At 43.5% G+C, this 144,179-nt stretch overlaps 2 protein-coding genes across 6 annotated transcripts in view; both read right to left on the minus strand.

Moving 5' to 3' along the window:
• Positions 1-48,943: 48,943 nt before the first annotated feature.
• On the minus strand, positions 48,944-105,661 carry ETV5 (ETS variant transcription factor 5). Of its 2 annotated transcripts, none has more exons than XM_065877071.1 (13): positions 105,513-105,661; positions 102,274-102,392; positions 102,051-102,138; positions 101,871-101,918; positions 101,727-101,777; positions 77,884-78,013; positions 76,702-76,989; positions 65,904-66,163; positions 63,805-63,864; positions 59,660-59,728; positions 59,340-59,509; positions 54,564-54,665; positions 48,944-51,435 (listed from the first exon to the last, which is right to left on the minus strand). In XM_065877071.1, the coding sequence occupies exons 2-13, from the start codon at positions 102,316-102,318 to the stop codon at positions 51,214-51,216; spliced, it is 1,533 nt and encodes a 510-aa protein (XP_065733143.1). In that variant the 5' UTR covers positions 102,319-102,392; positions 105,513-105,661; the 3' UTR covers positions 48,944-51,213. The 2 variants fall into 2 exon arrangements, with proteins under 2 accessions (XP_065733143.1, XP_065733144.1); XM_065877072.1 differs by lacking the exon at positions 105,513-105,661 and adding an exon at positions 105,027-105,054 and having other exon boundaries at positions 51,214-51,435.
• A 35,249-nt stretch (positions 105,662-140,910) lies between these two features.
• Positions 140,911-144,179, minus strand: part of DGKG (diacylglycerol kinase gamma) — a 165,435-nt gene continuing 162,166 nt past the window's right edge. For all 4 annotated transcript variants that reach the window (XM_065876667.1, XM_065876666.1, XM_065876665.1 and 1 more), the window contains one exon: positions 140,911-141,009. In XM_065876667.1, the coding sequence (XP_065732739.1) occupies positions 140,911-141,009 (99 nt within the window). The remainder of the gene's footprint in view (positions 141,010-144,179) is intronic.

A 144,179-nucleotide genomic window follows, 5' to 3' on the forward strand; every position in this document is an offset into this window, starting at 1 on the left:
GTAATAAAATGTTTCAAGAAAACAAAACAAAAATGAAATGGTTGTTCTTTTTGCGCTTCACTTTAAGCTAAGTTGGCTTTCTGATATGAAATGGCCTTCCTTTCTGATGTCATTCTTCCATTGGCAGGTCTTGGGCAAAGTACGGATTGAGGAAGAAAGGAAGAGGGGAGTAAGTGCTCCCCAAGAGCTAAGAGCTGCCTTTCTGTTCTTAGGACACTTGGCGAATGTGCCGTCTTCTTGCTTGTATTTTGTTTATGTTTTCCTTTGTGAAGCAGGGAAAAGGTGGAATGACCACCCAAGGGAAGGGAAGAGCAAGGATGGGTAGTGTGAGGAGGTAGGGTGGAGGTCAGTGTCGGAGCAGGGCCACGGGTTGGCTGGAAAGCCAGCTCCATCAGGTGGATGGGGCTGCCTGAGGCAAAACTGACAGGCTGGGAATGACGTTACATCCAAGCGCCTTATTGCCATCTACCTGTTTCCTCTCTGCTCTAAGCCTCCTCTGACTGTCCATCCCGCCTGCCTCCTGGTGCTCACTCCTTTCCCAGAGAAGAGGCACTCATTGAGGGTTACCAAACGGGTTCTTCCCAAATTCCCATCTCCAGCCAGTCCCTCTCACAATAGTACTGTATTACTCCATTTTCCTCACCAGCAACGTTTTTTGTTTTTTTTTGGCTGCCTCGGGTCTTCGTTGCTGCGCATGGGCTCTCTCTAGTTGCAGTGAGCGGGGGCTACTCTTCATTGTGGTGTGCGGGCTTCTCATTGCGGTGGCTTCTCTTGTTGCAGAGCACGGGCTCTAGGCACACAGGTTTCAGTAGTTGTGGTGCACGGGCTCAGTAGTTGTGGCTCGAGGGCTCTAGAGCGCAGGCTCAGTAGTTGTGGTGCAGGGGCTTAGTTGCTCTGTGGCACGTGGGATCTTCCCGGACCAGGGCTCGAACCAGCGTCTCCTGCATTGGCAGGTGGATTCTTAACCACCGCACCACCAGGGAAGTCCTCATCAGCAAATTTTATGAAGCTCAGCAAGGGCAAATCTTCTCTTACAAGCCAGTTTCTCCTTTCTTTCTTCCCATTTCTAAAGGGCTATTGCCAGTGTCCAGGAGTCCAGGATTGGGGTCAACATTGACCCTTCCTTTCCCATAAACTCCCATAGTCTGTCATTCACAAAGCCCTATCTGTCCTTTTTCCCACTTGCCTCTTGCATTTCTTACTCCCTCTGCCTCCATCCTAAGACAGCATCTTGCATCTGACTCTTGCATCTGCCATTGGCTGGTCTCCCCTAGACTCTTTCCTCTTCAAACTATCATCCCACATTCATTTATTATTCACTCATCAGAAAAGTATTTATTGAGCACCCACTAAGTGCCAGACAATGTATTGGACACAAGATCTACCAGTGAGTAAGACAGATGTGGTCCCTTTGGGGAGGCAAGTAATTGTCAGGCAATTACAGTGCCTTGGGGTGAGTGCGGTGATGGACAGGTTGCTAAAGAAGTCCTCAGAGGGGCTCCTAGTCCAGATGGGGAAAGGTGTCAGGGAGGCCTGCGCACTCCTGCCAGACTCATCCTCCTAAAACAACACTTTTTACCCTGTTTTAACTACAATTGGCCTCCTATTACTTTCACTCCTTCGGGAGCATTTTGCACTGGGTTGAATATGTCCCCTCAAAATTCATATGTGGAAACCCTAACCCTCAATGTGCTATTATTAGGAGGTGGGGCCTTTGGGAGGTGAGTAGGTCATGAGGGTGGAGCCCTCAGGAACGGGATTATTGCCTTTGTAAAAGAGACCCCAGAAAGCTCTCTTGCCCTATTTCTGTTATGTGAGGACACAACGAGAAGACAGCAGTCTGCAACCCAGAAGAGGGCTCTCATCAAAGCCTGACCCTGCTGGCACCCTGATCTCAGACTTCTAGCCTCCGGAACCGTGAGAAATAAATTTCTGTTGTTTATAAGCCATCCAGGCTACGGTACTTTGTTGTAGCAGCCTGAAAAAACAAGGTTCCAACTCTGCACCTTGAGATCCTAAGCCCTCCCTCTTCAGCCCAGCCTTATCCCCAGGACTCTCTGATGGCAGAAGTAGTAACGGCAGCAGTCATAACAATAGCACAATAGCAAAACTTCATTATGATTCTATATGCCTCAGGCCCTCTTCTGAGTGCTTCTCCCGTGTCCACTTTCACAGCATTTTCCACGAGGGAGGCGCTATTACTATCACCAGTTACAGATAAGGAAACTGAGGCATGGGTGGCCTAAATGGCAGAATCTGGGTTCAAATCCCAGTGGTGTGGCTCCAGGCCTGACACATGACCACAACACCACTTCGTGTCAGTGTAACTCTGTGGATCTTGGACTTTCTACCTCACGCCCTAAATTCTCCCTTGGGGCTTTCCCCCTGGTCCTCTCTCTCCTGGGAATGCCCTTCTCTTTCTTATCAAACCCCTTATCTTTTACAGAGCCTCCCTCTATGGAAAAAGAGCTGAGTCTCTACTCAGTTCTGTGTTCAAGTCCCAGCTCCCAGCTGTGGACCCCCTTCTTCTCCCTGACACTTGGTTCCCTCTTCTCTACAATGGGAATATTACTGTCCTCCTCCCAGGGCCTTTTTGAATATGACGTGAGAACACTGTATGTGAGCGTGCTTTGCAAACTCGAGAATCCTATGCAAATGTAAGGGAACTGACATCATTTTTTCCTCGTGTTTCCCAAAGTAAGAATATTTCTATACAGCCTGCACTTCATTATAACAACATTTGCTTTTATATTCCCTTGGGCACATGACTTCATCTTTCTAAACCTCAGCTCTCTCATCTGTGAATGGGCACAATACCATCAGCCTTATTGGACGACTGTGGGGATTAAATGCAATAGTGCTTTAAAAGGATTAGACACACAAGAATGTGCATTGCCTGTCTCCCAAACCTTGACTTTTCTCCAGCTGCTGGGGCTAAATGGTTTTTGTCTCTCACTAGAAGAAGGCCGTCCAAAATCGTGCCTTCTCTCTCCCTCTACTTTTTAATAAATGAAAGGCAGCTGTCTTCTTGGAGCTTCGGATTTAATCAGCATCAACAGTGGAATATTTATTTACCAAAGAAAAATACTTTTCATGCTCCTTTTGACCATGTCGCCCACATGCACCACCACCAGCTGCCCAAAGCCCGTTCTGAAGCAGCAGAGCGTTTTGCGAGCACAGCAGCGCTCTGTGACCCTCCGAGTGCTTGTTCAGCTGAAATTACTTGTGCCTGGCACAGACCTTCTCTTTTGATTTTGGCAGAACTTCAGGGAGCGAAAAAGCTGGGTTAGTGTTAGGGCTGGGTTTAGAATTTGAGACTCAACAGATATACTGTTAACACTTCTCCTCTTTGCTAACTTTACGAAGTTCGAGAAAAGCTTTCTGGGGAACGACACCAGTTTATTTGCCAAAAGCTGAGATGGGCCAAGGAAGATGTAGTCAGCATTTGGAATCTCCTTGCCTTAGAATCTAACAGCCAAGGAGGGAAGAAAGTTGCTGGGAAGCTGGGAGTGGGGGTCTGAGGGGGTAGGTGTGTAGAAAGGATTTGGAAGGATTCAGGATGCTGAACGGGCCTGGCTCCTTGTGATTCCACCCCCATGACATCTCTTAAACCATCCCTTCCTCTCCTTCTCTAGCACAGCCCCTGTCCTCGTCCTCGTCATCCTTACCAACAACAGCGATACTTTCTAATACGCCTCCTTGTCCCTCTTGTTCACTCTAAACACGGCTGCCAGTTTCTAGTCCTCTGCTTAAAAACAGTCAAGCCCCCCCAGTGCTTATCAAACAAAAGCCTCACCTTTAGGTGAGTGCTCAAGGCCCCTCTCCTTCCCCCACGCAGGCCCCAAACCACCCCCTGTCCTCATCTCATCCCTCATCCTCCACGGAGCCTCTACCTACACCAGCCAGGTACATATGTGCTATATCCCACCGACTTGCCAGTACCGTACCTTCCAGCCTTCCAGCCTTTTGCCTGGGCTGGCGCCTCTGCCTGGATGGCTCTACCCTAGTTCCCAGCTTTGCCTGGATTCCCCCCTCAGCCTCCAGGACCCAGTTCAAAGATGCCTCCTTCTGCAAAGCCTTTCTCAGCTCCTGCAGGCAGAGCTGACGCCACCTCATCTCTGCTGTGTACTGCAGACCTGTGTACTGCACTTGTCCGTGTGTGCCACTAGGTGACCTTGAGACTGGACTAAGCCTTGTTTATGTCTCCCGCACCCCCACCTAGTGCCTTGTTCAGCGTATGCTACTTTATTTGAATTTTTGAAAGCTGATGGGACAAACTCCCACGATGCCAGGGAGGAGCCAGAGCAGTAGACTGAGTTTTTGGCTGTGTCAGGCTCACATCGCCAGAGCAGTGCCGTTTACTGGGTAAATGCCTTCTCGTTGACCCTGGGTTACTGCTCACTGAGAATGTGTCTGTCTCCAAGACAGTGTCCCAGCTGACAGGTACTCCAGCCCAGTTAAGCTCCTGGAACTGATCCCCATTATGTTGCAAACCCTGTGTTGGACTCTGGGCACACGCACATGACTGTGACTCTGTCCCTGCCATGGGGGTCCTCCCGGATAGTGGGGGAGAGACACACACATAATTTCAAGACCAGGCAGAAGCTTGATGGGGCGCTCAGTCAAGCCTTGGAGCATCAGGATAGGCTTCTTAAAGGAGGTGATACCTGGACTGAACATTAAAGAATGTATAGGAGTTAGGCAAAGACTGTGAGTCTAAATAACACAGCCTCAAGCTACCATGAGCATTCAGGACTGCAGATTACTGGTAGGGTGGGGAAAGGGGTCAGATGAAGAAGGAGAGAGATATTGACAGAGAAGATGAAGGCATTTGAGCTGGACTTTGAAAGATGAGAGTTTTGGATGCATAGAGATCTGAATAGGATAGAGGTTGGAGGACAATCTGGGCAGAGGAACAGCATGAGGAAAGGCATGGAACAGTGATGCAACTTGCTTTAAGTGGTCAACTCCAAGAAGGTTATCACTGGAAAAGATGAAAGCTCTAATTCGAAAAGATACATGCACCCCAATGTTCATAACAGCACTATGAACACTATTGTAATAGCCAAAACATGGAAGCAACCTAAGTGTCCATCGACAGATGAGTGGATAAAGAAGATGTGGTACATATATATATATATATATATATATATATATATACACAATGGAATATTACTCAGCCATAAAAAGAATGAAATAATGCCAACATGGACGGACCTAGAGATTATCATACTAAATGAAGTAAGTCAGACAAATATTACATGATATCACTTATATGTAGAATCTAAAAAATAGTACAAACGAACTGATTTACAAAACAGAAACAGTCTCACAGACATAGAAAACAAATTTATGCTTACCAAAGCGGGGGGGAGGGGATAAATTAGGAGTATGAGATTAACAGATGCACGCTACCGTATATAAAATAAACAAGGATTTACTGTTACAGCACAGGGAACTATATTCAATATCTTACAATGAACTAATTATAAGAAAATAATTGAAAAAAAAGAATATATATGTATAAAGAAATCACTTTGCTGTGTACCTGAAACTAACACAATACTGTAAATCAATTATACTTTAATGAAATAAAGAAAAGTGTCACTAGAGTATGGACCATGGGGTCATAGGGAGAGATGGGGCTGAAGAGCGAAAAGGGTCCAGGTCACAGAGGGTCTAAATGGTGAGACTTGTATATTCTGATCATCTCCTGCTAACAGTGGGATCTGCAGAAGTGGGACACAGGGGCCCTGGGGTTCAATCAGCTGTCATACCAACCAGCAAAAGTGCCGCAGGTTCATCACTTCTGTTCTCATCTTCTCAATTACCATATTGGTATGATCAAGCTGACCCATCTCCTAGCAGCAAAGGCAGGAGTTAAAGCAACCCAGGGCCCCACAGTGCTAAGATGCTGAGGACAAAGCTTGCTGTTCTGCTCTCTCAAGAATAGTCACCTAAACGTCCTTCCCCGAAAGAAGAGGCTGAGCTCTTCCTTCCAGGCTAGTGTGTTTTTTTTTGTTTTTTTTTTTCTTTTTCAGTACATGGGCCTCTCACTGTTGCGGCCTCTGCCGTTGTGGAGCACAGGCTCCAGACGCGCAGGCTCAGCGGCCACGGCTCACGGGCCCAGCCACTCCGTGGCATGTGGGATCTTCCTGGACCAGGGCACGAACCCACGTCCCCTGCATTGGCAGGCGGGCTCTCAACCACTGCGCCACCAGGGAAGCCCTGGGCTAGTGTGTTTTTAGAAAGTTAAGTTCTTCGGGTGTTGTGCATTTCAGATGGGTCATGGAGATGTTGGAAATTGAGAGGCCCTTAGCCTCTTGCAAACAGGCTGGGAGAGTCTTAGGTCAGAGCCCAAAGGAGAGGGCTGTGAGATTGTTCATTGACATCCAAGAGAGATCAAGCTTGTTCCAATAATTCTCTCTGCTCTTAGCTCCAGGCTCTGCCAGAATGCAGGTCTGTTGGAAAGTGGGAATCCTGACAGGTTCTGGGAAACAACAGGAGTCTGGCTTAAATGGAAGAAACTACCTTTTTTTTAGGTGCATGGCAGTCCTGGGGTCCTTGAGCTCAGGTTTAACATTCGGCCCTCATGCAAAATATATAAGCAGCGCCTCTTGCTTAGCTGCAAAATAAACAGCTCTTGTGTAAAGCTCTGCATTTCAGGGTCTACTTTGGGTGGTAGTGGAGCGATGAGATGGGTGAAACTGGCCTCTACTGTTCCAACTGGAGCCTCCAAGTTGACCACGCAGTCATAACCCACACTGTAGCTTCCCTTGTGACTAAAACCTGTGCATCTCTGTTGATGACTCAGGAAGGGTCCTAGCCTTGCATTAGTACCTGCCCAGGGAAGGGAAAAAGGCTCTTCTAGTTACTCTGAGCCCTGGGATTCTATTAGAAATGTCTTGTGAAGGCAGCCTCAAGCCCATCCAAGAAACTCTCCTTCAGTACCTGCTGTGTGTCTCGCACTAATACGGCTGCCAGGAACACAACTGCAGATAAGTTCCAGTCTCTGCTCTCACACGATCTAATTGCAGCTGGAGGAGTGGGGAAGAGGATTTATCAGTTAGGACATTTTTGTTTGTAAGTGATGAAAATGCTGCTTCCATCTGACTTAAGCAAAGAGAAAGAGTAGGCACAACAGGGGCAAGGGGCTCGGGGTCCAGTTTTTCTCTTTTTGGGTTGACGCCCTTCTCAGACAGGCTTTACCCTTATGGTCTCAAGATGGTTCCTAGCAGCTACTGGGGCTACCTATCTGGCTCATGTCTAATGGAAAATAGAGGAAAATTTCCTTACCAGGATTCCTAGCAAAAGCCTCATAATGCATCACTGGCTATAAACAGGAAACATGCCCATTTCTCTACCCATTGAAGGTCAGGGAGAAGAGATGGCGTGCTGATGAGCTTCTGTCTAGATTACATGCTCCATCTTTGAGCCAAAGGTAGGACCCCAGGCGAAGCCATAGGCTTGCAAGTTGGAGAGGGGAATAGGGCTATGGTTACCTAGAGGGTGAATGGAAACTGGTGACAAAAAATGAGATACTCCAAGGTTGACTTAGATAATAGTTAGTGATCTGATTGGAATGAACAGCAACCCAAGGCAAATAAAGCAAAAACAATACCAAAAACAAACCTAATAATAAGTGGAAGTGTACTGGGGTAGGGGTCACAGGATCAAAGGAAGAGTTGAACAATAAATTTTCTAGAAGGAGAGCTCCTGGGTTCTGTGGAGATCTTTGTGAATGACTCCATGACATAGCTTGAGGCTGTGCTGGCTGTACTCACTGCTTTTGCCTGTCTAACTTTACATTACATTCTTTAATCTTCTACCCCCATGATTAGTCTGTGCCAATCATAATATCCAAGTAGTAAGAGCAGAGGGATGGAAAAAACCTAGGTTTTGGTGAAATTGTTCTGTGACTGGATCAGCCAGTCCTAGAGCCCACCTTATATTAGGTTATATGAGACAATTTTTAAAATTTTGATATTTATTTTGTTCATGGTTTGAGTTCAATGTCTACTACTTTCAGCTAAAAGTGTCCAAATTAGTATAGGCTCAGACAAACACCTTTGAGACTCTGTATTTCATCTGGGTTTCTTTCCAATGCTGACTATACTCCACTGTAGGAAGGCTCCACACATACATCTAAATGGTTCTATGTTTGAAAAATCATGGTGGAGGGTTCTGATTGGTCTGGCATGGGCAGCTGGTTTGCCCTTTGTACCAATTCTGTTCCCAGGGGCATGATATAGTCTGAAGGGCACAGCTTGTGTGAATTGTCTCTAGTCTTGGATTAATCAGTCTGGGGTAGGGGTTGAGTTAGGAATAGAATAGGCAATGCTCCTGGGGGTGGGGATGCTATTACATCTGCATCTACTCCTACAAGGTTTCTCAAAGTGTGGTCCCCAGACTAACAGTATGCGCATCCCAGGGAAATTGTCAGAAATGCAAAGTCTTAGACTTCACACAGATCTCCTGAATCAGAAACTCTGGGGGTGAGGCCCAGCAATGACCACCAGGTGTTTTGATGCACATACAAGTTTGAGAACTACTGGGCCACAATCACACAACGACTAAAACCAAACACCATGGTGGTTCAAAGAAGAAACAATAATGTTTGATCAGAAGATGAGGAAAGCCTTAAGAAAAGAGGAGGTCTTTGAGATGAATCTTCAAGATTGGTTAGATTGGTTGAAATGAATATAAGTTCACAAATCATACTGTAATTACAATAAAGAATTTTAAAAATCCTTCGCCCAAACAAATCAACTGTTTGCTTTTACCTATGGTCTTTTTCATTCTTGGTTCATGAGAAAGCATACATATTCTTTTTTTTGTACTAACACAAAAATTTTCTATTTTGCTTTTCTCACTTAGCAGTTTTATTCCTAGTACACTATGGTTTCTATTATATAAACATTTTGACCATTTACAATAGCTTTGAGGAAATGCATTTAAAAAAACTTTAGAAGTCATCCATGGATTCACCACCCTAACCCAATCATTATGATCATTTTCTTCTAGTATTTTTTCCTACGGAAATTATTTACATAATTGGGATAATAGCAGATATATTTTATACATATATACTTTACATTGTAGCACAAGCATTCATCTTCATTACTGAACAGTTTCATTATGTACAAGAGGTCAACAAAGAAATTTATCATAACTTATTTAACCAATCTCCTGTTATTAGACATTTTGGTTCTTTCCAGTTTCTGCTGTGGTAAACATCTCTGCGTATGAAGCGCTTTCTCCCACATTTTGAGTTATTTCCTTGGAATAGATTTCCAGAAGTGGAATTACAGGATCACAGGATACAAACTCTTTTATGGTTCTTGATGCATTTTGCCAAATTTCTTTTAAAAGGTTTGTACCAATTTATACTGCCACCAGTAATGTGTAAGAGTGCCAGTTTTCCCACATCCTTGCCAGCTTTGGGCATTTTAATTAAAAAAAAATTTTTTTGCCAGTTTAATAGGGGAAGAACTTTACGTTGTTTTAATTTGTATTTTTTTTAACTTTACCTAACATTACTTAATAAATGTTTCCCATGTTGCTTCAACGTTCTTAATAAGCTCTTTTATGGTCGCAAAGCCTTTTTATGGTTGAGATTTGATTACTGAGTATAAGTGTAGGGCATTTCAGTTTAGTGACCACCAGGAGCCATAGCAGAGGGTCAGGAAATCTCCCACACAGGCTGTCAGGAGCTGAACTCATTGTTTTCAACACCCTCCTCCTTCTGGGCTTCCCATCTTAGTGAATAGCACCACCAGCCATCAGGTCATTCAAGCCAAAGCCTGAGTGTCATTTTTGACTTCTCTCTGTGTTACGGAACCAAACTTGGGTCTGCTCGCCCGTGCGCAGTAAAGCCGATCTACCGACCCCGGGTTGTGGTAAAGGAAAGTGCAGCGTTTATTGCAGGGCACCAAGCAAGGAGTGCAGGGCAGCTAGTGCTCAAAACGCTCAAACTCTCTGTTGGGTTTTAGCAAAGCATGTTTAAAGGCAAGATGAGGGAGGGAAGTCCCAGGGTATGTGATCAGCTTGTGCACAATTCTCTGATTGGTAACAGGGCAGTGTCACAGGGGTTAACATTATCAATCCTCAGGTTCCCATAGGCCTGGGAGCTAAGTGTTCATGGTCATCAAGTAGTTTACGTCTTCCTTTTGGTGGGAGTTTTCCCAGCTGTAAAACAACTCAGGAAATGTGTATCAGATACTATTATTTAGGTACTTCAGAGAAGAGCTAAAGAAGACAATCTGGGGAGGGGTCTGCCCTGGGAAGGCCCCATGGCGTCCTGCTCAGTTACACCTGCCCTTCATCACCTACATTCAATCAATAACCAAGTCCCTAAATTGCTCTTGAAACCCTACTGCTATTACCTGAGTTCAGGCCATATCAACTCTTCCCAAAACAACTGCAGAAAGCCTTCTAATCGGTTTCGTTTCCCTCTAAACCATGCTCCACATTGCAGGCAAAACTATCTTTCTTATACCCAAATATGACTCGAGTGTGTTAGCTTCCCATTACTTTTGTGATGAAATCCCCAGATTCCTTAGTCCATTTTGGAAGCCTGCCATGACCTGAACCCTGCCCTACTCTGTCCCAGGTGGTGCAATCAGAAGGTTGGGTACTTGTCTTTCCCCCTGAGGCGTACAGAGACCATGACTCAGACCTTTGAGGACCATAACCACATTCTCAAAGTGGCTGACTGGGGCTGGGATTAAAAGATGGGGAGCAGGGCTTCCCTGGTGGCGCAGTGGTTGAGAGTCTGCCTGCCGATGCAGGGGACACGGGTTCGTGCCCCGGTCCGGGAAGATCCCACATGCCGCGGAGCGGCTAGGCCCGTGAGCCATGGCCGCTGAGCCAGCGCGTCCGGAGCCTGTGCTCCGCAAGGGGAGAGGCCACAACAGTGAGAGGCCCGCGTACCGGAAAAAAAAAAAAAAAAAAAAGATGGGGAGCAGTACCTGGTTCACATGAGCAGCCTTACTGACATGCCCTGTATCCGGCAACACTTGGATGGCGATTTACTCTGGAGCTCCTCAAAGTAGCTCCAAGACGTGTCCATGAAATATTTGTTACTGGTTCATGATGGGGTGAGTACAGGAATAGAAAGTAGGCATTTAGAAACTGTTATAGAAATTTGATAGACTAATTTTATGCTTAGCATCTAATAATAAAAAAGTTTGTATTTTGTGAGTCAAAAATTTCTCTTGTCTATTAATTGAATTTTATTGTATTTTAAAATTACTGGTCTACAATGTGCTGAATTGGAAATTTAAAAATAAAAGCCCTTTGACCACAGATAGTGTGACTCAAATTCTCTTGGAAAAGTTCAGTCTGAAACAATCTTCCCATGAGTTTGTAAATGCGTTTTCTGGAGTAAAGAGATACTTGAATGCCCAGCTGGGAAGAGTGTGTTTCAAAGATTGAAGAAAATTACAAAGAGAAAGAAATCACAACTTTATATCTTAACTTCATTATTTTCGTAGAGAAACTGGTTAAAATAGAAAGTTCTGGCTTCTACCATCAAGTCAAGATATAACAGTCCTGGATATACTGAACAGGATGGTAACTTGGAACACTTAAGAGGAGGAATTGGTTTCAAGCAATTCCTCATTTTCCTGGTCTGTAGGATGAGGGGGTGGGATGAAAAAAACTTCCAATATTTCTTTCAGCTCTAAGACCATGTGCTTTCACAATTCTATGCTTGACTAGTTTAAAACTTTGCTAATAAAGGTAACTGCTGGTATGTGACATGGAGTAACAAGAAGGCTTGAAAAAAGAAGCAGATGGGTAATTATTATTCAATCATCATTGTACTTTGTTCAAATTCAACAACGTTTTTTAAAATTTAATTTTTTTATTTTTGCGGTATGCGGGCCTCTCACTGTTGTGGCCTCTGCCGTTGCGGAGCACAGGCTCCGGACGCGCAGGCTCAGCGGCCATGGCTCACAGGCCCAGCCGCTCCGCGGCATGTGGGATCCTCCCGGACCGGGGCACAAACCCGTGTCCCTTGCATCGGCAGGCGGACTCTCAACCACTGCGCCACCAGGGAAGCCCTCAACAACTTTTTAGTGGAAGAAACTGTCAAACCATGAATCATTTAACAGAGACCTGGGGTCTCTACCACTAACTAGCTGTGTGACTGAGGACAGGTGGCTTCACTTATTTGTGCCCTCTGCTTCGTAACGAGGAGGCTGGACTGTTGCCAGCACCCCTAAAGTGTTAAGCGGCCCTCCAAGGGTACAGGGGAGAAGGGTAGGGAATAAAAGTAACCAAGCAGGTTGGTTCTTTCTTGGGGTTTTCCCCACCCTCAGCCAGAACAGCCCCTGTTTTAGAGATCAGGTCTTTGTGCAAGACTTCGTTAGAAAAAATACTTCACTACTATAAAAAGTTTGGAAAAACAATCAGGCTATACGATTGTTAGTGTCCCTTTTAGCTTTATGTCTACCTAAAAGCATTGTACCATTTTGTGGCCGATGCCTGACTTGCAGTCATAATATCTAAATGGAGGGATTGAAAAATGAAATGCACAGGAGACAGGTAAACTATGTAAATGAAAGAAGGAGGCTGGGTGTCAGCCCAATAGGGAGCTGTGGGGACTATGGTGAACTAGAAAGTGCATGCCTTGTCTGAAGAGAACCTCAGAAATTCAGCTCCTTCCCATTGTTGCCTGTGGGGATGTGGGCACCTCTCTAGGGCCTATGCATCCAATATGTATTCTGGGACCCGAATGTGACTCATCTGCCTCCAAACTGTGGCTCACCTGAATTTCCTAGAATTTTATTTATGCTAAAGAGTGGCACACATGAACTATCAGTCTGGTAGGCCTAATCATCTTCCCAATTGTTTGGCACCGTATTTGGCACATGGTAACCAGACTACAGATGTTAGCTATCATTATTATCAACATCATCATTATTACTTAATAATGATGTGGCAGACTTGGATCTGTTAGTAATTGCAATTGAATTCTAACATAATTATACAATTTTGTGCTATTCAAGTTTAATTCCTTTAAAAGCCATATCATAAAACTGGAGCATTTTGGAGAATTACTGACAAGAGGAAAAAGGAAATAAATGATGCCTCTCTATGAACTTGAGTCATGTCCAAGGTCTGTCCCACAGTACTCTGCCAAGCTTGGCCCTTCAGCCTCATCAAGGCTCACAGTGAAGTGTGTTGGCGTCCAGCACTACTGCACACTTAGATGTACGTGCTCTGTGTGTGTCTTAAAGTCAGGCCCATTCCAGTGATGATACAACTACAGTCACACTCAGATAGGTGCCCAGATCGCTGACGTCTTTCTCAGTCACATGATCACTGTAGCTTTAAAGAAGTTATCATCTCTACAGAAATAGGCCCCTTCCTTACTTTTTATCAGAAATGTCTTGGCTTGTTTATCGACTTATTTTTCCAGACAAGCTTGCTTGCTCATATGGGACATAAATGTCTAGAGCCTGATTTCAGATAGCACAGTGAAACCCCGCCCAGGAAATTGGGGTTCTATCATTAAAAAAAAAAGTGGTAAAACAAAATATAAAAGAAAAAAATTTTAAATGCTCAGTTCCACCAGCCTAACAAAATGATTGTCGTTTCTCTGCCTTCTCTCTCATACACGTGTGTACATTGTTAAGTAAATTAGACAAACATGACTTTATTGAATTTGTTGGTGGCTGGAGAAGGGGTAGGTGGTTACAAAAACGACTAGGATATAGTTTTTACCCTCAAAGGGAGGGAGACAGAGAGGTAAAAAAGAATCTTAAAATGGAATAAAGCAAGCAGGGGATGACAAGAGTGGGAGGTGGCTAAGGAAGAAAGAAGCATAGAAGAGAAGGGCTCATTAACTCTGACTATGGGGTAATCTATCTGAAAGTTTCCTAAACCATTTTGAAACCTGTTTTAGCTGAGGGTTTTTGATGCTGGAGTCTAGCAGGATCTGGAGGCTGGAGTTATATTTATTATTATATACAGTGTTTTCCTTTTATTAAATTTTATATCAAGAAGTAAACCATTTCTCATGTTACTACAGAGCCTTTATCATTATTTTGTGTACTCTACTAAAACAGTTCCCTTACATTAGGTATGTATGTTATAACCAGTTTATCCCTAAGGTAAATAACGGTGACAATAATATGTAATAACGCTACAAGTAACAGTGACAAACATCTTTATACATATAGTTTTTTCCTTCATTACAATTATTTCCTTAGGATAAATTCTGTGGAATTGAGAGCCTTGGTTTTAAAATATGGTTATTATTTTGACTTGTGTCATATTGCCCAACTGTCTTCCAAGAAGTTTGTATACATTTGCATTGCTACTGGATTAAATGAAGTTTCAATCTTTCTGTAGACTTCTGAGAATTGGATTTTATACATTTTTGTTTTCGTTTTTGTGTCTCTGAAGACTAATAAAATAGAGGATCTTTTCAAACTGCTTGTTCCTTACTTTTGTTGTTATTGTTGTGTTAATTGCCTATTTTTGTCCGTTCCCGTTTGTCTAATGCGGTTGAGGTGATGTTCTTATATCTATTTTACCCACTTTTATATAGTATAAAAAGTAGCCCTTTGATAATCACTTTTACAAACAGTTATACTGGCCAGGTGTTTTCCTTTTTAAATCTTAGTTTAACTGACTGTGTGCCAAATTCACCCTGAGCTTCGTGTACTTTCTTTCTATCTCATTCTGGTACCTACCAGGTTGCGCTGCAATTACTGGTTTACATGTCTCTCTCTCCTATTAAACTGCGAGCTCCTTTCTATATGCCCAACACCTTAGATAGAATCTGTTACATAATATTTGCTCAAAATTGCTTGTTGAGGTTTGGAAGAAAAAGAATGTTTGAGTGAAAGAATTGAAGGAATGCTCCATAGCCCTTTTGAATTTGATACTGCCCTTTTGAACTTCTAGAACCAGAGGGAGTCCTGAGTTTTCCTCCTTCAGTCAGGAGGGCAGAAGGCAAAACCTCTGGCTGACCCTTGGGGAGGCCTATCTGTGGGAGCACGGGTCTCCCTCTCTCCCCTGGGGCCTCACCCAAGACTCAGGTCCTACGTGGAGAGTCCCTGGGGGTCTGGTTGGGGAGATGATTTCCTTTGGCGCCACTTTCTGGGCAAAAGTTTCCAGTGTTTGGATTTTATTAGCCAATAAAATTAAGGGAAAAATGCTGGAAAAAAAAATCACAGCGTACTGTTGTTACTCTTGTGAATGAATCACATAACTTGCAGCTCCACTATTAATGTCTAAGTGGATTTTCTGTGCTCCAAGCCAAAACATGTTTCATAAAGTTACCCAGAGGTGGATGGTATCCCAGTTAATAAAAACAGTTGTGGGTGAAGGGTGTGTGGTCTGACGGAAGGGGAGGTGATTGATGCTAGGTTGCTGGGATTGTTACATTTAACTGTGATTTTATTTATTTTTAAAGAAAAATAAAACATTTTATTAAATAGTTGAACTTCAGTGTTATTACCAAACCCCAACTCAAAACAGGGAATTTATTGAGTGTTTGGAGATACAAATATGCACATGGAATTTTATGAGGTGTCTTGAATAGTTTTCCACATTGTATTATCAACCAGTTTAATCCAATCCTAGTTTGTGTCTAGTCAGGGTAGGGATATTTCTTTTTAATTTACATTTATTTGTCGGAGTAATATCCCTCCCAGAATTGAGGCACAGTCCTAGAAGTTTAGTCGATACTTGAAAACAAAAATAAACAGCTCTACAGATTCTGACAGCTGTAGATACCTTAGCTCAAAGAATTATTTCTGTGATCCTCTCCCTCCACAATATTTTGTGATGACATATTTCAGAGTTTAATTTCTTTAGAGCCTCCATCATAGTCAGCCAGAGAAGGAAAGAAAGAATGCAAGTCACTGTACTGAAAGCTTAAAAAACCCAGGACTTTGATCTGAAAAAGGTAACTTTTCATTCCAAGAAATCTTCCCCATCCCAACAGATCTCATTAGCGGTGATCGGTGGCTGGTGGCTGGTGGCTGGATATCACCTGAAATTGCAACCACCTCTTCCAACAAGGCTATTTGTAACAACGGCTAGGAAATACGTGGCATGGGTCACAGACTGCTTGGCCAAAGTAGTTAGATCCTATATGTAACAAATATCATTTTCCTTTTCTCACAAGTGTAGCACAGATACAATGTAGAAAAGTGATAAAATATGAAAAATAAATTCGATGTATATGTGGAAACATACCAAATGTTAACAGTGGATTACTTCTTGGTCATGGAATTAGGAGTGATTTATTTATTGTTTGCTTGGTTGTATTTTTTTTTTTTTTGCTGCAATAAGCCTGCACTTTTTAATAGCAGGAAAAAAGGAGCTTCTTTTCCCTTTATTTTTTTTTTAATTTTGGAAAATTTTAAACAAATATAAAAATAGCAAGACTAGATTAGTATACCTAGGCCATCACCTAGACTTGTGCACTGGGTTTCAGGCTTGCTTGGGGCCCGTGAGCCCCTTTTTCCCTTCCTCTTTCTCCTTTTAGACTGGGACTATCCATCCCATGCCTGACCCACCGTTGTATTTTGGAAGGACATAACTTGTTTTCTGGTTTCACAAGTCCACAGATAGAGAGGAATTTTGCTCCAGGAGGTACCATATTCCAAGTCTCACCCATAAGTGATTTAGATGATGAAATTTTTGACTTTTTGAATTGATGATATTTAGATGAGATATTGGACTTAGATGTTAGAATGACTTATAACTTTTGGGGATGTTGGGATCAGGTGAATATATTTTGTACATGGGACAGATGTGAATTTGGAGAGGCCAGAGGGCAGACTATATTGGATTGGCTAACGTCTGCCAAAATTCATGTCTTTCCTAGAACCTCAGAATTTGACCTTATTTGGAAATAGGGTTGTTGCAGATGTAGTTAAGATATAAGTTAAGGGACTTCCCTGGTGGCGCAGTGGTTAAGAATCCTCCTGCCAAGGGAACACTCTTGCACTGTTGGTGGGAATGTAAATTGATACAGCCACTATGGAGAACAGTATGGAGGTTCCTTAAAAAACTACAAATATAACTACCATATGACCCAGCAATCCCACTACTGGGCATATACCCTGAGCAAACCATAATTCAAAGAGAGTCATGTACCAGAATGTTCATTGCAGCTCTATTTACAATAGCCAGGACATGGAAGCAACCTAAGTGTCCATCAACAGATGAATGGATAAAGAAGATGTGGCACATATATGCAATGGAATATTACTCAGCTATAAAAAGAAATGAAATTGAGTTATTTGTAGTGAGGTGGATGGACTTAGAGTCTGTCATACAGAGTGAAGTAAGTCAGAGGAGAAAAACAAATACCATATGCTAACACATATATATGGAATCTAAAAAAAAAAAATGTCATGAAGAACATAGGGGTAAGACAGGAATAAAGACACAGACCTACTAGAGAATGGACTTGAGGATATGGGGAGGGGGAAGGGTAAGCTGTGACAAAGTGAGAGAGTGGCATGGACATATATACACTACCAAACGTAAAATAGATAGCTAGTGGGAAGCAGCCACATAGCACAGGGAGATCAGCTAAGTGGTTTGTGACCACCTAGAGGGCTGGGATACGGAGGATGGGAGGGAGATGCAAGAGAGAGGGGATATGGGGATATATGTATACGTATAGCTGATTCACTTTGTTATAAAGCAGAAAATAACACACCATTGTAAAGCAATTATACTCCAATAAAGATGTTTAAAAAAAAAAAAAAGAATCCTCCTGCCAATGCAGGCGACACGGGTTTGAGCCCTGGTCCGGAAAGATCCCACATGCCACAGAGCAAATAAGCCCGTGCGCCACAACTACTGAGCCTGTGCTCTAGAGCCCTAGTGCCACAACTACTGAAGCCTAGAGTTCGTACTCCACAACAAATAGAAGCCACTGCAATGAGAAGCCCGTGCTCCACAACAAAGAGTAGCTCCCGCTCGCTGCAACTAGAGAAAGCCTGCGTGCAGCAACAAAAGACCCAACGCAGCCAAATAAATAAATAAATACATTAAAAAAAAAAAAACAAAAGATGTAAGTTAAGGTAAGCTCATGTTGTAGTAGGGTGGGCCCATAATCCAATATGACTGGTGTTCTTATAAGAAGAGAAGATACAGAGAGAGAGACACACAGGGAAAAGGCCATGTGACAAAGGAGGCAGAGATTGGAGGTATGCGTCTAGAAGCTGAAGACCACCAAAGAGGAGACACCAGAGGCAAAGAGAAAAGTCATGGAACGGGTTCTCCCCTCCAGCCTTTAAAGACAGCATGGCCCTGCCCATGCCTTGACTTCACACTTCCAGCATTCAGAACTGTGAGACAATAAATTTCTGTTGTTTCAAGCTATGCAATTTGTGGTACTTTGTTACAGCAGCTCCAATAAATGAATACAACTTGGATATGTGCTACTGTATTGGTATCTTATGGACATTATAAAACATATAGAAATAGGTATTGAAAATGGGTAAAAATGAAAAAAACTAATATTTGAAAACAATTTTATCTTGTTTCCTGCATGCAAAACGTTTGAGAGCAATAAGACTGAATATTTGCTGTTTTAAAATTAACTTATTTTGGAATATGTTTACATTTTCAGAAAAATTGCAAAGATAGTACAGCGAGCTCTCCAGAGCCCCTCCTGGTGTGGACCGGGTGGGTGGGAGAGCACAGTGCCTCCCAGATCAACAGGCAGCTTGACACCTCCGAACACTGACCTTGGAGTAGGAGACCAACGTGAATGTCTAACGCAGCTGCCCACCATCTTCCTACCTATGTTTCCTCATCTGAAAACAGGGATGATAATACCTCCCTCATAGAGTCGTTGTGCAGACGAAGTAAATCCTAGCTTATCCGGTGCTAAACGACTCTGGAGAAGACATCTGACTCTTTAAGGCACAGTTTCCTCCTCTGTAAAGTGGGGAGAGTCACACCTTCCCTATAAGTTTTTAATGGCGTGCGAAGTTGTTTAACTCTAGGCCACCGGGTCTTCCCGTTCTTTATCCCTCAGACATGTTTTCTAGGCTTCTCCTTAAACAGAGTACTTGGTTGCGGTGGCAAAAATGCCAAAAGGCAGATCAAATATCTACATGGTATGTTAGGATGCACCAGGAAAACTTGCTGTGAGACATACAGCTTGTGGCACTAACAGTATTGACATGTGTGCATGTCGGGGCGGGGGCGGGGGTGGGAGAGGGAGAATGGCGCCCCCTTAAGGACCTTCCAGTCTTGATATTCTTCGTACCTACCAAGATAAGCCAAATCCAGGCTTGATGCTTTTATGCTGGGAGTAGTCCTCAGCTCTGTCTGGAAAATTCCAGGAGGAGGCTTCTTCAGTATATATGTCTGAAAAGAGCTGATTTGTTCTAAAACGAGCAAATGTGTGGGCTGCTACGCACCACTGCTCCTCGGCTCCGCCCCGCCCCCACTTCTCCCAGCGCCAGTCTTGCTTTCAGCTGAGGAACCTCTGCCACCCCCGCTCCTTTTCTCCCCCGGACTCCCTCAGGGGGAGGGGACACTCCCAGGGTCTGGACTTCAGCCCTTTTCTCCTCCTTTTTCCATGACGACTAAGATCACAGAACACTCATTTTAGAGCAGATTGTTCTTAGATCGTTTAGTCAACGTTTCTCAATCCTGGTTATACTTTGGAGTCTCTTGGTGGAGCTTTTAAAGCATACACACTCCTGGGTCCCACCGTCGGAGATGCTGGGGAGAAGCCAAGGCATTGGCATTAAAAAAAATACTCCCAGGTGATTCTAAATCCAGCCATGATTGAGGACCAGCCCAGGGTTTCAGGCCACCTCTTGCTGAAGGCAGAGGTCTTGTCTCTCTTGTTTACGACTGTATCCCCTAGCAACACAAATATTTGTTGAACGAATGATCAAACTTACTCCTTGGAGCCGTGGGCAGCCCCTTGGATGCCGTGGCCGGTTGGGGAGATGAGGGCCAATTTACTGGGCTCCAGGCCCTCATTTTTATCTGTTAATTTTTAAATATATACTTCCAGGTAGGATATGGAAACTTGTCATTTACTATTAAGTCTGGTTGTTGTAGACAAAAAAAACTGGAAAATTTCTCCTGATGCAGCAAGATGGCCTAAGAACAAGCGTTCTCATGATAAAACGCCAACACATGTTGATTAATAAGTATAATTTAAGTTTAAGAATAATTTAATTACACATTTATGGAGTTCAATACAACACTATAGCCATTTTTCCTACTAGACTTTATTTTTTAGAACAGTTTTAGATTTACAGGAAAGTTGTTAAGACAGTACAGAGTTCCCACATACCTTGTACCCAGTTTTCCCCTACTATTAATTTTTTACATGAGTAAGGTATATTTATTATAATTAATGAACCAGTATTGATACATTATCATTAACTAAAGTTCATACTTTATTCAGATTTCCTTAGTTTTTACCTAATGTCCTTTTTCTGTTTCAGGATCCCATCCATGACACACTACATTTGTTGTCATGTAGCCTTAACACTCTTCAATGTTGTGATATTTTCTCAAATTTTCCTTCTTTTGAAGGCTTTGACCAGTTTTGAGGAGTACGGGTCAGATTTTTATAGGATTCCCCTCTATTGGAATTTGTCTGTTTTTCTCATGGTTAGGTTGGGGTTATGAGTCTGGGGGAGGAAAGCCACAGAGGTAAAGTGTCATTCTCATCACATCATATCAAGGGTATGTACTATCAACATGACTTATCACTGTTACTGTTGACCGAGATCAACTGGCTGAAGTAGTGTTTGTTACATTCCTCCACTGTATGGTTACTCTTTCCATCCCTGCCCTTTTCCTACTGTATTCTTTGGAAAGGAATTGCTATGTGCAGCCCAACCTTAAGGGATGGGTAGTTAGGTAACCTTGCTTGAGGGAGTGTTATCTACATAAATTATTTGGAATTCTACTTGGAAGATTTCTCTCTTTTCTTTGTTCTTTCTTTCCTTCCTCCCTTCCTCCCTTTCTTTCTTCCTCTCTCCCTCCACCCCTCCCTCCCTCCCTCCCTTCCTTCCTTTCTATTTATTCAATCATTTATTTATATCAATATGGACTCTGGATATATATTTTATACTTTAGGTTATAATCTAACACTCCTTTATTTATTTTTTTTACTCAAATTGTTCCAGCTTTGGCCATTGGGAGCTTTTCCTGTCGGCTGTTATAGATGACCATCTTTTTTTTTAGTACTTCTTTACTCTCTGGCATAACAACTTGCTACAGGCTCATCATGCATATTTCCTGCCAGATTGTAGCCATTTAAAGTGTATTTGAATTGTTCTTGTGTACTCCTGAATTTCGGGTTAATGTATATTTTTCTCAGAATAATTAAAAATTTTTTAAAGTATTACAGGGAGATTGGTTCAAGATTGCAGAGTAGAAGGATGTGTGTTCACTCCCTCTTGTGAGAGCACCGAAATCACAACTAAGTGCTGAACAAACAAACAGAGATGAACAATACAATAAATGAAATGAAAAATACACTAGAAGGAATCAATAGCAGAATAACTGAGGGAGAAGAACGGATAAGTGACCTGGAAGACAGAACAGTGGAATTCACTGCTGTGGAACAGAATAAAGAAAAAAGAATGAAAAGAAATGAAGAGAGCCTAAGAGACCTCTAGGACAACATTAAATGCAACAATATTCGCATTATAGGGGTCCCAGAAGGAAAAGAGAGAGAGAAAGGACCCAAGAAAATATTTGAAGAGATTATAGTCGAAAACTTCCCTAACATGGGAAAGGAAATAGCCACCCAAGTCCAGGAAGCACAGAGAGTCCCAGGCAGGATAAACCCAAGGAGAAACATGCCAAGACACATAGTAATCAAATTGAAAAAATTAAAGACAAAGAAAAATTATTGAAAGCAGCAAGGGAAAAATGACAAAAAACATACAAGGCAACTCCCATAAGGTTAACAGCTGATTTCTCAGCAGAAACTCTACAAGTCAGAAGGGAGTGGCATGATATATTTAAAGTGATGAAAGGGAAGAACCTACAACAAGATGACTCTACCCGGCAAGGATCTCATTCAGATTCGATGGAGAAATCAAAAGCTTTACAGACAAGCAAAAGCTAAGAGAATTCAGCACTACCAAACCAGCTCTACAACAAATGCTAAAGGAACTTCTCTAAGTGGGAGACACAAGAGAAGAAAAGGACCTACAAAAACCAAATCCATAACAATTAAGAGAATGGTAATAGGAACATACATATCGATAATTACCTTAAACATGAATGGATTAAATGCTCCACCCAAAAGATACAGGCTCACTGAATGGATACAAAAACAAGACCCATATATATGCTGTCTACAAGAGACCCACTTCAGACCTAGGGACACACACAGACTGAAAGTGAAGGGATAGAAAAAGATATTACATGCAAATGGAAATCAAAAGAAAGCTGGAGTAGCAATACTCATATCAGATAACATAGACTAAAATAAAGAATGTTACAAGAGACAAGGAAGGACACTACATAATGATCAAAGGATCAATCCAAGAAGAAGATATAACAATTATAAATATATATGCACCCAACTTAGGAGCACCTCAATACATAAGGCAACTGCTAACAGCTATAAAAGAGGAAATTGATGGTAACACAATAATAGTGGGGTACTTTAACACCTCACTTACACCAATGGACAGATCATCCAGACAGAAATTAATAAGGAAACACAAGCTTTAAACGACACAGTAGACCAGATAGATTTTATTGATATTTATAGGACATTCCATCCAAAAACACTTTCTTCTCAAGTGCACATGGAACATTCTCCAGAATAGATCACATCTTGGGTCACAAATGAAGCCTCAGTAAATTTAAGAAAATTGAAATCATATCAAGCATCTTTTCTGACCACAATGCTATGAGATTAGAAATGAATTACAGGGGAAATAACGTAAAAAACACAAACACATGGAGGCTAAACAATATGCTACTAAATAACCAAGATATCACTGAAGAAATCAAAGAGGAAATCAAAAAAAAACCTAGGGACAAATGACAATGAAAACACGACGACCCAAAATCTATGGGAGGCAGCAAAAACTGTTCTAAGAGGAAAGTTTATAGCAATACAATCCTACCGCAAAAAACAAGAAAAATCTCAAATAAACAATCTAACATTACACTTAAAGGAACTAGAGAAATAAGAACAAACAAAACCCAAAGTTAGTAGAAGGAAAGAAATCATAAAATCAGAGCAGAAATAAATGAAATAGAAACAAAGAAAACAATAACAAAGATGAATAAAGCTAAAAGCTGGTTCTCTGAGAAGGTAAACAAAATTGATCAACCTTTAGCCAGACTCATCAAGAAAAAGAGGGAGAGGACTCACGTCAATAAAATTAGAAACGAAAAAGGAGAAGTTACAACAGACACTGCAGAAATACAAAGCATCCTAAGAGACTACTACAAGCAACTCTATGCCAATAAAATGGACAACCTGGAAGAAATGGAGAAATTCTTAGAAAGGTATAACCTTCCAAGACTAAACCAGGAAGAAATAGAAAATATGAACAGACCAATCACAAGTAATGAAATTGAAACTGTGATTAAAAATCTTCCAACAAACAGAAGTCCAGGACCAGATGGCTTCACAGGTGAATTCTATCAAACATTTAGAGAAGAGCTAACACCCATCCTTCTCAAACTCTTCCAAAAAATCTCAGAGGAAGGAACACTCCCAAACTCACTCTATGAGGCCACCATCACCCTGATACCAAAACCAGACAAAGGTACTACAGAAAAAGAAAATTACATACCAATATCATTGATGAATATAGATGCAAAAATCCCTAACAAAATACTAGCAAACAGAATCCAACAACACATTAAAAGGATCATTTACACCATGATCAAATGGGATTTATCCCAGTGATGCAATGATTCTTCAATATACGCAAATCAATCAATGTGATACACCATAGTAACAAATTGAAGAATAAAAACCATACAATCATCTTAATAGATGCAGAAAAAGCTTTTGACAGAATTCAATGCCCATTTATGGTAAAAACTCTCCAGAAAGTGGGCATAGAGGGAACCTACCTCAACATAATTAAGGCCATATATGACAAACCCACAGCAAACATCATTCTCAATGCTGAAAAACTGAAAGCATTTCCTCTAAGATCAGGAACAAGATAAGGATGTCCACTCTCACCACTATTGTTCAACACAGTTTTGGAAGTCCTAGCCACAGCAATCAGAGAAGAAAAAGAAATAAAAGGAATACAAATCGGAAAAGAAGAAGTAAAGCTGTCACTCTTTGCAGATGACATACTATACATAGACAATCCTAAAGATGCCACCAGAAAACTACTAGAGCTAATCAATGAATCTAGTAAAGTGCAGGATACAAAATTAATGCACCGAAATCTCTTGCATTCCTATACACTAACAACAAAAGATCAGCAAGAGAAATTAAGGAAACAGTGCCATTTACCATTGCAACAGAAAGAATAAAATACCTAGGAACAAACCTACCTAAGGAGGTAAAAGACCTGTACTCAGAAAACTATAAGACACTGATGAAAGAAATCAAAGATGACACAAACAGATGGAGAGATATACCATGTTCTTGGATTGGTAGACTCAATATTGTGAAAATGACCATACTACCCAAAGCAATCTACAGATTCAATGCAATCCCTATCAAATTACCAGTGGCTTTTTTTTTTACAGAACTAGAACAAAAAATCATAAAATTTGTATGGAGACACAAAAGACCCCGAATAGCCAAAACAGTCTTGAGGGGAAAAAACAGAGCTGGAGGAATCAGCCTCCCTGACTTCCGACTATACTACAAAGCTACAGTAATCAAGACAATATGGTACTGGCACAAAAACAGAAATATATATCAATGGAACAGGATAGAAAGCCCAGAGATAAACCCACACACCTATGGTCAACTAATCTATGACAAAGGATGCAAGGATATACAATGGAGAAAAGACAGCCTCTTCAATAAGTGGTGCTGGGAAAACTGGACAGCTACATGGAAAAGAATGAAATTAGAACACTCCCTAACACCATACACAGAAATGAACTCAAAATGGGTTAAAGACCTAAATGTAAGACTGGACACTCTAAAACTCATAGAGGAAAACATACGAAGAACGCTCTTTGACCTAAATCACAGCAAGATCTTTTTTGGTCCACCTCCTACAGTAATGGAAATAAAAACAAAAATAAACAAATGGGACCTAATGAAACTTAAAAGCTTTTGCACAGCAGGAAACTACAAACAAGCCGAAAAGACAACCCTCGGAATGGGAGAAAATATTTGCAAACGAATCAATGGGCAAAGGATTAATCTCCAAAATATATAAACAGCTCATGCAGCTCAATATCAAAGAAACAAACAACCCAATCCAAAAATGGGCAGAAGATCTAAATAGACATTTCTCCAAAGAAGACATACAGATGGCCAAAAAGCATGTGAAAAGCTGCTCACCATCACTAATTATTAGAGAAATGCAAATCAAAACTACGAGGTATCACCTCACACCAGTTAGAATGGGCATCATCAGAAAATCTACAAACAACAAATGCTGGAGAGGATGTGGAGAAAAGCGAACCCTCTTGCACTGTTGGTGGGAATATAAATTGATACAGTCACTATGGAGAACAGTATGGAGGTTCCTTAAAAAACTAAAAATAGAATTACCATATGACCCTGCAATCCCACTACTGGGCATATAACCAGAGAAAACCATAATTCAAAAAGACACATGCACCCCAATGTTCATTGCAGCACTATTTACAATAGCCAGGTCATGGAAGCAACCTAAATGCCCATCAACAGAATGGATAAAGAACATGTGGTACATATACACAATGGAATATTGTTCAGCCGTAAGAAGGAACGAAATTGGGTCATTTGTAGAGACGTGGATGGATCTAGAGACTGTCATATAGAGTGAAGTAAGTCAGAAAGAGAAAAACAAATATCGTATATTAACTCATATATGTGGAACCTAGAAAAATGGTACAAATGAACTGCTTTGCAAGGCAGAAATAGAGACACAGATGTAGAGAACAAACGTATGGACAACAAGGGGGGAAAGCGGCAGGGTTGGTGGTGGGAGGAATTGGGAGATTGGGATTGACATATATACACTAATATGTATAAAATAGATAAATAATAAGAACCTGCTGTATAAAAAATAAATAACATAAAATTCAAAGTTAAAAAAAAAGTATTACAGAGGTGTGTGAGGCAGTTACAGGTTTTGTGATGTTGGTCAGATTTTAAAATTTGTAACTTGTGATTTCTTTCCTTGGTTGATATAAATATAATTTTTATACCTAATTTGATATTCATAATTTTGCATATTTTTCTTTTTAAACATTCCCCTGATTATAAAAATCTTAGGCCTGGTGAGCCCATGGTGCCCCTTGGCTGCATAAGCGAGCCAAGACACTTAGGAATGAAGTCTAGATCTTCAACAGTCAGGGTCAAGAAAAAGAATGCCGAAATATGTACATGGGAAAACCTGGCCATCCCATGGGCCAGGACAGCTGAGCCTTCCCTTAAACAGGTTGCTGACCACAGGCCTTTGTTAAGATAAGATCCTTGCTTTGCCAATAATGTAACTTCAGTTGTTGTATTTGTTATTTTACTAAGCACATGGTACTAGTGATTCATTCAATAAACATTCAGTGACAACACTGCCTATGTGTTAGGCATCTTGCTGGGCATAGCTGGAAATAATAAGTAAGACAAAGTCTTCAACTCCAAGGAACCTACACTGCAGAGAAAGTGATAAGATAGGGAGGTACACGAATAATTAGCAATGGAATGCAACAGGAGCTCTGGGGCCATAAAATTCTTCAGGGGAGACTTATTCTTTCTTGAGGGGTCAGGGAAGGCTTCATAGAGAAAGGGATATTTGGATTGGGTCTTGACATATGAGTAGAAGTATGCCAGGCAGAGAAAGGGTCATTTCTGGTAAGGGAGTAGCATGGCTGTATTAGTAAGACAGGGTTGTGAAAGGGCCTGCCAGGGACATCAGGACATCTAGAGGATTCAATGAGGCCAAAAATGTAATTGTGATTCTTTCAGTATCCTTTCCTAGAGTAACAGTTCCTGTGCCAGATTCATCTTTGTAACTCTAGCACCTTGACAGTTTACAGTGAATAGTAGGTGCTCAAGAACAGTTGTTCAGTGAATAAAAAAACATGCAGCACTTGTTCTAAATTGACTTCTTCAATGAATGTGAATATTTGGCTATAAAGTTGTCCAGTATAGCATCACATATAATAATAAAAATCTCAAAAGAATCTAAATTTCCAGGAAAAGTGGATTGGTTAGACAAAGTGTGGTATATTCATTAATATAATAGAATTCAAAGTAGCTAATAATAACAATAAAGTTATATTTGGTAATACGAAACAGTAGTTATAGTATATTATTGAGGGGGAAGAGGAGATTACAAAACAAAATAAACAACATGAGCTCAGTTTTGTAAATTATGTGTGTGTGTGTGTCTGTGTGTGTGTACACATGCATTCATGAATGTCTATATATGAAAAATTTGGAAGGATTTTTATAAATAAATTACAGATTATTTCAATTTTCTCCTTTCCCCCCCTAATTTCTCTATAATGCATATACATTAAATATGTAAAAAGAAAAATGTTTTTCGAAGACTCACATTTTGGCAAAACATGTTTATTGAAAAAACATAAAATAATAACTGAAAGAGTTCCTTATTAAAATGCTGATACTGGGCTTCCCTGGTGGCGCAGTGGTTGAGAGTCCGCCTGCCGATGCAGGGGACACGGGTTTGTGCCCCGGTCCGGGAAGATCCCACATGCCGTGGAGCGGCTGGGCCCGTGAGCCATGGCCGCTGAGCCTGCGCGTCCAGAGCCTGTGCTCCGCAACGGGAGAGGCCACAACAGTGAGAGGCCCGCGTACCGCAAAAAAAAAAAAGAAAAAAAAATGCTGATACTTGTGCAGGCACGGGTGTATGCATGTGTATACAGTGTAGCTATATCAATATTTTAAAACCTTGTTGCCTCACATTGAATAGTCTTTTCTTATGCATCGTCTCATTTAATCTTCGCTACATGCCTGGGTTAGAGGCCAGGATGGCATTATTGTGGGTGAGAAGGAGTGAGTGTTGGTAACCGATGTTCACAGCCTCAGTCTTACCTCTGTGCACACAGCTGGTAACTGGTTGAGCTGGAACACATCCATAAGCCCCTTGACTCCAGGGGCCAGAGCATTTTTCTTTATTATTCTAGAGATTATCCTGGGAGAGGCAAAAAATAGCCATATTAGTAAACCAGGGCTTTTTCCTGACATCATAGCCCTTAAAAATCATGCTGTAGAATATTTGATGATATGCAAACATTTCCATAAAAATTCTTAAGTGAAAAAAGCAAATTACAAAAGTATGATTCCATTTTAGTAAAAAACTAAAATGTTTGCATAAACACATGAAAAAACTTGAACTAGGATATATTGTCAAGTGCAAAATGCTAGATGCAGTGCATGTAACATGCTGCCTTTTACAGTAAGAAAGGTGTAAAATAAGAATTTATGCTTGTATTTGTATCTTCATTAAGGAACAACAGAAGGATACACAAACGGCCAAAAGTGTTCACCTAAGAGGGTGGGAGTGGGCGAGAAACATGATAGAGGGAGGAGGGGTGGAGACAACACTTCTTAAGGAATATCTTTTTAATATCACTTTGATTTTGAACTATTCAAAAACCTAAAATTTTAAAAATCTAGTAAACATACCAAAATGCATATTTTTGGGTGGTGGAGAAACATGTAATGTTTATTTTCTTCTCTTGGTACATCTGTATTTTCTCAGTGTTTTACAAGTGTAAGAAAAGGAGTTATTTTTAAACCATTTCTTCTAAACTTATTAAAGTCTTTGTACCCTTGGTTGAAAAGAGGACTTGAACGAGATTTCTAAAGGATTTTGGGAAAAGGGCATTCTGTAGTATACTGTAAATGTGAATTCTTTTTTCACCTGAAACTGTTTATTACTTTAGTCGGCCAAGATACATTCTGGACCTGGTTTCCATTGTAAGAAAAGCAGTAGTCCCCAGAACTCCTCCTAGAATTGCATTCAAAACATGGCTCCAGCTGAAAGATGAAATGCAGATTTCCCACTGAAGGCCTGTCCTCCCCACCCTCCACCCCTGCATGTTGATTCAGGTAATGCTTTAAAAAAAATCCCTTACCACTTATTCTCAGGGAAATGCAAGAAGTCTAATCCAAAGATATTCCCTGAGCTGTTAGCATTTTTGATTGATTGTGAATTTAATATATTTTTAACTCAATTCAAGTGCTTTTCTCTCAGGAGATTGCTCCTCTGTTTCTGGTCTGTGTTGCCTGAGTTGTAGGCAGTGATGTCTGGCTGGGTGTTTGTGGACACGTTTTCTGGGCAAGACTATTTGAGAAATACTGACATTTCCCCTAGCTTTCTCCTTAGGCATCAACCCAGTTTGTCTCCCCATCCCTGTTGGGGCTCCAGGCTCTTTCTTGGAAGATAAGAATCTGCTTTCGTCTTCACAGTCTCTCTCAGATTTTTTTCTTTCTCTCCTTCTCCAGACTTGTCTCTATTCCACAGCCTGGGTCTTTGCCCAGCCAGCTTCCGAACCATGCTGTCTTCCTAAGCACAGAGGCCTCTGCTTCAAATTTGGAGGGACCTCAGAGACCTTTTTAGTTTGCAAATCAGGAATTTCCCCTACCACATCTTTGCTGGAGAGTCCTCCAATGTCTCCTTAAACACCCCTAGTTACAGAGCTGACTACCTTTCAAATCAGCTGTGCATCCCATCACTGGTGTCAGAAAGCTGTTTTGTAAGGAAGCTGAGAACAAGCCTGTGGTCCTCTTGTTTGTTCTTTAGTTGATTTCTGATCTGGTCTGAGAGAAGGAGGATGGAGAAGAGAGGTTGTTGCCCAGCCTGACCAAAGGGAGCGGGTCCAAGACTGGCACTTGTCCACAAGGCAATGGGGGGCAGTGGGGAGTGGACCTGAAAAGAGCTCTGAATTTGGCCTCAGGAGACAAGGCTTCGTCCCAGCTCCATCTTTCAATTACTGACCTAGTTATCTCAGGCAAATCATTTGTATTCTGAATCTAGTTTCTCTCATTTATTAAAGTGGAGTTGTAGAAATAATGATGTCAAGAGGTTAATGGGAGGATTGAATGAAATCATGCAGGTGAAAATGCTTTGTACCTAAAAAGAGTTTTACAAACAAGAGCACAGTTACCATCTAAGATGCTAGATGCCCAGCTTAGTGAATCTGTGAACCAGCCCAGCCCAAGGAGGTTACAAAGTGGAGGGTTTTGGGATTTACTCTGTCTATACCTGTGTGTCATTGGCAGAATCAGCTCATGGCCACTGTTGGCCTTCTCTGAGGGGCCAAGCACATGTGATGACAGAATTTGGGCAAGTCAAAGACTGAAGGATGTGAATTTCCATCAGGTATAAAATGCTCATTTTCAAGATGAATGAGAAGGATTGGTGACTTGCCCAGTCACATAGCTCAGTAATGGTGGGCTGGACCTTGATCCCAGAAGTCAGATTTCTAGGCACAGCTCCTGGAAGTTTTCCTGACAGAAGGGCATTTGGTGTTTTGGACAGTGATCTTTTCATTGTTCAGGTCTTCCTGGCCACTGTAGCAAGTTTAACATCGGTTCCCCATCCATTAAATGGCAGTAGCATCCCCTTGTCTTATGACAATCAAAAAGGCTCCTACACATCTGCTATGGCTTCAAGGGGACAGTACCTCCCCTGGTTGACAACTTCAGCGATAGGTCCTATAAAACATTGAATTGGGGGTTAGAAAATGATGTTTGACATTAACTAACTCTGTAATCTAAAGAACTTCATGTCTCCAAGCCTTAGTTTCCTCATCTAAGAAATGAGGGAGTAGGCCTAGAGGCCCTCTGGAGTCTCCTGCATGCCTCTGTGCTCCCGGCCTCCCCTTAGCCTGCCTGCACCTGAAATGCCTCCATCAGTGAGCCTTGGTGGTTAGGTCTTAACAGCATGAGTGATTTGTGTTTGTATTTATATAAACCGTTCTGCATTCTACATGTATTCTACACGTATGGAATGTGTATTATTTTCACAGTCACAGTCATTTCCTCATTCTCTCTATTCTCTTTCATTTTTTCTCTTTCTCACCCTCTTGCTCTCTCTCCCCCATTCTTCATGCTGTCCCCTCCACCGACATCTTCCCATTGGTATTTAAGTATGCTCAAGTTTCTGTCATTCAAAAAACCAAAAAAAAAAAACAACCCCCCAAAAACCCCAACCTTTGACCAACTTCTCTCTCTTTCCTCATCACAATCAAAGCTGTTTAAGAATTACAAAAATAGTACAAAGAATTCCCACATACTCTTCACCCAGATTTCCCAAATGTTTGCATTTTATATTTGCTTCCTCTCTCTAATTTAATATAAATGCATACACATGTTTATATTTATAAATATTTTATTTTTCCCTTTCTTTCATTATGTCTGATTTCTTCTTATTTCCACTATTTTGCCAATGTGTTTTCTAACACATGGATTTATTCTTATATATATTTTCTTGAACTGTTGCACATAGGATGCTCCTTTACCCTTAAATACTTAATTTTCTATAAATATAAGTACAATTATCAAAATAAGAAAATTAATATTAACATATTATTTAATCTGCAGAACGTATTCAGATTTACCCACTGTCCCAATAATGTCCTTTATAGCAAAGGAAAATTCTGGATCATGCTTCGCATTCATCTGTCATGCTTCTTTAGAAGTTTTTTTGTTTTTTTGTTTAAATCGAACAGTTCCTCAGTTTTTTCTTTGTGTTTCATGACACTGACATTTTAAAAACTGTAGTGGCCAGGGGTTTTTGTTTGTTTGTTTGTTTTTGGTTTGGTTGTTTTTGTAGAAAATCCCTCAATTTAAGTTTGTCTGACGTTTCCTTATGATTTGAATAAGGTTATACTTCTTTGGGAGGAATACCACAAAAGTGATGCTGTGTTTTCTCAGTGCATCAGACCAAGAGGCACAGGAGGTTGATTTGTCCTATTATCGGTGATATCAATGTTCATCCCTTGGTGGTGTTAACAGGTTTTTCCACTATAAAGTTTCTACTTTGTCCATTGTAATTAGTAAGTATCTTTGGGGAGATACCCTGAGACTTTGCAAATATCCTGTTAGCCCTCAAACTCTTCACATACTAATTTTAGCACCCACTGATGGTTCTTAGCTTGAATTAATTATATTACCATAATGGTTGCCAAATGATGAGTTTCTAATTCCTTCATTCCTTCTACGTTTATTAGTGATTTAAATGCATGCTCTTTTACTTTTGTCAAATACCTTTTCAGTGTCTATCATATTATTTTTCCTCTTAGGTCTATTAATATAAATTATACTGATAGATTTGCTAGTATTGAACCATCCATGCATTCAGAGTAAAACTCACATAGGCTTTATTATTATTTTTTTAATCAATTAATTTTTGGCTGCATTGGGTCTTCGTTGCTGCACGTGGGCTCTCTCTAGCGGTGGCGAGCAGGGGCTACCCTTCATTGCGGTGTGCAGGCTTCTCATTGTGGTGGCTTCTCTTGTTGTGGAGCACGGGCTCTAGACACATGGGCTTCAGTAGTTGTGGTATGTGAGCTCAGCAGTTGTGGCACACAGGCTCTAGAGCACAGGCTCTAATTGTGGTGCACGGGCTTAGCTGCTCTGTGGCAGCATGTGGGATCTTCCTGGACCAGGGCTCGAACCCGTGTCCCCTGCATTGGCAGGCGGATTCTTAACCACTGTGCCACCAGGGAAGTCCCAGGCTTTATTATTATTTTTTTAAAACTGCTGCTGGGGGCTTCCCTGGTGGCGCAGTGGTTGAGAATCTGCCTGCCAACGCAGGGGACACAGGTTCAAGCCCTGGTCTGGGAAGATCCCACATGCCGCGGAGCAACTGGACCCGTGAGCCACAACTACTGAGCCTGCACGTCTGGAGCCTGTGCTCCGCAACAAGAGAGTCCGCGACAATGAGAGGCCTGCGCACCGTGATGAAGAGTTGCTGCGACTAGAGAAAGCCCTCGCACAGAAACGAAGACCCAATACAGCCAAAAATAATAAATAAATTAAAAATTAAAAAAAAAACTGCTGCTGGGTCTATTTGTTAATATTTTATTTATGATTTTTGCACCCATATTTATAAATTAGATTTATTTATATCTTTTGTGTATTCAGTTTGTTATTTATGTGTATCGATATTATATTCTTATTATGAAAAACATTTACAAGGTTTCTTTTTTTTTTTCCTAAGCTGTGGAACAGTTTAAATAACATTGGCATTATCACCTCGAACGGCTGGTAAAAATTCCCTGTGAAATTCTGTGAGTGTGCTGCTTTTTGAGGGAGTAGCTCTCTGATAAATTTCTCACCTCCTTTTCTGGAAATTGGTCTATTTTTATCTTATATCTGTTCTGGGGTTGATTTTAGAGAATTGTATTCTCCTAGAAATGTATTCATTTCATTCAGGCTTCCAAAGTTATCTGCATAGAATTAACAAATTAGTTTCATGATTTTTAAATTTTCTCTAATGCTTGGTTGATTTCTCCCTTGTCATTTCTTATTTTGTGAAGTTTCTTTTCACTTTCTCATTGTATCAGTTTTGTTGTTGTTGTTGTTTTTCTGCTGTAACAAATTACCACAAACATAGTGGCTTATTATCTTATATTTCAGTAGGTCAGAAGTCCAACTTAGGCGTCATCAGGCTAAAAATCAGGATGTCCACAGGGCTGTGTTCCTTTCTGTAGGCTCTAGGAGAGAAGCAGATTCTTTGCATTTTCCAGTTTCTAGCGGCTGCCTGCATTCCTTGGCTTATGGTCTCTTCTTTTCATCTTCAAGCCAGTAATGGCAGGACAAAGTCTCACATGTCTCTCTGACCCATCACCCATTGTTACCTCTCTCTCTGGCCTCAACCAGGAAAGGTTCTCTGATTTTTTTTTTTTTTTTGCGGTACACGGGCTTCTCACTGTTGTGGCCTCTCCCGTTGCGGAGCACAGGCTCCGGACGCCCAGGCTCAGCGGCCGTGTCTCACGGGCCCAGCCGCTCTGCGGCATGTGGGATCTTCCCAGACCGGGGCATGAACCCGTGTCCCCTGCATCGGCAGGCGGACTCTCAACGACTGCGCCACCAGGGAAGCCCAGGCTCTCTGATTTTAAGGACTCATGGGTTAGGTTGAATCCACCTGGATAACTCCCCCTATCCTCATGTCCTTCACCCCAATCACATCTGCAAAGTTCCTTTTGCCATGGAAGGTAACATATTCACAGGTTCTAGGGATTAGAGTGTGGACATCTTCAGGAGGTCATTCTATGTGCCATACACTTTTTTTTCTTGATAAGATTGGTTAAATTTTAAGCTACTTTATTATTTTTTTCTTTTATTCATTTCATCTTGATTTATTCTTATTTCTACTATTTTCAGTTTCCTAACACATTGGTTTATTCTTTTTCTTTCTACTTTTCTATTCTTTATTTTGTTGTTCTTTTTATAATTTTGGAGTCATATGCTTAAATTAATTTCTCTTCTATCTTCTCTATCAGTACAAATAAAGGTATGGAATCTCCTCTGCACGTTGCTTTAACTCTAGGTTCTGATATGTTGTTTTCATTATTATTGTTTCTAGATAGATTACACACTTAGTTGTTATTCTCCTTTAAGCCTAAGAAATGTTTAAGACAGAACTTTAACATTCTTTTTATTTTCTGAAGGTGGAAGTGTCTTTATTTTCTGATTTTCTTATTGTTACTGGTTTTATTATACATTGATCTGAGAATGCTTTCTTACAGCCTAACACTTAGTTGAGTTTTGTGAATGTTTCATGGGCCCTTGCGGGGGCTGGAGAAAGTATTCTTTTTTTTCAGGGTACAGAGTTGAAATTTTATCTATCAGACTTCCTTACTAATAATTATGTATATATATGATCTTATCTATCATTGTTTATCCACTTGACCTGTCATCACTGAGAGAGGTAAATTTTCCTACTAATGTGTTTGTGTCTATTTCTTCTTGTATCTTTTATAATTTATGGTATGTAATGGTTGTTATATTACTTGGTGTATAGATTTTCATAACTATTATATCTTCATTGTGGATCTTTCTTATCTCATTCAGTATGATTTTTTGATGTACAAAAGCTTTTAAGGTTTTACGTGGTCAAATTTTATCAATATTATCCACTATGGTTTCCGTGTTTTGGATCATGCTTAAATAGGCTATCTTTACTCTCAGCTTTTAAAATTATTTAGTCATGCTTTCTTCCAGTAGTTTTGTGGTTTTGTTTTTTACATAAAAATTTTTAAAAATCATCTGGAATTTATTTTGATGTAAAGAGTAAGTAGGTGCCTCCCTTCACTCCCCAACCTTAGTCTTTTCAGATGGCTTATCAGATGTCTAAGCATCTTTACTGAATAATCAGTTTATAGGAAACATCTGTTTTATCTGCCGCCTGCCCAGAGTCCTTTGACTCTTTTAATAACAGGCCCTCGATTTTCCTCGGGGAACCACCTTTCAGTCCATACGATTTGTTTGGAACTGATGCTAGCTCCTGCTCCAGGGTTGGGTATATAAATCAACCTTGGTATCATTTCCCTGGCCATGGTTATTGGTTCAGGGCTGGGGCATGACCCAAGCTAAGACGATCAGAGTCAAGATGACTCAGCATTAAGACTCTTATTGGTATTATTTCAGAAGAGATAGTCTTTTACTGTTGGACTTGAAGCTGTAAAAGTGCAAGCCTGGGCTTTCAGGGACTACCACCATGTGTAGCCCAAGAATGAAACTAACCCAATGAAAAGCAGAGTGTGTGTGATAGAGACTAGGTACTGATGAAATTATCTGAGCCTCTGGATCCAACTGTGTCTTACCCCTGGACTTGTCAGTGATCTGAGCCAATTTACACATATACAGCTGGAGTTTTCACTTGCTAACAGAAGACCCTCTAAATGAAAAAAAATCCGCTAACTTGAAATAATGTTTTTTATCATATATAAAATTCTGATATAAGCATATCCCTCTAATCTGTTCCATTGACCTATTTATCTGTTCTAAGTTTCATAAATTAGAGGAAATTTGTTTTCAGATAACTTTTGTTCAGTTAGCTCAATGTTTAAAAACATTTTGAATTTGAATGTTGCTGTGAGTGTTGGCTGGTAACTGTTTTTGGCTACCCCCTTCTTCAGAGAATCATTCTTGACCAAATAGGAGGCCTCCCACCATGGAGGCTATGCCCCCTGGCCACCCCAGACGCTGCTAATGACTGACTGGTGGGCGTGGCATTAAAAAAGGCCAATTCTCTTTTCTCAAAGTGAGACTGTGTTCTAGAGCATTCTTGCTTAGCTTTCTCCCATGCCCTTTCCTACTGCCTTTACTCCTCCTGTCCTGAGAATACTTCCCAATAAGTCACTTGTGCAAATCCCAATCTCAGGCTCTACTTCTGGGGGACCTGACCTAAGAAAGAGGGAATTCTTTTCAGCTATCGTCAACACTCATTCCTATTCTCAACACTCACTAACGGGACGGAGTAGCCTTTCTAACAACTGAAGCAATGCAGATTAAGGATGCTAATTTTTTAAAATGTATCTGCAAAGTTTTCTGGATCTACTCATCTTTCAAGGCATGCCAGAAAATCAACATTGGACAATGGCCAATGGGTATATTTATTTATTCAGGCAAGATTTTCAGAGGATGATAAAACAATTAGGCGAAATTTAGCTGAGGAATGGGCTGCTTATTAATTACGAGTAGGGAAAAAGTACTTTTTGGCATCTCTGAGTTAACCAAGTGACCGAACTCAGCATCAGTTACATCGGGGCAAATTGACATCACGTGCCTCTTGAGGTGATGTGCTAGGAAGCACACAATAACACATTAAGTAGCAGTCCTGTCAAAAATGTTTAACCTGAACGCAATCATGAGAAATCATCAAATTCAGCTTGTGAGACTTCCTACTAGACAATAGGCTCAGAGAATGTCGTTTCACTCAAGAGCTTGCACTTTTCACTTTTCATTGAAAAGTACATACATAGGCAGGAGGATAGATGAACTTAAATATTCACATGTGTTCATTATATGATTCTTACAGCTTTTCATAGACTTGAAATAAAAAATCAAATTTGCAAAGGAAATAAAGTACCTTTCATAGAAGCACACAAAAATGTATTCTATATAAAAATCTCATGTGCTTGCAATTTGGTGTGCATCATTCGATTAAACAGTTAAAACCTATTTTGTCAAATCATATTGTGAAATGTGCATTACGATTATAGTCAATACTCATTTTATTTCAGCTTATAAGATTTTCCAGCTCCTATTAACAAAAAGTAAAATTATATGCTAGCTGCCAGACTAGTTAGTTTTGCAACATATATACCTTTCTTTTAAATTAAATACATGGGAAATTTAATCATAATGTCTAATGAAATAAATGGAGCTATTTTGGCTTTTTAATGCATTATTTTATTGCATTATCCCCAAAAGCTTTCCACTAGAATATTCCACAATATTCACACGAACACACATTGACTGAAGTGTGAAGTACACATTACTTGCCTTCAGTAATAGCCATCCCGTTAATAATAATTGATAACTTTAGCCACATATCACACTGGGTAATTAGAAGATAATGAATACTACCATTATTATCTTGTTTTGATAACTCCAATATGATTAATTATATTTGCTCTGCATCAGTTTGATTTTGACCTGACTGCTTTTAGTAATCTTTCTTACATTATGTGCTACAAAATATATTATTCCAAGCTTTTATATTGTTTCTTAAAATTTTTCCTAACACATTTATTTGATTTGAAAAATGACATCAGACTCTGACAAAAAGTAGTACATAGTCAGGTTTGGATGATAGGTTTGAACATGAGGCCCAGCTTTGCCAGAGGTGTCCTAGTAAACATTTTTCAGAATGTTTAGTACTGAATGATCTAAATGGAACCTCTGAAGTTTTGATAAAATAGAGGTAAAGCATGCGATAAAACAAAAGCATTTAAACTAAAAATATTGAGTAATATGGCAGAGTATGAAGTGGCACCCATGATCCCTGTTTCCTAGGATTCCTGCCTGTGTGTCATCCTCCCCCGCCCCCTTGAGTGGGTGTGGGACCTTGGGATTGCTTCTGACCAAGAGAATACAGCAAAGATGATGGGATTGAGTGATTGTGTTAATGTGATTATGTTAGATGAGGTTGTAGCACCAGTTTTGTTAGGAGAGACTCCCTTGTGTTGAAGAAGCAAGTGGCCATACTGGGAAGACCCGTGTGGCAAGGAGCTGAGGGTGGCCCCTAGCTGGCAGACAGCAAAGAACTAAATGCTGCCAACAACCACGTGAATTTAGAAGTGGATCCTGTCCCCGTTGTGCCTCAGATGAGACTTCTGTCCCAGCTGACACCTTGATTGCAGCCGTGGGAGACCCTGAAGTAGAAGAGCCAGTTAAGTCATGCCTGGACTCCTGACCCGCAGAAATTGGGAGAAAATAAATGTGTGCTGTTTTAAGCCACTGTGTTTGTGGTAATAGTGTTGTGCACTAACAGATACCTAAAACAAATGGCAAAGATATGTTGAAATCCATATTTCAACTTTTGGAAACTATCAGTTTCCTATAAGTACTATTAGGTACAAGTCCAGGTGAAAGAATTACAGACATAATGGGCAGCAGTGATTCTCAAACTTGAGCATGCATCAGAAACACCTGGAGGTCTTGCTGGTAAAACACAGACCGCTGGTACCACCCCCAGAGTTTCTGATTCAGCAGGCCTGGGGTGGGGCCTGAGACTTTGCATTTCTAACAAGTTGCCAGATGATGCTAACGCGGCTTGTCTGAAATCCACACTTTGAAAACCACTGATGTAGAGGCATTTGGTAGCTAAGTCTTGGTAAAACTTTTTTGGTATACTCATGAGAAATTGAGAAAATGATTAGATTCTAGTAACTGGTAATTTTTACTTTTGTAAGTTAAATTGTTGTCAATAGACCTAAGGAGCTGTTAGTTGATAGATCATTTAAAATAATTTCTGATGAAAGATCAGTATGTGAATTTTGGCATATAACTTGAAAAGACTTCCAAGAATGGAATGGCATTTCTATTAAAAAACACATACACACAACTCCTTCCAACTCCTTCCATTCCTAAGTACTTGTTTAAGTGAACAAGGTATATTGGTTGGGGTTGGTTAAACTGCTGTTACAAATGGACTCAAACATGGTTCAAACATCACCAAGGTTATTTCTTAATTGGCAGGCGTTCTGCATGTGGTGAATCAGAGACCCTGGCTTCTCCAACTGGAGGAGAGCATGGAGGAAGTACACATGCTTTCTTAATAGCCCTAGCCCAGAAATAGCACACGTTATTGTCCCTCAGTGAGAACAAAGTGACATGACCACTGTAACTATCTGGGTCCAGTCGAGAGAAACCATGAAGTAATCTGAATAGGAAGAATTTATTAACTGTAACAGGAGATTGGAATAACAAGAGACTGGCAGTTCAGAAGTAAAGCAATAGCAGATAAAGAACAGATACTACTCACAGAGCTGAGATAGGGTGCCCATGGAAGCGTCCCTCCTTCTCCACCCTCAGGGCTGAGTCACCCTTGTTGGCGAGGTGTATTTGAGGGCCCTCGAAATCACACTCAGGTTCAATGATTTGTGAGAAGGACTCAAAGAACTCAGAAAACCTGTTGTACTCAGGGTTATGGTTTATGAGAGTGAAAGTATATAGATTAAAATCAGCAAGGAAAAAGGCACTAGGGCAGAGTCCAGGGGAGACCAGATACAAGCTTCCACTTGTCCTCTCCCAGTGGAGTCATATGGACAGAATTTAATTCTCTCAGCAACGATGTGTGAAAACATTTATAAAGTACTGCCAATGAGGGAACCTCACCTGAGCCTTGCTGTCCAAGGCTCACTGCCCACATGTGTGACCTTACTTACTCAGTCTCCAGTCCTTCCAGAGGTCAGTTGATACTGTGAGGTCCAAGGCCTCCCCTCACTCTCCACATAAATCACATTGTTAGCATAGACTGCCAGCATGGCCCAAGGTCCTAGTTAAACAAAGTTACCCTTCTCAAGCAGAATATTCCAAGGACTTAGAGGTTAATTCCCAGGAGCCAGGCAAAGGCCAAGCTTTTTTTGGAATGTGCAGGGCTTGGACAATGTAAAACTGCAGTAGACGTCATGGCTATGGCTCATTGAAAGGCAGAGGAATGTCTGGCTGGTGGAACTTGATGGAAATCCACCCTTTTGGATGCCACAGAAAACTGCTCAAGGCACTTTGCTACAAAACTGCCTGGGAGGGTATGATGCCAGGGGAGCTGTTCGTTGCTGGGTGCTGCTGGCTACTGTGCATTGCAGGAGCCCTCACAGGCGCTGGAGAAGCTATGAGCATGGCAGGGGGCAGAGGCACTCTGCTACAAAATCACCCAAGATAAGTGGTGCCAGAGAAAACTGCTGGAAGCTGACTGCTGTGCACTGCAGTAGCTGGACACTGGGGAAGCTGTGGTCACATCAGCAGTCTGCACACAGGATCTAGGAAGTAAACCCTCTTCTCCTTTAATGTCACACCAGTGCCCTCTACTGACAAAGCTTCAGTGCCATCTAGCAAAGGAAAGATGTTTAAAGGGCCCAGATCCATTTCACAGAGCAAACAAAAAGGACAAATTTGAGCTGAGAGGCAATAAATTGACAACCGGCACTGCCAACTACAAGGGATGCTGGAGAATGTAGTCCAGCCAGATATCTGGCTGCAATCTTATTACCAAGAGAGAAGAAGAAAAATGACTTTGGTGGACTGCTAGCACTCTGTCACATGATATTTCTTAGCACTTACTTGAAATTGAAAATCAGGAATAGAATTGATGCTAAACCCTATCTCATTCTTGCAATGAACAAATGGAAAAAACAACACTCCCATTCTGATGAGATCATTGAGAGATTTATTTCTGATAAATTTTTACTTTTTCTGTTTCATAATTATACATCAGATTTGGCTATATATTTATGTTGTCTTGATCAATTATGAACTAATAGTTATAATAATCTCTCAATACAGAATAATATTTAACTTGTAAAGCCTTATCATCAAAGGAAATTATTTAAAATAATTTGTTGTGTACAAATATGATAAGTAAGATATAAAAACAGGATAAAAACTTCCAAGCATAAAAATATATTGGGATAAAATTTGGGGGGTGGGAACACATGGAAATATGGATTCAAGAATAAAAAGGAATGACAAAATTCTGTTAAGGAAGAGATTCTGTATTTTGGTGATAGTTAATGGTGGTAATTTAGTGATGGTGGTAATTTCATTGCTGGTGTATATTGGAAATTATATACTTTTCAACTTTTAACAATGTGATGGAAAATATTAAATGTTAACTTAAAATAGTGCTAAAGGGTGCCTTGTTTTTCAAAATTCTTTTAGAGGGTATGCAAGCAAAAAATGTGAAAACTACTGATCTAATTCATCCACCTTGGTACATGGTATGTAACAGGTGCTCAATAAATAACATATGAATAAAGAAAGACGAGACAGGAATGGTAAATAGATGTGTAAATGTAAATAATGCCCAGTGTAGACAGAGGTTGTAAGAACCAGGTAGTCCCCTACTGATACAGGTACAAATTAATACAATCTTTTTGGTGGGTCTTTTGCAGTTCACATAAATAACCTTAAAATGTGCCTACACTTTGCCCAAACAATCTATCCTCTAGGAATTTATCCTGAAAGTCATATATGAATAAAGATGCATATTACTGTATTTACTTGTTCAATAGATATTTTACGGTCATCTACTCTGTGTTGGAGAGAAAGCAGTAGCAAAATAGATATGGTCCTGCCTTCATGGAATTTATAGTCTATTGGGGAAGACAATCAACTAATCTTTCAAATAAGTGAATAATTCAGAATTATGAGACGTGCTACGAAAAAAAGATAGTGAGTGCTGAAAAAGTATACAATGGTAGAAAAGAACATATCTAGGAAGGTCAGGCAATTAAAATTATTCACTTAGGACTTCCCTGGTGGCACAGTGGTTAAGAATCTGCCTGCCAATGAAGGGGACACGGGTGCGAGCCCTGGTCCAGGAAGATCCCACCTGCTGCGGAGCAACTAAGCCCGTGCACCATGACTACTGAGCCTGCACTCTAGAGTCCACAAACCACAACTACTGAGCCCACGTGCCACAACTACTGAAGCCCGTGCACCACAAGGAAGAGTGCGCAGGCTCGCCACAACTAGAGAAAGCCTGCGTGCAGCAAGGAAGACCCAATGCAACTAAAAATAAAAAATAGTAAATTAATTTAAAAAAATTATTCACTTATTTGCTGGATTAGTAGATTGTCTTCACCTGCGGAGACCTCGGAATTGGGATTAAAGTATGTGTGGAGGTTGAGCTGGTTGGAGGTTAGGGATGGACTTGGAGGCAGTGTATTTTTTTTTATCGCTGAGGAGTATTCTGTTCTATGGTTACCACACCTTGTTTATCTGATCTCCTGTTGATGGACATTTGGGTTGTTTTGGTGGCTAGTGTGAATAAAGCTTATATAAATGTTCTTGCAGAGGTCTTTTTGTGAACAAATGTTTATCTCTCTCATGCATAAATACTTAAAATTGAAATTGCTGGATCATAGAGTATATGTATTTACTTTGATAAGAAATTGCCAAACACTGGAGCACTGCCACACTGTCATGCCATGTGGCTTTCAAGGAGCCACTAAAACTTTCTGTGCCTAGACCTCCCCATGTGTAGAATGGGGCCAATACCCCCTACCTCACAGGGCTGTTGTGAAGACTTAGAAGAACAATGTCAAATGGTTTTAATACTTTGGCGAGGGAGATGGCATAGGTGAAACCACTACTTCATGAGTTACACAAAAATGGACATTTGGTTCACTGTACCAGATACTGGAAATGTGTGTTCAGAAAAGCATTTTAAAAACTCAAAATATTACTTATTTCTAGAAATAAGAGAAATTGTCAAACAGTTTTCCAGAGTGGTTGTACTGTTTTATAGTCCCACAAGCATTGCATCCTTGCCAACATTTGGTGTTGTTAGTCTTTTTAAATTTTAGGTGTTCTGGTGGGTATCATTAAAGTCTCAAGAAGGGGAATGACTTCAGCTTAAAAAAGAATCACTCTGACTACAATGTGGAGAAGGGGTGGGAGTGGGATAAGAGTGGACGTGGTGAGACCTGTTAGGTGGTGACTGCAACAGCCCAGGTGAGATATGATGGCGAATTGGTTATGGCAGTGATGACAGAGATGGGTCTGAGAAATATTTAGATGGTAAAATTAATAGGAGTTGGCTGCTAATTAGAAGCACTAGGAAAAGCCCAAATTGTTATTTTTTGTTTATTTGATTTTGGGGGATGAAGATCACTTGGCTTGGTTTTGTATATATATTTGTGGTGCCTTAACCTCCAGTAAAGGGGACTGCTTAAATATGTCACATTACATACGTACTTTGGGATAGCATGCAGGCAGGTATTGTAGGAGAATATTTCATGATATGGAAAGATGTTCAAAATATATTGTTAAAAAATAAATTTCAAAACTACGTACAATATATAGTATAACCACATTTGAATAACAGTACAGAGAAAAGACATCTGAAATGAAGTAAAGTGTTAACTGTGATCTCCATGTTGAGTTTTCAGAGTAGTTTTAAATTTGGGCTATGTCTTTTTCTGTTTTTCTACAAAGAACATATGCTAATTGTGTAATATGAAAAAAAGTTATTTAAAAAACACTTAACATTTCAAAAAAAGAAATTTAAGAGCACAAAACAAGAAGAGAATCTCATAGGGATGGGAAAGGTGTTGGTTAACAGCATCCTCACCTCTTCTTTATCCTCAAATGGATCACCCTATACCTTCTGGGCGGGATACCTGGCCGGGATTCCTAAGCCTGTCTCAGATTTTGAGAATCTGAGAATGGAAGGGCTTAGTGAGAGAGACTGGGCTGAACCCAAACCCAGGATTTTGGAATCCATGGAGCTTTCTCTGATCCCTGTCCCCAGCTGAGAGTAAACACAAACCTCCCTTGGATTCCAGTAGTATCAATCAGTTCTATCTATTATCTCTCTCACTCCATGGAAATGGCTTGTGCGAGTTACCCGTGACCTCCACTGTTGCCAACTCAGTGCCCATCCTCACCCTACTTGACACATCAGAAGTACCTGTTGATCTGTCTCCTGGAAATATCCTCCTGGTTACCCCTACTTCACCAGACACTCTTTTGCAGTCTCCTCTGTTCTTCATCTCCCCAACCTCTTAATCTTGGAGCGTCTCAGGGCTTTCTTTTTTCTCCCTAGACCTATTCCCTTAGTGATCTCATCCAGTCTCAGCTTTAAATACTCTCTTACATACTGATGACTCCTAATTTCTCTCTCCAGCCTGGATCTCTCCCCTAAACTCCAGACTTGTATATCCAAGTCGACATTACCATTTGGATTTCTAACAGGCATCTCAAAGTTATTTTGTCTAAAACACAGTGCCTCTTCTTCCCCTCCTCCCACCCTCCATTTGTCTTCCTCAGGCTTTTCTATCTCAGTAAATGGCAACCTCACGCTTCCCTGTACTCAGGCCAAAAACCTTGGAGTCGGAACTGACTCCTTTCTTCCTCTCACTCTACAATCCAAAACCTATTGGCTCTACCTAAAAATATATCCGGAATATGACCTCCTCATGCCCTGGTCCAGACTACCATCTCGCTCCACCTGGATTACTGCAATAGTCTACTCCTTGGTCTTGCTTCCTCCCTTACTCCCCTGCAATTGATTTCAACTCAGCAACCAGTGATCCTTTGAAATATAAATCAGATTATGTCACTTCTCTGCTCAAGACCTCTAACAGCTAAACACTGACAGAGTAAATGCCAGAGTCCTTAAAAAACCTACAGGGCCCTAGATGATACGTCCCCAATTACTTTTCTGACTTTCTCTCTTACTGTGCCCTGTCTCACTCCCTCTGACCCATTGTCACAGGCCTAGCTATTCCATAAATAGTCCAAGCATGTTCAAAGTCTCACGGCCTTGCTCTTTCCTCTGGCTACATGTTTTTCCTTCAGATAACCATCTGGCTACTTCTGTATTTATTGTCAAGTCTTTGCTCAACTGTGAGGTCTTCCCTGACCCTCCTATTTAAAATTGCAACCCCCATCCCCATCACTCAGCATATCCCTTTCCTGCTTAATTTTTCTCCGTGGTACTTAACATCATCTAATGAATACTATCATTTATTTGTTTCATTTGTTTTTTTGCTCCCTTCCCCAGATGTAAGATCCTCAGCAAAGATTTATATCTATTTTTTCCCCTTCACTGATCCTAGAGCAGTACCTGGCATAGAACAGGCACTATTCATTGGGTGAGTAATACTCAGTATGCTATAACTTGTATTCTAGTTTCATGCAGACAAATGTTTCTCCCACTAGCCTGTGAGCTAAGGGGAGGGTGGGTTTCACTGCGAGGTCCCTCTCCCCACCCCCTGCGGAAACGTCTATCACGGTGTCTCACGAACAACAGATGTTTGATATATGTTTGTTAATGGAATGATGGAAGCAAAGAATCACCCACCTTAAGTATGGAGACAAAGAAGCCAGGTCACGCAGGAGAGCCCTGCTAGTGTTAAAGGTGGTCATAGCGAACACCATGATGTCTACTCCAGGTCTCCTGCCAGCAGTGCCCAGCACACTGATACCTGCTCTTCTTTTCTTCCTGGTAGGAAGTACATTGGAGTGTTAGCCTCCCTGGGGTTGATCCTCAACCAGTAGGGGAATTAATTGGTAGATAAATGCCCCAGCCTCCTTGGCCTCTGGTCAATGTGGTCAGACTAAGACAATGCCAGTAGTGTTGAAGTAGGAGCTGGAGAGTAGAGCATTTAAACATTTACAAGGTCAAGAACAGGGATTTGTTTAAAAATGCCATCCTAAACCTCTATTTTCAGTATCCAGCAGTGTCTGGCATCTAGTAGGTGCTCTGTGGATGCTTAGGGAATCAACAAACATGCCTTTAATGGTGGGACTGAGCAATCTTCAGAGCTTGCTCAAAGGTGAGAATGATGTTAACTGTTAAATCTGCCTACACACTCACACACACACGCGCGCGCGCGCACACACACACACCCTTTGAATTTCCAAGGAACTCCTTCCTCCTTTACTTCCTAAGAGATTCGGGAAGTAACAATTCATCAGTGCCCTCACTGCTGTAGGAGGTTAGGCCAGGATGGCCCTCTGAGATCATCTAGTCAAATCCAATCAATCCCTGAACTGGGGCCAGAGCCCCAATGTTCCACCTCCCAGTGTCCAGTTCTCTTTCCACAGTAGCCACTGAGAACATTCCAAAAAAGTAATTTTGGAGGCTAACAGCCGTGAATATTTTCAGATTCAATTTCAGCAAAGTGTTACCATTTAAGAAAGTCTGCCAAAAAGATAATGCAGATGAAAATGTACTGTGTAAACCGTGAAGTGCTATCCAAACGTTAGCTATCTGAGGTCCACTGCCAAGGTCAACAAGGCCTGGGTGTAGAGCCAGCTCTTAAATTGGAGGAGCTAAGTAAAGGCTGGTCATTCAAGGGGCCCCTTCCGAATGGGACACTGGTGTCTTTGCTGGGATCAGAAGGACACAGTGGCTTGTCTGTGTGCCTCTTTCACCCCCATCCCGCTAAGTACAATACACTTGTGCTGAATAAGATCAATGCTTACATTGTATATGCGATAAAACTGATGATTTTCCAGCTTCTTTTCCTTTTGCTTGTGTTTTAGAAGCCACACACTAAGCCCCAGCCACCTGTACCACCGGGCAACGGACTGTCTCTCCAAGGTTTCCAACTGTCTGCGTACGTGAGTGTTTTTCTCCCACATTAGTTTACATTTGTCCCAGCTGCACTACAATTTAGATTCTGCACATACTCTGGCTCTCAAAACTGCATTCTTTTGCCCTCACACTACTTCTTTGTCATCTAACAACTGAAAAAGCATTGTTTCCTTGACTTGGCTCGAGAAAGGGGACCTCGATGAAGAGTAAACTTCACATTTTCTGGGCTTTCTTATCCTAGTGCCCAACAGGAGAAGGGAGGCCCAGTGTTTGGTGACCTCCTGCATTAGGTTAACGATTTGGATATGGGCCCAGGGGGATAATGAGCCCATGAATAATAGGGAGCTGATTGTCAAAGTCTTATCATGGTGAAGCTGAGTGGCAGAGCTTGCTTTGTCCTGGCTCCCTTGCCTTCTCCCCAAGCATCTCTTAATCTCTCGAAGCCAATGGGTTTATGTGGCAGACATTCATTCCTCACAAGCTTCGATTCAAGCGGCTGTGCACCAATTCAGGCTCAGATGTTTCTACACTTAGGGCTTGTAAAACAGTGAAAGAAATATAGCAGATAAATTCACAGAAAGCCTTCTGTTATAGGCTTGAAAAAAAGATCTACTCATTTCTCTACTGTAACAGGAGTCTTGAAAAGCCCAAATTAAGGTGCAGAAAAAGGGTGAAATGAGAACACTAAAAGGCCTAATACTGCAGAGAGCCCTGCAAACTTTTCCCAAGTGATATATGCATTCCCGAAATCATGAGTTAAATTCATTTCACCTGCATTCTCTAATCAACATTGTTTTAAGACCTGCCATGTCCTCCAAGGAGCACGTGGCCTTAACAATGTTTGCCTGAGATATTTTCGGGAACTTGGAGTCAGCTGTGTGTATCTAGTTGGAGCTGGGCTGGTTAAGACTGGACAGGAGCACGGACCCTCCAACTGGGCATGCGCGGTGTCCGCTGGGTGACCTTTCGACACAGAAGGCTGAAAACTCCACCCTCAAGATGTGCAGAGGCCTATAATCGCAGAACCTCGATTCCCGCACCTTTTTCCAATCACCTTTCCCCATGCTCCCCATGCCTCAGTCGGCCCTGACGCTTGATTCCTAAACCTATACATATCCCCGCCCCTTACCTCGTAGGAGGCAGTTTCCAGACTTGATTTCTTGTTTCCTCTCTTTGCTGCTTTCCCATTAGGCCCTCTTCCTGCTGCAAACCTCGGTGTCCCAGCATTTTGGCTTGCTGGGCGATAGAATGAACCTGGTTCGGTAACATGGTTCAAACTCGGAAGAAAGGTTTTTATTGCTCTATGGCTGGAATAAACAAACAGCCATAAGCCTTCCTAAGTTGTTGTTTTTGAGGGAACTATTAGTAAAATTTCTACTCCTTAAGGTCAAACCTTTTGGGAGGGAAAACTAGGGAATGGGTGGTCTTAACTTCTGTCTGGTTTTCCAAGAATCCATCTAAGGGGCTGAGCAGGATGTATCTTGGAACTCAAAGTCCTAGCCTAGTTAGTGATCTTTTACATGCAACCCAGGGCCCAAGCGTGAGCTATGCTTTCAAAAAAGTAGACTAAGGGATTCCCTGGTGGTGCGGTGGTTGAGAGTCCGCCTGCCGATGCAGGGGACACGGGTTCGTGCCCTGGTCTGGGAAGATACCACTTGCCTCGGAGTGGCTGGGCCCGTGAGCCGTGGCCGCTGGGCCTGCGCGTCCGGAGCCTGTGCTCGCAACGGAGAGCCTCAACAGTGAGAGGCCCGCGTACGGCAAAAAAAAAAAAAAAAAAAAGTTGACTGAAAGTTGGCAAGTAGGTGGGTTCAAGGAGAGGGGGTGGTGTCTGCTCACCATTGGCTGCGAAACCCGCTCTGCTTTCTACTCTCCTACTCTCTTGGGTCAAATGGTCAGAGCTTAAGAGATGAGGCGATGGGGCAGTTGTACACAAACTATCAACTTCCACAGGCCTAAGGCTAAACAGCTGAGAGGGGGAAGAACGATGCCAGGTGGCTTCTGCTTGCTTCAAGATTAGACCACTGAGGGCAAGAAAGAGGCGGGTTTCAGGCATTCGGTAAACTGAAAGCAAACTTCTTTATTGTACACAGTACAGAATATAACGCAGCTTGGCAGGATGCAAATGGCCCTGCGCAGGGGAAAGTATTTCAAATCAACTGGCAGGTTAAAGCCTTTCTGCACTGTAGACTTTCCACACTCTGGAAAGAAGCAAAAACAAGAACAAAGAAACAAAACCATCAGGGAGGTGCATGAATCCGATGGGAAAGCAACGGTGATGCTGCCATCCTGTGTCCCGAGACAGCACAGGCCACGTGGCTACAGCAGGGGAGGGGAGCTCAGGCTACAGAGGATTCTTTTCAATACTTGCTAAGACAGCATAAATCCATCAAAAAAAAAAAAAAAACCCAACAAAACCCAAACCCGGATAAGTAAAGAAAGGAAAAAACAAATCCTATACAGCATTTACAACAAATTAACCTCTAGCCAGCTGGGGGTAAAATATGCATCTATGTATAGACTATGTGTAGGTTAGAAAGCTATAAATACTGGTTTGGAAAGTCCTTTGATTAGAATACAACGCTAATTAAGGCCCAAGCTACAGGTTCAATACCTTTGTGGGCTAATTAGCTTCCAAGAGAGGAAAATCTTGTATTTCCATAGCTATAAAATGCACCCCTTATCTCTGTGACCCTCTTCACAAATGTGCTCCTGGTCACCAGGGGGACTGTTTGAGACTACAGAGCAGTTCCATCAATAGAGAAACAACTCAAAGCACTGTCCTTCGCATATGAAGAGTAGCATAGTCATTCTTTGTGTGCTAGGTGTCAGGGGAAGCACAGAATCCTATCAGCAGGCAGCAAGGTGCTACCACTTTCTAATTCTTTCTCCACTACTTTGAGCTTAACTTTCATATAGCTTTAGCTGGGTTATTTAAAACGTTCCCAATATAATACAGCAATCGGAGAAAACCTTTTTTAGAGTGGCAGGAAACTAAGATGCTAGTACTGCTTTACCTGTCAGTGTCGCACGTAAGTCTCAAACCCTATTGAATCATATGCAGGGTTTCAAGTCCAAAAATTAAAGAAACAGGAAAACAAAACAAACTGATATGGAAATTGTCATCAGTCATGCCCAGGGAAGAATCCCTACCTAGGGTTTTCACCAGGTGACCAGGTTTCAAATGGACATGACATGTATTATGTACATATGCTTTCCAGAGAGGGCATGTGAGGGAACATGGGGGACTATACACATAGAATCTAAACGGTGTGTCCAGGCTGCCCTGCACACCTCAAAAATGTACAACTCAGGTGCAAATGTTCCATCAGGCTGTCTGGTGCAGAAAGCACAAAGCAGGCAATAAAAGAGGGCTTGTACTCGGCTAAGGGGACGCCCCCAGCAAAGCCCCTTTCAAGCTGCAGCGTCTTCATAAATTGGCACTGCCCTGTTTAAAGGGCGCAGTGCAGTTACCAAAAGGTTTGTTTTTTTTTGCTTTAAATACCAAAACTACAAAAATCAGTTTATAAACTGTTTTTCCAAAACAACCACCAAAACAAAACAATCCCCCGAATCAAAGCAAAACAAAATACTGTCAAAAGTGTTAATCACCCTTCTCCTAAAATTAAAGCCATCCACACACACAGCCATGTGACTGGGAAGAGAAAGGGGGCTTGCTCTACTTGGTGACCACATGGCCAGAAGGTTCCCAAGGGTAGCAATGGTTTATTTTATTTGAGAACCATGGAGTGGGTAACAGCTGTTCATCCTTTTTCCCCTTCTTTCCAGACCAAGAGGAAACATTTCAGATTAAGCTGGAAGAGCTCTCTGAGTTTTAAGATATATTTGTAACCCTTCATGGTTTGAGCCTCCCTAACTTTGCCTACCTCCTCTTCTATGGGTTTGTGACATCTTTTTCAATAAATTGTGCAAATCAGAGCCCTTCTACGTAAAGGCATTTAGTAGTCCATGATCAATGCAGATTGTCACACACTCTGTCCTGGTTTGTGGGTACTAACCTGAACAAGGTATTGCTTTGCATATATTGTCCATGGGAAGGAGGCTCCATTTCAATTGCTTTCCCAGAAACCTTGTCAGGTTCAGAGTTGAGGCACCAGCCTTTTGGTGGTTTTCTGCCCCTCCCTGTTCCCACTCCCCCGCCAAGGTATCTGTCTTTAAGGGTGCCGATCCAGAGACAGCTTGGGTTCTCCAGATAATACTCAAAGGGCAAGCTTTGGGAACAGCCAGAAACACAAACAAAACCACTGCCCTCGTTTGCCTGAATGGGAACTGCTAGCTCTAGGGTTTGGCCGCTCAGCCGCTTGGAAACTTAGTAAGCAAAGCCTTCGGCATAGGGGAGGCTGCTGCAGCGGTCCACATCCAGGAGGTAAGCAGGGTTGTCTTCAAAGTGGGTCAGTGGCAGGGTGTCCTCCTCGCTGAGGTGGCACTCAGACTCCGCTTTCAGGAACGGACGTTGGTTGTCGGGGAAGGCCATGGAGAAAAGGGCATCGGGGTCGCAGACAAACTTGTAGACGTATCGTTCCCCAGCCACCTGAAGAGAGAAAACACACCTTATGAGGCCCAGCTGGAACAGGGCGTGGGCCGGGGCCAGGGCACCAAGGGAAGGATGAGATATTTGTAAGTCACCAAGCTCTCAGGGAGCCAGGGACCAAGAGGCTCATTGGTAGCTGATTATCCAAATCATTCAGATTTATTTTGATAAACTGTAGGAACCTGTTACCTGCCAAGTGTTTTGTTGACACCACAGCTTAGCAGTTGAAAAGAATATCTGAATTTCAAACTCATATTAGGTTCTTTTAAAAGAAAATCCTCACTGTGTTATACTCACAGCCTAGAAACAATGGTTATGCTGAGGTTGGTGCCTGATATTACAAGAAGATATAAGGATTGAAAGATGCAGGAGTCAGACCATGTGTTCAGTTCCCTCCAAAGTTTACAGTTTTCCCAGGACAGCTTTGCTCTGAAGGGCTAGGAATTCAGAGAGCTGTGTGGGAATTTTAAGTTTGTTCCAAAACCAAACAGAACCGTGTTTTGGCTTACCTGCAGTTTTACATTACTCATTCCATGGTTCTGCTACACTGAAGGAACTGATGACTACCTTTATATGAATTTTATGCATTATAATATTACAAGAACCAAATGGTCTTGATTAAGGGTGGCAGATGTATACAATCAATCATCCCTGTTTGGGTTGTTAAATCTCTCCTTCCCCGGCCCAAGAGTCAGCTCACGTATGTGGAAGAGGGAAGTAGGAGGACATAGTGGCAATGATACCAGCTCATAAGCCAGGAGTGGCTGGCTCCCAGCCTTGGCTCAGTCACTAACAAGTCTCAAGCTCTCAACCTCAATCTTCCCTTTCAAAAACCGAGGGTATGGGACTACTGCTTTTCTAAGTCCCTCCCTAGACGGGCATGCTACCACTCCTCTTTTATTTAGTTCTCATTTACTCATGGGTCATGTAATAAATATAACAATGATCTCTTACACTGGATAGCACATTACTATTTCTAGAATGTTTTCACATATATTACCCTTTGAGATTAGATTAGGGACTATTATCTACATTTTTACTGGAAACAGGCTTTGGAAGGTTGACTTCCCTTAAAGCATAAATGCAGTGCTGGATCTGAGCCCCCCAAGTCTCATTCCTGTGCCTTCCTGTACGTTTTGCCTGTTTTATTCTCAGAAAATTCTCTCCTACTTCCTTAGAAAACCTAGGAACAAGTTCATAGGGACAACTCGTTGCCATTAGTTCAAGTTAACTGTGTCTTGATTACATTCCCTCAGACTGGATCTGGAGTTGGGAACAGCAAAGGAGTAATGGCCCTCCTTCCTCAGTTTAGGATTCTACCTGATAATGTTAAAACTAAAAGGGGAGAGAGTGTGTGTGAAGTTTGAGGGGGAAAAGGCAGTGACTGATAATGGGTTCAGAGTTTCTTTTTAAGGTGATAAAATGTTTTCAAACGGATTGTGGTGACGGCTGCACTACCCTGTGCACGTATTAAAACCGCACTGAATTTAACCCTTTAAAAAAGGGCGGAAGTTGGGTGGGGTGACCACCCATCCTAGAGTATCTATTCACTCTGTGACAAGCACTGAAGTCAAACCCTCATTGCTGCCCCAAAGGAGCTGATACTCCTGTAGCAGATACTGACAAGCCAGGGAGTAACTTACAATACGGACAGTAGGGGAAGTGATGGAGATGAGCCCAGGTGCTCTCAGAAGCAGAAGAGGGACCATGTAACTCAGCCTGAGAACTTCAGATTCTTGGAGTAAAGAGGTGATTTACTGAGAAAACAAGTAGGGGCTGGCCAGGCAATGAAGGCGTTAGGAGTGTTCTTCGGTAGGACGGTAGTTTAATGGGTATTTTTTCATTTCATAGTATGCTAGATAACTTACATGAATGTGATATGTATTGTTCGGTAAACAAATATATTAAGAGAAAGATGGCTGTGCTAGTGAAAGCAGCCAAGTACAAGTGAGGAAATGAGGGTTTAATGGTGCCTTGAGCCTGTATGAAGCATTAAAAAGTCTGGATCTTATCCAGAAGACCATCCATGAAAAGCTGTTTTAATATTTTTTTTTTTTTTTTTTTGTGGTACGCGGGCCTCTCACTGCTGTGGCCTCTCTCGTTGTGGAGCACAGGCTCCGGACGCGCAGGCTCAGTGGCCATGTCTCACGGGCCCAGCCGCTCTGCGGCATGTGGGATCTTCCCGGACCGGGGCACGAACCCGTGTCCCCTCCATCGGCAGGCGGACTCTCAACCACCGCGCTACCAGGGAAGCCCTGTTTTAATATTTTTTAAGGAGATGAGAGGAATATGGGGTCATATTACCACCTCCCTCTGAGAAAGATAAGCCTGGCTTCAGCGTAGACAAGTTCTCAGCGGCAATGACCATATACTTCTGAGTGCATCTTGGCATCTACCATGTAGACTGCTTAAATGTGTAAATGCTAGAATCTGGGCAACAGTACAGTATAAAATCTGATGGCTAAGAAAAACCAATCAAAGATTTTCCATTCTCATCTTCTGCCTATCCACAGGATTTTACTTCACCACCTATCGCAATAAGGATTTTGTATTGGCTTCCTCAAAATTACACTTCATCCTTTTTTCTGCTACCTGCTACCAGGTGATTCTGCCGTTTTGCAAACCTTGGGTTTTTAACTTGAGTTCCAGTTTCTAAGGTTCTAAAAGAGAAATATGATTTTTTTTTTTTTTTTTTTTTTACTGCCCTAACACTTTTGGGAGTATTAAACCAACATATTTGGAGGTCTCGGTGTTTCAACTAAAGACTTCGCCTAAGCTCTCATGGGAGGGGAGACCTTCAAGTCGATTCCCTCACTTGCTCCTTTATGGATATAATAGTTGGCCTGTCTGGATGTTTTTGTAAGTAGAGACAGTTTAAAGCAGAGGAGCCTAATTTTCCTACAGTGTCTTCCATACACAACCTTTGGCTTTCACGTACCCAACAACATTAAAGGTGCTCCTTATTATCTCATTTAACTTAAGTTTTTCCAAGATGTTTTTCCTATCACAGAATTACTTACGAGGCTAACATGTCCTTCCAGTCATCACATACAGTTTTATTTCAGAAGCCCTTGACATTTTCTTTGAGAGTGGTCAGAGTGGTCTAAGTGTCTCTAGTAATCGCTCACCTTCTGCATGATGCCCTTTTCATAGTAATAGCGTAGAGATCTGCTGAGCTTGTCGTAGTTCATGGCTGGCCGGTTCTTCTGAATGCCCCAACGCCGAGCGACCTGAAGAGACAGGAAAGCAATGGAAACTCACTCCCTGGGCTTAGTGGTTTTCTCCCAATCCCAGGAGAGCCAGTTCTAGAACCTGACTGCTTTGGTCAGTGACCCATTTCTCTGACCTGGAAGGAAAAGCACTGAATTCCCTCAAGACCAAACATTCAGCAAAGGTGATGATTCAGTCAAATGCTAAGAGGTGAGACCTAGAGGTGGAAAAATCCTAGCACTTTAAGATTGCAGAGGGCTCGGCTAGCATCCCAGAGGAAGCAGGCTCTCTACTGTTTCTCCACATATGAATTATCGACCAATACCCATAGACCATTAGCATGTTGCCATTAAGTGCTATGGTTTCTGTAGCAGTCAATAAGGAATAATTAGAATGGTCATTCCTGAAACATTAGAAACACACTGGTGAGTTGCTAATGGGCCAGCAGAGCAAAAGTTCAATTCTAATAAGATTGGAGAGGGGCTGGTAGATGTTTACTTATAGCAGCTCATGGAGTAAAGGGGAATTGGATCATTTCAGCCTGCTGCCATCCAATCCCCTGCTCCCAGCAGACTTGCAGAATGGACATTAAAACATGTAGCACCATTATCCACTTAATGAAAAATTAACAGGGCTTCCCAAACAGTTCTGAAGTGCATTATATCCAACTTGGTCCACCTCTGAGGTGCAGTGACGGGGGGGGGTGTAATTGGAGGTTTGGGCAAAGAGACCTTATAGCAAGAAAACTTCCTAGTGGAGTTCAGCAGGACAGCCAAGCAATTTCTGTTCTCAAGTATCTCAGCATCCCAAATCCTACTTATTATAAGGATGACTGTCGAGGTAAGAGAAGAATAACCTTGGAAACATGAGGTCTTTAAATGTATGCAAACCAGGGATCATGTTTTGAACATTTTGGGGCAGTTTTAGAAACTTAAAAAACCAAAATAACTACATTCCTTTTTATTTAAAAAAAAAAAAGATGAAAAACATGGAATGAGAAGTAGGGAGACTGCAAGTGGAAAAGGTGGATCATAAAACCACATTTCACTTGAAGTATTCTTTAAAAGTATCTGGGGCAGAATGAAAACAACATCTTCTGAATTCAGGATTCTAAGATGACCTTTAATAAATACCAAAAATAATCTGGTAAGTAAGGAAGAATGCATCTGTCCTAATTATATTACAGTAATTCAATAGCCACGATTCCACTCTGCCTTGCAAGACACTGTGTGAAAGTTAAATTTCCATTCGTTTGCTTTGTGCCCCACAGCACACACGATTATCCCTGGCTCTCCCCCTTTCTCCACATTGCACCCGTTCAACTCTTTGAAATGGCCCAAAAGACAAAATGAACCAAAAATACATCCCCTGGTTAAAGAAGACAAACATTTTATTTTACTATTATTATTTTTGGCTGCACCAAGCAGCATGCAGGATCTTAGTTCCCCGACCAGGGATCAAATGGTGTCCCCTGGAGTGGAAGCGTGGAGTCTTAACTACTGGACCGCCAGGGAAGTCCCGAGAAGATAAAACCAATTTTTAATCAATTTCTATTTTTAACCAGTTTTTAACCAATTTCAATTTTTAACCAACTTCTATTTTTAACCAATTTCTATTTTTAAACCAACAGAAATAGGGGTAAGAAAGAACCTGTTAAGTCAATACGTGTCCTTTTACCTGTTCAGAAGAAATGACACCATGAAACTGTACTTGAACTGCTGTCAGACACAAGTGATGCAGGGACCCTTAAAAGAAGCCCAGCCTCATCATTTTACTATAGTCAGTGGTGGAAAACAATTCGTGAGTATTTTTCAACTTCAGCCGTGACCTCTCTTTGCTGTCACGTGCATATGCAGTAGCTTGCTGGAGAGAGGTTTTATGTACGCACAGACTTCAAAGCAGCTCTGGTAGCCATAGTTACTGACTCATCCTCTTGGGCCAGGGCCTTCTGATTCAGTAGCCCTCACCAGGGCTGCTCCTTCTGCAGCAATCATGATGCAGCACAACTGCAGAGCAGCTGGGAATTAGGGCTGTCCCGTTTCTTGGGGGAGGGGAGCAGGCAATAGCTAGCTACCAGCTCCTCCTTTCTTTCATCTTTCACATTCGTTACTTTGGTAGCATGCATCTTGAGGACGGAGGCCGAAGGAGTTTTAAAAACAAACAAACAAGAAAACCTCACGTCTCTTCCTCCCTTTTTAAGAGAGAGCAGCCGCAGCGCAGGGAGCGGCTCTTTCTAGCAGCCCGTCCTTTTAAACCTCCCCACGGCATCAGTTATCTGCCACATGTTCAACAAACAACCCTACCCCCCAAAATATTCATTAATGCAGATTCACAGTTAAAATGGCTCCAGATTAAAGCCGAGTCAGTCATAATTGAGAGGGTGCTAAGCTGGAAGACAATCAAAAGACATTTGATTAGGAGGCCTGCCAAAAGCAGTTCCCAAACCACAATTTCCATGCACAGTGTAATGGATATTATGGATAATTACCCAGAGTGCACTACTCAGCCACACAGCTGCCTACAATTACGGCCCAAACAGCTTCCTCCTCCGCTTCACCCTTCAAGCTTCCCCCATGACAACTTCTTACAGCTTTTTCCAGGAGTTGGTATCTTCCTGACAGTAACAAGAGTAGGGCCCTCCAAGTTATACAAGGATTAGAGAGCGAAAAAATTCAAATGCTGCGTGTCCAGAGGCCAAAGTGCACATGTGGGACAGAGCTGATCCTGGGTTAAGAGAATGGAATATTCGGAGTTCATGGAATGCTCGGGGATTTCAAGGTGCGGCGGAAAGAAGTACTTCCCGAAGAAACAAAGCTGTCCAACCAGCTGAGGGAGGCTCAAGGCCACCACAGGCCTCCCCTGTGACTTGGCCGCTTGGCATTTATGTGAGCATTCTGGCTTAGTATTAGCTTCGTTATTAAGAAAGCCGGGGGCCCTTGGCCATCTGTTCATCATTTTCTTTACCACTGGTAGGAGAGCAGCAGATTCAATAACAGCTTTACAAAGGGTCATAACCAGGTTTACCTGCAGCTATACAGCCTGTGCTTAGGCCAGAGGCAGTGGCAATAAAGTAATAAAAGCTCCTGTTTGCAATGAGATAAATCAATAAGGGCTGCCCACGGGACAGACTGACTTTCAAAAAGCCTTAGTGAGTCTGGGCGACATGCTTTCCTCAAGCCTCACATAAACCAGGCCACGTTATGAGGAAAAGAATGCAGGGCGGATGCTCTCCAGTGTGGCTGGAAGCCACAAACACAGGCTCCACTTCTAAACACGACTTAGCCAAAAAGACACCCTTAGGAAAACACGGCAGTACCAAACTCTGGCTTTGAAGGTAGACTGACTCTTAACAGAAACCGTTTACAATATGAGGTGTTGACATATTTCTATTTTTTTGTGAATGATGCAAGATAGGGAACACCATACATATATCTTCTCCAACTGCCTTTAATGAAGCCTGCCTTCCTCTCCTATCAGTCAGGATTCTCCTTAAGTCTCCAATCCACACATTCTCCTTTGCTCATCTTAACTTTCAGGCTACTTTCTTCTTCTAAATCTCCTGCTGTTAACCCCCATACCCACCTGTCCCCCTGGTGTGCTAAAGTGAGCCCTGGAATTGATGGAACAACATCTACAACTGCAGTCCCTGTTCAAACTCCTTCCAAGAGCATTGGTCCCATTCCAATCACACCCAACCCAAAGATACATTTTGCTCTGCTGGTTTAATATGTAACACCTAAGTATATGCTACCAAAAGAAGCATATGTCGTATTTTCAGGGAAGTTATTTCTTTTCTATTTATAATCTCTCTAGATTCTAAATCAAATAGAAATCAAATCAACCCCTTTGGGAATTCCCTGGCGGTCCAGGGGTTAGGATTCCAAGCTCTCACTGCTGAGGGAACTACGATCCCATAAGCCGTGTGGCGTGGCCATAAAACCAAAACAAACAAACATAGAACAACCCCTTTTGAAATACGCCAAACTCAGAGCCTGATTTAATTTACTTTGCAATATTCAGGAGAGGAGGAGTTCCATGATGTCCTCCCCTTTTGAAGAAATGGTATTGGTTCTGTCCATTGGCCTTTCTGTCAAGAGTCTGGGCAAACAGACAGTAGCAATGTTTCTTCTTTCTATTAACAAAATAATGAAGGTTTGTGTCCTCTCTCAACCACTGTGATACTACATTTAAAAAAAAAAAATCTAACTTCCTAAGATTGACCCATCTCTGATAATTTTATTTCTCTAGGTTAGAGCCATTTGAAATACACAGTGGGGTAGTTGCAACCTATAATATATTACCAAAATGTCTTAAAATCTGTTCATGTAACCTCTGGTATAGGCTATGACATATGAGGGTTGACACCAAAACAAGTTGGTATCACTGAAAGAACACTTGAAAAAGACTTTCCAACAGAGAGAGCAGACCCTATTAGAATGCAAGTCTTCATGGCCTCCCTCCCCAGAGTTTGCAGAAGTGTTACTAATACATTTTATATATTCTGCAGCGGAGAACTCTGCCTGTCTGTGAATTGTAAGTTGTCCTATTAATAGAAAAGGCACTGCCAAGCCCATTGGCCAGGCTAGAATCTGAATGAGAAGGAAGAGCATATTTAACACCGTAAAAAGGCTCAATGGAGAACAGGAACAAACATCAACAAATCAAATCACTTGATCCCAGCTTCCAACGCTTACCTCCTCTGGTTCTATCAGCTTGAACTCCATGCCTCGGCCTGTCCAGGCAATGAAGTGGGCATTGGCTGGGTCGTCAAGAAGGGTAACCAGGAACTGCCACAGCTGAAGGGAACCTCGCCTCTGGTAAGGGGGCCCCTCCCGATACATGGTGGGCTCTTGTTTGACTTTGCCTGTTTGAGACAAAGACACATACGTGGTACTTTAGTCTCAAGCTTCTCACAGCTGATTTGGTCAAACACTAATTTGGCATCAAGACCGATGAACGTACTCTGACATCTTGAACTTTCCAGCTTCCCAACAAACTGGATGTGGCTACTTACCTTCCAGTCTCTCAGGAACAACACAGGTGTCGTCAAAGTACAACCGGGGATCCTTCTCATATGAAAAACCTGAAGAAGAATTTAGAAAGAACATGTTGCTTAACAAATTGTGTTCTCTGAAAACTCTGGATTTAAGGACTAAAATAGGATTCTACCATTTCAGGTCCTCAGCCTGATCAAGTGCTCTACCTATGCCAGACTGAATTTTGGAGGGAACTTCAACTTCACCAGGACTTAGACGTTCTGTTCTGATGCAATGACCTGCGCTTCAGTCAGAACAGCCTCAGTTCCTGCTATCAGAGCTGAGACTGTAGGGAGGCACTGAGTCACCTGTACGTTCCTTTGCATCTTGCTTACAAGGTCTGCATGGATCAGTGTGTCCGTGACTAAGCCTTTGTATCTGAAAAGACATCTCATCTATTTCAGTTGGCCTTACCGGGTGGATCTGGTTGATCTATATGTGGTCTAGCCGTTTTCCTTTTAGCAAATATTAATTTCAACCTTTCTTACTGCTTGTCTAGGCTGCCCACACACCTCATTCAGTCATGAAAAAGCTTGGAGGGTAGAGAACAATGCCAAGTGAGTAAAGGCTTGGGCCTGTGGAGGATTGTGACAAGCAATAATTTCAAAAAGTTGGAGGTATTATCACCTCCAGACACTGTGGAAGGAATCTGAAGAGAATTTCTGTCAGTAAAACTTATTCACTGTATAGACAAGGAAACAAAGGGGAATTGACTGGTCCAACAACAACACACGTAAGTGGAAATGAAAGGAAGGCAGGGCAAAAAGTGGAAGGTGTCAAGAAGGATGGCCTGGCATCCTAAACCCACCAACCCTTAATATGCATTCGACGCTGACCACCAGGTCACCAGGCACCCTGACAAGGCCAGCGGCTCAAGCCAAAGCCAGTTAGTAGACAGGAGTGATGGGACCACACCCTTGCCTGCGGTCCAGCCTGTTCCACGGGGCGAGTGCTCCGGCATACTCTCCTCTACCCGCACACTTCTCAAGAGGAAGCACCAGGAGCTCCTGTCTGCTCAGTGGTACTCCCTGTGCTCGGTTCTCTGATCAGTTCGTCTGGCGTGGGGTCCAGTCGTATGAGTGTCAGGTACGTGGTAGGGGGAGGGCAGAGGAGGCTGCTCTGCAGTGAAGGGCTAGCGTTAGATTTTGAGAGGGATTTGCTCTGACTTAAAATCCCTGGGTAAAGGTGCCAAGAAAGAATCTGTTCTTTTTCTTCACAATCAGCCCAGGTCAAGTTCTCCTTGGCAGGATCAGCACAATTTTAAAGAGGCCCGGGGTTGGGAAAACACTGCCCAACCTGGAGGAAACAGACTGTTTTAAGGTTCTGTATTACTCATTTTTGTTTCCTCAGCTCCAAGCATTATTTCTCTGCTTAACTACAAAGGAAGTATATTTTATTTAGTATTTAATCCAATAAATATTTATGCCAGGCACTGTGCTAGAAGGGGGTAGATAGAAGAATACAGACTCCGTGCTTGCTCTCGTGGAGCCTGCATCCCAACTGGTGGAGACAGACAACAAAGTAGGGAAAAAGAGAGACATGGTGTAGTGTGGAAAGTGTGGGCCCTGGAGCCAGACTGATAGACCTAGGTTAACTGTGTGACCTTGAACAAGTTAATTAATTTCTCTCAAGTTAATTTCCTCATCTGAAGACTGGGGAAGATAATAATTCTCACCTTATAGGCTTGTGAGAATTTAATGAGTTGATACATATTCTGTTCCACTGACCGATTTATCTTTACAATAGAGAGCTAAGAATAGCTCCTGGTACATAAGTGTGCAATACATGATAATTGTAAGAAATTAAGACAGTAAGTACTTGTACATTGTGTTAAGTGCTATTAAGAGATTAACTGGATAATATGAGAGCTTTTTCTTATATTCTGTCATGGATTCTAAATTCCTTTAGTAAAAGGACATATCCTGAATATCTTAGCCTCCTTATAGCACCTGGTACATAAGTGCTCAATAAATATTTGAATAAATATGAGGGAATCTATAGTTTCCATTAAAAGATTTAAGAACGCAATACTAACTTTTAAGTTAGGGATTCAGGGACTCCTATAATTTATTTTCCAAGTTGGTACTAGGAAACTGACTTATGACAAACTATTATACTTTATATTAACAAGAATTACATAATCCATCATGCTTCATGCTTTTTGCCTTGGCTACCAGGAAGCTACGTATTTCCTGACTTTCCACATGGATTTTGCTATTCCAGTGATGTTTTAACAGCCTTATTATAAAGTCATTATAAATAAACTACAAAGTTTACACACATGTCAAAATTGCCATTTTATTTTTAGAGCTTTCTTCCTCTAAGGTAAAGAAAATACATTCACAGTTCACAGTATATAGGGAAAAAAATGTAAATCTAGATTAAATTCTAGGTTTGGTTTTTCAAACTAATCAGATGAAGCCCTGCCCATGAGTTTCGTTTTGGTGTACTTTGTGGTTTCTAGTCATTGCCACGTGTGGTTCTCTAAAACATCTGGAAGATGCTGTTGGTTTAAGTGAAATTTAAGTCAGTTGAATTTGCACAGCAGTTACATCAGTTGTGGCCACAACCATCTAATCACTCAAATAAAGGTGGCAGGAAGGAAGAACCTGTTTGAGGGACAAAGTGGAAATGAAAGATTCAAAACAGCATGCAAAGATTCCAGGTGAACGCTAAGGCAGGATGGCTGTCTTAGTAATCACAGATGCCAATCAGAAACACTTGTCTCACTATTTCACGGGCATCTGTGGTCAAGCCCGTATAAGGAGGAGAGAAAAACCATGTCAGGGTAATTGAGAGCAATTAAGAATGCAGATCTCTTTGAAACTAATTTCTTCAATGTGTATGGGGTCAGGGAAGAAGTGGGGGAAAAACACAAGCTCGCAGATATTCTGTGTGTAGCAAGCAGCCCGATGCCTTACTAAAAATATTTCCTTTAAGAGCATGCTCCTTTCTAAATGATGTGATCATGCAAAGTGTTTTCCTCCCTCTCTTCCCTCACTCCCTTCTAGTTCGCCTGCTGCAGACATCAACTGCTGCTATAGAAACATTCGGGAACCTGGAAGAGAGCCCCACACAGCTGTGCCGATCACGGCCAGAGGTCCAGTAGACTGCCCTTCCTTCCCAGGGCTGGACACTCGGAATATCCCCGGGTGCCCGTGGCAGCCACACTGGGTCTCCCCTCTAACCAAGTCAGTGGGAGGCAGCCACCCATAGAGACCGCTCTTGTGAAACAATCACTCACAATAACCAGCCAATGCTTCACAGTGCTATCTTACCGGCTCTTTCAACCTTTCTCTAAAACTCTAGAACAGTGGTTGTCACCCTGGGACACATGAGAATCACCCAGGAAGCTTTACAAACTACTAACGCCTGAGTCCTACCTGAGAATCTCTGATTTAATTGCTCTGGGTGAAGCCTGGACACCAGAAGTTTTAACAGTTCCCCAGGGGATTCTAATGTTCAGCCTAAGCTGAGCCTCATGACTCTGCAGTCGTAGTTCTCAGGTCAGTGCGTGTCACAATTGCCTGGAGGGCTTGTTGGAACACAGTGCTGGGCCCCTCCCCTGGATACTCTGATTCAGCAGGTCTGGGGTGGGCCCTGAGAATCTGCTTTTCTAACAAGTCCCAGGTGAAGCTGACTGATGCTGTAGGTTTGGGGAATCACACTGCTCTAGGTATTTATGGAGAGATGTATAGGACAGAAAACAGGACATCCTTCTGGGGAATGTGTTCTAAGAGAGAAATCCCTCCCTGTTTCAGCGTTCAGAAGAGAACTCTTGAAGGTACCATCTCAAGTCGTGACATAGTTCCTAAGTGCCAGTTTAGGTGATAGTGTTATCTACAGCTATGTATACATAACCTCCTTGTATGGAAGGGTGGAAACCAGACGGGTTCGTGTTTTCCTCTTAAAAGTTAGGGTCATTACTATGGAAAAGGATGGCAGCCCTCACAGGTCAAGAGCATGCCTCAAACCCTGTGTGCGAGATAGCTGGGGATCACGATAAGTGAACTCTCGTGTTCACGAGCTAAGGAAGGTTTAAACTACGATCTCACATCTTAGCCCGGAAACTGTGCAACTTTAAGCTTCCTTGAATATTATTATCTTTTAAAGAGCTACTTACCTTCATGGCTACTGGAGAAGTAGCCCCCTCTCATGTAGGACGACTGGCAGTTAGGCACTTCTGAAAGAGAAACAGACACACACACTCCTGCAGCCGAATCAGCACATCGGTCCAACTGCAGCACTGCAGGAAAGCCCCTAAACCTTCCCCTGCTCCAAGGTCATGTCTTTTTGGCCTTGTCTTGGAAAAGGGGTACCACTCTAGTGAGCAGCGTGGGAAACACTATGTACCACCATCTGAACGGAGGACTCGACTCGCAATCAAGAGAACTGGGAGGAAAAAATACTCTCATAACTTGCTCATTTTAGAAACTAGTTAACGTCAAACCTCGTGAGAGAGTTAACGGCAGAAAAAGAAAATGGCTTTCAAAAGGCCAGCGTGGCCTTCTGCCTGTCCTGACTCAGGGGCTTTGGGGTTTGGAGGGGCAGGAAGGTCACTTTAGAGCTTCCCCAGTTTGCTCTCCTTTACTGCTGATGGTCATATCCATTTCTGCTCCAAGAAGTGAGGGTATTTTTAGGTCAAAGAGATGAGGGGGATGGGAAGTGATGAAGCTAGGACAAGAATGGGCAGGAGTGAGGAACTGCAGCTTGGCAAGCACATTTCTCCCACGTTATTACTGTTAGAATGGAACCCATGCTGAAGCGATCTCTTCTTCAGACACCATGTTATCAAGGTGTCCATTGAGACAGAAGGCAGTGAGCTGAGCTGTGCCCATGTGGGATGAGGCTTCACCCTGGGAACACCTCTCAGATCAAAGCACTGTAGATACAGTAACATCTGCTGGGTGTCTTGCTTTAAGGGAGTGGGATGGGGTGAAAGACTCATAGGACCGATTAAAATGTCAGTCCCAAAGGGAAAATGCTGCTGGTCATGCCTGCTCCTGAGAAAAATACATCAGAGCCTTCAGGAGGAATGCCAGTGGACATTTTATAAGCTATCGATACCTATACTTGGTAATTTTTCCATCATAAACCAACAGATGTCTCCCTTCTGCCTACCTCCCCAGGCTTTCCCATAACCAATTTCTGCCTGAATTGAGCAATCTATGTATTATCTCGGAAGGCCAAGAGAAAATTCTATATCCTATTCCATTTGCAAAAGCCACTGAGTACATACTGCCCCACCCCCTCCCCAGGATCTTCAAGGAAAGCACACACAGGAAAGGTTGATAACTGACCCACCACCCTCAAATTCCTTTAGCACCAACTGCAAAAAAAAAGGAGCAAAAAAGTGTCATTTTTAAAATAAGGGTAAATGAAGAAGAGGAAAGAGTTTCTAAATGTGCAAGCTGCAAAATTCCCACTCTCCTTTCCCATAATGATCTCATTTAATAAGCCTGGCCTATAAGATATGTAGTCAGTGAATGAGTGTTCAGGTGAGGGTGGAGAGGACTCCCAAGGCCAGCTTAAACTTCTTTACGTTTAAGTTTCTAGATAAGAGGTAACCCAAAAGCAAACCATACGTGTTCTAACATGTTATACCTCTCCCTGTACACTGGCAACAGCTGAAGGACACAGGAATTTTCCCAGATGAAAGTACTGCAACAGAGCAGCGACTCCTATGAAGCAACTAACAGGACAAACTTTTCCATGGCGTACCCAGCATCCTATACAGCCACGACAGACCAGGCAATTTCTCAGAACACCACTCATTTCAAGAATAGAAAGAATCCCATCCTACATGTGGACTCTCTTATATTTGTATTGGGAGTTTAATGGGTCACTGTATTCAAAAAGAAAGCCACAAAACCAGAGGCAGGCCTAAAATGCAGAAATAATATCCCCTGTGTCCAGTGACTCGAAAGATAACCGGTCTTAAGAAAGGACATCACCAAGACTGGATGGCGGCAATCTTCAGGCTTGGACTCAGATGTACTGTGCACCACTTTTGAATGCCTACTGCTCTTCCTACCATTTGCATGGCTTTTCTGTTTTGTTTTGTATTCAGTTATGCATAGACATGTTTGCTTTACTAGCTCCTAAGTTCTTTGAGGGCAAATTTTATAAAACTACTCCCCAAAGCCCTGCACATAGAAGACAGTAACAACCTGACAGATGAATGAGAGACTGAAGAAAGGAAGGGCATGATTTTATGCTTACCTGAATCAACGCAGTAATCCCGGGGCTCCTGCTTGATTCCCATTGGTGACTGGAATCCATGTGTTGGGGGGCCCGGCATGCCTGGGACCCCATGTTCATAGAGTGGGTCATGGTATTCTTGTTTGAATCCCTGAGGGGGTGGGGGGGGTGCAGGGACGATAGGTTCTGACATTTGCCGGTGGTAATTGGGGCGATTATCTCCAGGAACTCCTGACTGAGGAGGGAAGGGGTGGCAGGGTTCAGACAGTTGTCTCTGAAATCTGCAAGAAGAAAGTAGTAGTTACATTGTTAAGTAAGAACAGGATGAATACCTACTGTGATATAGCACTGAGGATTAGAAGTCCAGATTAATGGAATTATTTGCAAAGTACTTATTAATGCTTATTTCTGGATACCTTACCCTCTTCCCAAAATTATATCACACATTTCAAACCTCCTGAGTCAGGGACTGGCCAAAAAAATAAATAAATAAAACAATGAATGACATGGTAGCATCTTATTTTCCATGCATTTTTATTTCATGCACAGTCTATGTGTATAGTTGGGCCAGATTACGTATCTGAATATATAAAACCAATTATTTGCAAATATCACTAACATGTTATGTTTGTTCACTGGTTCATTCATTTTCTAACCTGTAGACAGAATTAATTTTTAAAGACAGAGGAGTATTTAACCAGAAGTTAACCAGTTAGAAAACGTAGTTAAAAAAAAAAACAAGCCTATATGTAATAGCAATCAAAGCCATAAAATCCCTAGGAAAAATCAGGAAATGTGTAGGCTATACAAGAATAAAATCTTAAAACTATTTTCTAAGCAACCGATCTAATGAAAGAAAATATTTAGAACCTGGAAGGTGTTCATTCACTGAAAATTATTCTGTAAAAGCAATTCCTTCCCAACCAACTTGACAAAATGATTCTAAACTTTAAAAGATTAAGAAAGAATGATCTATTAGACTGACAAATATTATAAAGCCACAATAATAGAAATACAAAGAATGAAAGGCATGTCTAAGGAATCCAACGAGAAGTCACAAACTGTCAAGCATATTCCAGAATATGCTACTTGTTAAGGTTAGCATTTCAAATAAGAGGGGAAAAAGATCCCTGTTTTATACCACATGCCAAAATTTTCATATAAAGATTTCAATGTGAAACCACGATAGTAAATATATGTGAAAACATATCTTGGAGTGAGGAAAAACCTTTCAATACATCATACCAACAGCAGAAATCATGAAGATAAATATGGATGTATCTCCTTGTATAAATTTCTGTAAGTCAATAAACAAAAGAAACCTAAAGAAAAACGATAAACTGGGGGAAAAAAAATCTATAATAGTCAGAAAATACCAGAAACAAGGCCCCAAATTAAACAAACTGAGGAAAAATCTCTAACAGATACAGTAATGTTAACATTGTTGATATAAAGGGCTTTTAAAAAATCAATAAAAGATGGACACGCCAACAGAAAAAATGGGTAAAGAACATAAACGGGGAAATCACTAAAGAAGGGATGTAAATGGTCATAGACAAAAAGTTTAACTTCATTAGTAATCAAAAAAGTAAGTTTTAAAAGTCAACAATGGAACCCTTAATATTAAGGTCTTACTCTCTACTTTTAGTTTGATCCTATTAATAGTTTTAATCAAATAATTTGAATTTGATCAGAATCAATCTGTGACAACAGGTCGCCAATAGATTCCTAGAACAACAAGACTTAAAATCTTAAACTGAAGAGATTTGTGTGCAGATAAAACACTGTTTAGATCAGGGTATAGCATGGCTCACTCTGTGAGTCTTTACTATCTTAACTAAAAGCAGCACCACAAGACCATTTTATAACATGAAGATCACCAAACTATTTTATATATATTTATCCTTTTCTCCCAGACACCAAAAGCATCAGAATCGGCCTGGCCAATTATTTAAACAAGTTTTATGAACTCTGTAAGGTTCAGTGGGCACTGAATGCATTACAGTGGATTGTCACCAGGAGCGCAATTTTCAAGGTTGCTGTTATTTAAGGAAACCCTTCTGTGGTCTTTGAAGTGTAAATTTGAAACTTGGGTTTAGGCTTGACATTTAGAATACAGGCACCAGAAGCATGCTGCACCTGATTTTTTTTTAACGCAAATTCTGAAGAAGTGGGCAGAAAAGAAAGTGAAGATACTCTTTAGGGCTTTTTAAAATAAAGTACCCAAAGTTTATGCTAGCAGGAACAGTAAGGAGGGCACCCACTTTCCATGTTCTCTCCCTTCCCCGCTCTGCAACCTTCCTAGCACCTTCCAAAGCAACCTCCACAAATCACTTCCTTGATGGCTCTGAGACGGCACCAAACCGCTCAGTTCTGTAACCAGAGCCTGTGCAGCTGGCAGGCCCAATCACTGCACTTCCGCTCAGCGCTCATCTTCTCACTTTCCAGAATGAAACTCTAGAGTTGGCCTGCTATGGCCCCCTCAGGAAAAGGTACTTCCAGGTGGGCACCAGCCAGAAACCCTCATCCCCTCCCCCAGCATAACTTTAAGGATGCATGAAGCTTACAGGCCTGGGATCTGCAGAACAGATTCTATAACTGGGATTGTTTTGTCCTAGTTTGTTTTGAGGGAGCGGGAGTGGCAAAGGGGAGCTTAAGGGTAGGTCACAAAACCAACATATTTGGAAGAAAGATTCTCTCAGAGCTTGCTGCCGATAATGGCTTTTATTTGCAGAGATTAGTAAAGTAATTCAGTTCTTGTCCTCAAATACATTCTGTGAACTTTACTCACTGACCTTCATTTGAACCCCCTTCCCCTTTCTGCAATCCTTCTGAAGTATCTAAGAATGTGTTGTATACATAGCACAGCTATGACAGAGATGCCTCTTGTTTACTGAGGCAGGCAATCATTTTCAATGGAGGGGTGGCTTGGTTCCTAACAGACCTCTTTCTTCCTCCTGATAACCACTCCCCCCTTCCACCACCCCCTCACCCCGTGATCCCAACAGATTTCAGACCATAGTGAGCTCACAGTTGGTGAGCAAAAGGAGACTTCTGACTACTGAGCAAGCCTAAATTCAATAGGTTACAGATTAAGGCTTTTTTCAGTACCAGTTTATTTAAAGAATCAGTTATTTATTTATTTGTCAGATTTATATAGCGCCTTTCCTCCCAAGAGCTCACCCACGCTACCAACATTTGGTTTACATTATGAAAACCGTTAGATGCTTTTTCTGCATTTCCTTTTCGGTTTCTGCTGCCAACACATAGAGTAAACACAATCCTTAGAGAAAAAAGGAGAAAAGTGTGGATTCAACGAAGGCTACACAGTGGCTGGCTATGGGTGCCAGGTGAAGTAGAGTGACAGTTCAGAGGCTAGCCGGGAGATGATACAGAAAATTGGCTAAGAAACCACCACCGCGTACTTAATATTTCCGTTAAAGCTAAGAGAAGATAGAAAATAGAGAAGCAGCATAGCTGGGTAAGAGGCTCTGGCTGCGAAGTCAGAACACATTGGGTTGAAATCCAATCTCTACCCCTTACTAGCTGTGTGACCTTGGGTTAGTTATGTAAATGCTCTAAGCCTCAGTTTGCTCATCAGGAAAATAAGGACAGTCGGGTTACTTGTCCCAAAGATCTGTCGTAAAGATTACATAAGATACTGTGTGAGACAGGGCCCAGCACGCTGCCGAGTTCTTGATTTTATGTTACCTTCGAATGTCCCCATCAACTCCCCATGCCACCCTGACCCCCACAGTAAGCTAAATTCAGAAAGTATGCAAATGTAAGGGAAGATCTTAAGGAACTGGGAGAAGACTTTCCTCCACACAAAGTAAGAGTCTCCTAGCTGCCTACTCACTCTCCTGTCTCAGAAAGAGAATGCTGACTTTTATTCCGGGTGGTAACGTACCACCTAACTTCACATAATATTGATTTTCCTGACATATACCAAGAGCCAGGTACTGCTGCAAAACAAAACCCACACATTGTCCCTAAAAAGCCCACCAAAGAACTCTGAAACAGCTCTCAGGACTCTGTGAGGCCTGTTGGCATTGCTTAAACTCAAATTGGCCTAAACTCAAATTGGCCTATCTAAACTACGGTAAAACATAAAGAGATGACGAACAAAATATGTCCTTTAAAGGCCTAGATATTTGTCTGATTTCTCAAGATCTAACATGGAAGAAAAAAGGTGATGTAAATACAAGATGTTACCAGGAGATTAGATGGTGAAAGTATTAGTTTTACGTGTACAACATTAGTAAGTCTAATGATGAAAAGATTTAGAGATACAGGGAGGTCTACATTTTTAAAACTTAATATGAAACAGTGAACCAACTAAAGTTTCTGTTGTAGTATCTACATCATTTAAGGAAGATTCCTTTAGGATAGTTTTCTTTATGGAACATAAAAGTGATTTTTTTTTTTTTTCTTTTGCGGTACGTGGGCCTCTCACTGTTGTGGCCTCTCCCGTTGCGGAGCACAGGCTCTGGACGCGCAGGCTCAGCGGCCATGGCTCACGGGCCCAGCCGCTGCGCGGCATGTGGGATCTTCCCGGACCGGGGCACGAACCCGTGTCCCCTGCATCGGCAGGCGGACTCTCAACCACTGTGCCACCAGGGAAGCCCCATAAAAGTGATTTTTGAAATAAAATTGTCATGGAAACATTTATTGAGTATTTTCCCTGTGCCAATGTGACTTCATCTAATTCACCCAATGATCTAGTATTTTCCCATTTTCAGATGAAGAAACCAAAGCTTAGAAAAGTTAAATGCCTGCCTGAGGTCACACAGATAGGAGAGACGTAAGTGAGAGAGCAGTGTATTCCAAAATTCTTAGATAGGAAGTAGCAGAGCTGGGATTCAATCTTAGGCTTTTAGTCTGTCCAACTCCAGAGCCATTGGCCTATACTATTTGTACAATTGTTTCTATAATTGTTTTTAAATACCCTCTTTCTGACATTTAAATAACAGTCATATAGTCCAGGCAGCTAGAAAACTCCCATATGTTTAGAAATCAAGAAATATCTATTTTAAGAACTCCAGGATTGAAGAAATAATAGAAAACACTTGGAACTGAATTTTTTAAATGCCACAAATCAGACCCTGTGGGATACAGCTAAAGCAGGACTTGGAAAGGGAGATCAAATAATTGATTGTCCCAACCATGATATTTTGAGGAGTGAAAAGGGAAGCTATTAGCAATTACTTTCATAAGCCATAAGTGACCCAGGAAAAACTGAATGTATGGTCACGCCAGCCTTAGGAGAACCTTTATTTGGTTATATGGTTATAGTATAAAGAAAGCTAAAAAAATTAATGAGCAAATCGTCCAACCAAAGAAGTTAGAAAAAACAGAATAAGCAAAGAAAATAGAGTAAAACATTTTAGTAGGAGCACAAATCAATGAAATAGAAAACATCCAACAGAAAGAATGAGCAAAGCCAGAGTTGATTTGTTGAAAAGATGAGTGATATAATCTGCTAAGATTAAGAAGGTCTAGAAAAATAGCATCAACAATGAAAAATGGATAAACAGATGCCATAGAGGTTGTTAAAAGAACATTACTAACAGCTTTATGCCAATTAATTTTAAAACTCGTAGAACAGAAAAATTCCTAGAAAAATTATTAAGTTCACTCAATTAAATAGGAATCCCCAGAGCAAGACCATAAAAGGTGAAGACACTGAAGCAACCAGTAATTTAAAAATCTTCCCACAAAGAAAACATCAGGCCCAAATGGTTTTACTGATAAATTCTTCCAAAAATTCAAGGAATGAAAACCCCCAAATTCACACGAGCTATTCTGGAATATGTAGAAAGGAGAATACCCTCTACTCATTTGGTGAGTATAACCTCAATGCTAAAACCCAACAAGGACAATATAAGAAAGAGAAAGTATACATTATTCTCAATCATAAATACAAATGCAGAAGTCCTAAATATATGCTGGAAAACCTAGCCCAGCAATGTATAAATGATAATATATAACAAATAATTTTGCCTTATCACAAGTATATGAGGTTGGCTTCATATAACTCAATGTAATTCATAACATTGAAAAATTAAAGGAGAAAATTTGTTTGATCCTCTCAATAGAGGCAGAAAAAGTGTTTGATAAGACTCAGTATGTAGTCATATTAAAAAATGTCAGTACAGGGGCTTCCCTGGTGGCACAGTGGTTGAGAGTCCGCCTGCCGATGCAGGGGACACGGGTTCGTGTCCCGGTCCGGGAAGGTCCCACATGCCACAGAGCGGCTGGGCCCGTGAGCCATGGCCGCTGAGCCCGCGCGTCCAGAGCCTGTGCTCCGCAACGGGAGAGGCCACAACGGTGAGAGGCCAAGTCAGTACACTAGGGAAAGAAGGAAATTTCCTTCAGCTTGATAAAAGGTAAAAAAGAAAAAACAAAACCAAAAGCAACCCCCACCCCCCCCAAAACCTATAGTAAACATGGGGAAATGCAGAAAACAAGCCTTTTTAAGATTCAGAACCAAAAAAAACACCCCATACTCGAACCATTAGAAGTACATTATTCAGTCCGTCAAAGAAGGTTCCATTAAGCACCTATGAAGCTCAGTTTTGGATCCTAAAGTGAATTTGTGCTGCCACACATAACACGCTGTTAACAGGAGTGCATGGAGAGGCATGCGTCAGCCAGGCTACAGGTGTGACTCACTGTCAAGTTCTTCCCTCTCTAAAAACTATGAAATATGAAGGACAAAAATGAATAGCAATTTATTAGGGATGGACTTTAAGAGAGGAAGTGGAAGCAAGAGAAAAACTTGCATATATTACATCTCTTAATCTAGCATCTTTAGGGAATAGTTTTCTATTAAATCACAATTCTAGAAAATGTAGGCTCATCCTTTAAGCTATGAAGTTTCGATCATAACCACTGAGGGAACCTTCTCAACCAGGCCATTCACTCCTTTAGATTGTGTGGCACACAACAGACCCTTTCTTGATGACTCTGGGGACTGGGTTCTGACTATCGATTTCAGTGTGATAGCCTATTGCGATACTGATGCCCTTAGGAAGCATCAAGAAGCAGAGGATTTTTCCACCATCAGGGGTATCTCCTTAAATTTTGTCTTTTCTTGAGTTTTTGCTTCTTGATGCCACGTTAAGTGCGACAGCAGTGTATTCCAAAATTCTTAGATGATGCTTTTCTTAGTGGAGCCTCTTCAGTTGAATTGTGGGGACTCAACTTGAGATGGAATGACAAATGGAATAGTAAAGATGAAAACGTATCTGGCCAGGACTATGGGCATAACATAGGAATATTTTCTAAGTTCCTCCACCCAGCACATGTAAACCTCGTAAACAGCACAGTGAAAACTCCTGTGAGAGTGGAAAAGCTGCATGAGAAGCACTTCTCCTCTTCAAGGAGCAGCTGCTCTTTAAGGATAAATGGAACATGTCTGAACATGCCAAATTACATGTTTTTTTTTCTCCTCCTTGAGGGGAGGAAATAACGAACATAAATCACGGCTTTCCAACACAGTATTTATCTTCTAAAAACGAATTTTGAGTTGTAAAGAATTATATACTAAGATTATACAAAACATTAAGAATGTACTCTTGATTGGATTATATTTTACTTGCTTAAAGTATAATCTTAGCAAACAATCGCTATCAATAAACATTGAAGACAAGATACTGAGCTAAATGTGGTCTAAAGAAAGGGGTCTAAGTCATGATTTTTTAAACCTGAAAGAGTTTGCTCTATTCAACTGAAGAAATAAGGCACTTTGGTGAGCAAAACAGAAAATATAGGTGTTACAATGTGGGCTTACCTAAGTGATGTGGGAATTAAGTAGGATTTTGTAGTTTAAGAGATGGATAAAGTTCTGGTAGTTTAGGAGATAAAGAGATGGATAAAATTCAAGGTCGAAATGGATTTCTCAAGGTCCCTTACTCAGCTTTCAGTAGATTGTTAGCAACCTCCCTCCCGCAAGCATAACCAAAATGGTGTACTTATATGTTAATGTTTTGGCTTCTAAATGTAGGACCCTGTATTTGGCTATGTGTCCTTTAGGAAGTCCTTTAGATGCTCTGAGGTCTGATTTTTTTTTCCTTATCTGTAAAATGGGTTTTTTTTTTTTTAACTCTGCCTTGGTTACAGAGCTGTTAAAAAAAAAAAAAAGCTCAAATAAGACTATATTTCCTTCTGTCCTGCAAAATATCACATTTCTGTTATGGGGTTAGTTTTGAAGCAATATTCCCTCTAATTTAAATTAAAAGTCAGCAAAGAACAAGCTACAGTTACAAACTAATCTGCCCCACTTTCAGGCAGGCATGAGTTATTGAATATGTAATTATTAAGCTTGTAATCATACATGACTACAACTCCTATTACTTTTACAAAATCAGACTAGGGATTTTAGTTTGTCTCATTTTCTGCACGCTATCCAGTATCTACAAGCAAAATCAATTGTCATGTTTTTGATGTATTCTGCATCACAGATATCAAATCTCATTAATAACAGACAAGGGCAATAAGAACAAAATTCAGAGTATTGGGTACTTGCTGCTTAAAAAGAAAAAAAAATGTGTTGGAGTAGGTGTGGGGGTAGAAGAGAGGGTGGCACCATGATGTCCCAAAGTGTGACAATAATATTTCCAGGTCCTGCCCCAGAACCACAACTCCATCTCTGGGGTAGAGCAAGAAATCTGCATTATTAATAGCCCCCCATGGGGACTCCTGCACCCTCAGCTTGGAGACTATAGTGGTCTGGGGTAGAAGCCTAAGCACCCAGTCTTGCTTGTATTTCACCTCTCCAGGCGCCTGCCCTTCACCCCAATTCTCTCAAGGATCTCTATCACTCCTGTGTGTGTGAGGTCTTTTTATTTCAGACCCACCATTCCTAAAGGCAGAGAGTAAGGTGAAGTGAGTGCAAGGTGGACAAGCAGATTTCAGGGAGGAATCACCCCTCAAAAGAAATACCTACTTTCTGGCTCCTGCCTTTGGACACCTGAGGACAGACACTCAAATCTCAGGGATCAAATGTCCTCCTTTTGGGAGGAGGCAAACCTACTTCATCACTGAGACTAAGGCTCCCTGCCTGCCAGGGCTGCAAGGGGATGAATAACCACAGCAGAACTAGGGGATTTCTCCCCCAGTTTAGTTAGCCATTGACACCATCTATTTACACAGGTCCCTGGATAAGAAACAGAGATTGGGAGGAAACAGGAATAAAACAGACTCAACACGAAGTAATTTTCCTTTCTATATGGTGTAATAAAGATAAAGTCTGCTAATTATTTCAAATACCAAACATATACCCCACCCCAACCCTCCTCTTCAATTAATAATCCCTGCAGAAAATCAGAAAGATACTGTTTAAAAACATAAAACCAGAAAAATTATTGAAATAAAAATGGCATCCAGGCTCGAGTTCACAAGCTTGCAGGCCTAAGGGTGATTCTGCCCACAGAGAGGTTTTGTTTAGTCTGCAGAGTGTTACCGCTGTTTTAAATGAGTTAGTTGCCAGCTTAAAACAAAACAAAAAAACCTCAAACAAACCTGGAATTTCTACATAAAAATCCAAATTTTGAAAAACTATAAGACTATTAATACAAGGCAAGAACTAGCAAAAGCTTCATGGTAGCTGCCTCCTTTAGATGAGCTCCCTGTGGAAACCAAGGCCCACCACCGAGCCAGCCCCCAGTCAACACTCTCCCCTCAGGCCTCGTATATTACTGGCGTTTGTGGCCCCCTGGCTTCAGCAGGTGAATAAACACTAACCAGACAAGTTATATAGTTCTTTATGGTGACTTTCACAGCAAAGGGGGAAGGGAGTTGGAACCAGACAAGAGCGCTTGCTTTTCTGCATTTCATCTAGAAATAAAGAAAGAGACCTCCAATTAAATACCGGCAGGCATCTGGGTTGGACCAGGCCGGGGGAAGAAACACTCATACATCCTTCCTCTCCTGTCCTCTCCCCTACACCCACCTATGCAGAGCAAGAAAGACAGAAAGGACAAACAATGGTCACCACCTGGCAGCCCTTGGTAACCACAGACAACTACCCCCTATGTTATCTCCTCATCCCAGGGGGACTTGAAATAAAAAAAAGACAGGTCCGCAGAATATCCTGTATAAAGGAAGGTGACAAGCATTCAAAGTTCTAGAATACTGCAGATAATGGACTTTGAAGGCTGGGACCTAAGAGGTTAAGTTTGGTGTTTGCAGAGTAGATTCCTTTTACATCTTAGTTTTTCTGAGAATGAATGACTTCAGACAAGTTATTCCTGATGCCTCAATTTCCTTATTAAGAATGTAGAACTACCTGGAGTGAAGTCGAGATCTCTATCTCAAAAGTGAAAAATTATAAATAAGGTCCTTGGGTAATCCCCTACTGTAAAAATGTGTTAAAAATCAAATGAGTAATAATACCTCCTATAACTCAGCAATCTTCCCTAATATGTAAGTAAAATGGTAATAAAATATTTATGGGTAGGATAAACCAAAGTGCCATTCTAGCAGGCAGCATCCAATGAGGAGCCATGGTCAACGGACTGTGCATCCTGAGCAGGCCCCTCTTCCTCTGCCTCTGCCATGGGGAAAGTACCAGCTACCTCTCCCCTACCTACCTCACAAGGACGCTGTAATGTCTATAACCCATGTGCAGTACCTCAGGTACAGGGTGATATATAAACAGGTCCTATTCATATTATTAGTAGTAACATCACAAGATGCCTCAATGGAATGAGATCTTTATAGGTACCTGGTAAATATGACGAACTGCTTCCCCGCTTCCTGGGAGGTAAAGGGGAGGGGGAAGGAGGCAGTAAAGGAAGCCCAGATAGGCACCCACCTCTGTTCTGATGGATACTGGTTTTCAGGCATCATCTTTGGCATCTGCAGGGGCTGATGTGGCGGCCGGGGGACCGCAAAGGTTTGCTGCTGCGGTCCAGGTTCTGGAAGTGAATGAGGGCTGGGGGTGGGGCCCACACCTGGTACTGGGCCAGCTGCAGGGGCATGTGCCGAGGTGGGCAGAGTTGCCTGAGGTGGGGGAAATAGGGAATTCTGATGGGTAGGCGACAGGGGGGTGGTAGGAGGGGTTAATGGCTTGAACCCAGAGGGAGGCTTCCTATCATAGGCACTGTAAACAGAAAAAGAGAAGGAACCATTTAGCTGCAATGAAGCCATTAGCATGGTCACCAGGTCCAGCTTGCAGCCCACGGTTGCCAGGAAATGACAGCATTAACATAGTTAAATTGCTGGCAGCCCGAGGGAATATTTGTACCCCTGCAAAGTGACAAACACACTGCGTCACAGGGACTTGTTTAACACTTCTAGTGATTCTTCTCAAAGATAATTTTAGCCTCTGCTTCCGGTTTCCTTTTTCCCCTTTTCTAAAAGAATTCTCCATGTATGCGTGGGCAGGGGTGGACAGATGAGGGGAGAAAGTATGCCTTGGGAGGAGTTTTCTGGCCCCCCTCTCCAAGAATTCCAGGGTTCCCAGGAATTAGATTCTTTATTGAAGATGAATTTCTGCTGTAACATCACTTAACAACTCTTCTCCTCCCCCTTTCAGGCAGGCCTGTGTTTATCTTCCAGAGCAAAGAATGATTTAAAATTAAAGCTTCATTCCTGGGGCCTGGATATTCTTAAGTAAAGGGCACAAGCATGGGGACTTTTTCATATATTCTGATTTGAAGATTACTTCTTTGGTGCTTAAAGTTCACATTAACATATGATAGACATGGAGAAGCATATATTCCCTCCCTCGAAGCCACAGATCAAATATCCCAGCATTCAAGGTTCTTTCCCTTAGGAGGGCTCAGTACCCCATGAACTCAGTCCCCCCCGAGAGCCGATTTAACAGTTCTGCATTTTACGTGCAGACAAAGCCACATTTGGACTGGCTACACCTAGAGGATCATTACACTGCCATGAAAGATGGGGTGCGCTACACTGAGCATCTGCTGAGTAATACTGTAAGCAATCAGCGTGCTGGCCACTTCCTGGCCAGCCTTCCTCTGGCTCCACTTACCAATAGTTGTAGAGGCACTTTTCTCCATAATTAGCACCGAGAGCCTGTTCATGGCTACAGGACGACAGCTCAGAGGAGGGGCTGTGCAGCTCCCGTTTGATCTTGGTTGGAGGTGGGGCATGAAGCACCACTAAAATCAGAAGAGGGATGAGGGAGGAACAGAGGACAGCTGATTAACAGGGAGCACAATGCTTCCTTCTGCAAACCCTATACTAGCTGATTGTTCTTGAAACTCGTGTCAAATCACATGCCAGAGAAAGCCCAACCCTTAACACAGAGCCTACCATCTAAAACCAATGAAACGTTCTTTAAAGTCAGAAATCATCATCTGACACTTTACATTAGCCAAGTCTGTTTTCACCAAACTTCTTTGGCGTTGGGTCTGCTTCCTAGCAGCTCTGAGGCCCTTAAAGAACCTGTAGGTGATGTTTCTTCAAGAAAAATGCAGGTGTGATAGAACAACAAGGATTGCAGATAAGAACAATTTTGTTTCTGAAAAGGACAAAACAACACCCAAAAGATACTGGTAGACATTACACGTTAGCTTATCAAAGGCTCAAAATTCCTGTGGCAAAATACAGAGGCATATATACAAATTAAATATACGACTTTCAAAAAAACACATGATTTTTCAAAGTCCTTCCTCAAGCAACTAAATATTAGCTCTGAGTAAGAAATATGCAACTTTAGGGGTATTTCAAAATTTTTAAAAGCAAAGGAATACAACGATGGACCAAACCACAACCGAGGAGAGGTTAACTGCATACTTCTCCAGGAGGAGGCCTGGAAACCTCTGTGCTCGTGTCAGCTCCATGCGTCTCCTAGTACCCGGCCACGAAGGGCAGGCTCTCATAACCAATCCTTTCACAGATGGTGCCAATTACTTTTCCTAAATTGATAGCATACAGAGCTGTTGCTTTATGTTTAGAAGTCGACTGCACATTCCATACGTGATTCTGAGAGGGCAGAGGAGTAAGAGTTTTTCAAACCAAGGTGACCTACATGCAGTGGCAAAACCCAACCAGTTTTGTCTTTTCTGCCGTATCTAGGAGCTAACTCATTTTAGACAGGGCGTTTTACCCAAAGTAGAAGGGCAAACTCTAAAGATGCTGCATCGTAAGAGTTGTCTTCTAGCTACGGGCTAGCATTGCTACTCTCTGTCCAGCATCTGGGAAGGAGAGGGAGGGGAACGAGTTAAGCTTTCCTGCCAGCTGTTCTCCACTGGATCCAAATTCTCATTAAATAGCTAACAGAGCTTAGTGCTCTGGTGACCCACTGAAGTTTTCCGTTCCATTCAATCTTTACTTCTAAGCCATCTTCCAGGAGATTGGTTTTCTTAGTGATTCTATTAGGGAGAATTAGCTAAAGGATCATCCCTTTCCTGTCTGGTAAGACTGAACAATCTTCCCACCAACTGGTTTCTCAGGTGCCTCCTCCAACCCCTGAATTCTGGACTCAGAAGTGAACAAATGAGACTGAGGACTAGATCACAGATGACAAGTTTATAAAGCAAAGTCCTGCCAGGGACTGACTGGCAAGGGCAGGTTTTCATTATTCCTTTTCTACATAATGCCAACTGCTTTTCCCGAACATGCAAAGTAAGTTCAGAACTGGCAGATTATATTTAGAAGTCATTAGAGTCTCTCTTGTGATTTTTTGATGGTGACATCATGGCAGCCAACCCTCAATTGCTATCAAATGTTTTCAGACATTCAGACACAGAAAATGGCTAAGCTTGTTGTTGTTAGAATGTTGTTAGTAAACGAGAAGGGAGAATCGACGACTTGACACAGAAAACCATTTCTCCAAAGCAGTGGATGCTCTGGTGGTTCACGGCACTGCCCCTGTGTCATTGCTTCTCCTCTTACCAGTCTTCTGCCATAAAAGTTTTGGCAAGGTAATGAGGGAAAGTGATGATGCCCCAGCGTAAACAGAAGTTACATGTCCTGGAAAGTACTTTTCTGACTTTATCTAAAGAAAATCATTTATAATCACTGTTTTACCGAAGTTTGGAGAGTAAACAAGTTATGGCATGATTCGATTTTCTCACTTCAGGTTTTAGAAATGTTTTGACATTTTCACAATATTGTTATAAAAGTTACCAGCTCTGCTGACAGGACTAACACCAGAGGGTAAACCAAAGCTTCCCAGAAAGCAAACTTTCATAATGTCTTCAGGAATAGTATTTACCCATTTGGAAAGAGAATCTAAGCTTTTGGCTAACTGGATGTCCTGATTCCCTCAAATCTACACAGTATCTTAGTGTGTACTACACCGTTTTGGCTTTTGATTGTATGGTATCTTCCACCACACCAAACTGTCCTATACCTGGAATCTTATGTTCTCTAACCAAAGGAGGAGCTCAAGAAATAGCTGATGAGTGCTACGGTCCGAATGTTTGTGACCCCCAAGATTCATATGTTGAAATCCTAATGCCCTATGTGATATTAGGGGGAGGGGCTTTGGGGAGGTGATTAGGTCACAAGGGCACAGCTATCTGAGGACACAAGTCTGTGACCTGGAGGCGAGCCCTCACCCAACCATGCTGGCACCATGATCTCAAACTTCCAGCCTCCAGAACAGTGAGAAATAAATTTCTTTTGTTTTGTTAGCTCCCCAGTCTGTGGTACTATAGCAGCCTGAATCAACTACGATAATAAGTGATTGAATGGGTTATATTTCCAATTAGTTCTTAACCCTGAAGGCAGGGACCACATTTACCCTTCAAGGCTAGACACGATGTTAGTCATAAATATTCTTTCCCTCAGGAATCAACCATTCGAAGGAGGGAGAGGAGAGTGGTACAGAGCAGGAGCGAGAATTAGAAGTTTCACAGATCACTGACAGGAAAGCCAGTAGGGCCCCTGTGAGGGGTTACGACGAAGGCTTGGTCTCCAAAGGGACTGCTGGGCCAGAGGATGTATGAAGGTGCCTGACGGTGGTATGCACTAGTCAGAGCTAGTCGTGTATTTTAAGCAGGAACTTAGAAGTCCAAGGAATGCTCCTTGCTTTCAGCCTGTTCCCTCTTTGTAAAATGAGATATATGATGCTGCCTTCAGAAATAAAGAAAATGGCACAGCACCTTGCAGATGGTGCTATGATGTTGTATAATTATACACTGTGCTTTCAAAAACAGAGTATTTACCTTCGCGTGGGCAACTTACTAAACGATGACAGAGACTGAGGACTATAAATCACGGCAATGAATTGCAATTAAAAGAGGAGCATAGAGCTTCCCTGGTGGCGCAGTGGTTCAGAGTCCGCCTGCCGATGCAGGGGACACGGGTTCGTGCCCCGGTCCGGGAAGATCCCACATGCTGCGGAGCGGCTGGGCCCGTGAGCCATGGCCGCTGAGCCTGCGCGTCCAGAGCCTGTGCTCCGCAACGGGAGAGGCCACAACAGTGAGAGGCCCGCATACCGTAAAAAACGACACACAAAAACAAAGAGGAGCATGAACTCCTTAGGAAGTTTGAAAAGAGATGCTACTTGACTATTTGAGTTGATAAACATTTTCTACAGTTAGAAAATTTGAGCTTAAGCTCAGTTATAGAAGATGGGCCCATAAAGCCAACAGTGCCCTGAGAACAATTCCTGACAAACGTGGGCCGCCTTCCTTGTAAAAATTTCTTTCATTCATTCATCCAATCATTCATTTATTGAACATCTTCCATGGGTCAGGCATCCTGAAGGTGTTGGGGATACGACAGTAAACAAAACAGACATGGCAGTCCTTTCTTCAGGGCATGCATAATTTAGTGAGAGGTCTGACTTTTAGCATCTTCCCACAGGTGTAATTAGAGTTGGACTGGGGCCTCACGATCCACTTAATTCAGGCCCTTACATTTAGCGATAAGGACCCTGAGGCCCAGAGGAGTTAAAGGAATTGCTCAAGGTCTTGGAGCTTCTGATATTGGAGGGGAAAGGAGGCAAGAGCCCCCCACTGTCATTTCAGTGATCTACCACTTTGACAGCAATGGGAGATACTGCACTCACCCACTTTGTACATCAAAAATAGAGGACATAGACTTTGTTTTCAATGAAAACAACAAAAATACCACATTACATCTGGTTGAGAGAAAGTGCTCTAGAACAAAGGAACAATGGATAAGAACTAACACCTCTGGAAAAGAACCAGGTAGACCAAGAGAGAGGGAGCCAGACAGATCCCTTATCATTGGCTTTGGCCAGTTTGTTTATATACATTATTTTATTCAATCTTCCCAGCCCAGTGAGAAAGCTACTTTCACTGTCTCCATTTTAGAGATGAGAAGATCAAGAATCAAAAGGTAAGTAATCCGCCACAGTCTCACAGCTATAAGTGATCAGGATACTGTCCCAAACAGTTGCTAGTCATTCCATCACATTGCTTCCCAGAGGGAATCTGAGAGAAAAAGATTACATCAAAAAGGGATTAAAAAAAAAAAAAAAAAGGGATTAAAAGAAATACAGAAAGAGGTCGAGAAAGAAGACAACACCAGAGAAGAAGATGAAGGAATACTATTTGCCAATTATCAGGGTCTGTGTCCTCATGTTTACTCTGCACTCGCCAGCTGGAGGCACACCTGATACACCTGAATCCACTCAAGGGCTTACACCTTCCCCATCTCTAGGCCACCAAAATACCCAGGATCCCTGCCTCACTCCTACTGGCAACTAACATCTCTTGACTCCAGTGGCCTCTACTTCTTACAGTCCTTGCCTCCCAACCTAGTATTTCATCTAGAAGATCTCATTCTCCCTTCTATATCCTGCTGATCAAAATCTTCTCATTCAGATAGCTGCAGGCACTTTGGAAGGCCTGGCATCTTCTACAGTCAGTCACTGATCAGCCAGATGCCACACTGTTGCCATGGATACCATCTCACACCCCAAATGCCCCACCCCTCCTGAAACTGCTTCTTGACATTCCCTCTTAATGCCACCTCTGAGGCAAGAACACTTTGAGTGAGCTGTCTGGACCCCTATTTGACTATAAGAACTTTGTTAAGGATCCATGCACAAATATATGAGAGTCTCTGCTTGTCAAGGGTAGGAAAGACAAGGTGGCTGGCTGACAAGATCTAAGTCCGTATCTGTGGGCATGCATTACAAAGTACAATGTGCTGCTTTGTAGACCATCATAATACCATCTAAAATTTAGATACGATGTTCACAGATCAACCAACTTAACTTCACAGTTGCTTTTCTTACTAGGGAACTCCTTGGAATATTTTTCTATCTGACACAGTGATCAAAAATCAAGCCTGATCCTAGCCAGTGCAGTAAGTTAAGAAAAATGAATAAAAGGCAAAAAGAGTAGAAAGAAAAATATAACTCTCATTATTCACAGATGGCCTGGTTGGGTACACAGAAAATGTTAAAGAATCCACAAAGTATAATAATCAATAAGCTAATTTACCAAGATCATTGGCTATAAGACCAATACATAAAAAGAACGATTTATATACACAGTAACTAAAACAATGTGACATTCAAAAAATACATTTACAATAGCAACAGATAACATCAAATACCTAGGAACACACCTAATAAAAGACATGCAAGATATCTAAACTGAAAACTATAAAACCCTGAGGAAAATCAAAGAACTCTCAATAAATGAAGAATATATTATGTTCATAGGTTGGAAGGTTGATACTGTAAAGATATCAGTTCTTCCCAAATTTATGTATAGGCTCAATGTAATCTCAAACAAAATTTCAATACTACACAGAAATAAGAATGAAGAAATTACAATCACACTTAACAACACAGGCTCATAAATAAAAGCCAGACACAACAAAAAAAGCCAGACACTACATAAGCCCATTTACAATAACATTCAGAAGGAAACAAAATTACTCTACAGTGTTTAAAGTCAGGATGGAGGTTACTCCTGAGTCTGGGGGTGGTGCCTGTTCAGGGAGCACATGGAGTCTCCTTGTATTTTGATAAGTTCTAGGTCTTGATCTAAAGGCTTATACAGTATAAAAATGTATCAAGCTGTACTCTTATGATTGCTATGTGTTATTTCAATTGTTCCTATTTAAAAAAAAAAAACAGAGCCCTGTCCTGGTCAAATAGCATCACTGAGTTAATACTAAGATTTCTCAAACTTTAGAAAATCTTCCTTCTGTGATGGTGTAGAAGCAGTCTTTCAAAAAGATATAACCCAACTGTTTCAAAATAGAAAAAAAAAATAGACAAATTAGTCTATTCAAGAGAAATAATAATTCCCTCTGCTGACAAAATCTGTTTCCTGCCCACAAGTACAGGCCTGTGGATTCTGTCCAAGGCAGCTACCCCATGCCAGTGCTGGCAGTGAACTTCACTATTACAGCACAGAGGATCAAAACAAAGGAAAACACTTTTGTTGAATGTTATGATGCACGACAGTTTGAGTCAAAAGGAATTTTTTTCAGAAAGACAAAAACCACCTTGTCTAATAATAAGCCTTTCCTTTGGTGTTTCGTGATCATCAAAATTTCAATTTGCCACAGCCTTTGTTGTGAATACATACAGCGTTTATGTAGTCACTGAGTGTTAAAGAAATTGCCAGTCAGTTATACTGCGGTCTGCGCGGGAGAGAGACTAAGACCATCCTACTTCTCCTCCATCACACACAGGCTCTGCCTGCTTTCTGTTGGGTGCCGCCGTTCTGATTTTGTTTTGGGGTTTTCCTCTCCACCTTCTTCAGTTTCATTACTTGCATCTGGAACAGACTCATCTTTCCCAAATCAGCTGTGCAGGCATGACCTCAGGATAGGACCTTATTTGGTCACGACTGACAGGGACTATCTTCTTACCATACATGGAAGGTTGACCAGAACACCAACACCTGCCTCCAAATGGCATGTCCATGAGGCTATGTTCCAGGTGGCCAGCCCATGTATCCAGAGCCGCTCACAGCACTCGTGAACAAATGTGGTGTGGATGTACACAGTCATGGCTGAGAGACTTCTCAGGATTCCAGAGCCAAAATCCTAAAGGGAAGGTCCATTCCTAAGCTTACTACTCCCTGTGCCACCAGCTTTGGGTCACTGTTCCTGTCTTAGGCCACTACCATCCTGCTTCATTTCCCTCCATAGTATGGAATACATACTGTTTAGTTCAAGAATGATGGTGGTGGGGTTTCCCTGGTGGTGCAGTGGTTGAGAGTCTGCCTGCCGATGCAGGGGACGCGGATTCGTGCCCCGGTCCGGGAAGATCCCATATGCCGCGGAGTGGCTGGGCCCGTGAGCCATGGCCACTGAGCCTGCGCGTCTGGAGCCTGTGCTCCGCAACGGGAGAGGCCATGGCAGTGAGAGGCCCGCGTACCGCAAAAAAAAAAAAAAAGAATGATGGTGGGGGGAAGCCCGAGACACCTGCCTGTACTGCTCTTTGACTGTGGCTGTCAGTAGAACTCAAGGAAAGAGGGCAGAGGGACATATGAACTTAAAAATGACACTGGCAAAACAGAAATGCAAAAGCCGTCTGGAAGGAGCAGGTGTGGCCTCTTCTCCCCTGATGACTCTTAACTTGTCAGGGTACCCAGTTGGCAAAGACCAGAGGGCTTTAAGTCACCAGGTGCAGTGTCCCTTGAGTTCTGTGCACAACAAAACCAAAAGGCTTACTTTCCAACATACTTCTACCTTTCCTTAGTGCAGGCCTGTTTTGGACAAATTCTGAGACAAAACATAGATAGCTAGTGAGTAAGAAAAAAGGGGTAGGCAGGCTGAGGCTTACTTTAAGTTCTACCATACTACTAGAAGGGGTCAGAAATATGTCTTTATTTTAGGCCTGAGTAGATTAGAAATTCATTTCAAGCATAAAATATATTCCTAATCTCAATATTCTTTGCAATTGCTATAGCAAATGACAAGGACAGGAGATAATACCCTGTTCTGGGAACCAAAGAGGTTTAAGGGAGATGAGATAAGTGGACATGTTCTGGCACATAAAAAAAGTATCTGGAAAAGGAGATGCCTTTTAGATTTCTAAACCAAATAAGAGACATGCTCAAACCCATTTGAATGGATGGTTAACATTGATTTTGCCTGGAGACAGTTTCCAAAAATAAAAATTTGAAATGTTATCAAATTTAGTTAAGGGGCACAAGTACTCAAAGCAGAATTGGTGGAGATCTGGGGGACGGTGCCATCTTCTTTAATATCTGATACAGCTAACCTTTGTAAACATAAATTCAAAAATTGAATACAGCAAAAAATCATCCATAAATAGTAAAATCAACTATTTAGTAAGCTTTGCTAAAAAATTGTAATGAATCCCTCAAAAGCCCTCTCCTTTTGAGGGATTCATTTACTTAGTTACATGCATGTTTAGTTCTCTCCAGGAACTAAACATGCATGTAACTAAGTAAACATGCACAGTCTCTCTCCATCTGACTCACTCTGTTCTTCTACCAGTGTTTAGAGGTCAACATTATAACATGGATATGAGAGGTGAGAAAACACAGGGAATTTCCAGGCCTAAGGTCAGCATTTCTGTATGTTGTTTGCATTTCTACATATCCTTTAAAAATGTACCCTAAAAAAGTCAACAACTACGAAACAACTGGCCAGGACCCTTCAAAAAAAGTCCGTTTTTATTTTTTAATCTGTATTGGAGTATAATTGCTTCACAGTACTGTGTTAGTTTCTGTTGCACAACAAAGCGAATCAGGCATAGGCATACACGTCCCCATATCCCCTTCCTCTTGAGCCTCCCCTCCCATCCTCCCTATCCTACCCGCCTCTAGGTCATCGCAAAGCACGGAGCAGATCTCCCCGTGCTATGCTGCTGCTTCCCACCAGCCAACTATTTTACATTCAGTAGTGTATATATGTCGATGCTACTCTCACTTCGCCCCAGCTTTGCCCTCCCACCCCATGTCAAGTCCATTTTCTATGTCTACCTCTTTATTCCTGCCCTGCAACTAGGTTCATCAGTACCGTTTTTTTTTTTTTTTGGTACGCAGGCCTCTCAGTGTTGTGGCCTCTCCCATTGCGGAGCACAGGCTTCGGACACGCAGGCTCAGTGGCCATGGCTCACGGGCCTAGCCGCTCCGTGGCATGTGGGATCTTCCCGGACCGGGGCATGAACCCGTGTCCCCTGCATCGGCAGGCGGACTCTCAACCACTGCGCCACCAGGGAAGCCCAGTACCGTTTTGTTTTTTTCTTTTTTTAGATTCCATATATATGCGTTAGCATACGGTATTTGTTTTTCTCTTTCTGACTTACTTCACTCTGTATAACAGACTCTAGGTCCATCCACCTCATTACAAATAACTCAATTTCATTTCTTAAAAAAGGTCAGTGTTATTGGGGGGAGGCGGCAAGGTAGGCAGATTGTTATAGATTGAAGATAAAAGAGGCATAACAATAAACATAATGTATGATTCTTAATCAAATCCTATATCAATAACAATGTCAATATCAGTTATAAAAGACAGCTGGGGAATATTACTGAATAAAAGTTAATTTTCTTGACTATGTAGAAGAATGTCCTTCGGAGATGCACGCTAAAGTATCTGGGGGTGAAATGTCATAATGCCTGCAACTTACTTTCCAATAACTTGGAAAAAAATATATCTATACACAGAGAAATGAAGTAAATGTAGCAATATGTTTTAAAAATAAATCGATAAAACGGCTATTATATCTCATCTCCTCCAAGATACTTGGAGAAAAAAATTATCTTATGGTTGACTAACAGGTCAGTAGACGTGCTAAGAACTTCAAAACCATGCATTTACACACGACGGAAGTCACCCCTAGCCTATTACCAAACTGGAAGGAGACTGCCCTGTTTATACCGTACCTTTACCATGTTTGGATAATATAGCCCTGGGAATCTAAAATTACACAAGGACAAATGTTGTCATACTCTTAACATCTAAGCCAGTGATTCTCAAATATGTTTTTGGCCCTGGCCCACTTAGAAAGGAGAAGGGAACACCCAAGAGAGGGCAAAATTAAAACTGCCACTGCTATCACCATGACTACTGCCCAGTGCCACCTCTACTATGGCCTGGGTAAAAAGACAGCAATTACACAAGTACAAAATATTAACAAAAGTAGAATTGATCAGTAGTTCCATATACATATTAATACACATATAACAGGAACTAAAACATAAGCTCAACTCAAGATCACAAAGCATTTTTGGAAGAAAAAAAATGGAGAATGTCCACTCCTTGTGAATGTATATGCACAACAGATTTAGAACACTACCGGAACAGATGAACAACTCATTAGATTTCATCCCGAGTCCTCAGAAGGGCACAATGCAGCCATCATCAAGCTGTGAAGGCTGGCAGAATTAAAAGGAATTAAAGTTCTCTTCCTCGAGGTTCTCCTTCATTCTTCCCTCCAAGTAGCTGGTTTGGCTCCTTCTGCCCATAAAGCCTGAGCAGGGCCAGGGCCAGGAGAGGAAGCTTGAAATGGGTTGCCTGGACTTTTGGTGCCCTGAGCCTTGAGGAAAAAGGCACAAGAGTTTCTGGGAGCTACAACTGGTCCAACCTAGCTTATTAGGCTAAGAGATCAGAAAGGAGTGTGGAGCTGGAGACCTAAATTGTGTTCAAGTTTGTTGGTTTGGAGAATCCCCTGTGCATTTACATTTTGGGAATCAAGAATGGCAGCAGGACTCTGGTACGGAAACAGGCTTTCCACATAACTCATGGGAAATATGATAAACATCTGGTACAGCCAACATCTGGGTGAGCATACCACATACAGGGGCTGAGATTTCAGGGCAGGTTCATTCTGAATCTCAAATGGCAAGAATAGCTGCATTTGTCCTGGGCAAAGTCCTACGTGGAGAAAGCAAGGCTTCTGTTCTGGGATAGATCTGGTATCAGTAGGTATAGGGAAAGATCTCTTCACAATTGTCACAGTGGCAGTATTCAAGATTTTATTTATTTAAAGTAACTTCTGTTTTCATCACACTAATAAATTCACATAGTTTAAGAAATCAAATAGAACTACAAGTTTTATGATGATGAGTAACAGGGATAGTATTCAGGGTTTTAGATTGGAGACTAATCTTGGTGGTGGGGGGATATGTTGATTTTTCCAGCTTATTCTTTCCTTACTTGTCCTGTTTCTCAGTAAGGACCAAAGGACTGACTATCACCCTGGTGATATATTTCAGGGCCCCAGGACGTAAGATCAACCAGGAAGTAGCAGAATTCATCAATTAACAATTAAAGAAGTCTTCTCTATATGGATGGCCAATATCATCTTCCGTACAATAAATAACGTAGGAGCCAAATTAGGAACTGATAAAACTAGTTCCTGGAACATCTGGCTCCAGGAATCAGATTTCTCCCAAGCAGCGGGAAAAACCTACAGTCAGCAGAAGAGAGGCTTCAGGAATTGGTGTGTGGACAAAAAAACCCACTCTGTTTTTCATGATTTAGAGCTAGAAACTTGGGGTAACATAATCAGCTCAAGAAAAAAGCCTTTGAACTTATCATGACATGGACTATGGGAAAAGGCCGTCAGATCCAACAAATAGGGTTATAATTACATTGGTATTGGAACAGGACCAGCCCAAGAGCGAGATTCAAATCTTGATGACCCTGCATGAAGATGGCTGGGTAATACCAGAGTGAAATAATAACCTACAAAACTAGAGCCAAACTAGAGTCTTGCTACAGTGGGAAAAGAGGCGAGGGAAGAAAACACCTTTCTTACTCATAAGAGTAAATGAGGTTATATCAAGTATTTGGAATTCTACAGCTGGAAACTTTGGGGGATGCAAGCCCAGGAATATTTTTTGGTGAGTTCCTATAAAAAATGATAGGCACTTACTTGAAAGATGATGTGGATTGGGAGATTGGGATTGACATGTACACGCTGCTATATTTAAAATGGATAACCAATAAGGACCTACTATATAGCACAGGGAACTCTGCTCAATACTCTGTAACAGCCTAAATGGGAAAAGAATTTGAAAAAGAATAGATGCATGTATATGTACAACTGAATCACTCTGCTGTATACCTGAAACTAATACAACACTGTTAATCAACTATGCTCCAATATAAAATAAAAAAATTTTTAAAAAGGTGGTATGGAGACTGTTTCCAGAGAGACCCCTCTCAATGCACAAATGGAGTGGCAGACAAACTGTTAGCAGGGACATGAGAAGATCACTTCAGAATTCTGAAAATGGAAACCAAGAGGTCTTGAATACAAGAGTTTAGAAATTAAAGGGAGGAAAGGAGCTTAAAAAAAAACTGGCCCAACTTTGAAAAGGTATAAATAGCATTAGTAGAGAGTGGTATCTGAAACTTCTGAGAGGTCACCTGCAAAGGCAGTGGAATTTCTCCCAGGAGACAGGAATTAGAGTTATTGATAGAATGTCTCCCACCTGGGTTGTAAATTAGACAACAGAATTGATACCACGAAGAAGTTAAAACCATGAGGCCATGCTCTGTAGGCCTCTCTTCCATTTTGTTTACCTAGGATGACCCTAAATCTCTGTTATGGACTCGAGCTGACAAGAGCAACATGGGTCTAGGTTGTGCCCCAGATCAAGTATTGGGCTTGTAGAATGCTGCTTTCTCAGGGGGGAAAGGCTGGCTGTATGTGAGATTGGTGCTTCGATGACAAGAAGCTGCAGTGTTCACACTGGCTCTGGAAAGTGAAATGTTGCTAAATTTTGTTTGGATGGGCCTGGTGTTATGGTATTTTATGCTCTTACTGCTCCCTGGAATGTGGAATATATGACACAAGATAGATTCAACAATGGAGAAATCCAGCTCCGAAGAAGCCAAAGCTCCAGCTTAAGGGGCCCCGAGGTTGTAGCTTTCTTTAGACCCCCAAACAAAGCCCTTCTGGCTAGGGTAAAAGCAGGAAGAGATGAAAATGGTGGTTTTACACTTAAAAAGGGATTTAAATTTCTCTGTGGAAAAGAGGGACTGACTGGACAAGGGGGTTATACTTTATAGGAAAGGGCTTTATTGGGGGCATTCTTACACTGCTGGGGCCTTATATGAACTAGAATGTTTATATTACCTAGTAACTTCATAGAATGGGGAGGGGAGGTGGGTGATTTGGAGGTTTGCTTCTGCTAGGCCCAGCTCCATGGTATCATCCCACAAAAAGTTTCCTCCCTCCCCTGCCCCCTCTTCCATTGCCTCTTCCAGCAATGGCAGCCACTGGTGGCACAACCAGGACACGGTATCTCAAAATCAAATCACCAGCTGAAATATTATTGGGCAGAAGATGAAAAACTAAATTTTGCCCATGGAAATCAGTTTGGCAGGTCAGTGTATAATGTACACTTGCAACCCAAAAGGTAGAACAGTACCACCCAGGCTGACCACTCAAAATGTGGGCGGCACTCTAGCCTCCAGGGGGTGCTCCAGGCTTCCCCTACCTCTTTACTCTGCCTCCGGAGAGGAGAAAACGTGACCCGAGACAAGGGTGATGCCCAGGTCCTAAAGCGCAGACAGAGTGAGGATAGCTTTGGCTAGGAAGAGAAGTGGTCCTCAAGGCCATCTATTTGCCTCTTCTGCAACAAGGGGCTGGAAAGGCTGGGCAGGTGCTGGGAAGAGGTAAGGGTGATGGGCCTATACACAGGGAGGGCTTAGGGGCCAAAGAGTCCTCAAGGGGGACCTATGGCCCAGTGGCAAGTTTGCCAGGGTAAAGAGGTTGGCTGGTCATGTCCTTGGTCATCAACTAGGAAGAGCAGTTGCTAAATGGAATTTATAGGACATTGGCCTTATCCTTTCTTCACCTCTACCAGTACTAACAATAATGACAGGCGATTTTTTTAAGGGCCTCTATTCTGAGTCTGGCTAAATTAGAAGGAAAAAGATTCTTTGTATTAATGCTTTCTTTCTCCTCCCAAAAGAAGTGGTCATGTTAGTAAGAGGAACCCACCTTGGCTGAATGTACTAAATCAGGAATGTCCTGACTCAGAGGGGAACTGCAGGTCAGAAAGAGGGCCTATCACGGAACAGCTGCCTCTTATTGAAACTGCATCTTTCAAATAGTCATTTCTAAATAGAAAACTGGTTTCTCAAATAAGGAAGATAATTTAATGCCAATGGTAGTAGAGAGGTTTTGGGTTTGTTTTTTTTTTTTTTTTTTTTTTTTTTTTTTTGTGGTACGCAGGCCTCTCACTGCTGTGGCCTCTCCCGTTGCGGAGCACAGGCTCCGGACGCGCAGGCTCAGCGGCCGTGGCTCACGGGCCCAGCCGCTCCGCGGCATGTGGGATCTTCCCGGACCGGGGCACGAACCCGTGTCCCCTGCATCGGCAGGCAGACTCTCAACCACTGCGCCACCAGGGAAGCCCCGGTTTGTTTTTTTTTTGACCCAGATGAACTAGTTTCAGATTTACTTCAAGTTCACACTCTCACACTTTAGTATTATTCTTGAAACAGCTTGGACTTGTGCAGTTCATTTTCTTTCAGGGACTCATTCATCCTAACAATTTAGGATTGTTATTTTAGAATTCCAAAAATGGAAACCCGGAGGCCTTGAATATAAGAGTTAGAAATGAAAGGGAGAAAAAGGAGCTTAGAAAAGATCTGGCCCAACTCTGAGGTAGGGCTTGTGTATTATAATACGGGGCTCTGCCGTGAAAATATTTTATACAGAATGAATATTTCTAATTGCATCAGTGTCACATCCCAAAACTCTAGGCCACAGAGAAACTAATATGATAGACAACTTATTTGCTTAACTTTTACCATTGAGAGAGAGGCCTAAATAGGGCCCTGTTCTCCCAACTCGGGTTCGGTTAGAGGTGAAAGGCTGGCTCCCCCCACTGTGGGCTTTCCGTCAGCCACAGCAAATTCTACCACGAAGGGCTGCTCACAGCGGAACACACCATCAGGAAAGGGGGAAACAGCACATTCCTCCTGAATGGAAAAAAATGCAAGACCAAACCTTACACCCCTTCTATAATTTATTCCCAGTTAATTTGATTTTCATCTAAACTGGCATTAAAGCAACAAGAATATTTGAAGTGGGATTTAATCACGGTGGAAAATTTTACCTTCAAGTTTAAAGTTCATCTTAAAAGTCTGACGGGAGAAAACTCAAACCCTAGAGAAATAGGCTTCTCGTAGGAGAGAACCATTCCCTTCTATTTATAACCCCAACGTTCCTAAGAGCAGAAACGCACCAAGTGTGTCAAGGGTACCTAAACTGTGACTTGTCCCCTCACACATACAGTTTTACTGGAGAACAGCATTAGCCACACAAAGTCTAGATGCAGCCTGGGTAGACCTGGCTAGTGTATGTGTTTAAGAGAGGAATCAGAAAATGAGAAATAGCCCTAGCTAGTATTTTTCTATCTATCACTAAGGTCATCCCAGGGGCTTTCAGAACTCACATTACAAACTTACTTCCCTGCAGGCTGGAGGCTGGCGTTGGGGCCTGCTGAGCAACAGGGCGGGGAGGGAACAGAACAGAGAGCCGTGGTGTGCAAAACACACGCCCCAAGTGTCGGCTGCGCACAGAGCACCATGCTACTGCTCAGGCAGACGTTAAGAAACACGTGACAGGGGTTCTCTGCTTTTGGACACACTTAGAGCCTAAGAGAAACTGTTTGCTTCTTGTTTCGACAGGAATGGAAATTGGAAAGCAGGGACCTTGTTTAATATGTCAAAATACAGAATACATTAAAGCCCTACGCTGCTGTTTTCTCTTTATTCCCCAAGAAATAAGATCCCAGGCTGGTGGGGAAGGAAAGAAAAGAGAACGAAGCTGAGGAGAAGCAGAAATGTTCTGACTCTGCGGAGGTACCCTCAGCACAGTGACATTATCCCTACTGAATTATTCTCTATTAAAATTCAGATTAGGAAACTTGGGGTAGGACTTCCAGGATCTGATCTTTACTGTGGGCAGCCAAGTAGAAGAGACATCCCCCCTCTTCTATTCTACCTTTTCTATGGGAAAAGTATAAAAGACCCTCGTTAAGTGCCCTTTCAGGCAATTACAAAGCATTTCCAGGCACTCAGCTGAGAAGTGTTTATGTAAACCAAGTCCTCCTCAGCCCCTCTGGAGAAGCACAACTACCAGCATCCTCTTACACAGCCCATATCTAGGGTTACCTCCTGAGAGGTTTCAAACTCTCTCACAAAAGGACAATCTGCCCAGGCCTGTTCTTTTTTTAATAGGGAAGGGAAGACACTCTTGCAAGACCAATTTACAGCAAAGGAAACATTACAGGAAAAAAAAAAAATCCTTACAGCAAAAGCACAAATGCAAACAGCCTTGTTAGGTGGTGAGGATGACGAGCGGGGACTAAGAAGAACTCTTAAGTTAAAACCCTGAGGAAATGGCACCAGATCATTACTATTAAGTTTTGTTTTTTTAACGGATTGTCCTTTTTATGCTTATCATACGGCCCTGGTCTAGCCCACACAGCCCTTTGAGGTGGGGAAGGAGGGGGGGTATGGCTGTGAGCTGTTAGCCAAGAGGCTGGAAGATGTTTAGGGTGGGCGATACTGAGGCAAGGGTACCCCTAGAACCTGGCCTAGTTTGGGGGTGAGGAGGCCACTCTGGTGTTGGGGTTCCTCAGAGGCTGGGTTCTTTCTGGTACTTCCTGGGATGTTAAGGAGAAAAGGCATTTGATGAGTACCCCATGGGAGGGTTGCTGCCATAGTGAGGCTCCCCCATAGCTGAGGACCAGTCTGGGAAGGGTCATTTTAAAATGACAGGTATCTGACTACAGTGGGAAATTAAACGGGAGAGAGAAGGCCAAGGAGTCGAGAAATTACAGCTAGGTCCCTCCCATGTTAAAATGTTAAGTAAAAGTGCTATAGCAGAAAAACACCCGTTCTTCAGGCCTGGAGTAAAGACTGGAGTAGAAGAGCAGGCAGGACTCTTCAGTGGGGAGATAAAGCCACAGCCCCATGGGAACCAAGAGATAAAAGGGTAATATCCTCAGATCAAATCTCAACACCTCTGTCTCCAGGGAAGCTAAACCACCCTCTCCTATTATCACTCCCTTTAGACAGCTACAGTCTAAAATGGGAGACTAAGCAAGGGGGGGGGGGGCGGGCCCATGGGTCAGTAGCAGCCCTTTGCCTAAGCCCAGGCCCCCCAGCCTGGCAGTTGGAGGGTTAAAGTCAGCACTTAAAAGAAAACTCAAACCCCATTAAGCCCAGGCTTGGAGAACAGGGAGCAACAGGGAAGCCAAAGGAAACTAATTTTGGAGGTTCTCCAAACTGCCAATCACCAGCATATTTCTAACAGTCCCAGTGTTGTTTGAGTTGGTTGTTTTTCCACAGCCTGCACAATGGGGTCTGGTTATTCATTGAAAAAGTCTGCAAGGGAGCCCGGCCCTCCATTCACAACCAATTTGGAATGCTCCATTCAGGCCGGGGTGGGGGTGGGGGGGACTCAGCCGCTCGGCTCGCTAGGGCCGACGGAGCAGAGACCAGCTGTCGCCGCAGGGACGCCTGCTCGCCCAGCGCGCTGTGTTTATGTAAGAAATTCAGACCCTGCAGGCGTGCTCTGCAACTCCCTAAGATTCAGATGGCCAAGACGCTGGCTGAAATCCGCAAGGGTGTGCAAGTCAGCTCCAAGTGAGGTCAGCAAGTGCCCTCTGGCAAAAGAAATCTGTCTTGTGCGGCCCACTTCAGACTCTGACTGTAGCTACCAGCTGAGAGAAACAGACTTCAGCGGTATTTCTCCTGCCCTCAGGGACGAACTGGTTTGCATTAGAGGACAGCTCCCTATGGAAGCCAGCCTTTCCAGACTCCTTGCTTTTCCATTCACTGCCAATAGCTGTATCGGGAGCCACCTGGCTTCCTCCCCAAGGGTGTGGGTCTCTGGAGACACCCACTACTAGATTCTGGCTGCAGAGGGGGAGGGGTCGAGCTACCTATTATGAACAGTTTCACAGTTCCTTTTCCTGGCTTTCCATCCGGCCTGAAAAGTTTATAATACCCACCGGGCATGCTCAGGAGACATCAAAAGCGAAGGGCAGGAGATCTGGGGGCGGGGGTGGGAGTGAAATCTACTCCAAGGACAACGCAAAGTACAAGGCTAAAAACTGGTTGGGTTTCTATTCTTCTCAGGCCTTCAATATCACCCTAAGGGAGATCTTATGAAGCCAGTGTGACAACTAGACTTTATTTCAAGGAAGAATATACTACTTTAGGAAAGATAAATTTTAGCACATGGGTTTTCCTTCTTTTTCGAAACATATTGGACTATTTTCAAATGTCTTATGTGGACCTCTTCTCACTGCCTGCCCCCATTCCCACAGCCAGTGAACTGAGATAGTGACACCGGAAGCACTTCTCTGCATCTTTCTAACTACAGACTCTCCATTCAACGCCTGGAGTGCTCTGCAGATCAGACTCAAAACTCCTGGCCTTTTAACAGCTAGACCTTATCCTGCTCCCTGGAATCTTCACCCTTGGCTACAACTTTCCTCTAGATGTTTCTTTCTGTTAGGCAGGGGAGCCTCCTTCATGAGGGGGCTCTAACATCTGAGTTGCTAACATCTGTCATTTACCTGCCAAGCCCAAAGGTGTACTTACCTTGTGATTACACACACACACACCCCTGTGCGGGCATCCACCCACTGACACACTCGGGGCTTAGTGTCTTGTCTCTCCTTTATTTTAAGCTGAGCCTCTTAGAGGGATGGGACAATGATAGAAACTGACGACCAAAGCCTCTGTTAAATGAGCTTGATGAGTTCACAAAATGAATTTTTAAAAAAGAAACCTAATCCGGTACTGGCATCAACATGCCTGGCACTTGTCCAAGAGCTGGGAGCTGCAACATGACAAGACTCTGAGCTCCCTGGATTCCAAGCGGAGAAGCACTGTGTGCCAGGGCACAGATGGGGCCCAAGCTGCCTCAAGGGCAGCCATGTGCCCGAGAGGGGGCTGTCAGCCTCTGGGCCCGGATGTGCTTTACCACCATGAAAACTGCAGAAACACGTGGAGGGAAGAGTCTCTGGGTAGAGAATTACACACCCCACCTACCCCACCAGGTCGTATTTTTTTCTAGGATTGAAATTAAAACAATGATACTACTAGATGGTTGAAATGGTAGATAGTACAAATCCTCAGCTTTACCAGTCTACCCATGTCTTCATCTTATAAAGCCGAAGAACGCTGAAAAACAAGGGATAGACTGTAATTTCTTGATTGATGCCAGGATTTTGTTACCTCTGGAATCTACAAAAGTGATCTGCCCAGTACCCGGCAGACGCAGATGTAATTCCCCATTCCAAGTCTTTTGCGCCAAACACAAATGATTGGAAAGGATACTGGGTTTTATTAGAGGACTGAGAGCAGAGAGACATAGAAGAGGAAGAGAAAAAAAATCTATTGTTTCTAATAAGCCTAACTGAATTAAAGTCAGATGAAAAGAGATTTCGTGTAAACATATGGCTCTGTTTGATAAATGGGAACACTAGGTCTTGGGTCCTTAGGAGTCCAGCATCTTAGGGATCTTGGAGGCTATCAAAACAGGAAGGATTTCAAATCATTTAGTCCCTTCTCAGTGGTAAGGTGGTGAGTGGGATAGCTAACAAAGACTTTGAAAAGTTTGTAAAACTTGGAGTCAAATAACCTCCAGTTTTCATCCTCTTGCTTTAGCATGCTTGTTTCTTCTCCCTACCTTCAGAGCTACCGGCTCTGGATAAGGATAAAATGATAGTCTTGATTCCCTCAAGCCTCTTATTTTTAAAGTGCCTACTGTTTTCTCTCTTACCTTCTATAACAAAAAGACTTTAGGATGCTCCTTTCATATAGAAATGGCCCAAGGACACAGAGCAAGTAAATGTACAGTTTTGCTACATCATGTCTGGGGCCAAAATCATGTGCCCTCTCCCAAAGGAAAGCACTCCCTCTCCCATATCAACCTCCTATGCAGTAAACAAACAAACAAAAAAACCAGATGAATAATGTCATATAGAAACAGGATTAAGATCAATGTATTTTAGGCTCAAGGGCTGCCATAACAGTTAATCCTATTTCCCCAGTCATCTATTGCAATGTATTTATGAAATGTCGATTTTTATCAGTTAATTAGCCAGTCCTTAGGAAATTACCCTTACTTCCTCCAGTCGGTCCATTCTTTTTGAAGCACAGATCTAAAAAGAACACTTCCAGGGGAAAATAAGGTCATTCAGATTTTAAAACAATTCTTCAAATTATATTTGGTACAGAGACCATCTTTTAAAATAAGATTTTACCACACCTTCTCCCCAGCATAAAATATTTTAGTTATTCAAAATGCCGACAGATAAAACAGTCACAATTCAAACAAATGAGTGAGATTTTTAAAAATCAGAACTGAAATCTGCATTAAAAAAACCCCATTTATATATGCTAAAATCTAGTAATTACCCTAAGGTGCCCAAACAGTCAGCTCAGAAAAATGAATGTCGACTACCCACCCCTGCCCCAAATCTAAGCACTTTGAGTTCCATTCTTATCCATGGTTTTGATTTGCAGCTAATTCTGTGAAAATGTGTAGTAAAAATGTGTAGTACACATCTATCTGCTGACCCAGATTCTGTGGTTTGGTAGTTCTGTGTGTTAAGGCACATGTAGCTATACACACATTTATAATATACAGGATATATATTCGTAGTTTTATCTGTATACACACTAATGTCTTCTAGAAAACATGTCTGTTTCATAATTTTTCCGTTTTATAACTTCTCTTTCTTCCAAATCCTACATGAAAAAACTCAAAGCACCAAGATATTGAATTGGTTTCTTGGGATTGTAGAATGAAGAGAACTGTGGGTTAGACTGGGCAGCCAGCACTCTCCCAGGCCTTCTTGAGGGCCAGCTCCAGGTATTTGGAATAATGAGGGGGAGCCCTGAGCAGCCCTGAGCGTGACAGTGCTCCCTGGCTCTGCAGCTTTGTGAGAGCTTCTTCAAGGATATGATTTTATACATTTTCCCCCCTCATTTCACTTAACCCCTCCCACTTGCCCCCAATCACTAGTCAGTCTCCCCAGCTATCCGGACCTTGTCATAAGTAAAATGAAAGGGTTAGGCAAGACCCTTTAGTAAAATGAAAGGGTTAGGCAAGACCATCTCTACAAGGGACCTCTAGCTCAAACAATCTGGGATCTTCAGGATTATTCATCAGGATCAAGGGACGATGGACAGCATTGGCAGAACCCCTATGTCTACAGGTTAAACCTTCTATTCCCTTGAATGTGACCTTTAGGAGTTTCCAGGTGGGGGATACTTTACTAATGTCTGAATTTGTGACGTTAAGGGGAAATCTATACAACCAGAAGTAGGCTGGGCATTTCTATAAGACTTATAAGAACAGTGATTTCATTTCTTTAAATCACACTTATAGATGGATGTCTATGGATAGGAACCCAAATCTAGAAAATTTACAAAATATAATCTCTTTAGAAGTTGAGCTTACAGTGTTTATCAAAAAAAGGTAAGCCATAATCTTCAAACCTGACGTTCTAAAATAAAGCGTTGCCCACATTACTTGGTATTTCTTTTTCTCTCACACACACAAAAACTCTCACACATACAAGATGGAAAATTAAATCATCAGCAACAGGAAAGGTAGACTACTACTTGTGGCAGGCCACAGAAGAATATCTGAAGACACAAACGTTTCTGCTACCCTAAGGAAGAGGTTTGCTTTACCTAGCAAGTGTGAGTTTGGTTTATAGTTCATTGATCGGGTGATTCAAACCAGTTCATAAGATTTCATTAAATTTAAATGAGATTCCCCCCCCTCCCCTGGAACAATCATGGGCTCTTCCAGAAGGTGACTGGAGTGGAAGCTGATCCTCAGCAGGAGGTTGTGAGATGCACTCACATAGAGTCTGCCCAGCCCTGGGCTCTGCCAGCTCCCATGAGTCCACACTGCCTGTCTCAACTGCAGTCAAAGCAGTTACACATGTAACAGCAAGGATAAATGGCTCAAGGATACACCTCCCCACATTTGTGTTCCTGCCTAACCTCTATTTGAATCTATCCTTCTTGAAGCTCCACCTCCAGAAATAAGAGTCAGAGAGGGGGAAAGAATTATTAAGAGACTTTTTGAGGCTACTCAACCATCTGCTTTATCCTTAAAAGACAGAAAAGCTCAACCTTAAGAAGTTAAAGCAAAAAGCAAACAAAGTAAGAAACACATCACACTTGGTAAGCAGAAACATCTCCCAAAGCAGCTCCATTTTAGGTATGGCACTTTAATTAAAGAAGTTAGCACATTCTATTTGCTGAGCAGGAATTATTTCTAAGGAGCCAAAACACATTTATTGATTCCTTCACTTTAGCTTCTTCCTGCAGATAAATATCTCTCCAAATATAAATCCTGTTTGCTGACATCTTTCTCTAAAGAACATACCTTTGATTCAGCACATGAAATCAACCTGAATGCAGTCATCTCACCCTCCTTTTAACTCTTTTGGGTTACAGAGAAACAAGTGTCATAAAAGCATTACCTCTGCCAAGAAAGCCACCTCCCAGACTGCAGTTTATGCTGCTCTGAGCAAGAACCGGAAAGGCTGGGCCAAATTGTCAGCACGGAACAAAGTAGGATTACAAATCCTGTCTTTTATCTTGCAAACACACACACACACACACACACACAATTTAGGTTATCTTTATTTAGTCTTTTAGTGGCAAGCTTCCCAATCACTTGAAAGCAATCAGAGGGCAATAATTAACACGCATTTACTCTCCTATCGAAAGCATTCACAGCAAGCTGTGACAAAGCTAAGGTAACCATGCATCTGTGGGTTACAGTTTGTTCCCTTTCAAAGTTTCCCAGCACTGTACCTTGAATACGAGGCCTATCATTAAAGATTAGCTGGTACCTCTGGTCTTTCATTTATTGATTTAGAACACCCAACTTTTACTTACACCAAAAGATATGCTCTCTCCCAGTGGCATTTTACACACACACACACGAGATAAAACAAAGCTGGGAAGAATGTGTTGGTGCAAAATGAGAAATCGAATCCTTGCCTGGCTCAGGTGCTTGCTATTATAAACTATGACTAAGACACGAATTTCTCTATGATGCAACTCTCAAGAGAGGCAGCATTTTTCTCCAGGCCTCTCTTAAACCTGCTCATTCGCCAGTAACTAATGCTCTCTAGAGCTGCCCTGTGCTGCTCAAATTTCATCAGCCAGCTTTGTCCTTGATAGCGCTTCCTGGACCATAAAATCTCCCAGACCTGTTGAGGACAGCCCCAAAAGATCAGTGTAATGCGAACTGTGCCTGTGCCAGCACCAAGAGCCGCCTTTTGAGCTCCCACTGCATTTGTTATCTCAGTGATATGAGCGCTTAAAGACCATTTTAAGAAAGTTTTTACTCTTCTCTGAATGATAAAGTCCTGACAACTACATGAAAAATAAGTGTAAATCAGGTCACTCTGTGACCACCTTTTGTCAACTTTGAACTAGAAACAAAATTGACAACATGTTTGGTGAAGCAACAATTAACTGGAATCTTCCATTAACTATTTTCTGCACCTTTAAAAGAAAAAAAAAGTCAGGCTCATGATTTGCATCAAGGATTTAATTTATAAAACAAACCCCCAAAAACCACTGTAAAAGGATGACTGATTTATGGATGCTTGGTCCAACAACTTATATATTTCAATTAATTTATCATTTGGATCTTGAAGCCTTGCAAAATTCTTAGGCAAAAAGACATTTTAAGATAAAATCATGTTCAGTAAATCTCACCTGCAGTACAGTAAAAGCACTTTAGAAATAATTTCCATAAGGAATGAAACAAATTTGGAGGGGGATTAACTTTGAATTATTAAAAGAAACCAAACACATTCCACTGTCCAAATATGCTGGCTACAACTGGAAAGAGTATTCTAGACTTGGATGATCCAAGACCAAAAAATTTTAGAACACATGTGCCACCACCAGAAAGGTACTTACAGTTATCAGACTGAAAATCTGGGACAAACTGTTCGTCATCAGGAACTTGTGCTGGAAAAGAGATTTTTATTTTAGACCTTTAAGTTTTATTAAAAAGCACAGTAAAATGTTTTATGTGGAAAATAGGACAGCCAAGAAACTTGCCTTCAGCTAACCAAGCCTCTTGAAGTTGACTGAGATCCTGAAACAACTCTGGAATTGAAAACAGAAGACACCAGAATGAGGAGAATTCTTCTGCTAGGGAGAAGAGGGAAGAGCTGGCTGCATGCAGCTTTTGCAGGGAGCCATGTGAACAAGCCACAACAGAGGGGAAAGCTTCACTACCTTCAGAATCATGAGCCAGATCTGTGTCCAAAAACTTCCTCTTTCTGTCAATCACAGGCCGCCCTCTACTCTCCTCTGACCGAGATTTCTGAAAGAGGCCAACAGACAGTGAAGACTCAAGTGTAAGAAAGGGGTCCAAAGGGGGTTGTGCCATAAACCAATAAGGAGAAGACTCATGTTCGAAGAGGGAAGACAAAACAAACCAAAAGCCACATAAACTTACCCCTGGGACCATAAAAGGGACTTGTTGATCATAAAAACCATCCATGGTGCTTCCAATGTCTCTAATGTCACTTTGGAAGGTCTCAGCATTGAGTAATTTCTGGGGGGAAAGGGGTCCTCCTGTAATACGAATTTGGGAGATTTTAACCGAGAGGGGGGAAGAAAGAGAAATGAAGTAATTTTATATTGCTTGTCCTTTTAGGGCCTGTGCAAAATCACTATCTTTCTCTGAGGTAATTAAAGCCCACTTCAAGGTGTAAGCTTTACAGACTAACGCTGGGCTTGATTAAGGGCATCAAAGATTCATGGTGTACTTAGTGCCAAATCCATTCACCTAGTCAGTCTTTTAATCTTTTTCTCTCTCTTTGTATTTAATCATTAAAATTATATGTTTACTACTACCTGTCCCCTACCAAAAAAAAAAAAAAAACCTTATTTTCATTAAAAAGGGCGATTTCAAGATTCTCTCCATAAGAATATTTCCCAGGGCGTTTGTAGTGTTAGGGTTTTTTTTTTTAGACATAATTTAATTTTTGACAGTACAGTGACAGGAAGGAGAAAAACTGCGTTTAAGCATTCCAAATTATTTGCAATTAAGAATCTGACATACATACTGTTTCTAAAAGTATTTTGTAGGTCAGTGGTAAAACACTAAAAATAGTTCCAGGAATACAACGATCAGTGGTGGTATACCTAACTTCACACACAGCTTTTTATTAAAACTTAAACCTTCTGTCCGAACAGCTGGAGTGTCTGTAAATGTCACCGACTCCGTGGCAACTTACAGAGATGTCTGTGATATCTCCAACTTCTTAAAGAATAAAGTAGCTATGAAAAGTAATGCGTAAAGTTAACTAAATTCCACTGCACATATTTTAAATGCATCTCTACCACAGATCTTTAAAAAGCATTAAAAGCAAAAGATCCATGGAAAGAAAAATGAGTTTATTATAATGAAATCATTTTTTCTCAAATATGACCAAAAAATAAAATTAAACTTGTTTCAGCACTGTCAAGTGTTGGGGCTAGGAAGGGAGGTTGGGGGTCAGAATGGAGAGGAGGAACTTTTTCTAATTTGAGAGGTATAAACTAACAATTTTATTAAAGTGCCATTTTCCCGAACACTGTTTTATTCTTCAAACAAAAACGCAGTTAAGTCAGCAAAATGGGGGAAACATTCATTTCACTCATCCCAGCTCTAAGCAATGCGAAACACTTCAGGATAAATCTTTTCTTTAACTTGTATACAAATTTTAGATAGGGAACTTTTTCTCAGTGGGCAATTCCATCCAATTTGTTTTTCACACTGTGTGAAACATATCCAATTTTTGTAAGTTAGCAGGATACGAGGAAACCCTTCACGGCCAGCCTCCTCTCAGCACTTCGGTCCAAGTAATAAGATATTTCCCAAGTCAAAGAGAAAGAGGGAGAGGGACAAAACTGCACACTTCATAACTTCCTAGAAAAACACTTCGGCTAGCCTGCCTGCGTGCCTTCCAAACAGCGCTAAAACGTTCAGAATAAAGCTTCTTTCCCAAATGTCACCAAACGGTAAACAAAACCTGAGGCGCATCAGCAGTGAGCTGAGGGGCAAGAAAATGAGTTCTCTGCAGCCTTCAAAAATCTGTCAGATAAAATAAATCGTGGCCTTAGAAATTCTGTAAATGTCTATTGGGAGAAGGGGACAACGGGTAGGAGATCGGAGGGGGAGATATTTTCAGAGTCTCATGATGAAATACGTTGCAAAAATACTTCACCATGAAAAGCAAAAATACCTTTAAAAAAATTAAATGAAAGAAAGGAGCGAACCCAAAAGAGGGATCAAGGATCTTTAACGCAGCTCTCAAAGTTCAAGGGCTAGAAAAATCGTGTTCAAAGTGTAATTTTTTTTAAAGCCTGAAGGGAAGGCTCGAGTTCATCCAGGAGTTTAAACCACTTCCTTTGTGCCCCCCCGCTTCCCGGGGCCCCCAGGAAAAACTTTAACACAGCGCAGCGGCGCGATCGAGGCCCCTCCCCCGCGGCGCGCAGCGGGCCCGGTTTTATGAATGAGAGAGAGCCGCGGCCGCCACATCAGGTAAAGGCTGTAACTGGATCCCTCTCACTGGGCCCCATTCACAAAACAAGACACACTTCCACCCAATTCCCAGCCTTCTCCATTCAAGAAAACTCCTTCAGATGCGCCCCCGCCCCCACTCCCAAAGCTCGCCCAGCCTCCGACGCAGGCCCCTCACCCCAGCGTCCTAGGAAGAAAGCTCAATGCTTCATTCACAAAAAGGGAAAGAAAAAAAAGCCGCAGGGAGCGGCGAGCCAACGCAAGAAACCCACTTCATTCATAAAGTCACCCACATTCATAAAAACGAGCTGCGGCGCCAGGCGCTACCAACCGCCTCCAATCGGCCCCCCCCAAAAAAAAAACACCCTTCCAAACATCTCTCTTTGGCACCCCTCCACAATCAGGATTTCGGCTCCCCCAGAGGTCCCCTCCCCTCTGAAAATGCGGTCAGATCCCAAATCCAGCGCGAGGCTCCAGCATCTCTCCATCCCCCGCCCTCCGCACCCATTTTTTTTCTTTTCCACCATCCCCAGGCCGCGGTTCTGATGCTCTCCTATTTCTCGAGAATCGCCATGCAGCCTGACGCCCTCAGTCTGCTGGGGGTGGGAGTGGGGGGATTGGGTGTCCGCTTTCCACATCCTGAAACTTGCAAGGCCTTCATAAGTTCCTGGCCGACCCCCAACCCCGGAGGCTGCACATGCCTATGTCACTTAACCCCTCCAGGTGCTGGGGTGGGGGTGCATCACTCTCAAACGTTCCCCCTACGCTGCTTCAGCCCCCCTCCTCCCCCCAGCAAAGATCTGCCGAGTGCCTCTTCTCGCGAGCCTCCAAGTCCCCTCGGGGCTCTCAGGTCTCCAGAGACTAAAGCCCGCAACTCCCCGCCCCTCCATCTCCACCCGGGAGCCTCCGCACCTCGCGCTCCCGCTCGCCTCCCCCGCGACGTGCGGAAACCCGCTCTCCGCTAGCTCCGGAACCGTTAGCCGCCCCCGCCCGACGCCTCCCAGGAACCGAACCGGACCTGGCCGCGGGAGGAGGGGGTGGTCAGCCTCGGGAGGGAAGGGGACCCAACCACAATGGAAAGTGCACCCAGACTCTGAGGATTCTGAATCAGCCAGTGAACTCTCGCCGGCTGGGCCCTTCCTGGACACCCCCTCCTAAGCCCCCTTGTCTCCTCGACGCCCCCTCACCTGAGGCAGCGGCTCTCCTCCCCTTGCAGCGGCCCCGGGGCGCAGGCGCGCTCACGCACGCGCGCACCGGGCCTGGGCGCCTAGGCTAATGGCTGGGCCGAACCGCTACGGGGACGTTGAACTGCTCCGCGCACCAGCCGCTGGACTCTGCGCCGCAGCTGCCAACCAGGCTGGAGCGCTGGCCCGGCCCCCAGCGGCCTGCCGCTCCGCCCTCTGCTATTGGCCCGCGGCTATAGCCCAGTAGCGTTCCCATTGGCCCGAGGCCGCTCCAGCGGCTGTCCATCACCTCTTGTTTACCCTGTCTGCGGGCAAATCCAGCCAAGCCGCCCCATCAACTCCGGTCCCCATTGGTCAACAGCGCGTCCTTCCCCACCTCTCAGGGGTCTGTTTTACATAATTTATGCACCGGGGCCCATTGGCCAATCAGCACAGGCTTGTTTATATAATGAATGTAAGGACGTTTTTCATTCATAAAAAACGCGACCTGAGGGGGAAGCTTAGCTGAGTCAGTGAAGAACTTAAAGGGGCCGAGGGCCTCGAGGAGCCGCAGTTCCTTCCTTCCCCGCAGCTCTCCCAACTTTTTACCGAGGCTTGGCTCTTTTCCCTTCCCCATTCACCCCTACTTCTCTCCCCGCCCCCCCGCCCCAGCAACACCACTGCCAGGACTGGGCCGCTGGGCGCCAGTCGTTTGCAGCTGCAGCACCAAGCGAATTTATCATTTTAGAATTCGGGCGACAGGAATCCGTCATTCCACCCGGAGAGAAACTCGCTGACCGACCTGGGCGTTCGGCCCATAGAAACACAGAAAACGGAAACCAAGCGCTCTAATCTTAGATACCTTTAAGAGAGGCCTTAATTTCCTTTAACTAGGTTTCCAGTGGGGGAAGAATTAGCAGCATCTCCCTTTAGAATCTGAGCTCTCAAACAGATTTTAGTTACTATTTTATACTGGCCGGCCAAGGCCCAACCAAATCCCGTTTTCTCCCCACGTCTAATTGCGGTTTATAACCGCCAGAGTGGGTTTTGGATCCGAGAAGAGGGAGGGTCGGCGCTCAAAGAAATCCTCTCCGAGGACTGCACCAACCAGTCCGCAGACCTAGAAATAGAAACATAAAGCCCTCCGAAACGGGCTTGCAGAGTTAGATCGCCTGCCTCCCTCCCGGGGCTGCTGTTTTCCATTTAAGTGTTGAATGCAAGATGGTGTGTTTGCGAATTAGATCCCGTGCAGCTGGGAACGACGAGAAGCTACTCCGCTTGCCAAACGACCGGGCACTAACTGCAATTGCTGAGATTCTTAACAGGGTGTTCCAGGAAACAAATAAGCAGTCCTCTCCCCTCTCCGCCCCCTCTGCCCCCTCCTGCAAGGCCGTGGGGCAGCTCTGTGCTCTCCCCCGGGATGCTGGGGCTTGTGAGGGAGCTCTTATGTTCTCGTTCTGTTCGTGTGCCCTGCCGTTCACCCCCGTGTGCCGGCGGTGGGGAAGAAAGACGCCAAGTATCAGGGGAGTGCGCCTAGAAAAGGGAGCCCCAGGCAACTCTGGGGCTGCCTCACACCACCACCATGGGGAATGCAGTGTGGCTTTCTGGGAAAAAATTTTTAAGGAAAAATTTGCCCACTTTCTTTTCTGCTTCCACTTATGGGTTCTTGGTGTGTCGTTTATAGCCAAGAAATGTTGGAATTCACCAAAGGAAACCGGGAGTTCGGAGGCCCAGTGCTGACCACGCATGAGACTTTGCAAGAGAGTGGGGTGGGCATGAGCGGGTGGGTGGGAAAGCGCTCTGAACTTTTAACAAGCAGTTCCATGATATTTAATTTCCTAGGAGAGCAATTTGCTACCTACCCCAGCTCCAGTGGAGTTTTCCCTTAGTGCCTCTCCAGGTAGTGCCACTTACTTCTGTTTGGCGGCTAGAGTACAGCCCTAGCCCAGTTGTGCTCCCAGTGTGTTGCTGAGGGCTGTCTCCCGGGCTAGACTCAGGGCCCAGATTAGCTCCCCAGTCCTCCTCCTCCCCAGCTTGTCTGCCCCCATCCTGCCCCACCTCATCCCATCTCATCCTGCTCTCTGATCTAGTTTCCCAGAAGAGGTTTTGAATTCCTCTTTGCTTCAATCTGTCTTCAGGCCTCAGCCTGGTAGGCCTGCAGCCCATGGGGCCACATAAACCTTGGTGCATCATCACACTGGCTATAGGGAAACAGTGCAGGACACTTCACAGCGACTTCCTCCATGGGGTTGAACTTGAGGCCTGGAGTGTGACTTGGATGACCTTTGCCTTGAGCCAAGGCTCTCCATCCCACCTTGGGAAGAAAAGCTGATATTTCTGGATTAAGTAGTAATAAATAGCAGCTTAGTTGGGGGGAGGGGAGGAGTTGAGGGAGGGGTTTTTATGAGAAGATTGTCACAGACACCAGATCATAGAGGGATTTACATCAGAGTAAAGCTCTTGCCAATTAATTATTTAGTCATTCGGTAATGTTATTTAGTCATTTAGTACTTTAGTCATTTATTTATTTAGTCATTCAGTAAAATAAATGTTTTATTTTGTGCTCAATACTCGGCCAAACCCTGTACTCAGCAAAAAAGTTACAGAGATGAGTAAGATCCAGTCTTTGTCTTGGAGGAGCCCACCATCTATTGTACCATTTCAACGGCTGAAGTTTACTTAATGTATAACCTGTTCATGCCAGGTACAATTCTCTACAGATTATCTCATCTAGTCCTCATAAGAATAGAACTGAAGTGGTCTCTACTGTTAATATCTGCACTTTATAGACAAGAAACAGAGGCACAGAGAGATTAAGTAACTTGCCAATAGTTGCACAGCTTGTAGGTTTCTGAACCTGGATAAGCACTAAGGCAGGCAGGCTCCAGAGCCCATAAGTGGCTGACTTAGCATGTGCCTTTGTTGCTCAGGAAACCACCAGGAAATATCATTTGAACCCCAAATGGTAGAGGGCAGAACTGGTTGAAGTCACAGGGAGGCAGATTTTTAGCTCAGTATCAGGTTCGGAAGAACTTTGGAATGTTTGGAGTGGCCCCAAAAGGAATACTGCTGCTGGTAATGAGCCTCCTGTCACAAGAAGCATTTATGCAGAAAGATTTAATGCAGAGATACTACTGCACTGGGTGGCGTAGATGAACTCAGAGGATTGCTCCAGCTCTGAGAATATGACTCGTGTTGGACAGGGGTTCAGGCCCTGGGCCCAGGCACCTTGCCTCTGCTGTGAAATGTGAGGGTGTAACTCATGATGAACTACCTTGCCAGACTGATGCCTGGGCCCAGAGTTTGTTCCTTACTGTTAAGTGTTTATGATGTGTTTTTTTTTCTACACCTCTTCCTTCTTTTCTTCTGCTTCTCCTTCTTAGTGACTTACCTCCCCCGCTCCCATCCCCATCCCACTCCCCGTCTTCTTGAATTATCTTTGCCTTTAAAAAGAGTTAAGGGTCGGTATTTAGAAGTTCTTTGTTTAGTACACCGAGTCTTTCCTCCTAAGAACATTACTTACATTGGAGGATTTGTCCAGCCTCTGTTCTGATGTACCATTCCCTCTCCTTCAGGAGAGAAACAGGACTGGAAAAGATAACAAAAAGAGAGACCAGCCCTCTGGAACGTTCATCTCGTGTCAATCTAGCCTTTGTTCTCTGGCAACAGCAAAACTCAATCACAGTAGGATAACTAGCTCCTTGTTCTTCGATTTGCAATGTGTTTTCAGAGGAATAACACAGAAGGATAGAAAAACAAGTCCCTTGCCCCCAACCTGAAAGCTTCTGTTTCCCTTTAGAGGACTGCTTTTAAAGTCTCCCCCTAAAACCCCAAAAGCAAGTTAAAGTATAACTCAGGTAACCCTGCCTTGAGCTATCACCAAGATGGCAGTGGGAAATGTGGCAGCATGGTGATCTTGGTCTCTCTCACAGTGGGACAGTGCCTCCCCTTCCTCTGATCGAAATGCTGCAGGGAGTGTGGCCCTGTCTGGAGGTGAGGGTGTGGGCTACATGACCCTGGCGGGGGTGGTCCTTTCCCATTCTTGTATAATACAGGGGAAGGGACTCGAGGACTGCTTCAAAGAGGCGCAGCAGCGTTTTTCTTGTCTTCAAGGGATAAAGGATTCTATCTGGTTGGCACACCTTCCTTTGTAAAATTCAGATATAAATACCCTAAAAACTGAGTCAAGAAAAGAAAATCTTTTCGATTCAACGTCTCTTTAAACGAATAGGTGCCATATTGTCTTCAGGGTTCTTTGTAGTCAGGGAGTAATAATAGCTGACATTTACTGAGTGCTTAATATGAGCCAGACGCTTTTCCAAACACTTCACATGTATTAGCACGTTTAGTCCCAACAACAGCCCTCTGAGGGAGGTACTATTATTATCACCTACACTTCTCACAGATGAGGAAGGTTAGGTGCAGGGAGGTTACATAAATCACTACATGGCTAGCACACAGTCAGAGGGAGACTGTACCCCCGGGACCCCCTCCAGAGTCCTGCCAGTAACCACTCTGCTGGGCTGTCTCAGCTCCAGAGAAGGTGTGTGTGCTTAGTGACAGTAGCTGACACCAAAAAGTCATGTTGCTGTACCAGGCCATTTAGGGGCTTTGCCTATACTAACCCCCTTGATTTTCCTAACAACCCTGTGATGTAGGTACCATTATTATCCCTATTTCATGCATGATGAAAATGAGGCACAGAGAAGTTAAGTAACTTGCTGAAGATCGCATAGCCAGTAAGAGTTGGAGTCAGGAGCCCATCGCAGATCTTGTACAGAGTCCTTGCTCTGAAACACTTTACTATGAAGTCTTAGCTCCAGCCATCTTCCAACTCTGTCGGTTTCCCTCATCTTGCCTTTGGGGCTCTGGCTGCTTCCTTGCCGTTCCCCTGAGAGTCACTGTGCTTCCTTGGGAACGTGCTCCAGCAAATCCAGGCAGATTTCTGAATTATTATCTTGGGCCAGCTCGAATTTGTCTTCATTAGAGCCATGTCAGAAAGAGACTAGAAATTACCTGTACTGAGCATCCCCTAGATGCCAGGCTCTGTGCTAATACACTTCACATACATTGTCATTTAGTGCTCCCATTCCTTCTTGGAGGTGGTGATAATACCCAGTTTGCAGATGTGAAAACAGAGGGTCAAAGTGAGATTTAAAAAACCATGTCTGAGGCTTCACAGTCAGGAAGGAAGAAGCCAAGCCTCTGATCCAATAGGTTGACCCTGTGACCCACTGGCCTAGTGGGGCCTCATTCTTTCCCGGCTCATTTCCTGAGCTTGAGGACACCCTCTCTCCTACCTCTTTCTCCTAATTCTCAATTCTTAGATTTTATAAAACATCCACTATCAAGAAAACTTGGGGGCACATGTTATATTTAGATTCCTGACTGCTGAGGAATTTCTTCCTTAAGCCCCAACACTTACCAGAACCGTAGGGTGAAAATCTTTGGAAACTTCCCATGGCTTCTTATTGCCTTCAGAAAGGAGTCCAGCTCCAGAACAGGATCTTTACCGCTCCCTGGTGACTCTGCAGCCTCTCCCGAGCCTTCTAGACCTTGGGTCCGGCCATGCAGAACAGAGCTGCCTGTTCCTTGAGCACGTCACCCATCAGCATACTGCTCTACCTCTGAGGCCCGTGAAGGGTCCCTGCATGAAAGAGCCTCAGGTTGCTGGGCTTCTGGGGGATCCCATGTCTGATCTTTAGAGTTTTCCGGCTCCTTTTCCATAGTAGGTTGTCAAGCGGAGCTTCTCAATACATTAAGAACATGCTTTTCCAGCAGCCCCTCATGTTCGCTGGGATTTTCTGCCTCCGAGTACCACGTGCTTGGAAATCAACAAACCAAGGGAGTTTGAAACGGGCGTCCACGGGTTCTGAGTGAGAGCTAAAGGGCCCCTCCGATGAGGAAGTGGATGAACTTGAATGTGTAGACTTGACAAAATCTATTTTGACCTTTCGGAGTCCTCTTTTTGCTTCCTTCTGTGCCATTAGTGGAGAGTTTCCTATGGCCAGGGGTTAACCCTTGCTTGGATGTGCTCAGATTTGAGCCCCTGAAATCTGAGTAGCAGGGTAACCTAGAACTTGCCCTCCTCCAGCTGTGAAAGGCTTGTGGCGTTGCCCCACCATCCTACTGGGCGAGCAGGCTGAGGGGATGGTAGGGCTGGGAGGTGCGTTCTCTCACGGGCCCGCTTCATGGTGGCAGCTGGAGAGCGGGTGGTGGCTCTTTCAGCTATTGGCTTGGTTTTTGAGTGCCCACCCCGGCTCGGGCTCTGTCAGGCCTGTGAAGGGGGCTGTATTTATTTGGAGTTGGACAAAGGGAAGATCAACTCTGCCCAACTGGTAATAGAGCCCTCAGGTGAAATGCTCCACCCGTGTGGATTCTATCACAAGGCTTCAGATGGGGCGTCCAGCCCGCCCGTTCACCCTGCGGCAGTCTTCCCGCCTATTGCCACCTGAAGCCAAACAATCAGTGTGTTTAACACAAGTAGGTGGCTTCTGCCGACCTTTCCCCACCTAGATTCTTGCGAATAGTCTGTCTCTGGCCCCCAACCTCTGGGACGTAGGGCAGCTTCCATTTAAACCAGAGCCCACCTGAAAACCTCTCCGCACCCCTGTTCCTCTCCCTTTTTTGCCTTCTCGCCCATTAAAAAGCCAAACTACTTGGCCGGAAAGGTAGACTTTGAGCACAGCATCTCGTCCCAGGAAAGCTCTGGCTGCTCGGCAGCACAGAGGTGCCAGGTGCTCTGCAGTCAGGCTCTGCCTCTGGCGGGACGCAGGTGCTCCTAAAACCATCAGGGACCATGGTTTAGAGGCCATCTCCCGCTGCTGGGCCATCGCTGGGTATCTAGGAAGGCTAGAAGTTCGGCATCTGACTCTTAAGAGGGATTATCCGCTTGATGTAAGCGAATGCTCAGGCATCTCATTTGTGGCTTATTTCGCGTGTTTGTTTACTTTTTACTGAAGAACAACATACATACTGGAAAGTAAACAAATCATAAGTGTGGAGCTTGATGAATTCTCACAAAGCAAGCTCCTCTGTGCATCTAGCATCCAGATTACAGAACATTTTCAGCTCACACCCTCAAAGGACCCCTCATCCCCTCCTCTAGTCTAGTGACTGCCCCTCCCCCTGCTCTACAAGGGCAGTCACCATCTGGGCTTCCAGCATCACAGATCAATTTTGCCTGGTTTTGTATATTATACAGATGGAAGCATACAGTACATACTCTTTTGTAACTGGCTTCTTCAACATTATGTTTGGAAGACATCCATTTTGTAGTGTGTACTTGTGTTTTGTTTATTCTCTTCGCTGTACAGTGTCCCACTGTATGAATATATTACAACTGATTTTTCCATTTAATTGTTAATGGACATTTGGGCAGTTTCCAGTTTTTTGCTATTATTAATGACGTTGCTTTGAACACTCTAGTGAGACTCTAGTATATGTCCTTTGGTAAACTGCAACCTGATTTTCATTGTTCACTTAAGATATAGTCACAGAATTCATTTTCTTGTCTTATTTCTTTGAAAAGTGGCAGAGACTCATGACAAAAATCTCAAGATCACAGAAAGGTACAGAATGGAAAATAAACACCCCACATCACCTCCTAGCCCTACCCATTCTTCAGAATCATGCACTATTAACAGTTTCTCAATATGTTCTACTGCCTAGACAATCATATCTAAGTACATGCATTATAGCCTTTAAAAAAACACGAATTGGACTTTACCACACTGTTTTTCTGCCCCCTGCCCTTGCTCCCGCCACCCATAGCACTGTAGAGGCCAGGTAATAAGTGGATGAGAGTGTTTGGCCACGAAAGGCAAACGGCCCTTCCCACCTGTTAGACGAGGCTGGGCTATCACTTTTAATAGGCCCTTACCTCATTAAGGTAAGACTCACGGGAGTTTACACAGCCGTAAATTTCATTTCCACGTCCAAAAACATTTGTTGAGTGGCCGGTGTCCTTGGCGTGGGGCTTGTCCGAGAAGAGCTCCCTGTCTGGTGGGAGGTGGGTGAAAGGCACAGGAACAAATAGCTATTATACAATGTTTACAGGTGTCGTAACCGAGGCCTGTAAATGGGTTCTGGGAGTACAAACGAAGGAGCACTGAGTACATCCTGTTCAGGTCAAGGAAGGCACCAAAGAGGCTTGACATTTGGGCCAACCCTTGAGTGATTAATTACTAGGACTTTGCTGGGCAGAGTGAGGAGGGAAGGGCCTTCCAGGCAGAGAGAACAGTGTTCACACACACCGAGGCCTTGCGGTCCCTGGAGGGTCAGGCCGGAAGATGTGACTGAGAGGGGGCTAGAATGGATACTTGGGGACAGGGTGTCAGGCGTCTTATATAGTCATTCGAGGGGCGATCATTCACACTTTAGAATCATGGGATACACCTCATAGATGCTTACAGATATCAACCAAAAGGCACACGAAGACTGCTTCCAACATCATACCTCTGTATTGCCCTCCATTACAGCATATATCACATTGTTCATGTGTCGGGTCACCCATGGGACAAATTCCTCTAATAGGGACCCTTTGGACGCCTGTCTGAATTACCCAGCCCCAAACATAGCACCTGGCACTTAGCAAGAGGTCACCAAAGGATGAATGAACATGTGAGTATGCAAGTGATTTCTACTGAAGAGCAAACCCTCTGCTCGAGAAAGGGGGTGGCTGGGTTACCCTTTCTTGGTGGATTTGTTTTTATGTATGGCCTGCTTCGGCCTGCCCGCCTGGTAGGCGAGGACTGAGAAGCATGTGACCTGGGCTCTGCCATAGCTCAGGTTGTGGGCTGAGAGAGGTGCTGCATTTTCTTAGCAGCAACACCTGGGCCCTGGGACACTGCCTTTCATTTCAGCCAGATCTGGGGTGGCATGGAACTTGGTGGGACCCTACAGCCTCATCACGGCCCTTAGCAACCCAGAGCAATTCATACTGCACCAGAACACCCCAATCTCCCATTTGCATTTTGGAAATCCAGGCCTTGTTCAGAAGGAGGGGATCAGCCTCCTCATCGACTTGTTCAACCCACATCCTCCCCGACAGGTGCCCCCTTGCCCATTGGGCTGGCAATCTTGAACAGCTTTCTGTTTCTCCTTGGGCCTGCCCGCTCCTCCTAAGTGTGGCCAGCTTTCTCGGATAGACTCCAGGGCACCCAGACCATATCCTTCAAGCAGGCAAGAAAGATCAACATTTCAGTCTGACCACTGAGGAATTTTCTTCATCACGTAGCATCCTGGTTGGGAGGATTTCATGTGCCCTTTGACTTGAACTACCTTTGAAATCTTTCCTCACTTTTTTTTTTTTTTTTTTTGCGGTACGCAGGCTGCTCACTGTTGTGGCCTCTCCCGTTGCGGAGCACAGGCTCTGGACGCGCAGGCTCAGCGGCCATGGCTCACGGGCCCAGCTGCTCCGCAGCATGTGGGATCTTCCCGGACCGGGGCACAAACCCGTGTCCCCTGCATCGGCAGGCGGACTCTCAACCACTGCGCCACCAGGGAAGCACCTTTCTTCACTCTTGTTCCTCCTTTCTCCATAACCTAATTGCTTCGGATATTTATCTGGGTTTCAGCTGGACCTTCCCACCTAGGAATGTTCATCTTGAACCAAGAAACTGACCTCAGGGTTTGTCCTGACAAGGTTGTCTCAGCCACAATAGAATATAAAAGCTAAATATGGCCTTCCTCTTCCTCCCTATATGTTAAACTGGCTTCAATGACAAGATGTACTTTCTCATTACGGGATCCATGTTTTATCCTTTCCAACCCACGCATCCTGACTGGAATGCAGGCAGCATTCATTTACAACTATGTGTACACCTTGCAAATGTAAATGGTAACGAGGTAATCCATATGGTAATATGGTAATAGCTCTATAGCCTCCCTTCTGGAACCAGTTCTTGATTTATTCAAAGATCTTCAGTGGGTTAAACTACCTCCCCCTGCTTCCCAGATTCACAGCCTTCTCTTGCAGTTACTAAGTTACATCTGCACTCCTTGTGTGGTGAATCAAGGTTGAACATGAAGCCAAACGCCCACTTCTTAGCTCACCTCCATCACTACTAACTGACACAGGCTGGGATCTGGGACCCTCTGCTGCAGTGCTTGCACCTGGACAAATGTCTCCTCAAGCAACAAAATACAAAGAAACCATAAGGGACTAAAGATAACAGCGTGCACACACAGTTGGGGCAAATTCTTGACACAAGATACAAAAAGACCAAAAAGACCCCAACTGCCGCTTCTGTAGATCTGGAAGCAAAAACAGGGTGTCAGGAGCAAAAGCAGCATACTGTGCATGCCCCCTGCACTCAACACCACCAAAGGTGTGGGCAGATCACCTAAGCTCCCCCTCTGGCCCGACCCCTGGACCCACCCCTACCCTTGCCCCATATAAGGGACCAGCTCGCCAACCCCCTTGGGGAGTGAGCAAGGGAACCGATTACTTGTTTTTGCTTCCCGTCTGCTGCAGCAGGGACCCCAATAGAGCCTTGCCGGAATTTCTTGTCCGGACTCTAGTCAATTTCTCTTGATTGCGGAAGGACTCTAGTCAATTTCTCTTGCTTGCCGAAGGCCAAGAACCCTGGTCGGTATCATAACTACGTGACTGTTGGCAGCCCATTTCACTTCTCTGCACATCAGTCTCCTACTCGAAAAACGGGAATCACAACTCCTGCCTCACAGAGCTGCTGGATTGTTCAGTGACAGCATGAGTGACAATATCCAGTGCCTAGTAGGTGTGGGCAGTGAACCTGGATTTCCCTTATGGCGCTGCCACTTGCTCAGTGGGTGAATTTGGGCAAATTCAATCTCTCTGAGACTCAGTCTTATCATTTGTAGAATAGAGATAATGCAAACCTTAAGGTTTCTGAGGAGGAATAAATACAATATTCAAAAAGCACATAACGGAATGTCTGGCATAGAGTAAAAACATAATACATCTTCTCCCTCCCCTCTTCTCTGTATGACTGCAGCCACTAGGTGCTAACCTTTCATGACCCCTACTGATTCTTTCAGTATCCGCCTCCACCAACCCTGGTAAATTAAAGAGTTCCCAACATTTTACTTCTCAATGTATTATTTCCTCCCTTGTAGATTTCACTTAGCGCTTTCTTCTTAACTACTTTTCTCTGATGTCTAGTGTTCCTTCTTCATTGATTTCTGGAGGAACTATGGGAGCCGGGTTGTATCGCAGGACAGAGGGCAGAAAGCCTTCATGAAGGCTGTGCTGTTTGAATGGGACCTTGCGGAATGCAGAGGGATTTAGAGATCATAGGCGGAACAGGGTGATAAAGGCACAAATGTGCCTGAGTGTGTGATATGTTGGCGGAAAACGGGTGTCATGTGTCTGAAGCAATGGTTTGTAAAGTCACCCAGGTGTCCTGGCTCATAGCAATCATAATTTTCTTAGCAGACCACGAAGATTTTTTTTTTTTTAAAGACTACCACACCTAGAAAAATGGTACAGATGAACCGGTTTGCAGGGCAGAAACTGAGACACAGATGTAGAGAACAAACGTACGGACACCAAAGGGGGAAAACGGTGGGGGCAGGGGTGGTGGTGGTGTGATGAATTGGGTGATTGGGATTGACATGTATACACTGATGTGTATAAAATGGATAACTAATAAGAACCTGCTGTATAAAAAAATAAATAAAATAAAATTCAAAAAATAAAAAATCATTAAAAATACTACCACAAAATCATGTGGTATATAATTCTATCACATGAACCAATAACAATTTTATTAGTAGAAAATGGTAATTTATTTTACATGTACGTATAAAACCACAAGCATGAGCACATGTCTGTGAAATAAACAAGCTGTTGAAGACACGTGATGGGCTCTTCCTGAGGCTTTTCCATGAATTTTCACCAGGGACTTGTTTTTTTGCTTTGCCATCTGTAGGCTCTCACTAGCGCTAGGCAGAGCTGCTGGTGCCAAAGGTTTAACAAAAGTTGATGGGAGAAAACTTAACGTTGGGGAAAATTGTATCTTTGAGCACAATTTGGACAAGACTCCATTATTCCATTTTAGTAAAGGAACATTTCTTTCCATTGGATGGGACTTCTGAGGGCCACTGAAATGCAGCCTGCCATACCGGAGGGCTGGGCTGGATGCAGGGGTGGGTGGTAGGGAGGGTGGGGGAGGTGGAGGGCAGAGGAGGGTGAGTTTGGAGGGAGTTGGGTAGGGACTGTGTGTTGGTGATCTGAGGAATCTGGATCTGATTCCTTGAGCAAGAGGGAGCCAAGGTATGTAGTTCTGGAGTAGGGGAGGGGCAAGTGGAGAGGGGAAATCTGCAGAAGACAAATCAAATGGGTGAAGGGTGGCTTGAAGCCATCAGAGCAGAGAGGTGAGAGGAAAATCATGCAGCTTTCAGATGAAGAGATAGGGGGATCAGAAAAGCATCTGTTAGATGCCTTCTTGTCCAGGGCCAGATCACTCCAAAGTGCAAATAAACAGGACGGAGTCCACAGGAAGGATGGGGAAGGCTGTCTATGGGCTGCTGGTGCTGAGTGCCTCAGAATGACTGGCATCAGCCCAGCACACCCTTCTGCTGCTGCTTTCTGCCTCTGATGGCTGGCAGAGAGGAGGAAGAAAGGAGGTCTAAATCCCTTCAGTGAGTAAGTGATTAAGCACACGCCAGGTTGGGGAGGAGGCTCGTGTTTGCTCCTCCCCCTGCCTCCCTGCCCCCACACCCCCACACCAGGGATTTCTTCCAGGGGCCCTTCATCAAGCCTGACCATGAATGGTAGAGGTCAATTCAAGCTGTTTTCCACCGAAGTCCACCGTTGACATGTAACAGAATCCTGCACACTGTTACATTTGTTATTTTTAAAGACTTGGTACATTATTACTTGTTAAGGGAGTGGGGATCAGAAGTAGAATTTGTTCTTTTCAACAGGCAGTCATGCGTATCTATCATGATACTTAAATTTTTTTAAAATTTATGGCCTAATTCCAATCAGAGGAATTTTGGATATTTAATACTTGCCTTCTTAGTAGTTTCCCTCAAATTGTTTTTAATTTTTTAAATGCGTTTTCTTAATTCACCCAAACTGGGAATTTCATCTTTGAAAAGTTTTTAAAACATTACAGATTATAAAATCATTATATACCCATTGTGTACAATTAGGAAAATACAAAAGACAATTCAAAATAAATGAACAGGGCTTCCCTGGTGGCGCAGTGATTGAGAGTCTGCCTGCTAACGCAGGGGACGTGGGTTCGTGCCCCGGTCCGGGAAGATCCCACATGCCGCGGAGCGGCTGGGCCCGTGAGCCATGGCCGCTGAGCCTGTGTGTCTGGAGAGACCACAGCAGTGAGAGGCGCGCGTACCGCCAAAAATAAATAAATAAATAAATGAACAGATACCCATAATTCTAGAAATGAATACTGTTGACATTTAAACATATTTTTTCCCTGTCTTTTTTTGGTGGGGGGGGGCACTGTTTTTCATAATGGAGATTTTTTTTTAACATAACTTTGCATTTTACCTAGCATGATATCATAGACATGTCCCCCAGGGCATTAAACATTCTTCATAAATTCCATTTTTAAGTTTTGCCTAATGTACCTTCTTATGGCTATAACATCATTTACTTGTTTCCCTGCTGTTGGATATTAGGCTGTTTCCAATTTTTTGAGGTTAGAAACAACACTACCATGAACATTGTGTGTGTGTGTGTGTGTGTGTGTGTGTGTGTGTGTGTGTGTATAGGTGTGACTGTTGGAAATCTGGCCATACTTTGTTGCCTATCTCAGATGAGGGTCAAAGGCTCCCTCCCATTGTGAATGACAGCTGTCAGGCAAAGGAAGGGCTGGGCCAGAGGCATCCATCTGGCTCCTGGGAGAGGCAATAAAACTCAGAGCACAGGGGTGTTATCAACATCAGGGAGGTCTTGCAGTTCCACTTGGTAATGGGGGAATCTAAAAGACAGATTTCAAAGGAAACATAGAGGTTTTCAAAAAGTCATTTGAATTGATTGGGTTAGTATTGCTTGGCTTTTAAATTACATGTGTTAAAAGATAGAGGATCTAATGAGTAGAGAGTAGCAGTTGCTTTGAATAAAAACTGGTAGGAATAGGCAGACATTGTCTTCTGTGCAGGCCAGTTCCCTTGGTGAAGCGGTCCCCGGGGAAGGAGCTTTGGGGTCAGCAAATCAGAATTCTGACTCGAGCTGAGCTATCTCAGGGCAAGTTGCTTGGCCTCTCTGAGCCTCAGATTCCTCACTTACAAACTGAGGTGGATGAGGACACCGTCATGGCTCACCTGCAGTTTGTTGAGAGGAACTGAACACCAAGTAAGGGGAAGGAAGTAGTGGCTGAGGCTGAGCCCTGAGGAGTTGCTAAGGCATGTTCTTGACCCAGAATTCTAAATAGATGTGCCTGTCCTCAGGACAGCCCAACCCAGAAGATTCACGCTTAACAGGATACGGAAATGAAGGGGGAGTCCTGGGTTATATTTTCAGAATCCACTGCAGGGATCTTAAGCGATCTCTCTTCAGGCATTTAATAAATGGTTTAATTTGCACACACTGGGTTTTCATAACTGATAGTTCAACGCTGTGCTTCCCACGCCCGCACCCCCCAGCCTGGTGGGGGACAGGGCTGGGCTAAGAGAAGGCTGAAACATTGCATTCCTCCCTCAGACACTTTAAAACCCTGCAATCAAAGCTGAGGCCTTATTCGGAAACAACTGTATCTGATGACAGCTTATTATGGAAGGTTCTGAACTTCTAAGAATTCCTTAGTAGGAAACAAACAAAATACAAAGATCTCTTCCGAATTTTCTGCCACTAGGAATTTTTATATTTCTGACTTCTCCAACAGTGCTGCATGTTTGCTAAAACGTAGGCACACAGATACAGGGCATGTGATGCTTGGGTGGGCGGAAGGCTAGCTTCAGTGGGCCAGGGAGCTGGAGAAAGTTTGGTTCAACTCCCACGCATTCCTGGGAGGTAGATTTCTCCATTAGCTCACCATGGACATCAAGAAAAGATTTCTGATGGGAGTGTGTTGGTGTGTTTTCAGATCCCAGGCACTTCTGAATCTGCAGAATGATAGGACAGAAAATCTTGATCACCTGTCATGTATGGGATGCTGACAGGCCCCAGGAGGTTTTATTTAGAGATATTCCAGGGGGAACTTACCATCCTGGCTTCATCTGCTCTTCTCTCTCAGGAGGAAAGAGTTACGCTTTTCCTGCTCCCACCCTGGACATTTTATTTTCACAGTTCTATGAAGTGCCCTCAGAGAGCTAAGCGTCAGGCTGAAGGCTCTGTGTATCTTTGCAACAGATTAGAACATATTCACATTTTATTTGTTCCCAGAGCAAATATTTCCCTTGGAATGAAATTGAAGCAGTGGAACAGGATCAGGCAGGACCGGCCACCAAAGACAGCCCCCCCCAGCCCCCAGGGCCTACACAGTTGGTTCTCCCCTATTGGCTCACTTAGGCCATAGAGACCCATATTGATTCCTCGATTCATTCAGAAATAATCAGTGAGTCCCACCCATGAACCAAGCACTGTGCTGGTTACAGAAATAAAAAGAGAAACAGATTCTGTCCTCAAGGGCTCATAGTCAAGTAGAGGAGATAAGAGGTGTTTGTATATGAATGACTCTAATCTAGGTGAGAAAGATAAAAGTCTTCAGAACTCAGGAGATCAAATGCTCTGAGGTGGGTGATTATTCTGTGTGTATATGTGTAAGGGTGGGAGGACAAGCGGAAGGTTGTGATGTGTATGTGCCTCTGTGTGTGTGTGTGTGTGTGTGTGTGTGCGCGCATGTTAACGGGAGTAAGCCTATGTCCGTAGTAAGTGGTGGTAGTGAATGTGGGTGTGAGTGTGTGGTAGTGGAGGTGCTATGTATGCGTGTGTGCATGTGTGCGTGTTGATCATGCTGGTGGTAGAAATGAGGTAGGAAAGACTTAGGCAAAGTGGGGTGGGTAGAAAAAAGATGGGTGGGGTATATGTGTATGGTAAGGTGTGTGTGTGTGCGCGCGCGCGCATGTGCGTGCGTTGTCCTCGGTCTTGGTAGGGCTGAGAGAGGGAAGGTCTACTGGCAAGTGCAGACGGGGAGAAGGAGGAGGGCCCGGCAGGCAGAGGACGGAGCCACGGAGATGGGACAGCTCTGGGGGGCATGTGCCAGGGGAGGGTGGGTGGTAGGAACTACGCTAGGAGGGAGGGTTTAGTTTTGATAAATGCTTTCTGATCAAGACAATGATCAGTTGGCACACACCAACTGTCCCTCGTCCTAAGCTCCTGCTAGGATCTTGGGTTAAAGGAGTCTTTTCCTTCCCTGAAGGTCGGACCCCAGCTAGAAGTCAGGCCTCCTGACTGAATCTCCGAGCGTTCACCGGGCCCCTTCTCAACCTGCACTGCTGCACCGCGGGTGCTTCTTACGGTTTCCAGTCTCGCGAGACCTCAGGATAGCGAAGGTGGATTCTACTGGGCTCGGGGCAGAGGAGAGTTAAATGCTAGGATCCCGGAGGCAAAGGTTAGAAATCAGGCAGTGTGTAGCTACCTGCCAGCAGAGCAAGGGGATCTCTAGCACCCTCACAATTCACGGGCTGCCTGGGCTAGGATCTGCATTTTGTGGAGCTTTTTAAAGAACAAACAAGGAGGCAGATGGTAGGAGCTGGCTCCCTTTCTCAAATTTTGGTTTGCTTTTCATTACTTTCCCCTTTCTAGATAGGGTCAAAGCTGCTGCATGATTAAACCTTGGCCAGGTTTAAATGTTTTATTTCCATTTAATTAGACAAGGAAAAGATACTAACATTTATAGAAAGTCTAATATTTGCAAGATACATGTCCTCTTCATAGTTCTCTGAGAGGTAAATACCATCATCCTCATTTTAGAGATGAGAAAATTAGGGCTAAGAGAACTAAGGTCACTAGCGCAAAATCACTCTGATAACTTCTGTAGTGAGTTCCCCATCACTGGTCTCCTAGCTGAAGCTTGAACCTGTCTGTTTGGCATAAAAGACCACACTCTTTTTATAATGCTTCCTGAAGTTTAGGTGGCAGCATGATATAGTGAGGTGATGGTGCATTTTGTCATCAGATGGACATGGTTTCAGACCCAAGCTCTTCCCTGTACTGATTGGGTATGTGAGCTTGTATTCCTTCCTTCCTTGGCAAATATTCAAGGGCCTGTTATATTCATGTTAAGCACTGAGCTGGGAACATATCAGTTAACTTCACAATCCCTGGCCTCTCAGAGTTCCAGTCTGATGGATAGTGCAGACCATGAAACAGGCAATTGCGATGTAGTTTGAGAAGTGCTGTGATGGGGAGGCACCAGATGCTATGGGAGCTTCTCTGTCCAACCTGGTAGCCACTGACCCCAGGCTAGTGCTGCCAATGTAAAATAAATACTGGATTTTGAAGACTTAGTATGAAAAAAATAATGTTAAGTAACTCATGAATAATTTTTGTATTGAGTACAGGTTGAAATGATAATATTGGGCTGGCCAAAAAGTCCGTTCAGGTTTTCTATAACATGAAAAACCCGAACAAACTTTTTGGCCAACCCAATATTTGGGATATGCTGAGCTAACTAAAATATTTGATTAAAGTGAATTTCACCTGTTCCTCTTTACTCCTCTTACGTGCCTATTAGGAAATTTAAACTTACAGATGTGGCTCACATTATATTTCGATTGAACGGCTCCACTCTGGAAGAATAAAGACATGGGATGATATTTCCTTAGTGCAACAATCTAAGAACACTTATCACGTGACTGCCCCAGGAAGGCACACAAGAGTTGCTTACCAAGTAGGAGTTTCTTTCCTTTTCCACATCATCTAAGTGGCCACTGTGGAGAGGGATGTTCATTGTGGGACCCTCAGTCCTCTGATGTGGAGGGTGTCAGGCGACAGCTCCAGAGCCTCTAGTTCAGCCCCCCTGAGGATTCCTTAGTCTTTGGGTCCTACTTCTTGAGAGGTAGCTGTTGTAATCCTTCTCTCCCCTCCCCCCGGTAAAAACCAGGGCTGGCAATCAGATGAAATAAATGTTGCTTATTGCCATGACCCCAAGCCATCTTTGCTTTCCTTTATTTTAGCAGAGGAAAGTCATGTGCAGTACGTTGGGTCTGATGTTCAATATCTTCATTGAGTTGAAAGAAAAGAGGAACTGTTGGATTAACGATAAGGTCTTTTTTACCTATTAGATTCATAAAACCAGGAAAGGTCTTGGGAATTGACTAGTCTCACGGAGATGCTTGCTTCTCAGAAAGTGAGGCTTTGAGAGGCTAGGTGGCTGGCCTTGGATAACAGAGCCAGCCAAGCTGGGTGGGACCGGGAACCCACTCTCCCAATATCCCTGTTCAACATGCATCTGCCACCCCACATTACCCATTCTTCTCTGAGATGCTCCCTTCCAGCTCCTCCCTCCCAAAGGCTCTCCCTGTTTGACACTTCGTCCTCTTCTGCTGCCTTCTCTCTCTGACTTGGTGTCTTCCCTTAATGTCAGGGGTGGCAGAAATGGGAGTCAAAAGATGGAGATAGGATAAAGGAAGGGAAGAAATGAACAGGACAAAGTGGAACAGAAAAAAAAAAAAGAAGAGAGATTTTGAATAGACATTAACAAATGAAGCCAGGGAGACTTTCTTGGCCTTAACAGAGGTTCAAGAGAGAAGACGACATGGGTGTGTTTAGAGGAGCCTGGATTTGGCTTGAGCCTGGCCATATGGCTTTGGAAAAACCTTAGTTTCCTCATCTTTAATCAACTTCACTGGGCTGTAGTGAGGAGTAAAAGAGACCATGTTTCTGAAAGGACTTTGTGATCTGTGAAGCACCACACCCATGGTCGTTATTAGCACTCATTAGAGGATAGGAGATGTCTGCTGTGAGAGCAGGATGAATTAGCAGGGTAATACAGGTGCCAAAGAAAGCTAACATGGCATCCAGAGCGAGGATGCAGCTCTGCACTTGTCCACCTGTTTCTGTGCTGTGTTCAGTCCTGGGAATCACAGTTTAAGAGGGACCTTGGCGAACTGTTGTCAGTCGCTCCACAGAAAGTTGCAAGAATAGCTTAGGGTCTGGGAGTCATGACATATAAGGGATGATTCAAGGATTTAGAGGATGTTTAGTCTGGAGGGAAAAAAAATAAAGAGTTAGGACAAGGGAGCTGTTTCCAAATATCTGAAAGCTGTCCTGGAGAAGAGAGGAGAGATTTGTTTTGTGTCGCTAGTGGCCAAGTCAGGGCCCAACGATGGGAGTGAATGGCCGGCGGATTTGGGTGCAAGAGGAGCCTATCTAAGGCTCAGAAAACCACTCCCAAATGGGCTTCCTGGGAAGGTGGTGGGCTGCCCATCAGCGGAAATCTTCAAGCAGATGTGGGTGTGCACAGACAGATGCGGTGCTGGGGAATCTGGCTCTGGCTGGAGGAAGGGCTAAGTGCCCTCTGGGAGCCCTCCCGTTCTGAAACCATGACCATGTCCTTCTGATCTCGCGGATCTTTCTTTGCTGCTTCCATCACCACTTTTTGCTGCCTTTTGACTTTTTGTCCCCCGCCCTGTGAATGGCTTTAGAGTTTTAGATTCAGAAATATTTCTGAATAATATGTGATAGTCTGGTTTAATGGAAAGTAGGAGGGAAGAACACCTAAAAACAAAGTCAGTTTTGTTACTTTTAAGGGCACACAGTAACCTGTTACGTGGGGGAAGGAGCAGGAACATGGTCCCCTGTGTTAGAAAATCTTGTAAATGTTAAAAGCAAATGGCTCATTCTTCACTATTGTTTAAAACACAAACACAACTGCTTAAGGCCTTTGTTCTTGAATGCACCAGCATTTTCCTCCTTTACCCAATTCTTTTGTTAGCTACAGAGATTCAAGAAAACTCTCACTATAAGAATTCAGTATCATAAACAACCTTCCAGATTCATAATTTCAGTGTTTTGCTGATTTGGTAACATGAAATTCTGTCCAAGAGGGGTTTTCTTGAATTCTTGCCTCTAGAAAAGCCGTTTTCTTGAGGAAAATATTTTTCATGCATAGTTAGTGTTTCAGCTGGGAGGGTGATAGCTGAATCTCCCCAGCTGAGTGGGCAGCTAAGCTATTTCCAGCATTTCCTTCTGCCCCCAAGTAGCAATTATGCATCTGTCTCACAGTGGCCCTGCCTCAAACATCCTAACCAACATTTCAGAAACCTCCATCTAGACTCAGAGGCACAAAATAGAACTCCGTAGATCCAGGTGGAAGGGGGAGGGAATGGGTAGGAGTGAGTAACATTTTGTGTAGGTTCCCTGAGGTTGGAGTCCATGCCCAGCCCCGAGGATGACAGCAGGGACATGGAGAAGACTGAGGGTTCCAGGTGTGAGTTCCAGGGCTTTCGTGGCAGGAAGAGCCTGGAGAGCAGACAGCAATGGCTCTTCAAACCCTGGGGAGTGGCCAGTGAGGCCAGGCTGGGCGGGGAGATGGGGGCTGAGAAGGCAGCAGGAGCCTGTGGTGAGCAGCTGACAAGCGTCCTCGGCTCCATCCTCGGGGGCTGCTGCCCCGGGCAGCGCCCAGTCCCCGAGGCTGCTGTGTTGGACCTGCACCTCCTTGCCCAGCCGCATCCAGGTGTGACCTTGGACCCTTGGCTCAGGACAGCCTCCACCTGGAGACCAGCTGAGGGACTTGTTCTTGGGGTCTGAGTTCTGGGCCGAGGGGCAGCCAACTCTGATGTGGAGTCCACGGCCTCGCTTCCCCTTCGCCCTTTCATTGCAGACCAGCTTCCTCTCCTGGTCTCTTCTGTCTAAGTGTGCTCTTCTGCAGGCTCCTCCCAGAGTGGTCCTGCCCTCCAGCAGGTGTGGTACAATGGTTCTCCAGCTTTCGGAGGCACAGGGATCTATCAAGAGTCCCAGGTTATAAATGTCAAGTCTCAGGGTCCTACTCTCAGAGATTGTGATTCAGGAGATCTGAGTGGGGTGCAGGAATCTGGACTCCCAAACGTTTCTGATGGTAAGCAGTCCATGGGCCACACTTGGAGAAACACTAGTTTAGAGGCAAGAACCTGAATCTGGGGGTATGAGAGAGACAGAACTAGGATACTTATTGTGTTACTTGTTGAGCAAGTGCATCCCTTTTTCTGCATCGTTTCCTAATCTATAAAATGCTAACCACTTCATAAGGGACTCTTCAGATGTCAGTGACATTGTGACATAAAACGTTTAGCAGGTGCTTCTTTAATAGAATTTCTGGCTTCCTCTCCCCCTCCTTCAATCTCAGGAAAGTGGCAATAGAGTTTCCCTTCTTCCCTGTCTTGGCATATCAGTGGTACCCGGCTCCCCCAGCAGTGGGCAACTGTGGAGAGGCTACAGAATAGTCTAGAGAAACATGCACAGCTCCAGTGCTCTTGGCTGACCAGACAATCCTGATTTCTCAAGCCACGGCATGAAAAACAACCCACCAGGAGGTCAGAGGCCAGCCATCTGCTACCATTTTTATTTGCAGTAAACCACAGAGTCAGACATACACACACACCGTACATTACAGAACAAGTCCACGGCACTCTAGGCAGGCAGACAGGCAGGCTGGAGCAGGCACCCACCATTACAGAACAACATATCTATGGGTGGGCGTGTGGGCAGTGGAGGTGGACGAGCCTGGAGGGAGGGATCTGGGCCCTGGCACTGTCTAGCTCGTTGCTGCCTCAGTCTCAGCTGGTAGAGTCTGCATTTAGGGGCTGCAGTTGAGGGGTGTTAGAACCTATAGCTTCATTCAACCTGAGCCCAGAGTCACCCCCAAACACGGAGGTTTGGCTAAGTTCCCTAAGAGGAAGCAGTGCTTTTCTGTTGGTGGAACTGAATTTTCTCCGAATACACTGGCAGTTAGAAAGGGTAAAAGAGGTCTGATACACAGAAGGGAAAAGGTTTACACTTCACCGATTGGGTATGTGTGTCTGTATTTGTGTGTGTGTGTGCGTAGATGTCTGTATACGTGGAGGGCTTATCCAAGAGTTTCCTTGTAGTGTTTCTTTTCCATGTTGGTCCCCCAAATCAGCTGATTTCTGAGCACTATCAATCCTCAAAAGGGAAGGAAAGTAGATTCTCGGCTGAGGGGCTAGGAGTAGCCCTCTGGGGTCAGCAGGGCTGAGGGGAGCCTTGGGGCCGGTGGAAGACCCACGAGAACAAGGATGGCAGCGTTTACTCCAGGTGAAGGCAAGATTGGTGAAATGGGAAGGTCTTCAGAGCCCCCGTTGTGTGATAGATGGAGAAAGAGAGGTCCCAGAATGCTACAGGACATGTCCAAGGCCACATGGCTGAGACAGGACTGCAGCCCCCTCCCCGTGTTGCTCTTGTTTTCCAGGCAGGGTTTCTTCCTTCAAACCACCATAGCTTCCTTCCTCAGCAGCCTCGATGGAACATTTGCCAGATTTTTCCAAGATAGAAGGGTCTTGTTTTCTGCAGAGAGAGAAAAGCATCCATCAGAACCTCCTTAACAGGTGGTGGCTTCTTGGAATTATGGTTACTTGCTAACAATAATCCTTCCTCTGAGGTCTCTACCGAGCATTGAGGATGACGGTACAGAGTGGCACACAAGGTGACTTCTTCCCATTCTACAGGAGAGGGCAGCTGTGCTGTACGCTGGGTCAGCAACCTGCTGTCAGATCCTCTTCTCTCTTTAGTTGAATCTCCTGCCTCTTGCCATCTGGAGAAGGAAAAAAAAAAGATGCTGCAGGTTTTGAAATCTGCTTCCTTGTCAGGTGACCTGCCCGTTAGAGCACATGGCCTCTATCAAGACCAGAAGCTACCTTGGCAGGTTCAAATAGATCAAAAGGGGCACATTCTGGGGCACCAGGCCCTGTCCAAGCATTGACCTGGCCTGCTCCCTACCTAAGGGCCTGGGGAAATGGCTTTGGAGAGGAATTCTGTATATGGTGACGTAGGAACCAAGGCTGAATGACCACCACCTATTATTCAACGACCATCAGCAGAGCACAGACATTATGCCACGCGAGCTACCAACTTGGTGTGAAAGGTTGGACTCAACGATATCTAAGGAAGGGCTTTTCCAGCAAGAGGGGCCTATGATTCCACAACTCCCCGCTCAATGGACTTTTCAGATCAATTGAGATAGTCTATCAAATTGTGACTCCAGAAGGGTTATGCTTGTGGGATTTTGCTTATTTGTTCTCTTTTTGTTGATTTTTATAGAATTCAAACCCTCTTAACTGCCATGGCCTCTTGTCCTTTCTTGTTCCTGATTCTGTTGTTTTTACACTGAAACTAATATACTTATGGTCTAGGATGTTGAACTATGTCATTTTGGGTTAAACGTCCCAACAGTTCTGTCCCCACAAAGGTGCTTTACAGCTGAGATGTGACTCAAAAGGTAAAGAGGAAAAGGAGTGTAGTATTGAACAGGGGGTAAGTGAGACACTGAGGACGAGAGAAGCTGTGAGACGCTGAAATGCATCCTGAGACTGGGCTCTGGACTATGTCCTCTGATCTTTTAAGCACAGACTTGCCTGGAGATAACAAAGCAGGTAGGTATCTCCTATGATCCCTCTGACCCTCCGATTTCATGTAGAAACACTCTAAAAATAGAATCACGGGGGGAAAAATGAAGAGAAACATCATGAGGATAAAAGGAAGAAGCAAAAGTAGAAGCAGCGGACCCTGGGGGTGGGTGGAGGTTGAGAAAAGCAGAATGTGATGGGAAAAAGTGGAGAAAAATAAGAGAACTGCACTGAAGCATGTTAAGAGGTTAATGTACCTGCTTAAAAAATAGACATTATTTAATCACAAACTTCTTATTGATGAATACATGAATAGATGCATTAACCATCCTCTCTAGCCCCATTTTTTTTTTTTTTTTTTTTGTGATACGCAGGCCTCTCACTGCTGTGGCCTCTCCCGTTGCGGAGCACAGGCTCTGGACGCGCAGGCCCAGCGGCCATGGCTCACGGGCCCAGCCGCTGCGTGGCATGTGGGATCTTCCCGGACCGGGGCACGAACCCGTGTCCCCTGCATCGGCAGGCAGACTCCCAATCACTGCGCCACCAGGGGAGTCCTCTAGCCCCATTTTACAGGTGGAAAACCTGAGATATAATTTGACTTGCCCAAGTCCCTGCTGCTAACTGGTGTCGGGGTAGGAAAGGGAGCTGGCCCACGAGAGGAGCAGTGCAGAGCTGAGCAGAGGTAGGAGAGCGCTCTTCCCCGCCTGAGGCTGCGTGGGGAGGAGATGCCCTTGGGTCGTGGCCTGTGAAGCTCTGAAGGAGACAGGCTGAGGCCCCGGCCTTCTCTGGCTTTGCCTCCGGCTAACCGGGCGTGGAGGGCCTGGAGTAACTGAGGCAGCCCCGTGGAACGCGTTACTGCTGGAGGCCCTCCCCGTCCCTTTCTTTTCCTTGATGGCCACAGAAGAACCAAACCCTGACCTAAAATCTTCCCTCCTCCTCGTGGGAGCCATGTGAAACATCCACTGGATTTGGAGGTTGGGCTCCTGGCCCTCCCTTGCTTTCTCTGTCTCCTCTCGTGTCTCTGAGTCTCCAGAGTGCAGTTCCCAAAAGTTTCTCTCCTCCCTCAAGAACATGGAGGCTGGGCAAGGATGGCAGTTCTTCCCAAGTCATGTGGAGGCATAAGCAATTTCCTGCAGACGGCCTGCCTCTGGGGACATCTGACAGATTTCCATAAATCCCCTTATTTTCATCCCTTTGGGGGAAGACAGGAATTCCCATCTATTTTCTCTCCCTCTGCCCCAGACCCTGCTCACAAACATCTCAGAAGGAACACTTGAGCTGGCATCCTTTGAGTCATCAAGAAGGCTTCCGTCCAGGGAGATCAGCTCGGTGCTTTGTGCCCACCTAGAGGGGTGGGACAGGGAGGGTGGGAGGCAGGGAGACGCAAAAGGGAAGAGATATGGGGATATATGTATAACTGATTCACTTTGTTATACAGCAGAAACTGTTATACAGTATAAAGCAGTTATACTCCAATAAAGATGTTAAAAAAAAAAAAAGCCTTCTGTCCTCCAATCCCATTTTATTTCTCTCTTTGCTCCTCTGTTGAGATCCCAAGCAGGATGGGCTTATCACGGAAAAGAGCCGAGGAAAGGGCAGCGGCCACTGGGAAGAGGACTCAACATATGCAAGTGAACTTTGTCTCTGTTACTCCCCCTCAGGAGACCGTGTCCATTTTGAGCACTGGGATACAGGATGGGACCCTGTGCTTCCTCTTCCCTGCTACCAAATGACTCACGAACAGCAGTATAGACAGGCCTCTGGTTCCGCAGACAGAGAAAAGGCAAGTCATGTTGCCCAGAGGAGGCAGCAGGGGTGTGCAGACCCGGCCCGCTGTCGTCTCCAGGAAGGCCTGTCAAGAGCTCTTCTCCAAGCCCCAGGGAGCTCATGTGTTTTCACGCCCATCAGTGGGTCCTGGGCTTCAGGGTGCCGGGGGTTAGGCTGGATAAAGGAGCTCAGAAGAGACTGTGTTCTTCAAAAGAGTGGGTGCTCCGGGAAGAAAACATGTTCCCACTAGCAGGAGGATGAAAACAATCTTCATTCCCGTCTTAGTCAACACCAACTCTCACTCCTCATGGCAGCAGTGTCAGGAAAGGAGAAGGTGGTACTTGGTCTTACGAGCCCCATGGTGTTGGGAGATGGTGTGGTGGGCTGGGGTGTTTAATGAGTCAGAGGTCTGCAGCAGTGCACTGGGGGTAGAGATGAGAGAGCGTTTCTTCCTGACGTTTGGGAAGTCGGACGGGTGCTCAGTTAGGTCCACCGGCCACAGGCTGGGAATCAGGCCTTGGGTGAATACCAGGCCTTGCTTTCCAGTTGTTGCTGCCACCTAGGCTGTTCTTAAATAATAACTCATTTCATTCATTGACTGAGATGGGCTGAATATTCTGAAACCTGCTGTCATTCATTTTACCGTCCTCCCTTTGGTTGGGCAGAGTCACTTTTGAAAGCAAGCCAACCAACCACCTTGCCCACTATCTTGTCCAGAACGTCTGCAGTCAGCCTGCCCTGACCCCAGAAGCCGAGCACAGAGCACGTGGAACGTTACCTGCTCCGCTTACACTTTGCCCATTGAAAATGATAGCTCGCCCTGCGAAGTGGGCCTCCCAGATGGTCTCTCGGGGCTTGACACAGCTCCAGTTCAGTTGCCCCAGCGGAGGGGGAGGGCCTGTCTGTACACCTCAGCAGCTGTCCGCTCCCCCAGTCTAGCTTCCTCGTCTTCACGCGGTGGGGGCAATAACCAGAACCGGGTTTTATATGGTTTTTAAACGAACCTGCAGATATGATGTTACTGTTTTATTTGTCCCAACTAGTACTGTGCCTAGTCTTCCTGTAACTCCTACTGTTGTTTTTTTTGTTTTGTTTTGTTTTTTGCAGTACGCAGGCATCTCTCTGTTGTGGCCTCTCCCTTTGTGGAACACAGGCTCCGGACACGCAGGCTCAGCGGCCATGGCTCACGGGCCCAGCCACTCCGCGGCATGTGGGATCTTCCCGGACCGGGGCACAAACCCGCGTCCCCTGCATCGGCAGGCGGACTCTCAACCACTGCGCCACCAGGGAAGCCCACTCCTACTGTTTTAAACAATATTTATTTCAAAAATAAGAACACGCATCCTTCAGGTACATTCAAGTGCTTTGCGTTTCCTCTCTGGCATCATCAGTGCTTATAACACTCCCCGATTTAGTGTCTTTTGAGAATGTAGTTAACATGCTGTTTACCTTCCTCTTTCCAGATCAATCAGGAATGTTTTGAATACAGCTAAGATCTTCCTTGGGTTCCACCCAAAACTTTCTCCTATCAGTGACACAGCAATGTCCTGGTTAACATCTACTTGTGACAACTGCATTCAGTCAGCTGAGAAATGACTGAGCTCAGATGCACAACACCCTCAAATCTTCCTTCAGCAACATGGATGATACACACAACATTTAACACTTAAGAAGGGATCCCCCGTAATGATGTATATGTAATATTTTGGTGTGAGGTGTCATGACATCTATAATTTAAAGTATTCCAGTAGAAGAAAAGATGAAGCAAATATGGCAAAACGATAACAACTGTTGAATCTAAGTGATGGGTCTATGGGTTCTCATTATACGTATGGCTCTACTTTTCTGTATGTTTGAAAACTGTCATAATAGAAATTATTCCCAGATGGTCTAATTCCAGGAAGTATATGTAACTGGGGGTGGGAGCTCCAGGAGGCTGATGGGGTGGATGGGAGTGGGAATTGCTTAGTCCTCGTAAGTTTATGATCATTACCTTAATGCCTGGTGGTAGCAGTGTGATGACAGCAAACCCCACACAGCAATTCAATGACATCCTCTATCATTAACACCTTCCATGCACGGATGGTTCTCTAAGTTAAAAGCCAACCAACCAACCAAAAGTTCTCAATCTTTTCACCTCAAGGATGTTGGGGTGAGAGGAAATATCCACCAGGAAAATTTTTCTTTTCTTGAAGATCATGCCATTTTCTGGTAACCACTTGGTACCAGTTTTTTTTTTTTTTTTTTTTTTTTCTTTAAAGGAAAGCACAAGAAAAATAAAGTTCATTAATTACTTTGAAAGTACTGTTGTTTAGTGCCTCCACAGTAGACTTTCTGGAATCTTTCTCTGGATTGCTACTTATATTGTGACATTTATAAATTCTTTTTTTTGGTATTATCTAACATAAAAAGAAATTACCATTTTTATTGCCCCTCACTTGTAATTCTTGCGAAGATTCCATTTTAAAAATAATTTTTTTTTGGAAGGGAAAAAGTTTTTTTGCATTATTCTAGAAGCAGTCTTTTTACTCCAAATTATGATTCACTCAACACATTTTTAAAAGGACACTTCAAGTCTCCATCCCACCTTTAGATATGAGGTACTAAATTCTGATGTTTGACTGCCCGACCTCACTTCACCGGACCTTTGATGTGATCTCTGTGTGTCCTTTAATACGATCTTTAATATTCTGTGAATACTCTGATCTGGCTGAACACCAAGGTATTCACGTTGGTGCTCTGTTCTCTGATCGGTGTCTTAGGAGGCGGCCCCACTGTGCCTGGGAGAGAGGGCCTAAGAAGGGAGGTGGGCAAGGCGTATATGGACTTGCTGCCGCCCAGACCTGCTCTGGCCACTGTCACTGCGCCCAAGCTAATGCCGTTTCCCACTCCAGCTCTGTGGAAGGGGGAGGGGAGGGACTTGGATTTCGTTTTGAGAAGGAAGTAATCATGCACAGGGGTGGGGTCGGGGGGGGGGGGGGTTGGGTGTCGTAAATCCCTGTCACTGTGCTTGAAGCTCAGTGGCCTCAGCCAGGGTACTGCTGGCACGAACATGGGCTCTGAAAGGCAGATCCTGACAGATCTGAATCCCAGATCTGCCCCATGAGATTTGCTCCGTTTCCTCACTTGTCCAATGGGGAACCGTATAACTCTGACTTCATAAGGTTCTGGTGAAGTTTAAAAGTGGTCATAAAAGCAATAGGCTTTGGACTGGACAATAAATGATAGCTGTTATTTAATAACCATTTCATCAATGCCTGGACATTTCCATTTTACCATGAACTCAATGTTAAGCGTTTTTAAGAAAAAAGGATTTCTCAGTCCTTTCTTCCGTTTTTGGACTGAGTGTTCAGGCTCATCTCCCTTGCCCAAATAAACCTGCTAGAAAACCCAGTTCTCTATCTCTTTTCATCTCATGAGTCTGTATCTTATTATGCTGATCTCTTACTGTGTTGTAATTCCACTTCTGTGCTGTCTTTTTTTGTTTTGTCAGTTCTGACCTGACCTCTCAGTAGAAGACTGCAAATATTTCTGTCTTTTTGTCCAAGCTGAATTTCATATTTTCTGAATCATGAAGCTGCCCTCCATGTGACCTAGAAAGCTCTTTGATGATCCATATTTAGCTGTATCCATCACTCAACAGATGTCTGAGTAGTTAAAGGCCCTCATGAACTCCCTCTACATCCTGTGGTTTCAAGTTTCTGAGTTGTTAGTTAAAAAGCTTTAATCCCTTCCACCCGCTTTCCCCTACCCATTCCAGGGTAGAAGGACAGATACCCATTTTAGCTATTCATTCATTCAACAAGTATTTACTCATTACCTGCTACATGCTTGATACTGGGTTAGATGTTATCCTCTTTGCTTCCAAATTGCATTTTCTAATTTGACCCATTTAGACGAGTACTCCAAGTTTTTTGATTATTCCTCTAGAATCTTCACTGAGCATCCAATTAAATGGTCCCTTCTACCTGTAGTGTTTCCTGACCCCTGGGAGACTTGGAGGCTTAATCGCAAACCCTGGTGCCTTGCTATAATGCACCTGCCATTGTGTCTACAGATTCCAAGATAACATAGGTTCAGCTTGGGATCCATCTCAGGGAGTTTAGTTAGCAGGTAAGGCTGCAGGGCTCTGCTGGTTGGCTTCCACCATGAACATGAAGAATGAAGTAGTAGCAAGGGTGAAATGCCCTGCAAGTTAAGCGGCTAGTTTCCAAAACCCCATGGTTTTCTGTGTCCCTGGTTTCCCACAGAGATGCTCAGGAGGAAAGATGCCTCTCTGCTTTTTGAGCTCTCTGGATCTTGCCATTAGATAGCATCTCTTGGCATCTGAAAGGCAGCCTGCCATTCTGTTCTCCCGTGGAACACAGATGGCCCAGCCCACGTCTATCACTAATGAGGATCACATGCAGAGCCTTCTTGCTGGAGGCTCCCTTCCACAACCCTAGCTCTCCTTCCCCGTGCAGGCCAGTCACTGCTGACCATGGCATTTAGGTCTGAGAAGGCTGCTTGCTGCTCTCCCACTCACAGAGTTGAATAGAAAAATCTATTAGGCGGGCCTTGGGAAACAATTCTCATTCAGCTAGAATTTGAAACATTGAGGATTAAGGGATGGCTGCCAGTTTGATTGCAAGGGTGAAGTTTTGGGTTCTAGCTGCCCATAGAGGCTGTTGAGTTTCCATATGAGCAAGCACTGGAAGTTCTTCAGTAGGAACATGAGTAGTACCTGTTGTCATTCTGAGCTTGTTAGTCCCATCCCCAATACAGAGGTTGACCAGGTAGGACATCAATTTTTCACTGCTGTGTAATCTCACCCAGGATGATGGTAGGGTTGGAAATAGTGAGATAAGAAGGTTAAAGGCATCAGAATATAGTAGAAAAAGCATAAATGCTGATGTAAGACAGACCCATGTCAAGTCTTTGCTCTACTAGTTGCTATCTGTTTGACCTTGGACAAGGTACTTCACCTTTCTATACACTAACTCCTTTTTCTGTGAAATAAGCCAAATGCCCAGATCATGAGGATTAAGTGGGATAGCACATGATAAGGCCTTGACACAGTGCCCTGTACTCAGCAAGCCATAAATGAGAATTCCCTTTCCTGTTTTCTTTCTATAGTAGAAATTTAAAATATGTACTTGAGTATGGTGGAACGTTAAGGTGAGCTAAAAATGACGGCCCCATGTGAAATCCTACACAATTCTGTTCACCTGTTTTATGCAAAACTTGACTGGTATTTGAGATGTAGGATAGTTTCTTTTTCCTTGCTATTTATTGCAAGTCGGATGCAGGTCTGGTACTCGTGACTAGGAGAACAGTTCCAAACTGCTAATACGAACACCAACAGAAATGCAAAATCTCTTTTGGGCTTAACACTGTAACTCATTCCTTTAACTTGCAGAGCTGCCAAGGAAAGGTCACCACCACCACTAGCTGCCCTTGAGGGCGCCAATGATTCTGGTCAATCCCACCATGTACAAGTGTGGTCTAACTGCTCAGTACCAGTTAGACCAGAAAGTACTTTTCTAGAACAAGGAGCAAAGTACTTTAGAAAACTACTTTATGAATATTATTTTTGGATCCAGAAATCTCTCTGGGAGTCATCTTTCACTCTTCCAGAAAACAATGGACACTGAGGTTTGCTGCTCAAAAGGAAGTACTAGACCTATTGATTTAACACTGATGCCTACTAAAATAGTTGCAACAGCTTTTAAACAAGGTAGATCAATCACCTCTTGTTCCTCCTCAACTAGGTCAAGGCTCTTCCTATAAGAGGAGGTGGCTGTTCACTCCCTCACAAGTGAGCTCTGTCCATATTCGGCCAGCTAGCTCCAAGAGTGGTTATTAAACTGAATAAACATCGATCCTTTCCACAACTGTGTTCTTTAGACCTGGTTCTGTCCTCTAGAGCTACACAGATGAAATCTGGCCCCTGGCAGCTATCCTGTTTTCCCCTTAATTTTTCTGTTTTCCCCTTAATTTTTCCCCAATCCCTTCTCCACTCAGGAAGCAAAGAGGCCAGATCCTTGATTCTTGCTTGAAGACACGTAGAGGGGAATGATAAAAGTAGTTAAACAATCACAGAAGAAACTAGAAAGAGTGTCTTAAGAAGAGAAGTTCCTTGTCCTAGAAAAGTACTTTATGGAATATTATTGCAGAGGATGGTTACTTCCATGTTCCCATCTCCACGGAGAACAGAAAGAAGAAATGGTGGGCTTAAGGCAGTGTTTCTAATCTATGGACGTCAACAGACAAATCAAAGCCCACCATTTCTTCTAGAAGGGGATCTAGTATTTGACCACAGAACAACTCTTTTGTTCATGGAGCATTTTATGGATACTGGTATTGTGTGAAACACATTTTAGGAAATTATGGTTTCAGATATGCTGCAGAAACTTAAACTAGACTTTTGAAATAACTTCCTGATTGATTATGGTCAGATCCTGGGACTGGTGGCCAAGGAACACTGAAGTTTCCTTCCTTGGAGGGTTGGTAGACTCCTTCTCTCTCCCCTTCTCTCTCCCTTTAATATCAGCATTAGACATCCATCTGCCTGGGAGCCTTGGGGTGTAGGTCGGTGACACAGGGAATCTGGGAGTCTAGATCCTTCCCATCCCCAGAATCTATTTTTATGGATCTCGATCATGGTAGTGTTCCATGGAAGGTACAGCCTAGCTAGGACTGAGGGTTTTGGCTAAGAGGAGAGGGGGCTAGAGATGGGAAAAGTTGATGCAATTATTTTTGGCAGGAGTTGGAACCAAAGCAGCAGGAGAGAGTAAGTTTTAAGACTCTCTGGCAAAGTAACTTCCTAATCTGTCACTGGGTATGTGTAAAAAAGTGATTAGTGGGTCTCTATATTTATCATGATTACTCACAAATATGTAATTTACATAATATATACAGCACATTAAGTACTATGTCACCTTATATAATGTCCATATGTATAATGTATATGCATGTTATGTAACGCCAGTCTGGAGGTTCTTCCAGATTCTGCCAAGTATTTCCTAATTTATTTGGCAATTTTAACATATCTTTTCCATCTGTGGAAAGAACTCTCTTGAGAGGAGCTGGTCTCTGACCTGAAATGTAATCATTCTACTAAGTCTGTCTCCATTCTCAACTCACTGGAGGAAACCTACAAAGACCAAGTCATAATGAGATGCAACGCCTAGCCCATTAGTCCAGGGACAACACAATGTATTGAAGACTTCCTGTTTCATTCTTTTTACTGCTAGAGGGGTAGAACTGTGGGGGCAGGTGAGAACATGTCTGGGGCACGGCCAGAATCAGAATGCGATGAGGAATAAGGGAGGATTCTCCCCTGACTGCCTAACTTTGAGAAGTCACTAAATTATAGTAAGCCTTGCTTTCCTCATTATTTAGATGGGGCTAATAATATCCTCTCTGTCAACCTCAGGGGTTGCTGTGAGGAGCACTATGACGAGGTACTCCACAGTGAGAAACCACAGTCCCAGTAGTTAAGGGATGAGTTGCAAAGTCAGATTAAACACCACCACCAGACTTACTGAGGTTACAAAATTGAAAGTACAATTCCACTGATGTTTGCTATACTTTGTGGCTTTGAGGAGGACACGGGCCATGTCTCTCAAGCAACGTTGCCAGTCCTGTGCACCACAGTGGGCAGGCAGGGGCCAGTCTCTGACTTGTGAGTCTCTAAGAATCACTTTCACCTGTTGATAGTGCCATGCCTCAACAGCCTCAATCTTGGGGGGCTGAGGCTGAAACACATTCAAGAATTTCTGCAGATGTCTTAGAATCAGTGACCCCCAAACTGAACCTGCCTTCATTTCAGAATCAAGTGGCTTCCAAGATAGTACCTGTTGTCATTCTGAGCTTGTTAGTCCCATCCCCAAGGAGCCCATCATTCAGGACATTCTTCAGGTGGCCTGCTTTCCCCTTGCCCAGCGGTCTGCACTGTTAGGTTGAACAGGATGGTTCTAGATCTCTGTCTGAGACGGTCCTAGATGACTCCTTCTTTCAGAGTTAGGATCAGTTTGCACACACAATCTTAATTTTACCTTCCTTGCGCAAAGTTCCTGACCCAGTGTTAGGAGATCAGAGGAGATCTCCCCTTAGACATCTCAGTCCTAGATGACTCCTTCTTTCAGAGTTAGGATCAGTTTGTACACACAATCTTAATTTTCCCTTCCTTGCTCAAAGTTCCTGACCCAGTGTTAGGAGATCAGAGGGAGCTCAGTGGAGTGATGTCGAGTGGGTCCAGGTTTCCTTTTCGGAAATCTCAGAGGGGACGGAGGCTGAAGGAGCAAAGGTGCCGAGGTGAATGTTTCTTTTTACCATCAAAGCTCTCCACAGACTTGCCCTCGGGGAGGGCGGTGATGCTGTTGCCAGCTGAATGAAGCCCACTGAACTCTGCTGAGGCCCCTCTGGGCACTGGCTGGCAGCTCCCTGCTGAGGTGCCTCTGTCCTGAGGTCATCCAGGCAGCCAGAGGGGTTTCTAGATTAAGAGACTATGGTGACCATGATGAGATGACATGTGGAGAGTTTAATTTGAAGATCTGTCCACCGCCTTCAACCCTGGACCAACTTCTCACCAGGTCAGGCCAGAGAGAGCCTCTGGGAAGTATTGGGAGGCCTCATTCTCTCATGTGGGCTTGTCCCGTCCACACATGTGCCACACGTTCATTCCTCTCTGGCAACCTGGATCCAAATGGAATCGCTTCTCAGTGACCAGAAATGACCCTTTTCCAAGATGTGTAGGTTCTTTTCCCTGTTACATATCTTCTTAGTGGTACCTAGTCCCAAACCACATTAGCCAAGATACCATGGACAAGTCTCTTAACTTTTCCGAGACTCAGTTTCCTTATCTGACAAATGGGAGAGTAAATCCTGCCCAGCATAGCTTTCATGTTGTTTTGAGGATCCAGAATAGAAATTCTCAGTCTCTTTATGATAAGGAGATACTTTAATTTCCCTTAAATCTCATGATCACCACAGGGCAATGTGCCTTGACAATGAAATGGCAGAAACGGGGAGTCAGAGCCTTCTTTTTCTTTCCCACTTTCTGTTCTTGTACTGCATATTTTTTTCAATCCAGAAAAATCCACCAGTAAATAAATATTTGTATATATAAATATATATATGCTACATATAAGTACACACACCTAAGACCTTCAGTAGGGCCTTCAGGTAGTGCTTGGGGAGTGGTCGTTGCAGAGGCAGGAGGGAACTGCCTGACGCCTTGTCTCCTGGTCTCCTCAGCAAAAGGCCCTTCCCTCCCATCTTCTTTGCCTTCAGGAATAGTCTGCCACCAGGGCTTGGAACTCAAACAGGAAACACGCTGTGGCTTGAAAAAGAAAGAAGCTGGGGGTGGTTTTTTTTTTTTTTTTCTTCCCTTTTTACACAATATTATGACACCAATTTGAAAAATAAATCTCAGTTTCTCTGCTTTCCCTCCCAGGTGTTCACAGAACTAAGAAAATAAATACCACATCTAAGGTGTGCTATGTAGGCAGCTCTGGGGGCTCTTGGAGCCGGCTCTAAACAAACACACAGCCAGCAGAAGGCTTCAGGAAAATCACCAGTGCCCACTGAGGGTGCGCAGAACCAAGGGAAACACAGCTTTCCACAGCCTTTCTGCCTCCTCAGCAAGTTCCGGGAGAAGCTGTCACTCGAAGGACAACCAAGAAACCAGCGTGCGTATGCTGAGTCCTGCCAAGGGCTGCGATCTGAGAGTTGGAGGTGTTTTTGTCTCCTCACAGAGGGACCTTTGTGAGCGTCCCCTGGAACGCAGGCTCTTTCCCTTGGCCACATCCGATCTCCCCTTAGACAGGAAACCTGCAGCCTGCTCCTTGAGAGCGGCGAGGAAACTTGCAGGGGTGGTGGAAAGAAAGGGGGGTTTCTCCTTCAGTCTCAGAAAGTCCCGCTCAAGGTCTTCTGGGAAAGTGGGAGTTGCTGCATGAGCCAGCTGCACCCTGGAGGGCTCTAAGTCCATTCACAATGTCCTGCCGGCACTGGCTCTGTTGGAGTGTGTCCATGGTTGAAATAGAATGGATGTCAGGGTGAAGCCTTCTTGTTGAAGGGTGGCTTGGCTTCCACTGGTTGGAGAAGAGAGTGTGTGTGTGTGTGCGCATGTGTGTGTGTGTGGTGTGTATGTGTGTATGTGTGTGCTTCAGTTTCTTGTCTTCTCTCTTGGTTGAACTGGCATTGGGCATAGTGTCTAGTCTTTTGAACGGCTCTTCCTCCTCAGAGAAAAGAAGCTGCTCTTCTGGGGAGGCCCCATCATCATAGGCGCTTGGTTCTTGTGAGTAATTTTAATCTAAAAGCAAAGAGGCAGAAATGAATTAGTGGCCTGCAAATCCCAGAAGCCTATGGGAGAGTGATCTGCAGAGAGAGGAAGGGAGGCCAGCTTCGGGCTGGAAGGAGCCCCATGCAGAAGGACGAGTGTCCTTGAACAGCTTCAGAATTGGCAACTGGACCCTGACTGGGCCTGGCGTTTGGCACTGCTGGGAGCAAGGGGCGGAAACGCTGGGGAGAGACAGGTGTGAGCTTCCCACGTGGCGATCAGCTGAGCTGATCACCTGTCTCATGTCCTTGCTATTCATAGTCTCTCAGAATGTCACAGCCAGAGGAGACCTCAGGGACCATCTCATTCAATCCCTCTGCAGGGTAGATAAAGGAATGGAGATCTCAATGCTCTCTCGAGCCTTGGATTAGCCTAGGGTCGCACAGAGAAGGCCAGAACAGCTAGAGCATAGTTCTTTGGATTCCCCGCCTCCACTGCTCCTGGCCATTCCTGCCTGGGCCCTGCAGAGATGTCAACCAGTAACTCCAAACTGACCTAGAGGCTTCAGTCTGACCTCCGACCCAAGCGCTACTCATGTGGAAAGTTTCCGAGGGAGTCTCTTAGGCGTTTCCTCTTTTCTTAGTCTTCTAGGGGAGACCCAAGTTTCTTTTAAAAGCTTTTATTTTTGTTTGAATTTTAGGTTTAATGAGTGCCTTCTGCAAACTTTAAGTCAATTGGAAGTGAAAGACACTGGCGAATTCTCATCTTTTGGTCTTTCTTCCCAACCTTACCCTCAGGGTATGGCTTCAAAATGCTTACTCCCTATTTGAATGTGGCCTGGTGACACTGATGCGTTGATAATCTGCTTTGTCAGTCCAGCAACATTTGTCAAGTAGGAAGATGATGTGGGAACAAGAGGCACTTAGGATTCAAAGACCTGGGTTTGGGTCCTAGGACTCCCCCTTCTTTGCTGTGAACCTTTGGACAAATCATTTAGCCTTCAGAAGCAGTGCTTGCGGAACTGTAAAATGAGGATAGCAGCATTTATTCTATTTTTCTCACAAAGTTGTTGTAAAGATCAAATGACAATCTGTCAATGAAAGCCCAATGTAAACTGTAAAATGGAATGCACCAGTCAAATAACTTATCTTACACTGGAGGAGGAGAAAGATGCTTGTCAAAAGAAACACAATCTATGAGCCCGTTCTCTTGAGTTTTACCACCTATTGAAATGACAGTGTGACCCTAGAGAACAACAGAAGAACTCCTGAAGAGAGAGACCCATCAACAAGTTTAAATGTAGGATAAGCCAAGTGTTGTCAAAAAGAAGTTAGGTAAGGAATGAGAAGAACCTGAATGGAGCAATTGAGGAAGAATTTTAAGATCTGAAAGGAAGGGAAGAAAATGTGTTGGTGAAAGAGAAAGGGAAGGCACTAGGTTGAGGGGCTACATACCAGCTGGTTGAGTGTGGACCAAAGGATGAGAAATGAGGTCACGAATACAGGTGGGGCAGTTGGTATAGGGTTTAAAGGGAAGGAGGCAGCAGAGATTGGGTTTAATATGAGGTAGTGGGGAACCATGATAACTTTTTAAGCTGGAGGATAACATGAAGAAAAGAGTTTGAAGGGAATTATTCAATAGCTGTTGTCGAGATGAGCTGGAGCTGGGAAGAGTCTGGCTAAGAGGGTTCTACTGCAAGCCAGGTTTAAATTTATAAGGCCCCAGGATATAGAAAGAAAAAGATGGGGCCAAAAGTCATTGTGGGGAATGAACATAACCTGGGGGAAGGAAGCTGAAAAAGACTGTTAGGTTGGTTTCCATCAGCCTGAAAATCTAGGAAGGGAGTAAGTCTCTCTGTTTTGTGGTAGTCACCAGGGGAGCACACCGACGACACATCAAGTCCCGTTTTGTGTTATGTGCCCTATTATGGGCATTGTCTTTATCTCAGAATTCAGGGAAGTGAGGCACTTATCTGTGGTGTGAAATTTAGCCCCATCTGATGGTAGTGATTTGTGGCACATTTCCTGTGGTAAGCCTTGTGCCACTCTGGAGCGCAGGGGCCCCGAGGGGAAGAAGACATTCATCTTATTCACCTTGGTATTCCCTGAGCCAGCGCAGAGCCTGTACCTGCTATGGAAGTACTGACTGGTTAGCACAGCCAAGAAGAACGGGGGAATGTTCCGGCAGTGGAGCTGGCCGTGCTTGGGACAGAGAGTGGTAGCTGTGGCACCGCTTACATTTCCCATTGATGGAGCCCATTTTTTTAGACCGTGGAAGATCCTTGCTTCTCCTTTTTCTCCCTCTAGCTGACCCGTTTATTTGCTTGTTAGCACCTCCAGGGCAAAGGGGAGGAGGTGAAACTCAAATCCCTTTCATTTGGGTTTTCAGCAGTTTTGACAAAGGTCTTGATGGGGCAGGAGTTTGGAGATGCTGGGTAACGTGAGGTTTTGACGTGGTTTATGGATTCTAGTTCTACAGATAACTGGGAGTTCACTGTACGTACATACACTGGGGGCAAGAAGTATGAGATCATGTCCTCAACTCGAGTCAAAGAAATGTCAGTATCTTACCCCCTCATCCCCAGATTAGGAGGGGCTAGTGGGTTAAATAGGTAAGATCCCATTTTAGGAGGTAGTTGGATGTGGTTAAATCTGCCTTTTCAACCCCTGATGGAAAGAGGGCATCCCACATTTCTGTAGTTAGAACCCAAACCTCTCTGGTCAGGCAATTAACTAAAGTCTGTATGATTGTCTTAAAAACCCTTCATCACATTTATAACATCTGGCAAGCACTAGAGACAGCAGCCCCATGCTCTTAGCTTTCTGTTTTATTACAGAGAAAATTTGTTAACGGTTAAACATGTCACATTTTCCTTAGGAAGTCCTTGTTCATAGTGTAATAATAGTCACCCATTTTCCCCTTCCCTAGGTAAGTAACATTTAATTCTTTAATGGAATTGGAGATTTTTTGGTTTTGTTTTTGGAGTATACTTTGAGGTGAGAGGTTACTATACAGTTATCCCTTGGTATCCATAGGGAATTGGTTCCAGGACCCCTGGTGATACCAAAATCCACGGATGCTGGTTTTATACAAGTCTCTTGTGTAAGATGGTATAGTATTTGCATATAACCTATGCACATCCTGTATACTTTAATCATTTCTAGATTGCTTGTAATACCTAATGCAGCGTAAACGCTATGTAA

Source organism: Phocoena phocoena, chromosome 4, assembly GCF_963924675.1.
Source record: "Phocoena phocoena chromosome 4, mPhoPho1.1, whole genome shotgun sequence".
Classification (NCBI taxonomy): domain Eukaryota; kingdom Metazoa; phylum Chordata; class Mammalia; order Artiodactyla; family Phocoenidae; genus Phocoena; species Phocoena phocoena.

Coding starts and splice junctions, on each gene's coding strand:
- ETV5 (XM_065877071.1), bottom strand. CDS start 102,318: ATGGATGGTTTTTATGATCAACAAGTCCCTTTTATGGTCCCAGGG. Junction 101,919..102,050: donor TCTGGCTCATGATTCTGAAG/GTAGTGAAGCTT, acceptor TTTCAATTCCAG/AGTTGTTTCAGGATCTCAGT. Junction 78,014..101,726: donor AGATTTTCAGTCTGATAACT/GTAAGTACCTTT, acceptor TTCTGATTTTAG/TGGTGCTTCATGCCCCACCT.